A 141,872-nucleotide genomic window follows, 5' to 3' on the forward strand; every position below is an offset into this window, starting at 1 on the left:
ACTAATATGGAGCGATTCATGCTAAGTGAAACTATTAGGAGTATTCTCATGTAACAAATAACTGAGTTTTGGTCAGTTACAGCAGCTGAGCTTTAGTCTAGGTGGCCTGCTGATTCAAATAAGGCAACAGGCTAAGCTGAAACTGATTAAGTGGTCCTTTTGCCCCACTTGCATTTTTCTGTCCATAATCTTGCCTGACAACATAGCCAGCAAGAGTTCTTTGAATCTGTTCTGGTTCTGGGGGCTGCCTGTTTCATGAATCTAAAGTAAACTCTGATAAATTTAAATTTATTAAGGTTTTTCCCTTTTAACATAACCAACATTAAAAACAAAGTAAGCCAACAACAACAAAAATATATATATATACCTTTTCAGAGATAAGAGAGAGCATACTTTCAAACTATTTTATGAGTTTAATATAACCTTGATAACAATATTAGTAAGACAGCACAGTAAAGGAAAACTATAGGCTAATCTCACTGACAAACATAGCTGGAAAAATCTTAAACAAAATTTCTGCAAATCAAACCAAGCAGAGAGTGTGTGTGTGTGTGTGTGTGTGTCTGTGTCTGTGTGTGTGTGTCTGTGTGTGTGTGCAATGCTAACCTGACAGTAAAAAAGGGGAAAAAATCATAAATAATGACTTCATTCACTTAGCATAATGTTTTTCGAGATTCATCAAGTTTGTACCCTGTCTCAGTACTTCATTCTTTTGTATATCACAATTTATTTATCCATTCATCAGTTGATGGACATTTGGGTTGTTTCCAACTTTTGGCTGTTATAAATAATGCTGCTATACTTATTCTTTTAAAAAAAAAAAAAAGAGAGATGACTGGTAAGGGGATTTTAACCCTTGACTTGGTGTTGTCAGCACCACGTTCTCCTAAGTGAGCAAACCAGCCATCCCTATATAGGGATCCGAACCCATGGCCTTGGTGTTATCAGCACCACATTCTCCCAAGTGAGCCATAGGCTGGCCCTAAAATTGTACTTATTCTTTATGCCCCTTATCCAATCTCTCCCCATCCCCTTCTCCCTCCCTCCTCCCACCTCTGATAACCATAGATTTCTTCTCTCCTTCTGAAAGAGTAACAGTTACTCTGACTCTGTTGATTTGTTGCCTAGATGATCTGTCCAGTGTTGGGAGAGGTGTGCTCAGGACCCCACTATTAGCATAGAGCAGATGCTTCATCTATCACTCTGGAGTGGGCTTTGTAGTGAGAGACATCCTCTTCTTTTCTTTGGTCTCTGCTGGTGACTCTCCTTGTGTCAAGGCACTTGAGTGGCTGGAGGGCCATCTGTAGGGTGGCTGTGGCATCTGGCTGCTTTTGCGGCAGCTGTAGCTATTGTGGTGGCTATGGTGGGCCACCCACATGGAAGTGGTGTTTTTGGCGTGCTCCTTGCCTGGATGCGGGAGGAGGGGTTGTCCCCAGCTCTATCTGTTTTTGCATTCTAAGATATTATTGCAGAGCAGTTGGGTAGAAGGGGGAGAGGGAAAGGGATAAGGAAATAGGGTGGGAGAAGGAGGACGGGGTGCGGTTGAGGCCCATGGCACCCCCCTCATTCCTGCAGTGGAGACCAGGGGGCTTCCAGTGGTGGCTTCGTCATTGCTGGGCTGAATGCAGATGTCAGGCGGGTGTGGCTGAAGCCCTCAGCCACCCACCATCCTGGTTCCTGGGGAGGGCGCTTCCTGCAGCAGTTCAGTGGTCGTCACTGCACTGGTTGTGGGTGTCAGAGGCCATGGCTGAGGCCTCTGGCCCTCCCCCCTCCCTGGCTTGGGGGCCCAGGGGGTTCAGGTCCTTCCAGGTTTTACAGGTGTTCTTTGGTGAAGTGAGACCTTTACTAGTTAATATCAAACTTTGTCTCTGGTTGTGGGTACTTTGTTTTTTCTTTCAGTTCTGTGTTGGTTTATTTGCTGTTCCCACCATTTAAACTCTGCGCTGCAACTAATTTGTTGTCCTTTGCTTACTTCTAAAATGGGGGGACTTCCTGTGGGGACCAGCACTTGAGCCCTGTGGATGAGCTAAATTGCTGCTTTGCTGCTGATTCCCTGGGAAAGGCTTTATGTGCAGCTCAGGTTGTAATGGTTGACTTTGTAGGTACTTCTGGGTCTTGTGAGTTCCGGTGCACCTGGGTTGTGTAGAAACTCTGGTCTGGGCCTGAGTCTTTTCAGCAAACTGCACCTGTAGAGTTAGGGCTGGGTCTGGAGCTCGCGGACCCCTCGAGCCCATTCACAAACGCTTCACATGCAGGCCTATGAGCTAGGTAACCGGCAAAAAGGTCCTTAGAGCCTTGGTTGAAGAAGGAATAGTCTTTATCCAGCACACACACGTCTAGGAGCTAAGCAGTACAAAGAGAAACTCCAAAACTCGACTGCTACTGGCAAAGTCCAAAGAAAAAACTGAGCAGCTGTCAGCAGAGTAAACATGCTCTATTTTTTAGACTTGAGCCCTGCCGGCCAGCACTGCTTCACAAACTCAAGAAGACACAATAGCAACAAAACTAAAAAGATACATTGGTGCACACGTGCACTAACTCCACCCACACACAACTTGTTTACAAGAAATGTGCTGCACAACCCCCAACTGGACCTGAGTTGAGGGAGCCTGACTAAATTATCCTATTTTCCCACAGTATCCCATGCAGATCTATATTCCTGACCAGTCTGCACAGAATGAGCCTGCACCGATTGGAGGGAAGATCAGCTGTCCTTGCTGTGCCCCAGCATTCCCTCTCAGTGGGCCTGTCTCCACCACCGCCCATATTCCAAACATTTCCCTTGCATGGCAAGGGCCATGCCATGGTCCCTTGCAATGACACACTGGCCTCTGAGTGGCTTCTTTTTTCAGTTGTTGTGACACCTCGCTCCTATGTGGGTCCACGGGAATCCTGTTAGTGGTCTTGCTAGCCTGAGGGCCACCAAATCCCTCTTCTCCCCTGTAGCCTCCAAGCAACTTCATATGGAGGGCACAGCTGCAGCTTTAGCCAGCTCCTGCTCCCTGTGCTCACCAGCTCCAACATTGAAGTGGCTGGGGCTGGAGATGGTGGGAGCAGTTTTTTCTTTCTCTCCTCGTGGCTTCTTCCACGTTCATGAACTCCATAGGTCTCTCCTCCTCTTCCCCTGAGCTCTAGTGGCCCCAGCTTGGCTGTCGTTGCCTTTTAATAATTGTAAATTGGTTGATTTGTGGGACAGAGTGACACAGGGGAGCATATATTCTGCCATCTTGACTCTAAGCTCACTATGTATTTTTTATTTTATTTTTTTATTTTATTTTATTTTTTTTTTAAAAGATGACCGGTAAGGGGATCTTAACCCTTGACTTGGTGTGGTCAGCACCACACTCAGCCAGTGAGCGAACCGGCCATCTGTATATGGGATCCGAACCCGCGGCCTTGGTGTTATCAGCACCGCACTCTCCCGAGTGAGCCATGGGCCGGCCCATCACTACGTATTTTTTAAACGAGGTAAATTCTAAAGGATTTCCCCCTGAAACTCAAACACAGAACAATGCTCTTGCTTTGACTTTCTTTACACTTCAGCAATGAGAGACAGTGATCCTTAATCCAGGGAGTAATGTGATGGTATTTGCATTTTTGAAAGACCACACTGGCTGCAAAATGGAACATCAGTTGGCAGGAATTAGGAGAGGATGTGGGGAGACAGTCAGGATGCTACTGTGGTCATCCAGATGAGAGACCAGAAAAGCCTAGATGAGAGTGTAGCTGTGGAGATGTGGAGAGTTCAGGGATGTGGGAGGATGCTTAGCAGGTAGACCCGTAGGACTTGAAGGTGGATTAGATATGAGGTGGGTGGTGGTAGAGGAGACGGGTAGTTGGAGGGAGAATGTTGGAGCTTCAACTTGAGCTACTGGGTGCTGACAAAGCCAGTCCCCGAGAGACAAGCACCAAGTGAGGAGCAGTTTTGTGGGAGAAGGTCAAGAGCTCTGTTTGGACACGTTGAGGCAGGGTTGCACCTAGAGTGTACTGGGCTTAAGCAAATGTAAACAAATCGGTTTAAAAATATATTACAAAATACATGGGTGCTTGTCAAGTATAGTGATGTATTCATGAAAATTTAGATTAATGGGTAAAAAGATGTACAGTACTTATGCATTTTTGAAAAATTGTCAAGTCAGTGCTATCTGGTTACTCAATTGATTAGAGTGTGGTAGTATAACACTAAGTTCAAGGGTTCGGATTCCCATATTAGCCAGCTGCAAAAAAATTAATTAATTAATTAAAATTGTCCAATCAGTGCACATGAAGATTCTTCGTAGTTTCCAGGTGGCATCTCTTCCCATTCAGGTTCAGGAACAGGACTCGTTCATGTTCGTTACTGTCAAATGTGCCATTCCTGGATAATGTCATACTTTCCACTGCAAGGAAACAGATAGAAATGCTGTCATCATTCACAATGTCATGGCTCTTTGGAATTGTCTGAATTAAAACTATATAGATCTCTTGCCTGTGCAGTTCCCTAATACCATTTACTGAATGCTGATACACCATTACTCGTGACACTGTGTCATGGTGTGAATCTGGCTTCCAGTGACTATCAACAGTTGTTACAGACATTCATTGATGATGACCACAATGCAAGCCTTCCTCAGAGTATGCAGGAACGTGTAAAGAATAATTTGTTCTCTAGTCATGTTAAATTTATCATTTGGAATTTGATAATGTACACATAAAATAACCCATGTTTCAACCATATGTTCTCTTGAGCTCCTTAGGACATAATCACTGCATTCTTGGAATGTGATCTCTTTTGATCATGGAGGCACCCTGCTTTTTATACACCATGACCAGTGGGGTGGATAGGAGAGGGGCCTGTGGGTGGAGTGAGAAGAACAGTTTCATTTATACAAGGAGTGTTTGCCCCTTGACCAGCATAGCTAAAGACTAACTGAAGACTTGGGAGAGCACAAGGCCACCACACCAACTGAAGAGAAGAGAGGACATTAATGGGAAGAGCCTGCTGGGTTGTAGAACCAGGTTCTTGAAAGCTCTGAGAGGTGATAGGTAGAACCACGCCCAGATATCAACCTGACGTATAGCACAGAGACTGTGGAGCAGGTGGGGTAACTTCACTGGGTGCCAGTGGAGCCATGGAGCCATGTCATCAGCAGAGAACACACCAGGTGAAGGGTACCTTCAACCACCTGCCACCCTAAGTTTGCAAAGATACCACCATAGTTGGATCACGGACAGTGGGGAGGGAGGGAGGAGCCAACACAAGGGCCCACACATGCAGCTCAAGCCAAGGGTCAAAGTGGGTCATCTGGTAGCCCAATAATGTGTGATCTTCGAAAGAAATATCACTCCGGTCAGCAGGATTGATCCTACGGGGCTAAAGAACCCTGTGACTGTGCCACGGGAGTGAATCCTATGATGGTCCAGGCTGGTCCCAGTCTCTATAGGGTGGCTTAGGAAATTTCAAGGAAGATACTCCAGAGTGCAGGGTCTCCTGAAGCACAGGATCTAAGGGCAGTACTGTGCTGAGGCACAGCAAGAATGGGTGTCCAGAAGGAAGTTGGACATAGGTGTTAGAATTCCAAAGGGAAGTATGGCTGGATGGAGATTTGGAATAGTAAATGTACAGAGGCCATTGCAGCATGGAATTAGGTGAGACTATCCAGAGAGAAAGAGCAGAAGACCTAGGACCTAGCACAGAAACCGGAGAGTTGCTCAGAGGATGGGGGGGTTGGGTGGGGGTGGAAAGGAGCCTGAAAAATAGACTCAGGGAGGCCGGCCCGTGGCTCACTTGGGAGAGCGTGGTGCTGACAACACCAAGTCAAGGGTTAAGATCCCCTTACCGGTCATCTTTAAAAAAAAAAAAAAAAAAGACTCAGGGGGAATCACAAGGCAAAAGGAAGGAAACATTCAAGAATAGGGTGTGGTCAGCAATGTTCATCTTGCTGAGAAGTTCAGTGGGAGGAAGCTTCAAATTGCCACTAGCTTCATTGACATGTAGATGATGGGGGACCTTTGCGAATCCAGTTTTAGAGGAGTGTTGGGAATAGAAAGAAGCCTGGTAGGAGTAAATAGGAAATGGGGGAATGGAGGCAGTGAATGAAGACAGGTAGTTGAAGAAGTTTGGATGTAAAGGAAAGTAGACATAGTAACTGGATAGGATGAGGAATCGAAGCAGGAGTATTTTACACTAACTCTCTCAGTGGCTGAAAACTGCTCCCCTGGGTGTTGAGGCGGCAAGTTGTGGTTGCTTATTTGTCGGCATGTCCTGTAATGAGGGTTCCAAGGGGATACAGGGGGCCACCAGCAGCATCTGCTATAATTCAGTGCAGTGACTGGATCTGGCACACCCTCAACATGTGGTAATTAATGCCCACATCAGACAGTGCATGTGAAAAGGACATGAGTTGGGGGGTTAAGGGTGGAATGCTGTAGACTGGATGCCCCCCAACCTCACTGAGGCTTAATCCCCACCGTTAACTGTTGCAGGTGGGAAATCCTGTTATGATAATTGAAAGGTGGGGTCTTGAAGAGATGATTGTAGAAGATTGATTGACTTCTTGAAGATTAGATTGTAGGACCATGCCAAGTGGACGGATTAATAATGGTGGTCAGGGGCATGGTTCTGAGGGCTTTAAAAGGAGAGTGCATGAGGACCTATCTCTCTGCTCTCGCTCCCTCTGCTCTGTGATTCACGATGTGATACCCTGCTGTTCCTGAAGTCACCACCAAAGAAGGCCTTCAACAGATGTGTTCCCTGGCCTTTGGATTTCCAGCCTCTGAAACTGTAAGTGATAAATTTCTTTTTCTTATAAATGACCTAGTTCCAGGTGTTTTGTTATAAGAAACAGAAATGGACTAATACAGATGGGATATGGTTCAGCTGCGTGTGATGGAAGACCCAACAACTGGTTTAAACAAGAAAGCATGGATTTCTCATGTCAGCAAAACCTGAGATAGTCCATCCAGGTCTAATGCGGCACTCCCAAGATCTTTAGGGAGGCAAGAGGTTTCTAACTTGTCATTCCTCCATTCTCAAACCCTCCTCATGTTTGATGATCCCATGTTCATTCAAGCAGCAGGGAGGCAGAAGGGCACACCCTCCTTGAAATGCGGATAAATGACTTTCATTTGTGTTCTAGTGGTCAGGGCACTGTCCATTGCCATACCTACTCTCAAGGAAAGCTGGGAATTGAGATCTTTTTTGGTGGCCACATGTCCTACTAAAAATTGAGGGTTTATTAAGAAGAAAAAAGTTGTAGAAACAACATTGGGAGGAAACTAGCAGCCTCTACCAAAGGTATTACTGCTATTGTTTTCATTAGTATTATGCCCACCTGTAAGAGATGGGGCCACGGTTGGGTGCCTGAGCCAGAAGCAACCCTGTGTGGGCAGGACACCAGGCAGGCCAACAGAACCAGAGGAGGCCTAGTGGGAAACTGCCCAGTGGGGCTCTACATAGCAGATAGTGGCAAACTGCTCAGTGCACATGAAAAGGAGCATTTAAAAAGAGGGGACTTTGTCCCTGTTAAGCTTCACCCTTCCCCATCCTGGAAGTAGGGGACCCAGACCAACTGACAGCTTAGTAGGAGATGACTTTCCTCTACTACCACTTGCTCCTACCCTCAGGGTAAGGCCTTTGTGCTCTGCCCCCTCCTACCCAACCCTCCAGCCTTGTCTCCCTAAATTGTTCTGCATTCCAGCCCTTTTTTATTCTGTACACTTGATGAACTGGGCTTTGGCCTGCCTCGCCCTGCTGGCACTTGGGGATACATGTGATTGTACAGACGGTGCTTAAAAACTTCACACTCATGATGTCTTTTGGTTTTTGTCATTGCCTCTCTGCTCATCTGCATGCTTCACTGGGTGGGAACTTGAGAAAAGGAAGGCCTGGGTCTGTCATGTGTTCACAGCTGTATTACCAGCATCCAGCAGTGTGGTGCCCTTACAGAGCCCCTGGCTCCAGACAGTTGGGACACAGTAAGTGTTTCTAACATTGAATTTGCATCTTGCATAAAAATGAAGCAGGATGACTATTAAGTATAGTCACTTTTATTTTTCCTTTTTTTTTTTGGCAGTTGGCCTGTACAGGGATCAAATCCTGTACCTTGGTTTTATCAGTACCACACTCTAACCAAGAGCTAACCATCCAGCCTTGTAATTCCTTTCATGACTAATTTTTTCTGAGAAGTGACCAGACAAAGAGGGAAAGGAAGCGGTTCCCTAGACCTCCTTTAGAGAGTGTATCTCTCCTTGATCTTTCACATTGCTTTTTGGAATGGTAACGGACCTTACACAAGGATTGGCCATCTCCTGGGAGGCCTGTTCATGCAGTTGGAGGGTGTGGTCGTGCTGAGTGATGTCTCCCTGGCAACTGGGACCGGGGTCCGAGAGGGAGATCTTCATGTCCAGAGGCAGGGATCAGGGAAAAGGGAGTATGTGCATAGAATCCCTTCTCTGTTTAACACCTTCCATTTCCTATCAAAGATATAACAATAAAATATAGAAAAGCACATTTCTTTCTTTTAACCCAACCTCTGGCTCACTTAATCGGCCAGTTATTTTCAAGTCTGGATCTGAAAATTTCCGTTATAAGAGACTTTCCAGGACCTTCACTCAGTCCTGTTTATAGCAGTGGAATTTCATGATACTGGTAGACAGTTAGAAATAATATTTCTGTAGCAGTTTGTGATGAAACTGGCCTCTGAAAGTGCCCTCAAGTCTGATGTCACACAAGCATTCTCAGCCCAACTTGCTTCACCTCCTATTCCAATTTGTGCCTTTAGCTGCCCTTGGATAGTTTGGGAGAGCAGGGAGAGGAAGGGTGAGATGGCAAAAGAGACTTCTACCATCTATTTGGAGTTAATGTCAGGAGCTCTCTTATCTTTGTGAGAACTGGAAAGCCACTAGGGAGATAATTACTACATGCACTAAAAAAAAAAATCTGTATTAGTCTTTGGGTAGAAAAATATGAACAAGAGGGCCAGCCCGTGGCTCACTTGGGAGAGTGTGGCGCTGATAACACCAAGACCAAGGGTTCGGATCCCTATATAGGGATGGCCCATTAGCTCACTTGGGAGAGCGTGGTGCTGACAACACCAAGTCAAGAGTTACTGGTCAACTTAAAAAAAAAAAAAAAGAAAAGAAAGATATGAACAAGAATTTTCCAGTGTCCTCCACCTGACCTTTGTGTCCTCAAAAGCACCTCAATTGAGATATCACTTGGGGGAGGAGATTTACTCCTCAGTTTCCGGCAAACCTTTTTTTTTTTTTTCCAGATCCCCATACAGGCCAGCTGTAAAAAAAAAAAAAAGAAGAAGAAAGAAACTTAATTCCAATTTTCATGGTATTAAGAGGTAAGGTGGGCTGGCTTGTTAGCTCAGTTGGTTAGAGTGTGGTCTTATAACACCAAGGTCAAGGGTTCAAAGAGGTAGGGCCTTTCAGGAAGTGGTTAAGTTCATGAGGGCTCTGCCCTCATGAATGGATTAATGCTTTATGAAAGGATTGGAAAGAACTAACTTACACCCTTTTTGCCATGCGAGGACACAGCATTCCTCTTTTCCAGAGAATGTGGATACAAGGCACCCTCTTAGAGGAAGAAACCAGGCCCTCACCAGACACTGGACCTGCCGGTGCCTTGATCATGGGCTTCTCAGTTTCCAGATCTGTGAGAAATACATTTCTGTTGTTTTTAAATTACCCAGTCTCAGGTATTTTCTTATAGAAGCACAAACTAAGAAAAATACCATGTTATTTTATTTATACAACCCACAAGGAGGGAAACTCTAGATTTGGAATCTTACTTGATAAGATTATATATACAGATATGATTAATTAGAACAAGATCAGTGAGGTCATAAACAGTGGGTTATCAACATAAAGTTGATGTACAAATGTATAACTTCATATAACAAATACAGTTAACTTGAAGCGAACAAACACAATTTTCTATAACAAATGCATGTGTATATACATATATATGCATACATAACAAATAATCAAATATAAAACAAATAATCAAGGGCTTAAGTTTTAGGTTACAATTTTTTTGTATTGTATTTTAATGCTTTTTGTGGGGGTGGGAGGTGGGCAGCTGGATGGTACAGGGATCCAAGCCCTTGACCTTGGTGTTTTAGCACCACACTTTAACCAACTGAGCTAACAAGTTTTGGAGTTAGAAGTAGCCTACAGAGGCTAGCTGATTTTTATGACACTTTAAAAAATGGAATGTTAGAGGGGGAGGGAGGCAGTGGGGAAAAAAAAAAAAATGGAATGTTAGAGACTGAGCATGAGTAAAAGTAATCTTAAAAAACTTTCTTGCCCTTGGCCAAATGTTGGTTCACTGTGATCTGGAGTCTGCCATGATTATACCCCATACCTACACCTATACTCTCTATCTTCCACTGAAAGGCCTCACGTCAACAAATTTCTTGTCTTGTAATGTTTCCCATTAAATATATCATCATGACTTGCAACTTATTTGAATCAAGGCTGAAATTGCAGTCTTTCTAAATTTCTAACAATGTTTATGCCACACCCATTACTGTAGAGTATTCAAAATCACTATTTTCAATAGCCATACCATATTCCACATGTTCTCAAATGACTTTCTTTCACAAAACTCACCTCATTTTGCAACTGTACACTGAATTGTGTGGCCTTGTATTTAATGTCTGTCTCTTCATTTGACTGTAAGTTCCCTGAGGGTAGGGCCAGGACCATGTCAGTTTTGGCTCTTAGTTGAATCACCAGCAGATGCACTGTCATATATATACATGCAATTTGCATTGTGTAGTATAGTTTTGTCCTCTTCCACTTAATAATAACTCATTGGTGAAAAATTTGGTTGTTTTCAGTACTTTAATTTTATAAATCTTGTGCACATTTTTGGTTATTTCCTTAGACTAAATTCTTAAATTGGAATGTGCAATGGTTAATTTTAGGAGTCAACTTGACTGGATTAAGGAATACCTAGAGAATGGTAAAGCATTAATTTTGGGTGTGTCTATGAGGGTGCTTCCAGAGGAGACTGGCTTGTGAGTTGATCGACTGAGTGGGGAAGATCCTCTCTCAGTGTGAGCAGGCACCATCCAATCAGCTGGGGGCCCGGAACAAAAAGGCACAGAAAAGGATTTTCTTCTCTCTTGGAGCTGGGACTCTTTTCTCCTCCTGCCCTTGGACATTAGGACACCAGGCTCTCCAGCCTTGGGATTCCAGGACTTACACCAGTGACCCCACCTCCACCCTGGGTTCTCAGTTCTCTAGGTATTCCTTAATCCAGTCAAGTTGGCCCCTAAAATTAAGCATCACACATTCCAAGTTTCTCAGGCTTTTGGACATGGACTGAGCCATTCTACCAGCATCCCAGGGTCTCCAGCTTGCACACAGCCTGTCGTGGGACTTCTCAGCCTCCAGAATCATGTGATCTAATTCCCCTAATGAATCCCCTCTCATCTATCTGTCTGTCTATCTGTCCATCTATCTATCTGTCTCCTATTGGTTCTGTCTCTCTGGAGAACCCTGACTAATATATAAAGCTACATTGAGAGATGTTGGTACTTTCAAGTTCCGTGAACTTCCAGGAAGGAAGTACTAATATGTACTCTCAGCAGTAATATATAGGAGCAACAATTTGAGAGGGGAAACATATTCCATCCTTCTTATTTAATTTTAATTTTATTTATTTTATTATGTAATATATTCATATAGTTCAAAATATAAAAGTATCCCACCCCTTCCCTGGCACACTTTGAATTGCATGGTCATTATGCCATCTTGGTCTCCACTACCTACTCAGCCTAGAGAATGTGGAGGCTTCTCTCTCATTCCAAATACTTCTTTCCTTGGGGGATAAAAGTCTGATGGTGCACCTCAGGCCTAATAGTAGTTATGTTCTTCACTACTTTCACTTGTGGACTTGGGGCAAGTGGACTAATAGTAGTTATGTTCTTCATTACTGTCGCTTGCGGACTTAGAGCAAGGGCTGCTCCTCTGCTGTGTTTCCTGGAGGTGAGTTTGTGAGGGTTCCCTACACCTGTAAACAAGTACCAGGGAGCTGGGAACACTCTGGAAGATCCAGAGGGCTTTCTTGCCAGAATAAATCAGAAGGCCCACCCTTCCCCTTAACTGTCTGTGGGGGTGAGTGGGTTTTCTTGCTTATAGTACTGTTACTTCTCTATGCCTTGGTTGTGTCAGCAAATGGAAGTCTGGGATAAAGAAAGAACAACTTGGGGGGAAATCAGCCACTGGGTGTAGCTCCTCATAGACCCACAGAGCTAGACCCATCCTTTGGGGATCTCAGCTCCTGGCCTACACCCACATGTCTCCACTCCTGTCAGGATGAAAGTGCTTTGTCTATTCACTCTTACTTATCTTGTTGTTCACAGCTGAGATGAGAACTCATCTGGACATCTTTCTCCAATTCCAAACTCCTGAGAGAGATGTTCTGACAGCACCTACCCTCCCTCTACCATATGGTAATATTTTGTTGTCTGTCTCCCCACTATCCCCAAACTGGAAGCTAAGGGGTAAACAGATTGTTTGCTTCCTTCATCAGTGTAGTCCCAAAGCCTAGCACAGTGCATGACACAGAGTGGGCACTTAAGAAATGTTGAGTGAATTGTACTTGAAAACAGAATGTCCTGTTAAAGTGTTTTTAAAATAACAATTTCATTGAGAAATATAATTCACCCTTTTAAAGTGTATAATTCAGTGGTTTTTAGTATATTCAAAGAGTTCAACCATCACCACTATTTAATTTTAGAGCACTTTTATCACCATAAAAAGAAACCTATACCCATTAGCCAATCACCATTCCTCTCCCCTCCTAGCCCCTGGCAACCACTAATCTACCTTCTGTCTCTATGGACTTGCCTATTCTGGACATTTCACATAAATGGAATCATACAATATGTGGCTGGCTTCTTTCACTTGGCATATTTTCAAGATTCATCCATGTTGTAATAAGTATTGATACTTCATTGCTTTTTATGGTTGAATGATACTCCATTCTATGGATATATCACATTTTGTTTATATAAAGTGTTTTTCACATTTTTTTGTTTGTTTCTCTATTTTTTTTTTTTTAAAGATGACCGGTAAGGGGATCTTAACCCTTGACTTGGTGTTGTCAGCACCATGCTCTCCCAAGTGAGCAAACCGGCCATCCCTGTATAGGGATCCGAACCTGAGGCCTTGGTGTTATCAGCACCGCACTCTCCGGAGTGAGCCACAGGCCGGCCCTGAACATTATTTTAAAAGTGGTTGTGTGGACTACAATTACTTGAAGTTGATACGACAAGCAAACAGAAAGGACATTGTTGGGGATGAGGGAAGAGAGGGAGGAGGGAGGGAGGTTTTGGTAAGGGGCAACAATAATCAACCACAATGTATATCGACAAAATAAAATTAAAAAAAAAAAATAAAAAGACTCAAAAGCAAAAAAAAAAAAAAAAAAAATAGTGGTTGTGTGGGACAACCAGCCATGTACCTACTGAGGAGATGCAATTGGAAATCCAGAGGAGAGGGGAGCATACTAAATTACACCACAAAATACAATAAATCCAATCCAGAATGTGACACAATAAATGTATTACTTATTTAACAAATAGAAGGCATTTTAAACGCGTGTGTGGACTCTTCAGCGTTTGGGTTCCAGGACTTACACCAAGGACACCAGCAGCTTCCCTGATTTTGAGGCCTTCGTACTTGGACTGAGCCATACTATGGGCATCCAGTTTGTAGACAGCCTATTGTGGGACTTTTCTTCACAATCGTAAGCAGCCTGAGGCCAATGCCAGATACAACTGTCCCAGAATCCTAAGCTGCCAGAGTGCACTGTGCATTTCCAAGAGCAAGAAAATGTGGATAAATCTCTGGTCAGAATCTTCAGGTTGACACAGCGGTGGCAGCAGTGGTGGCGGCAGCAGCGGCCCCTCCTCACCCAAACATCAGGGCCCTCCAGACCCAGGCGCCCAACAATATCTCCTCAAGCCAAAGCCCCAGGACCCCAAGGACTGCATTTGCACACCCTCCCACCCAACTCCTCCTTGGGACCTGACCTGACTGAAGGACATTTACCAGCCAATGGCTCCCACCAACTCGCCCTAAGAGAGCTGGTCAGCCTGCTGTGTTCATCAGACTGCCCAGTGGAACAGAAGATACTCTGCTCATTTCATCTGATCTATGGACTGTGAAACCCCCTGCCACAATGAATAAACATCAAAGAAAAGATACCAGAAATATGAAAAATCAAGAAAGTACACCACCAAAAGATAATAAATATCAAGCTCTAGATCCTATAGAACAAGAAGCCCTTGAAATGACTGACAAGGAATTTCGAGTGATAATTCTAAGGAAACTGAATGAGATACAAGAAAACTCAGCTAGACATCATGATGAAACGAGGAAAAGTATACAGGACCTGAAAGAGGAAATGTACAAGGAAATCAATGCCCTGAAAAAAAATGTAGCAGAACTTGCCGAAGTGAAGAAGTTATTCAGCAAAATAAAAAACACAATGGAGAGTTTAACCAGCAGGCTTGTGGAAGTTGAAGAGAGAACCTCTGAACTTGAAGATGGGCTGTTTGAAATAACACAAGCAGACAAAAAAAAAAAAAAAAGAAAAAAGAAACAAAGGCATTGAAGAAAATCTGAGAGAGATAACAGACAACCTTGAGCGCTCAAATATCTGAGTCATGGGTATTCCAGAAGGGGAGGAAAAAGGAGATTGCATTGAAAACATATTCAACAAAATAGTGGCAGAAAACTTCCCAGGTATAGGAAAAATCACAGATCTTCAGATCCAGGAAGCTCAATGATCTCCAAATGTATTCAACCCAAAAAAGTCGAACCGGCAAAACTCAAAGACAAAGAGAGAATCTTAAAAGCTGCAAGAGAGAAGCGTCAAATCACCTATAAGGGAGCCCCAATCAGGCTAACATCAGACTTTTCATCACAAACCCTAAAAGCCAGAAAGGAATGGGATGATATATTCAAAATACTAAAAGAAAGAGATTGTCAGCCAAGAATACTCTACCCTGCAAGGCTATCCTTCCGAAATGAAGGGCAAATATTATATTTCTCAGACAAACAAAAACTGTGGGAGTTCACTACCACACGACCACCCTTACAAGAAATTCTCAAGGGAGTACTGGGTTTGGTTCCTGAAAAATAACTACCACTGCCATAAAAACCCAAGAAAAATCTAAAGCCACTAGTATAATAAAAATGGCATTCATGAAGAGAAAACAAACAAACAAAAAGGCTATCTACAACCTAAGGAACCAACAAACACAGAAAACAAACAATAAATCAGAAAGCAAGGAAGAAAAGATACCTAAGACAACCAAACAACAATCAATAAAATGCTAGGAAGAAATCAACACTTTTCAATAACAACTCTTAATGTAAAAGGCTTAAATTCCCCAATCAAAAGACACAGACTTGCTGACTGGATTAAAAAGGAGGACCCAACTATATGCTGCCTTCAAGAGACCCACCTCACCCATAAAGACTCACATAGACTAAGAGAGAAAGGATGGAAAAATATTTACCATGCAAACAGAAAAGAAAAACGAGCTGGAGTAGCTATTCTTATATCTGACAAAGTAAACTTTAAACTAAAAACCATAAAAAGAGACAATGAGGGACACTACATAATGATAAAAGGACTGATCCATCAAGAAGACATAACAATCATAAATATGTACGCACCCAATGTTGGAGCAGCCAGATTTATAAAACAAACTCTATTAGACCTAAAGAAGGAAATAGACACTAATACTGTAATAGCAGGGGACCTGAACACCCCACTGTCAATATTGGACAGATCATCTAGGCAAAGAATCAGCAGAGAAACACAAGATCTAAACAATACTCTAGACCAATTGGAATGGGCAGATATCTACAGAACATTCCATCCAACAACCTCAGAATATTCATTCTTCTCATCAGCACATGGATCATTCTCCAGGATAGATCACATATTAGGTCACAAATCAAGTCTCAACAAATTCAAAAAAATTGGAATTATCCCATGTATTTTCTCAGACCATAATAGATTAAAACTAGAAATCAATAACAAATGAAATTCTGGAAACTATACAAACACATGGAAATTAAACAGCATTCGACTTAATGACATATGGGTCCAAGAAGAAATCAAGCAGGAAATCAAAAATTTATTGAAACTAATAAAAATAATGATACATCATACCAAAACCTGTGGGATACTGCAAAAGCCGTATTAAGGGGGAAATTTATTGCATTAAATGCTCACCTCAGAAGAATGGAAAGATGGCAAGTGAACAACCTAACACTTCACCTTAAAGATCTAGAAAAACAAGAACAATCCAAACCTAAAGTTAGCAGATGGAAAGGAATCATTAAGATCAGAGCAGAACTTAATGAAATTGAAATCCAAAAAACAATACAAAAGATCAATGAATCAAAAAGTTGGTTTTTTGAAAAGATGAATAAAATTGACAAACCATTAGCATGGCTAACAAAAAAAAAGAAGAGAGAAGATTCAAATAACAAAAATTAGAAATGAAAAAGGCGATATTATAACTGATTCATCTGAAATACAAGGAATCATTTGAGACTACTGTAAACAACTATATGCCAACAAGTTTGAAAATCTGGAGGAAATGGATAAATTTCTGGACACACACAAAAATGAGCCATGAAGATGTAGAAAATCTGAACAGACCAATAACATTAAAGGAGATTGAAGCTGTTATCAGAAAGCTCCCAACAAAGAAAAGCCCAGGACCAGATGGATTCACAGCAGAATTTTACCAAACATTCAAAGAGGAATTGACACCAATTCTTTACAAACTATTCCAAAAGATTGAAACAGACACAAATCTCCCAAACTCATTCTATGAAGCAAACATCATCCTGATACCAAAACCAGGTAAAGATATAACCAAAAAAGAAAACTACAGGCTGATATCCTTGATGAATATAGATGCAAAAATCCTCAATAAGGGCCGAGCCCATGGCACGCTCGGGAGAGTGCAGCGCTGGGAGCGTAGCGACGCACTGGCCGCGGGTTCGGATCCTATATAGGAATGGCCAGTGCACTCACTGGCTGAGTACTGGTCACGAAAAAGATTTAAAAAAAAAGATTCTCAATAAAATACTAGCAAACAGAATACAGCAACACATACGTAAAATTATTCACCATGATCAAGTGGGATTCATCCCAGGGATGCAAGGTTGGTTCAACATACGCAAATCAATAAATGTGATACACCATATTAATAAAATCAAACACAAGGACCATATGATCATCTCTATAGATGCTGAAAAAGCATTTGATAAAATTCAACACTCATTCATGACAAAGACCCTCTATAAGTTAGGTATACACGGAAAGTATCTCAACACAATTAAAGCCATATATGAGAAACCCACTGCCAATATCATCCTGAATGGGGAAAAGCTGAAAGCTTTTTCTTTAAGAACAGGAACTAGACAAGGATGCCCACTCTCACCACTCCTATTCAACATAGTGTTGGAAGTACTAGCCAGAGCAATCAGAGAAGAGAAGGAAATAAAGGGCATCCAGACTGGAAAAGATGAAGTCAAACTGTCCCTGTTTGCAGATGACATGATCCTATATATCGAACAGCCTAAAGCCTCTACAAAAAAACTCTTGGAGGTGATAAATGACTTCAGCACAGTAGCAGGATACAAAATCAACACACAAAAATCAGTAGCATTTCTATTCTCCAATAGTGAACATGCAGAAAGAGAAATCAAGAAAGCCTGCCCATTTACAATAGCCACCAAAAAAATAAAATACTTAGGAATTGAGTTAACCAAGGATGTGCGAAATCTCTATAATGAGAACTACAAACCACTGCTGAGAGAAATTAGAGAGGACACAAGAAGATGGAAAGATATCCCATGCTCTTGGATTGGAAGAATCAACATAGTGAAAATGTCCATACTACCCAAAGTGATATACAAATTCAATGCAATCCCCATCAAAATTCCAATGACATTTTTCTCAGAAATGGAAAGAACTATCCAGACATTTATATGGAACAACAAAAGACCACGCATAGCCAAAGCAACACTGAGCAAAAAAAAAAATAAAGCTGGAGGCATAGCACTACCTGACTTTAAACTATACTACAAAGCTATAATAACCAAAACAGTATGGTACAGGCATAAAAACAGACACACTGATCAATGGAATAGAATAGAGAATCCAGAAATCAACCCACACACCTACAGTCATCTGATCTTTGACAAAGGCACCAAGCCTATACACTGGGGAAGAGACTGCCTCTTTAGCAAATGGTGCTGGGAGAACAGGATATCAATATGCAGGAGAATGAAACTAGATCCATACCTTTCACCATACACTAAAGTCAACTCAAAATGGATTAAAGAATTAAACATACACCCTGAAACAATAAAACTTCTTAAAGAAAACATAGGAGAGACACTTCAAGAAGTAGGACTGGACACAAACTTCATGAATACAACCCCAAAAGCACGGGCAACGAAAGGAAAAATAAACAAATGGGATTATATCAAACTAAAGAGCTTCTGCACAGCAAAAGAAACAATTAACAGAATTATAAGACAACCAACAGAGTGGGAGAAAATATTTGCAAAATATACATCTGACAAAGGATTAATATCCAGAATATACAAGGAACTCAAACAACTTTACAAGAAAAAAACAAGCAACCCAATTAAAAAATGGGCAAAAGAGCTAAGTAGGCATTCCTCTAAGGAAGATATACAAATGGCCAACAGACATATGAAAAAATGATCAACATCACTCAGCATCCGGGAAATGCAAATCAAAACTACACTGAGATACCATCTCACCCCAGTTAGGATGGCTAAAATCCAAAAGACTCTGAACGATAAATGCTGGCGAGGTTGTGGAGAAAAAGGAACTCTCATACGTTGTTGGTGGGACTGCAAAATGGTGCAGCCTCTCTGGAAAACGGTATGGAGGTTCCTCAAACAATTGTAGATAGATCTGCTATATGATCCAGCTATCCCACTGCTGGGAACATACCCAGAGGAATGGAAATCATCAAGTCGAAGGTATACGTGTTCCCCAATGTTCATCGCAGAACTCTTTACAATAGCCAAGAGTTGGAACCAGCCCAAATGTCCATCATCGGATGAGTGGATACGGAAAATGTGGTACATCTACACAATGGAATACTACTCAGCTATAAAAACGAATGAAATACTGCCATTTGCAACAACGTGGATGGACCTTGAGAGAATTATATTAAGTGAAACAAGTCAGGCACAGAAAGAGAAATACCACATGTTCTCAGTCATTGGTGGGAGCTATAAATAAATAAATCAATTCACACACACACAAAAAAAACCGGGGGGGGGGATGGGAAGAAGACATAACAACTACAATTCCTTGAAGTTGATACGACAAGCAAACAGAAAGGAACATTGTTCGGTGGGAGGGGGGAAGGGGAGGAGGGAGAGGGGTTTTGGTAATGGGCCACAATAATCAACCACATTGTATATCGACAAAATAAAATTAAGGAAAAAAAAAAATTAAACGCGTGTGTGTAGTGGTGGTAGTGGTGGGGCTGTTATAAAGAGATGGAAGAGACAAACCAACCAAATGTAATCTGTGGATTGTGTTCAGATCCTGATTTTAAAACCAACTGCAAAGACAGTTTGGGGACAATTAGGGAAAATTGAACACAGGCTTATCATTAGGTGATATCAAGGAATTAGTGTTCATTTTGCTGGTATAAAAAGTGGTATCGTGTGTGTGTGTGTGTGTGTGTGTGTGTGTGTGTGTGTGTGTGTGTGTGTGTGTGTGTGTGTGTGTGTTTTCCAGGGAAATTACAGGGAGTTATGATTTTTGCGATTTGCTCTAAAATACTTTAAAAAAAAAAAAAAGTCCTACAAGTTAAGAAAGGTTTCAGTGTGCAAATGTTTGTTTTTGTGAATTTCAGAATGGGGCCATGAAAGTGATTCAGAGAAGTGTACTCTGGCCCCATAAGGAAGAGTAAGGCAGGCTGGGAGCAGAAGTATGCAAGCCCTTGTGAATCCTTTACTTAAACTGGACAGGGCTTTCCTACTCTGAGACCAAAGGACCTGGGAGTCAAGGCAGTGAAAGTCAGCCTTCTGGGAGGAGGTAACAGAGGCAGAAGAATGCCTGCAAGGGCCAGGGCTAAGCAATACACCTTCTGGGAGAGTAAACACAAGTACCTGAGGTAATCAAGGTAACTCCCTGGTGCACTTTGCCATCTGTGGAGAAATCTGCAAAGGGCTGGAAAGGAGAAAAGGAATCTGCTTGAGAAGCCAAGAAGACAGACAGGGGGAGGAAGGGATGCAGGGTCCAAAAAGTGGTTTCCAGTGTGAGAAATACTCACCAGCTTGCAGAAGTGATCTTTGGAGAGGGGGTAGGGACTGCTAAGGGTGGCCTCACTCAACCAGCTCCTGAGATGGGCAGACTAGAGAGACGCCAGCAGGACCAGTCATCGCAGACTCTATCACTCTCCTTAGCCCAATGCCAAGACCTTGGATAAAACTAATCTTTACAGGGCTGGCCCGTGGCTCACTTGGGAGAGTGTGGTGCTGATAACACCAAGGCCACGGGTTTGGATCCCTATATAGGGAAGGCCGGTTAGCTCACTTGGGAGAGCGTGGTGCTGACAACACCAAGTCAAGGGTTAAGATCCTCTTACTGGTCATCTTTTGAAAGAAAAAATGATATCTTTACTATATCAAGACTTTCTTTCCAAGTATATAGTATATACTTCCATTTATTAAGATTTAGGTTTTCTTTAATATCTTCCAATAAAATTTTATCATTCTCCCTGCAAAGGGGCTGCACAGCCATTGTTAAATTTATTCCTAAGTACTTTATATTTTTGTTGCTATTGCAAATGGTATATTTTGTATTAAAATTTTTATTGAGGTGTACAATAAAATACACAAATCAAATTACAGCTTGATCTTTACATGTAACCAAATGGCACCTTTTTTAAAGTTGCACTTTCTAACTGGTGTTGGTGAGGCTAGAAATGCAATTGATTTTGTATACTGAGGTTTTTTTAATACTGATTTTGTACCTAGCTGTCTTGTGGAACTCATTTATCAATTCTATCTGAATTTTCTTTTAGGGTTGCTAAACATGCAATCATTTCATCTGCAAATACTGACATTCCTGTTTCTTTCAAATCTTTATATGTTTGTTGTTGCTGTTTATTGGACTGGCTAAAACTTCCATTATTGTGTTGATGAGGATTATTGAAAGCAGGCAACTTTGCCTTGTTTCTCATCTTAACAGAAATGCTTTCAACACTTTTCACCATTGTGATTATGTGTGTTATAAGATTTTTGAAGATGTCCTTCATCTAGTTATGAGGTGGTTTTTTTTTTTTTTTTTTGGTGGCTGGCTGGTATGGGGATCTGAACCTTTAACCTTGGTCTTATAAGGCTGTGCTTTAACCAACTGAGCCAACCAGCCAGCCTGTTTCTTTCTTTTATGTCAATGAATGTTGAATATTTTGGGTGGTTTTTCTACATCATTTGAGATGAATAAAAATTTCCTCCTTTAATCGGCTAATGGGTCCATATTTCTCTAACATTCGTGTTTTAACTTTGACAAACGTGTTTTGCTATACATTTCTTCTCAGGTTTCCCTTGTCAGCTCTCCCCCTCTACCCATCCATTAAGTGTTGGTCTTTTCCAGTTTCCTCTTTCACTTCTCTTCTTACTATCTTCTCTTTAAGCTCCTGTTTTGGGGAGTTTTCCTACGATATAAAAGGTTGAAGGCTGGCAGCATTGTTTTCAGACCCTGTGTCTCTCCAGTCTGCTTCCCTCCACAAGCCGGTTTGAATCCAAGTTAAAACACCGGATTAGAAAACAGGTAGCTTGGGTTCCAGTCCTGCCAGGCTCCAACTGTGCACCAAGCCCCTGAGCAGAACCTTTATTTCCCTACCTTTCAGTCTCATAAATAAAATCCCTTCCTTGCCTACTACTCCCAGGATTGGATGGAAACTCAGATGAATAAATGTGGTAGAACCACTCTGCAAACCAGTATATTATTTACAAGGAAGGGACTGTTTTTTTACTAAGATTGTTAGAAGCAATGTGGAATAACAGAAATAGCTTGGATTTTGAAGCTAATGGAATCTAGATACACTCCCAACCAGCAGTGTGACGTTGTACCTGTTACTTAACCTTCCCAATCCTGTCTCCTTCTACCTTGCAGATAAGATACGCAAAGCTCTCGGTACATAGTAAGAGGTTATGGAATTTTTGTGATTGTTAAACGAGATAATGCACGTGCCCAGTCTGAAAAGCATAACACACGTACGCCATAAACGGAAGCAGTAAACACTCTGGGTTTACTGAGTCTCCGAAGGCCCTAAACCAGTTCCCCAGGCGCGTAGGAGATGGGATAAGAAAAGGGACTGAAGTGAAAAATCCTCCCCTGAGCCTCGAATCTCCACCGTCGGGCTTCTACGGGGCGCCCAGTTGCCCCCAAGGTCCCTAAATCTGGTGAGAAATGGCAAAATGACTGGAGAATGGGCAGATCCGGTCACCCTCACAATCCGCCTGGAGGTTCCAGCTCCCACTTCCCGGACCAGTTCAAATTCGACCAGGAGAGTCCGCGCTGGAGTTCCAATCACGTCAATCCGGTCGGGGCTGAGTGCTCTTTCTACTGCAATCGCTAGGAGGCGCTCGTCACGCTCCCCAGCCCGCACGGGTCCTCGCTTGCGCACGCGTAATTCCTTTCCTCCAGCGACCCAGCCCCGCCTCCTCCGCCCCCCACAGCAGCTACGTTCGGCCAGTTATGTTCGTGCGGCGTCTTCTGCGCAGTTTCTGACGTAGCGAGCGACGGCGGGGAGTCGAGCGGAAGTCCAGCGCGATTGCTGCTAAAGGAGGGGAGGGGTGAGGGAAAAAGTGGGGCCGGAAGTGGGGTTAATCCGCCTACCTCCCGGGAGCCGGGCGGGCGGGTGTGGCCTCGGGAGGCGGAGGGCGCTGCGATTGGCCCTCGGCTGTGGCGACGGCGACGATTGGCCCCTGCGTGCAGAGCGAGGTGAGACTGGGTGGCGGCCGTTGGAATTCAAAAGTGGCGGGTGTGGCGCGGGCTGCTAGCTGACGGAGTCGGTCGCGCGCGTGTTCTGCGTCGCGGGCGGGTGAAAGAACACGGGTGGGAGCCCCGGCACCGTGTCTTCTTCCATTGCGAGCCCCCGGCGTGTGTGGGACGGAGGTGGACATGGAGCCGCAGGTGAGTAGGGGCTGGCGCGGGTCACTCGCCCCGGGCGCGGGGACAGCGGCTGGCCGCCCTGATGCTGTCGAGCTCCCGGCTCCCGACCGGCCTTGGTCATGTCTGCCTGGAGGGTGAAGGTCCGTGCACCCCCGCAGCAGTGGAAAGGAGTAGAGGAGGGTGTGAAGATTGAGGGTAGCAGCCCCAGAAGGTCGAGAGGATGTCTATCTGCCCTCCCTCAGCTTCAAGTCTCCGGAGGCCACTCCTCACCGTCATGTCTCCAGGATTTCCCATTTCGAATTCTCAGGCTTGTCTTGACACGGTTCTGCCTCTCCATTCCTACTCAAGATTGCAGTTGTGAGATGAGCTCTACCTTTGGGGAAATGTGTCTGATGTCCCCGCTGATGAACTTTTGTGTTGTCTCCTCTCCTTATTGCTGCTGCTTCGGGAGTGTGGTAAACTGGGCTGAATGAACTCATTCTCTCTCCTTACCCAAGTTTTCCAGAAATTCCTGCCCAATGGGACTGGTTGACTCAGTTTCTTTTCTTATGAGTGCCCTGCTGCACCCCACAACCATCTGCAGCTTCCCCTCTCCAGTGGAGAGATATGTACGTGTGTGACAGCAAGAGTGTATTGACCTCTGGCGCCAGAAAAGGTGTCCTGCCTGAATCCTTTGTTTACTAGTTATTTCACATTCAGATTTACCCCAAAGTCAGGATTCAGCTTGAAGAGATATTCTTTGTATTCTGGTAACTTATTCATCAAAAAAATAAACTGAGCACCTACTATGTGCCATGCACAGTTGTAGGTACTTAGGATGCAGCAGCGAACAAGACAAATCCCTGCCATCATGGAACAGCCATTCTATGGAGAGAGAGACAGTAAACATAATAAAATAATCCTATTAGAAGGTGATGAGTGCAATGGAGAAAAGGAAAAATTCAAGCAGGTTAAGAGGAGGGAGGAGAGACCAACTGGCAGGATAGAGTATTAAATTAGGGTGGTCTCAGTAAACCCCATTGAGAAGGTGAGAGTTGAATAAAGACTTGAAGGATGTGAGGGAGATAGACAAGTGGATATTGAGGAAAGAGCATTATGAACAGTGGGAATCTACCAGAGCAAAGAGTCCCCAGAGAGCTGTCTAGCAAGGAGGCCAGTGTGGTTGGAGTTGAAGTAAGGGGAAAGTTGTGGGAAATGAAGTCAGGTAATGGGAAGTGGGGTTGCTGATCACAGTTTGCTTCTTGTAGGGGCCATTGTGAGAACTTTAACTTTTATTCTGAGTGAAATGGGAAATCAGTGGACAGTTTTCAGCAGAGAGATAAGATCTTACATTTTAAGAGGATCACTTTGCTGCATTGAGATTAGACTATAAGGGGGCAAATATAAAAACAAGGAGGACTGTTAGGAGAGCAACAGATTTCCTCAACCTTGACACTATTAACATTTTATTGTAGGGGGCTGTCCTTTTCATTGTTGGACGCTTAGCAGCATCCCATGTCTCCAACCATGCCAGCAGCAACCCCCTGCCTAGTAATGACAATCAAAAATGTCTTCAGATGTTGTCAAATGTCATCTAAGGGGCAAAATCACCCCCTAGTTGAGAACTGCTGTAGTATGATAATCTAGATAATGCTAATAGGGTTATTAGATAATGGTGACTTGGATCAGGGTGGTAGCAGTGGAAGAAATAGAAACAAGTGGTCAGATTTTGGATATATTTTGAAGGTGGAATCAGCCATGCTTTGCTGACAGATGACATGTGGTGTGTAAGATAAAGAGATGTCTCAGGATTTATTGGCTTGAGCAACTGGAAGATGGATCAACTGAGATGGAGAAAGCTGCAAAAGGAGCAAGTTCAAAAGGGGTTGGACATCAACAGGTCAGTTATTAGACTTCCAAGTGGAAATGTTGAGGAGGTAGTTCAATATAAGTTGAGGAGTGAGATCTAGGCTGGAGATAGAAATTTGGGTATTTAAAGCCATGGGAATGGATAGTGAGTACAGAGAATACAAAGATTGCTGTTAAAATTTGGAGAGATGAGGACTTACTAGTGAGATAGGAAAACAAATAAAGTGTGGTCCCCTGGAGGCTAAATGAAGAAAGTCTCTTAAGGAGGAGGGAGAGACCACCTTGTATCGAATGCTGCTTGATGGGCCAAAACACATGAAAATGAAGAATTGACTTAGCAACTTGAAGTTACTGGTGACTTTGAGGACAATGGTTTGGTAGAATGGGGGAGTGAAAGCCTGCTTGAAATGGGTTTTGGAGAGAAATTGGACACCGTGAATACTTTTGAAGAGTTTTGCTGCAAAGGGCAGCAAGGTAAAAGGGTAGTAGCTGGCAGGGAAAGCAGAGTCAAGAGACTTTTTTTAGGTTGGGATAAATAATAGCATGTGTTGTATGCTGATTGGAATAATCGAGTAGAAAGTGTAAAGTTGATGATGCAGAGGAGAGAAGGGAGAAGAGAAGGGAGAATTGCTGGAGCAATGTTCCTGAGTTGGTGTGAGGATGGGAGGGATCTGACGCACATGTGGAGGGGTTGCCTTGGGAGCAGGGAATCTGTGATCTTGTGGTGAAGTGGATGCAGGAGGGTTTGGATGAATACTATTCTTATGGAAGGTTAAGTGATTATGCTTCTCATTGTGGATAGCTGGGGTTCATTGCGTCTAGCTTTATAGATGAGAGAAAAATAAATACTGTACTATTTGGAGTTGTCCTGAATAAACAAACCTTTGAACACGTTTTCTGAACCCATGTAAATTCCAAGGAGGTAGGTCCATAGTATATCCACTATGGTAGTGTAGACCAGGAGGAAGGGCACAGGGTTATAAAAAAACAAAAGAAAACTTTAGTATTTGACCTTGCGGTACTTAAAGCATGTAGCAGACATTGTACTAGGCCCTCTGGTTATATAGTTGTGAATAGACAAGTTCTTATGGGACTGACAATCTAATGTAGAGAAAGACAATAAACAAACTAAAAATAAAAGCAAAACAGAATTTCATGTTGTTTCATAGTTTTCTCTATGATGTTCTGTGAACATTGTTGAATATGTCTTATTGTATCACAGGTAGCTCAAACTCACTTTCCCAAAACTCATCTTAGGGGCCAGCCCATGGCTCACTTGGGAAAGTGTGGTGCTGATAACACCAAGGCCAAGGGTTTGGATCCCTATATAGGGATGGCTGGTTAGCTCACTTGGGAGAGCGTGGTGCTGACCACACCAAGTCAAGGATTAAGATCCCTTTACCGATCATCTTTCTATAAAACAACAACAACAACAAAAAGGTCAGCATCTCTTAAACATAGCTCTTCAGATACTCTTGGATCTCGCTGTATTATTTCTTACAACTGCATGTGAATCTACAATGATTTTAAAATAAAAATTTTAATTAAAAAACAAAACAGGATGCTGGCCAGTTAGTTCAGTTGGTTAGAGTGTGGTGTTATAACACCAAGGCCAAAGGTTTGGATCCCCATACTGGCCAGCTGCCACAAAACAAAACAAAACAAAAGCAGCCCTTCCTCTTGTTATCTTGGTTAATGGAACTGTAACAGACACCATGGACTCAGCCTCGACTCCTCTCTCTCTCTCACTGCCTGCCTTCTTCCCTCTCCCAAGCCAGCTCCTAGTTAGATCAGTACTTGGTTTCATGTAATCCAGCCCCTCTTCTTCATCCCCACTGCCCAACTTTATTAAGGCTGACCTGGTTCTCTCAGATGGATTTCTGTCTAGCTCTCAGGCTGCTAGAATAGCCTCTCTCAACTAAGTTCCATGAGAATGAAGCCCTACTGCCTTAAGGCATTCTTTGCATCTAGAATGGTAAGAGCTGTGTACAGCCTTGGGAGAATTGAGGAAATAGATCATTTTCTATACAGCTTGTTTATTTATTTATTTTTGGCAGCTGGCTGGTACGGGGATCCAAACCCTTGACCTCATTTTCTATACAGTTCAATTCTATTATGGTACCCCAGTTTGGAAAGGCTGCCCTAGAAAGTGAGCTCTGGGAAGGCAGGGAGTTAATGTTCATTACTCTCACCCCAACACCTAGAACAGTGTCTGGCACAGAACAGGCATACCATGAGTGTACCACAGAGCAGATATCATGACATACTGCCACCGCAGTCTTTTCCTTTTTGCCTTTGTTCTCATCTCCCTGCTTTCTATGCACATCCATGTCTTCCGCTGAATAGAATGATTTGTTGTTCCTTGCATGCACCCCTGCTTGCTCTCTGCCTGGGATGCTCTACCTTGGCCCAAGCTCATCAAGCCAATTCTTTCTCATCCTAAAGACTCCACCTAAAAATAAAATACCTTATACGAGTGTTCTTTGACTCTCTCCCTATCGCATCTGGATGCTCACCTCCTCCTCTGGGCTCCTTTTATGACAGCACTCAGTAAAGTTTTAATCATCTCTTTGAATGCTTCTCATCCCCACTGTTCTTTGAGGACAAGGGACCACATATGTTACTCTAGAACCCATATCACTTCTTGGCACATCACAGACAGTAAATATTGAGTGAATGAAGTAAGCTGGGGCTGGTTGGTTAGCTCAGATGGTTAGAGCACGGTGTTATAACACAAAGGTCAAGGATTCGGATCCCCATACTGGCCAGCCACCAGAAAAAAAAAGTCAAATGTGAATGAAGTAAGTTGAAGGGCAAAGAGAAACTGGCCTTGGAATTAAAAGTTACCTGTAGTGAAAATCAGAAGTTGATCTATATAATGTACTTTCCTGATGGTAGGATAGGAATAGGGTGATCAATCATCCTAGTTTGCTTACAAATGACCTAATTTTAGCATTGAAAGTCCTGTGTCCCAAGAAACCTCTCATTCTTGGGTTAACCAGAATATTTGGTCACCCTAGATAAGAGCAACCATGGTGTGGGCATAATCTCCAGGCACTGACTTAGGCTGCTTAAAGGAGAGGATCTCTCCTTTTCCATTGCCCCCACATCATGCCTGTACTTTGGTCTCCAAACTGGTCATACTACTTCCTAGCCTTCCCCATACAAGTCAGCCTACATGCAACTCATTATTCTTTGTAATAGGTTCTTTTGTATATTTTTCACATGGCTGATCAGAAATTGTAGCTGGCTCTTCATGCTATGCAGGGATAAAACCTAAACTCCTCCTTAGCCTGGTATCAAAGCCTTATGAGGCAGTGTGGGGTTAAACATGTGATCTCTGAAACCAGACTGCCTAGATTCTAACTCTGGCTCTGCCGTTTACTAGCTGATGACCTTAGATGATCTATCTTACCTCCCAGTGCCTTCCTTCCCTCATCTGCAAAATGGAGTTAGTAATAGCAACTCCTCAGTGGGCTACTGTGAGGCTTAAGTAAGTTGATACAGATAAGACATTTAAAGCAGTGCTCAATCAATGTTACTTGCTCCTCCCAACCAGTCTTCAGCCTTATCCATCGTCCACTCTCTCCCTTATTCATGATTCTCAGCTCCAGCTAAAAGGGCCCTATTGGTTTCCCAGCCATACCATTTGCATGTCTGAGCTTTTGTCTTCTAAAAGGAATGTCCATTTCTCTACGCTTGTTTTGGTACTACTCTTAAAGTTAGCTCGAGTCCAACATCCATCCAGTTTTACCCTTAGAGATTGTGTTCCCGCTTTTACATTATGTCCTGCTTCTTTTGGTGCTGTTTGGCTGGCGCATAATCTGTGAGTCCCAGCTTTTGGCACAAGTGGTTCTTAGTTAATGCTTGGTGGTAGTAATGTTGAAAATTGAGGCTGGGAGGCCAAGAAGGGGAGTTCTTGGGACATTTTGTCACCTGCGTGTTGTCTTAAGGGTGTCTTTTCCCAACAGAGATCACCCTTATTGGAAGTGAAGGGGAACGTAGAGCTGAAGAGACCCCTGTTCAAAGCGTCTTCCCGGCTGCCTCTCCCAGGAAGCAGGCTCAAGAGGGGGCCTGACCAGATGGAGGATGCCTTGGAGCCTGAGAAGGTTAGCTGAGTGTGGAGAGCTGTGTATGTATATATGCATAAGTGTGTTTGTGTGTGTGTGTGAGAGAGAGAGAGAGAATATAAACTCATCAGGGAGGGTGACTATGGACCTGTTCTTATCTTTCCCCAGAAACGGACCCGAGGCCTGGGTGCAGCGACCAAAATTGCTACATCCCGCAACAGAGCATCAACCCTCACCACACTGCCACACACACAAGGCCCAACTGCATGTAGGCTCTAGGGGTGGACAGGGACCCAAGGACATGGAAGTCTGGTGCTCTTCAACTTACTTATTTTTCTTTACTTTTCTTTCAATTTTAGTCCATTTTGAATAGGTGATAACATTTTACTTGGTTCAAAATTCCAAAGGCACAAAGGTTGTTATACAATGAAAAGTTTCATCCTACTCCTATCCCTAGCCATTCAGTTCCCCTTCTCAGGGGCAACTGCATGTCCTTCCTGGGAAATTCTGTGGGTACTCAAGCAAACATGGACATATCCGCCCCCCACCTTTTTTGCACAAATGGTAGCATACTTTACATATTTTTCTGCCCCCCCCCCCCCCAGCTCTTTGTACTTATCTTGGTTCAACTTCCTTCTTGGCATATTGAGTAATTTCTGGTCCTAGGAGGGATATCATTAGGAGCTGGCCCAACTTAGGGGGCAAGGTTATTTCTAATCCTCAGAAAAAGCACCTCCCCTGCCCCTGGCTTAGCCAGTGTACATGCCACCCTGAGAGTGATTGTTCTACTTTTTCTTCTCTCATATCTCCGGACAGCTCAAAAAGTTCCCCGGAAGATAGGACCCCCATGTTCCACAGCTATTGCCACAGGTAGTAGCACTTAAGAGCTGGGGCTGAGATGGGATTTGGGGAATGTGTAAAAGGAGAATGATGGAGATGGAAGGACGTTGGTCCTATAATTTCTTATGTTGACTCTCCAATTTTCTAGGGGTGAAGAACCAGAAACCAGTCCCTGCTGTTCCTGCCCAGAAGTCTGGCAGTAGGTGACAAACATAACTATTGGGTGAGAGGCTGGGATAGAGAAGAGGAGGTGGTGAGTGCCCAGAAAAATCTGTCTGGCCTCTTCCATCTCTGGTGGGGAAGGAGATAGATGTAGCATCAGGTGTGAGGCCCTAAAGGCTAGAAGGGAGGAGGGGTAGAGAGCCAAGACTTCACTGACCTTTATCCTTTCTGTGCCCATCTTAGCATTAGCTGCTCCTCCCATGGTAGGAGGGAAGAAACCCAGCAAACGTCCAGCCTGGGACTTAAAGGGTCAGTTAGGTGACCTAAATGTAGAGCTGAAACGCTACCGTGAGAGGACTCAAACATTGGACCAGGAGAACCAGCAGCTGCAGGACCAGCTCAGAGAAGCCCAACAACAGGCCAAGGCCCTGGGGACAGAGTGCAGGACACTGGAAGGAGAGTTGGCCAGGGTAGGGGCCCAGGCTGAGCAAGGCCAACAGGAGCTAGAGAACCTGCGTGCTCATGTCCTGGACCTGGAAGAGCGGCTGGGCACACAGGAAAGCTTGGTGCAAGAGCTCCAGAAAGAACAGTTGGAATTGCAGGAAGAGCGGAGGGGGCTGGCCACCCAACTGGAGGAACAGGAGGTAGGGCCAGATTCTCACCAAATGCCAGTCCCCCTATCCTAGTAGAGGTCGTCCCCCACCTTCCAGGTTCCCCTTAAGTCTCTTTGGGCTCAGAATACCTGACCTCATATCTCCAGCAATATCCCTCTGTCCTCCACCTGTCTTTACCCCAGCACACTCCTGATTCTCATGCTTTCTGCCCCACTTCTCCATGTACTTAACTCTTTTTGTAGTTCTCACCTGGATCTGTGTCTTACCCTAGTCCTCCATCCCCCTCTCTTTCTTCACGTCCCACTCCTGATCACAAATCCCTGTGGTACTCCCTCGTCTCATGTCCATTTGATTCCTTTTTGGTGAGTACCAACTAGATTGAATGAATTACTTATAGTCTCAAATGACTCATCTCTCACTTCTGGACATTTTGCATATGTGCTTCCCTCTTTCTGGAATGTTCTTTCTGTACTCTATCCTTCCCTTGGTTCACTCCTATTATACTTTTGGGTGTCAGCCTTAAAGGAGCTTACTGATATCATCTTCCTTGTTCCCCTCCTGGACATCCCCATAGCACTCCCTATCCTAGTACCATATTTGCCTATTTTCTCATCTCTATTTACCAGACAATGAAGTCTTTTTTTTTTTTTTTGTCATTTTTGTGACCGGCCGCACCGCGCTCCGCCAGTGAGCACACCGGCCATCCTTATATAGGATCCGAACCCACGGCGGGAGCACTGCTGTGCTCCCAGCGCCGCACTCTCCCGAGTGTGCCACGGGGTCGGCCCGACAATGAAGTCTTTGAAAGCAGGGACCCCACCTCCGCTCCCCACCCATCTTGGCCACATGACTTGTTCTTATTCTTAGTTGCATCTCATTCTCTGTGTCTGTTCTGTTCTGGGCAGAAGAGGCTGCAGGTATCAGAAGCAGCTCTGTCGAGCAGCCAAGCAGAGGCGGCATCTCTGCAACAGGAGGTTGAAGCCCAGGCGGCTTTACTCTCTGAGCGGGGAGAACGTCTTCATGGGCTAGAGATGGAGCGTCGGCGTCTGCACAACCAGCTGCAGGAACTCAAGGGCAATATCCGCGTATTCTGCCGGGTCCGCCCTGTCCTTCCTGGGGAGTCCACCCCACCCCCTGGCTTCCTCTTGTTTCCCCCTGGTCCTGGCGGGCCCTCTGATCCTCCCACCCACCTTAGTCTATCTCGGTCTGATGAGCGGCGTGGGACCCTGAGTGGGGCACCAGCCCCCACCACCCGCCATGACTTTTCTTTTGACCGGGTATTTCCACCAGGAAGTGGACAGGACGAGGTGTTTGAGGAGATCGCCATGCTTGTCCAGTCAGCTCTGGATGGCTACCCAGTATGCATCTTTGCCTATGGCCAGACAGGCAGTGGCAAGACCTTCACAATGGAAGGTGGTCCTGGGGGAGACCCCCAGTTGGAGGGGCTGATCCCTCGGGCCCTGCGGCACCTCTTCTCCATAGCCCAGGAAATGGGTGGCCAGGGCTGGACCTACAGCTTTGTGGCAAGTTACGTAGAGATCTATAATGAGACTGTTCGAGACCTGCTAGCCACTGGGACTCGGAAGGGTCAAGGGGGTGAGTGCGAGATTCGCCGAGCAGGGCCAGGGAGTGAAGAGCTTACTGTCACCAATGCCCGATATGTCCCTGTCTCCTGTGAGAAAGAGGTGAGGACCCATGGGCACTGGAACTGGGGAGTGGGGAGCAGTGGGCAGGGTGTCACAAGATGGAGGTGGATGGAGAAAAGAGCAGGAGAAAATTGGAGGATGAAGGGCAAGTTGTGAGGATAGGTTACCACATTTAGTTTTGACTGTAAGGTAGATGTGCCTTAACATAACCAGGCAATATAGAGTAGTGATGCATCTGCTGAAGTGGAGAGGGACACTTGTCCCCTGCCAGTTGCATCTCGTGTCATTTCCTTTTATGTGCCTTGCTCAGTTCACCCTAGCCATGCTGGCCTCCTGGCTGTTCCTTAACCAGCTAGTCACACTCCCATCTCAGGTCTTTTGCCTGAATGCTCCACCCCTGGAGATCTTAAGGCAGTGAGTCTTAACATCCCTGACTGTTCTGTCTAAACTTGCACCCTCTTCCCTACCTTCACACATTCCCTATTCTGTGATTTTACCCTTTAGTATTCACAGACATACTGTGCATTTTACTTATTTGTTTTGTCTCTTTGCTGGCTAGAACGGAAGCTAAAGGAGGGCAGGGGCTGACTCTCACTAATTGCCATACTGACATCACTGTGTATTAACTTACTGCCTACCTTCACACCTTGCTCCCCTCCACTCCCAGGTGGAGGCTCTGCTCCATCTAGCCCGCCAGAATCGGGCTGTGGCCCGAACAGCCCAGAACGAGCGGTCATCACGCAGCCACAGTGTGTTCCAGCTGCAGATCTCTGGGGAGCATGCTGCCCGAGGCCTACAGTGCGGGGCCCCCCTCAGCCTTGTGGACCTGGCCGGGAGTGAGCGGCTAGACCCTGGCTTAGCCCTTGGCCCAGGAGAGCGGGAACGCCTTCGGGAAACACAGGCCATTAACAGCAGCCTTTCCACGCTGGGGCTGGTCATCATGGCCCTGAGCAACAAGGTGGGAATGGGGGCAGGGGCAGGTGGGACCTGGGGTCCAGTTGGGGTTAGCTGTACAGAACTCTGCCCTGTCCTAAGCACTGGTTCCCTCTCAACTCTCTAGGAGTCCCATGTGCCTTACCGGAACAGCAAGCTCACCTACTTGCTGCAGAACTCTCTGGGTGGCAGTGCTAAGATGTGAGTGAAAGGGACAGATAGAAGGAATCGGGTAGGAACTATGATGTTGGTTGGGGTAAGGAAAAGGGGAACAGTAGAGACCTGTCCAGGCTCTGCAGACCACTAATGCTGAGACTGGGCCTCTTTTCTTTCCATAGGCTGATGTTTGTGAACATTTCCCCCCTAGAAGAGAACATCTCCGAGTCCCTCAACTCTCTACGCTTTGCCTCCAAGGTACGATTACCTTCAAGCCCAGGTCCTGTTGGGACCCCTGGATGCTTGTAGACTTGTCCATTTCAACCGCTTCTGTCCTCTAGGTTGGGGGGCACATTTACCCAGAAAGGATTTACATTTGCCAGGCATTTTGGGCCCTTCCCACTGGGTTCCATTGTGTTTCTTTTTTCTTTATTTATTTTTGTTTGTTTTAAAAAAATTTTTCTGGTTCCATTTTTAACTATTTGCTTTTGAATTAAGTTTTTGAAAATAAGTGACTAAAAGCTTAAAACTATCTAGAGGGCTATACAGAACACAATGAAGTTTTACTGCCACTTCTCTCCACCCCATCCTCCACTCCATATAGTCATTTTTGTCATTTATTATTTTATTTATCCTTCCATTGTTTCTTTTTGCAAATACAGGCTATTTGTATTCTTCTTCTTATATGAAAGGCATCTCCCTCCCTCTCTTTCACATATATGTAGTTCTGTACCTTGTTTGTTTTGCTTCCGGAATAGCTCCAAGAGTAATCCCTATCAATGCACAGAGATCATCCCATTATTTTTAGGTCTGCCTAAGACTCCACTGTGTGGATGCACCAAAATTTATCCACCAGTTCCCTCTACTGGACACTTGGATTGCTTCCCGCTTTTTCTATTACAAACAAGGCCAAGCTGACTAACCTTATACATATGTCATTTTGTGGTTTTTTAGTTACATCTATCTAGGGAAATATTCCTTGAAATGGGATTGCTGGATCCAAGGAGACATAGGTTTTTCAGACCATTCCACAGAGTGTGATTGCAGGCTCCAAACCCCACAAGGGTCAGCTGGTGGCCATGAATTCTCAGAGAGACACGCTTCCTCCACTGGAGTTAAACAAGTCAGAAAATTTCCTTAATGTCTGCCTCTGGGGTAAATGTTTTTTCCCTCTGGTTCACCCTTCCCCTGAGGGTATAGCCCTTCAGTGGGGTCTGTCTTTATTTGGGATCTGATCAGATCTGCCCCTCTGCCATGCTCAGGCTTCGCCCCAGTCAGCACTGGTTGCTGCCATCAGCTACCTCAGCACCTACACCCTGCTCTGCACTCTGCTCTGGTCTTCTGTTTTAATCAGGATTTCCTTCACTATCCTGCAAGTTCAATTAAAAAGGTGATGGTGTTTTTTCTGACTTTAAGAAATTTTTTTGCTTTTCTTTTTTTTTTGTTATGCTTTTTATATTAATATTTTAATGACATCAACACTCAACATGAACTTCTCTAATGCCCAGTTTATATTAAATGTCATCCAATTGTTTCATAAATGTCTCTTATACATTAGGTTTGTTCAAATCAAGATCAAAGCAAGGTCCACCCATTTCATTTGGTTGAAATATCTCTTAAATTTCTTTTAATCTGTAATAGTCCCCCACCGCCCACTATCATGCCATTTATTTGTTAAAGAAGTAGGGTCATATACCATGTTCTGGATTTTGGCTGGTTGTTTCCTCTTCCCCCCATACTTTTTGTTATCTGGTAGTTAGATTTAGAGGTTTGATTACATTTGAATAAAGTTCAAATTACCTGGTAAGAAAACTTAATAGATGGTTCAGTACACTTCCTATTATGTCATATTAGGAGGCACCTAATATTTAGTTCTACTTTTAATGATATCAATATTGATCATTAGATTTGGGTATTGTCAGCCTGATCCATTCATTGACTTTTTTTACTTAGTGATTTTATCAAACAATGATCATACCCAGGTTCATTAGGTTTTTCTTGTTTGTTTTTTATTTGTTTAGCTTTTTTTTCTTTTTTTGTGGCTGTCTGGTATGTCATTAGAATTTTTTTAAATGGTGATTTTCTAATCTCAGTTCTGCATTCATTAGCCATGATTCTTCTATGGAGAACTTTCCCTTACCATCTTTGGTTACTCTGAAATTCAGTCCATATAGGAAAAGCAAGATAAATGCTGGATTCTTTATTTTCATTGTTATAAGTTGATATCCTAGCAACTTCGAAAGGTGATCAGTGAGATTTTACCTGGGGTGTATCATTTTACAGATGCTTATCTATTTGATGTCTGTGAATCCTTTTCAGTCATTCTTTCTGATGCTCAAATTGCCCTATCTTTAGCCAATAGGAGCCCCTTCAAGTTAGCCCCTGGGTCCTTTAGACAGCATCTCAGTAATCTTTGAATCAGATTCATCTTGTACATTTCCTCCCCCAGACTTGGAATGATCCATTTTCAAAGGCTCAGAACCTAAATGGGTGTTGTTAATATTTTGTCTAGGTTATAGTTGGGGGGTTTTGGGGTCTCTAGTCCAGGGTATAGCTGGAAATGGAAGCCCTTTCTCTCAGCTTCCATCTCTTCTCAGGCCTTTTCACCTCCTCGGTAACTGGGACCAGCCTGAACCTACCTTCAGAGCCCTTATTTCAATATTCCCTGAGGGCAGCCCTCACACTGGGGGGGTGGGAGGAGCTCTTGGGAAAGCTGTCCTTTTGGTTTTTCTGCAAACTTTTTTATCCTGTCTAACCCCTTGCCCCCAGGTAAACCAGTGTATTATTGGTACTGCCCAGGCCAACAGGAAGTGAAGATGGATCCAGATCCTGTGTGTGTGTGTGTCTGGGGGGAGGGGGATTGCTGAGGGATGCTTTATTGGGTGGAGGGCGTATCAAATAAAGAACAGTTTTTAAAAAAATAAAATAAAGGTTTTAGTAGCTGTTGCCCAAGGAGGAAGATATTTTGCCTATCTGTTAATATGGGAGCTGTGGATTTGTCCCATTGCCATACGTTTTTGTGTTTTGCTGGGCAAGGGCTTGGGCTTTACTCCCTTCAGCTATCACCTGTTCTGGGCCCTGGTCTGGATCATCTTTCCCTCCTAATGCCTGTCCACCATCGTCACGTCAAGGAGGTGTGCAACTAGTGATCCACACCCTTCCACGGTCACTAGTTAAGTTTCACCTTTACCACTGGCCACCCTAACCCCTGGCAAGAACGCTCCCTTGGTGAGGCTGGGAAGCAGAGTCCAGGGGCGGCGCCAGCGCGCACTCCCACAAACTGCTAGCTCTTTCCTCCCGCCCTTTCCCTGCCTTCGGGTTCGAACCGCCCGGGCTCTGCCCGCCCGCTGCCCATTGGCTGGCTCTCGGTGACGTTACCGCCCCGAGTACTAGCTTTCTTCGTCCTTGCACCCGCCTGGAAGCGCGAGAAGGGACGTGCATGGGGAGCGGGCGCGCACGCCTGCCGACTCCCTCTCACCAACCGCCAACGGCCGCCGCCCCGTAAAGGAGGGGCTCGGTCCTCCCAGGTGCCGCGCGCGGAAGGTGCCACGCGTGCGCAGAAGCGCGACGGGGGGGACAACCTGCCCTGGAGAGGGCGGGGCCAAGGGGCAAGGGCGGGAGAAGGGTGGGGCGGGGGCAACGGGAAGGGTGAATGGAGGGAGGGGCCGTGAACTGGGGCTGGGGGGCGGGACTTAGAGTGACCATGGGGGGTGGGGCAGTTAACGGATGTGGCATGGGGCGGGGGGCAGGTCCAGAGGCGGGCTGCCGGGAGGGGGAATTCCCTCTTGCCCCATGGGCGAGACTTCAGTCGGACGAAGGGGCTGCGGGGATTCCCTCTCCCTCCGGGTCCGACTGTTCGCGCCCCCAGCCGCGGAGGAACTGCCGCTTGTTCGGCGCCCTCCAGGCCTGTTGGAGGTGAGGGAGGTGGAGTGAGGTGGTGCCCGCCCCCCCTCCGGCTCCTCCTTCCCCCCAGCCCTCCCCTCCCACCTCCCTCCCCCCCAGCCGGTCCGTCCCTCCCCTCCCTCCCCCCCGCCGCCTCCTCCTGCCGCTGCCGCTGCTTTGGCTGCTGCGTCATACGCCCCAGAGCCGCCGGGACGGAGGGGCTGGGCCTGGGGACCCCCCGGCCTCCGCCTGCACGCCCCCCGACGCCCGGACGTGCTTTCCCCGCGCGGGGGGCTCGCTTAGGTCTCTTACGTCTGCCCCTGCCCGGCTCCCGGCGGCCCCAGCTGTCACCGGTAAGGAGGCGGCGGGAGGCGCTGGTGGGGGAGCAGGGAGCCGGGGGTCGGCGCGCAGGGCGCGGGCGGGAGAGCCTTGTCGCCCTGGCCTCGGGTTGAACTGGGCCAACCAAAGTCCCTTCTCGGACTTGCTGTCGTGGGGCGTAGAGACCCGGACAGGGACACGCCCCCCTCCCGGGGCACTCGAGGAAGTTATCTAACCCGGGGGCAGGGAGCCCCGAATTTGAGAGTGACCTGACATAACCTGGCACCAGCATGATTGTTCTGAATGAGACACGCAGGCCCGGGAACACAGCCGTTTCTACTCTGGAAAACATCTTCAGAAAAGCTCCCAAAACATCTCTGGGCAACAGAGCACCCCAATTATCATACCTCTAAACAGGAGGGGAAGGTGAAACTGATTGGTAACCTTCCCTTCTGCAACCATCATTTCTCCTAAAATCTCAAGGCCAGGATAAAATATCCCAGGAGAGCTCTGGAAGCTGGGAAACTAGGGAACTAGGTTGGCTGGGTGGTGGGGGGAGACGAGTAGATGTTAGGGAGAGGAGAGCCAGTCACCAGAGTTGGAAGAGCTGGAGTCAAGAAGCTGGTGAGCGGTGCCCAGTGGTTTCCTATACAGGTGTCTCAGGGATTTGGATAGTGGGGGTGCAGGTGCTTGATCCTTGACAGAAAAATAGGCAAAGAAAATGAGGAATCTTTCTCAGCATTCACAACCTTCTCCCTATCTCATTTCTGGGTAGGCCCCCCCCAGGATGCAATGGCGCAGCCCCCCCGGCTGAGCCGCTCTGGTGCCCCCTCACTTTGGGACCCGGCTTCCCCTGCTCCCACCTCAGGCCCCAGGCCTCGACTTTGGGAGGGTCAAGATGTGCTGGCCAGATGGACTGATGGGCTGCTATACTTGGGCACCATTAAGAAGGTAAGACCTTCTACACCTGATCTCTCACTTCCTGCTCATTCTCCTTGTCTAATTCTGGTTCCCATTTCATACTCTGTGCTCACCCATTCCAGGTGGACAGTGCTCGGGAGGTGTGTCTGGTTCAATTTGAGGATGATTCCCAGTTTCTGGTTCTATGGAAAGACATTAGCCCTGGTGAGACCCTAAAGTTCCGAAATCGTGCTTCCCAACAGAAATTTGGCTTGCAGGACAGAAAGGAGATTAAGGGCAGGCCTCCTGACACCGTGTTCCCTCACAGCTGCTCTTCCTGGTGAAGAACTCCTCTGTTGTGTCTGTCGCTCTGAGACTGTGGTCCCTGGGAACCGACTGGTCAGCTGTGAGAAGTGTCGCCACGGTGAGAGGACAAGACACCCTGGACCTTCCAGGCTGCCTCTGGCCCTTCCCTCAAGCACTGGTCCTTATGTCACTTGTCATGGCCTAAGTATGCAGGCCACTGCTCTGGCTAGTCTCTACTCCATAGTAACCTCTCCCCCTTCCTGCACAGGGAGAGACAACCATGGAATGGGGCTAGTGTAAGCTTTACAGGCAAAGGGTGGTTAAAATACACCCTTTTCAAACCATATGACCCTTGGCAAGTCCCTAAACCCCTAGGAGCCTCACCTCCCTCATTGTAAAATGAGGATAATGCACCTGCCCCATCAGGACCATGGTTAAGGATTAAATAAGATAAGTAAGACTATTCCTATACCAATACCAAGCACATACAGGTATGCAATACGATAAGTGGCCTACTATTAACCTTATCATTATTCAGCTTATCACCAGGACTGCCACGTTCCCAGGGCTCCAACCCCTGGAGAAGGAGAGGGCACATCCTGGGTCTGCCGCCAGTGTGTCTTTGCGATCGCCACCAAGGTAAAGTCACCTCTCTGTTACCCCTTCCTTTGGGAGCCTCCCACCCACAGCTTCTCCTAAGCCTCTCCTCTCTCCACCCCTCTGAAGCCTCCCACCTGTTCTATCTCTGCAGAGGGGTGGTGCGCTGAAGAAGGGCCCTTATGCTCGGGCTATGCTGGGTATGAAGCTCTCTCTGCCATATGGACTAAAGGGGCTGGATTGGGATGCTGGACATCTGAGCAACCGACAGCAGAGCTACTGTTACTGTGGTGGCCCTGGGGAGTAAGTAATGAGGGGTGGCAGGTTATGAATGAGAGATGTGGTGATAGATCCCAGGGAATAAAAGAGAAATAACAGGGTGAGAGGAACACTGAGGGGGGTGGGAGGTAGGTGACAAGCAGGGGTTGGGGCAGTTATGGGAAGAGAGTGGCTGGAGGCCACTAATCCTATGTTCCCCCTCAGATGGAACCTGAAAATGCTGCAGTGCCGGAGCTGCCTGCAGTGGTTCCATGAGGCCTGCACCCAGTGTCTGAGCAAGCCTCTCCTCTACGGGGACAGGTGAGACCAGGGCCAACTCTAGGAGCCGAGGACGTCCTCTTGCTCTGTGCTGCACCCTCTCAGTTCCCCCACGCACTTCTCCACTTTAGTCCCTTCCCAATCTCTGCAGCATTTTCTCACCTGTTTGCACCATCCCTGCTTGTGAGTCCTCCGCATGGTATAGTTTTCTCATATAAGGTTCTTTCTCTCTTGCCCATGTCCAGGTTCTATGAGTTTGAATGCTGTGTATGTCGGGGGGGCCCTGAGAAGGTCCGGAGGCTACAGCTTCGCTGGTGAGCTGGATTGGGTACCACTTCAGCATAACTCCTCTCTCAGTACCCCCAGTATTTCAGCCTATATGCCCCAACCTCACACCTCAGGACTCCTCTGGCTTTTGTAATGTTTCTGTAGCCTTGACAACTCGATGTTTCTCTAGGGTGGATGTGGCCCATCTTGTCCTCTATCACCTCAGCGTTTGCTGTAAGAAGAAGTACTTTGATTTTGACCGCGAGATCCTCCCGTTCACCTCCGAGAATTGGGATAGTTTGCTCCTGGGGGAGGTAAGGGGTAGTGGAGTTTTGGGGGTTGGGGTGGGACAGGGAGACATAGAGGAAAGGGGAAGTGAAGGAATCACTGCTCCCCTGACCACATTTTCCTTACCCTCCCCCAGCTTTCAGACACCCCCAAGGGAGAACGTTCTTCCAAGCTCCTCTCTGCTCTCAACAGCCACAAGGACCGGTGAATTGGAGGGAGGGATAGGAGAGGGGGAGGCTCAGAAAGAGATGGGCTGCAACCTCTTGGAAGACGATATCTGAAAACGATCAAGTAATGGCATAAGGGTGGCCCATTTCTACAGCACTGACCCTACATCATTTTTCTCCTCCCCCCAGTTTTATTTCAGGGAGGGAGATTAAGAAGAGGAAATGTTTGTTTGGTCTCCATGCTCGGACCCCTCCCCCTGTGGAGCCCCCTACTGGAGATGGAGCCCCGACCAGGTCACTGGTCCAGGGGGGATGGGGGAAATTCTCAGAACATTAGTCTGGCGGGTATATGTATAGAGATGGGGAGGTCTTTGGGGTGTCCGGGAGGGGGCTGGGGGGATAAGGAGGCCTCTTACAGCTTCCCTTCAGGGCAGGGCCCTGGGGGAGGGGTCTCACGTCCCCTGGGGAAGCGCCGGAGGCCGGAGCCAGAGCCCCTGAGGAGGAGGCAGAAGGGGAAGGTGGAAGAGCTGGGGCCATCCTCAGCAGTGCGCAATCAGCCCGAGCCCCGGGACCAGAGGGAGCGGGCTCGTCTGCAGAGGGCACTGCAGGTACCAGGGCAGGAGAACCCCATGGGGCGAATGGTGGGGTATGGGAAGGAAGCAAGGATTACCTGTCAGTCCTTTGCCCCTTCTTCTAGGCCTCAGTGTCTCCACCGCCCCCCAGTCCTAACCAGAGTTATCAGGGCAGCAGCGGTTACAACTTCCGGCCCACAGATGCCCGCTGCCTGCCCAGGTCAGTGCTGCTCTGCCCCACAACCAGATAACATTCCCAATTATTTACATCCTCTGGACTTTCTCACCCAGAATTCTTTTCCCTTTCTCCCTTGGCTACCCACTTCCTGTCCTAGGGATACTTGTAGAACCAATGTCTGGTACCTGGTATTCTGGGGCTGGGGTTCCCTTGGGTGGTAGTGTTTGAGCTCTGTCCTTTCCAGGGGGAGAGGGCCCTGTTTCCCTACTTCAGATTCTGACTTTCCCACTCTCCAACTCCAGCAGCCCCATCCGGATGTTTGCTTCCTTCCACCCTTCTGCCAGCACTGCAGGGACCTCTGGGGATGGTGAACCCCCAGACAGGTGAGATTCTATTCCGTTACCAATGATGCCCCTCTTCCCCTCTGTTTTCTAGTTCCTTAGTCTCTAACCATTTCTTCATTCCTCTGATCCACATGTGGCTTCCATTTCTGGTCAGTTCTTGTTTGCATCTATCTGGACTCACAATTGCCTTCTTTTCCCTAGGTCACCCCTGGAACTTCACATTGGTTTCCCTACAGACATCCCTAAAAGTCTCCCCCACTCAATGACTGCCTCATCTTCCTCAGTCCCAGCCCCCTCCCCAGGTCTTCCTCAACGCTCAGCACCCCCTTCCCCTCTGTGCCGTAGTTTGTCTTCTGGGACTGGGGGAGGAGTGCGAGGTGGGGTTGGCTACTTGTCCCGAGGGGACCCCGTCCGGGTCCTTGCTCGGAGAGTACGGCCTGATGGCTCTGTGCAGTACCTGGTTGAGTGGGGAGGAGGGGGCATCTTCTGAACAACCTGCTTCTGCCCACCTCCCCATTCACACACATCGGCACTTTTATACCCTGACCTCTAACCTCACCTACAGCTGGGATGTACCTGGAGAAACAGGGGGTAGTTATCCCTACTGCCCAGGCTGGAATCCAGGTGGGAGGTGGGGAAGAGGCTCTCTCTTCTCTACCCCCTTTATGATTCCTGACCACCCCTCCATCCTTCCCATTTCCTTTGATGTATTTTGTTACAGCTTTTAAAATATTTTTTAAAATTATTTAATCCCTGGGGGCAGAGACTGAGGAGGGGGGATGATAAGGGATCCCGTACTCTGTATGATTGAAATAAAGAGAAATAAACAAATCTAGCAGCCCCAAGTCATTCTGAAAGATGGAGAGAATACAAGAACTATAAGTACTTCTCATCTTCCCCAACCAAATTCACATACACGACAAGAAAAAAAGGCAAAAGGCAGAGAGAACCAAATATAGGATTTATTGGAGACCTGGTCATCATCTGGAAGTCAGAGGGCATTGAAGTAGGTGAGGGGATCCTGGCAGGAACACAGCCCATCATGGTAGGACTGTGCTGGAGTCAGAAACTGACTCTGTGACCTGGCGTACCCAATGCAGGTATGGGGAGTTCCCCTGCTCCACAGGCAATGCAATCACCTCAGCCACTTCATAAGGATGCACAGAACTGCAAAAAAGACGGGTGTGGATGTGTGTGGGGGGGTTACTCAACGATTTACCCTAAGGAGCCCATTCCCTCAGACACGAGCTCTGTAGTATCCAGCAAGTCCAACCCCACAGTACACACCCTCACCCCTATCCATCTCAAAGTTCTCACCGAACAAAATCTGTCAAAGCTGGGACCAAGGAACTTTGGGTTTTAATCATCTAAAGGGCAAAGATAAACATGGTTTAGTCAAGGGGTGGGATGGATTTCAGATGAGGGATGGGATCAAAGGGATCAGGGAATTGGGGAAATTTTGTTAGGTGGGGGAGTGTTTCTCACCATCAGCACCTCACTGTCTTCCTCAATCTTTCCTTTCCACTCATAGCTGAAAAGGTGAGAGGGGGAAGACAGTGGTGGAGAGCAAAGATTTCCCCCCAGGAAAAAGGCTCCCAGTCAGCCCCTAGATTTAGGTTAGCCGCCCCAACTCCTATGACTCACATGGATGTAATTTGAGGGATGAGGTTGACGCAGGCTGCTAGGCGCTTCTCCACCACAGCCCTGAAGGTGAAGAGACAGCCACATTCTGAGCACCCCGTGACCCGGAGTTTTGCACTGGCAGCCAGAGACAGGCTTCCAAAACTGGAGAGAGGAGGAAGCAATCTCCCCTACCCCCAACTCTCCCTTCTTGATCATCCTTCCTCGCTCTACCCGAGGTCCCCACCTGGCGATCTCCTTGGCGACCTTCTCGTTGGGGCAAGTGACAAAGGCTGCAGACACCGAGCCCGGAACGTAGCCGGAGCCCGAGGCCGGCGAGGGCTGGGACGGGGTACTTCCAGAGGCCATGATCATCAGGGATCGGGGTAGCAACAGAAGGCGGGAAGCCACGGGCAACAGCGCCGGCATCCAAAGAAACGACAGGAGCAGAGCGGCCTGAGAGCAGGGGGCGAATTCGTTCTCTCCCCACAAATACCCCGGGAAATTGCACCTCGAGAAACCTCCGCTTGGATAGACACTCAGGCTCTTCCCTCTCTCTTCCGCACCCGAAGGAAAATGTCCCCGAAGATGGGAGAGAAACTTGGAAAATTAAGGCAAAGACTCGGTTTTCACCCACACCTCAGGGGGCCAAACCTCTGGGATTTGGGGTATAGGTAGTGGTCCAGCCTCCGAGGACCGGAAGGGGCGGGGTCGGTAACTCACCCCTCCGCCGAGCAGGATAGCGGGAGCCCGCCCCCTCCCCATGCAGCCTAAGCTGGTAGAGGAGGGTTGATACCAAAGGCCGCACGTTACACGGAGAAGGGAACCCAAACCTAGGAAGAGCGGCCTCTTCTTACCTGGGTGGCAGCCACGTGATAAGAAAACAGCGCACACCACGTGACAGCAGAAGCCAGACCATCCGAGCCTCCAGAGCCGGCCAATCCTGGCCCTCACGTGGGCCTGTTTGCCCCGCCTATTGGCGAGGGAGGAGCGAAGGGAGTTTGACCAATCGACAGCCGGATCTGCAGACGTGCGCGGAAGTGGCACGCCTGTTTCCGTGTAAACCGGAACAGCCAGTTGCTGGCTGAGGAGAGTCTCTGCGGCGTTCCACTGTCACGTGAGGGTGTCGGCCCTCTGGGCGGCAAAACCTCAGTGAGTGACGCGAAGGGGCCAATCGCTGGCCAGCCCCGCAGGCCACGTGAGGAGAGAGCTGGCGCTATGGGAGGGGGTCGGAGACCCCGCAGTCTTGATGCGTCAGGTTGTGGAGTGGAGAGTAATCCTCAAAATGCAGAATGTACCTAGTAACTGCCCCTACACTGTTTCAGAGACCTTAAAGAGTGTGAGGGTCTGAGAAGAATGAACCTCAGGGGGTGAAGAGAGACCCCCTGCCCTTTTGGTTAGGGCTGCGATATGTGTGGGTTGGGGAACGAACAACGATGGTCTGAGAAGCCAGCTGTCCCTGGTAGGGGGGAGTAATTAGGCAGGCACGGGCATGGCAAGACAATGGCTAGATGAGGAAAGATGCATTTTAGAAGAACAGAGCTAGACCCTGTAAATGGGATAGAGGATGATGAAAATGGGGCTGAGGCGCCCTAACTCAAACTAACTGAAAACCCAAAGCTTGAGACAGACTGGTAACTCAAAGGAAAAGAGAGACAAGGGCTGCAGATTGGGGAAGTAGTGATGGTCCTTTTGTCCCCTCTCCCCTGTCTATTCCACTCTCCTAGATTGGTCCACCTCTCAGCCTTGGATCTCCTTTCTTTAACCCATCCCCCAAGGAGCCAGGACCTGCCCTACATAACCTCCCTGGAGCCCAATCACATCCAGTGACCCAAAAAATGGAGAGAGGGGCCAATGAGAGGCGAGAGAGGTGGGAGGAGGCATCAGAGAAAAAGGTTCTTGCCACTCCCCCTACCCAACATTCCTCCTCCCTCCAAGGCCTGGGGTCACTGGTCTGGTGGTGGGTGTGCCTACGAGTTTCTCAGGCTGATGTCATGGTCTTACTTTTCTGGAGTTGGGGGTTCTCCCTGAGATCTCTGTCTTTGGGTTTGGAGTTTGTCTCTAAGAGGGATCTCTGTGGGGTCTTTCAGTATTTGTATTGGGATCTTTCTCAGGACTGAGTTTCCTTTTATGTTTGCTGCTTTGGGGGGTTCTGTGTTTTAGGATCCGTGGTCGCTCTCTCTGAGGTCTTTCAGTCTCTTCTTTATGAGTTTTGGGTCTCTGTGTTCTCCATCTCTGGGGTAGCTAAGCCTCTTTCTTCTCTCATCTCACTCTAAGTCTGCTTTTCTCTGTCTCTCAGTCTCTGAGTTATCCATCTCTGAGTCTGCAAATTCTTTTCTCTGAGATCTGAGTCTGGGGTCTCTCTAATCTCTCTAGGGGTCTCAGATCTCTAAGATCTAATTCTAGGTCTGGGTCTTCCTGAACTTGGGTCTCATTTTATTAAGTCTGGGTCTCAGATCTTGGTTCCTGAAATCACCATCTCAGGGTATGGAGTATAAGATTTTTGTGGCTATGGAGAACCTTTTTGAGACTAGATTCTCAGATTTTGCTCTTTGGCTCCTCCCTCAGGGGGGCCTGGGGTCTTTTTTTCTGAAATCAAATCAGGGGTTTCTTTTCCTCTAGATTTTGGGTCTGTGTCTCAAATTAATCCACGGGGTGGGGGGTGAGAGGGGACCAAGTTGTCTTTTCTCTTTGGGTCTGGGGTCTCAGTCTTAGAGTCTGGGGTCTGCATCTTTAGGACCGCCTGCTCTCTGATGTGTTTTTGAGTCAGGGGTCTCTCTCTCTCTCTCTCTCTCTGTTTCTCTGGGTCTCCCTGAGTAGGGGTGGGGGCTGCAGAGTCTCTCCCTCCTCCTCCTCCTGCTCTCTCCTCTCTCGCTCGCTCCCCCGCCCCCCTCTCTCTGGGCTGCCGCTGCTGCCGTTGGCTCTTATTCTCCTCCTCCTCCTCCTCTCTCCTCCTCTCTGCTCCTCTCTGCTTCTCTCTCCTCCTCTCTCCTCCTCCTCCTCCTCCACCTCCTCCTCCTTCTCCCCCTCTCTCTCCCCCTCTTTCTCTCTTCTCTTTCTCCCCCGTCCCCCCGCCCCCTCCCCCCCAGGCCTGATGAGCAGGTCTCGCGCCTCCATCCATCGGGGGAGCATCCCCGCGATGTCCTATGCCCCCTTCAGAGGTACGGTGGTGGGGGAGGGGGAGGGCCAGGTGGGGGGGCAAGAGGGGGAGGGGCAGGGGGCGGGGGAGAGCCGGGGCCAGGGAGGGGAGGACCGGGAAGGAAGGGGTGGGAGCAGTGGGGAAGGAGGGATTGGAGGCCAGAGAGATAGGGGTAGATAAGGGACGGAGAGGCCAGGAAACAGGCTTTGAAGGGGGACTGAGGGGAAAATGATGAAGGGGAGAGAGCTCCAGAAAGGGGTGGGAAGGTAGAAGGATAGCGTTGGGTGAAGAGCTGCAGAAATAATTTGGGGGTGGGAGCTGAATGATGAGGAAAATATCTAGGAAATAGACGGACAGAGTCTTAGGTGAAAACATAAGGGTGAAAAGAGAAGACAAGTAGATGGGGGGAGATATGGTGAGGGCTTAGAGAATGGTAGGAGGGTAGAAAAAGAGAGGAGGATGGAGGGAGAGAAGGGGCCAGATGGAGAGAGAGGGAGGCAGTGGGGGGGTGGGAGGGGGATGGAGGGTCCAGATGGAGGGAAGAGAAGAGAGAGAGGGAATGGGTCGGGGGAAGGGAGACAAGGGCAGGGGAGAGGGCCAAATTATGTGTGGGGGGGGCAGATACAAGTAAGATTGAGTGATGGCAGTAGGGGCCAGGTTAGGATCCTGCCCCATACTCTAACCCTCCTTAAGGCCCCTGACCAATGAAATGTAACCCCTAGGGTCTTTTCTGCTCTCTTCACTTCACCACTTTTACCCCCCTCCCCCACCTCCAATCCTTATTTCCATTCCCCCTCCCTTCTCTACTGTCCATCACCTATATCTTTCCCCCCATATGGTGTCCGTTCCTTATATGAGTCCCCCTTCTGTCCCTCCCCTGTATCAGTCCCCTTTCTGGTGTCCATTCTCTCTCTCCCTCTCTTCTATCTGGTAGCTCCCTTATAGCTCTACCTCCTCTCTACCCCCTCTCTACCCCCTCCTTCTTAGCCCCCTTGTCCTAGCCGCCCTATTAGGTCCACTTCATTTCCTCTGCCCCATGTCTAGTTGAGCTCTTCTGATGTATTCTCTTGTCCATAGGCATTTATCATCATCTCTACCTCCTTTTCTTTTAGATCCATCCCTGCCATTAGTCCCCCAGCCCATTTACTGTTCCTTACCTACTCCCCATCTTGTCGCAAGTCTGTGCTTACCCACTTTTCCTTAATAGCCCAGCTCTTATCACCATTCCTTTTATCTCCTCTACTTTCTGGAATGTTGGAGATTTGGGGTGAAAAGACAAGGTTTTGGTGGTTGGAACAAGTACTAAAAGGGATCCCCATCTAATCCCTTGTGGGCTTTCTTATCCTAGTAAAAATTTCCCCCCTTTCAGCCATGTTCCTCTGCTTCTTGCATCTTACTCTCAGAATCATTCTTCCCTAAGTCCAGACTGTGTGTGTGTGTTCCCAGAGTTGCTCCTGAGCTGAGTTCCCTGTGTCCTTCCCAGCTACCAGGAGAAAGATGCCCCCTGAAGTCTAACCTGCCTCTCTTGGCTGCAGCCTGAACCAACCCCTCCCATAATGGTTATGTGTATCAACAGGTTTCTCCCCTGGGTATACTGAGTGTCTGAGTGCAGTGGGTATGTTGCTTGCAATGTCTGCAGTCTCAGAGCCTAGATATTTGTAATCTCTTATCTAGAAAGTATTGGTTAGGAGTCTCTGAAATGGCATTGAGATAGTGACAGTTTCAAAGTATTGTGGTTTCTAGATAGTGGACATCCATATTCTAGGGGTTCATCTCCCACTCTGATCTGGAGGTTGGGTAAATTTGAGGGATATGTTGTAGAAAGGGGCTGGATTTTCAAAACTCTCCTACTCAGGGTATTCTGTTGGAATGAAGCTCAAAGACCAGTTCTCCTGCAGTATGCCCATGAGTTATCCTGTAAAGGTGGCAGAATTTGATTTTTCTTCCTCTAAACCCTCTCTAACTGTGATATCTTGAGCCTAATTTCTATCACTTTGATGTCCCAATCTGACTTCTCTCTTACTTCCATAGGGCTTGTCCCCTGAAATCCTTGTGTTGATGTGTGGCATTGGGGTTTAAAGGAGAGGCAGTTTGCAGAGGGTGTCATGGCAAGAAAAACAGCAAAGTTGGGGAAGGGGGACCCTGGGCACATCTCTGAGTATGGGCAACCCTTGATCTACTGTTTTTCTCTTCTGGAAGTTTTGTTCCCATCTCCAGCTCTCATCTTTGGAGACCCCCTATATGTCACCAGGCTTGGATATTCCATTCTTCCTTCCCTTCTTTCTTCTTCAAGCTCCTTTCTAACTGTGCACTGCAGAGTTGGCTTTCATCTTGTCCTTGGAGACTAGGTAGGGAGGGAAGGCAGTATTGAATCTTTGATCTCTGGACATGGAATGGGGGAAGAGATCCATTTAGTCTCTATTCATCCAAACAAGGGCATATTCCCCACATTCTCTTGCCCTGGCTCCTCCACAGCCAGATGCTGACAAAAGCCATCTTCTCCCTACCACCAGAAGAACCAGAACTTTCCCCAAAGGATGAACAGAGTTGGACTAGGGGAGGAGGGAGCAAAGGAGGGAGGGGAGGGCTCTTATGTCTCTGACTCTGTGAACGGGTAAGCTTCCCTTCTTCCTCTTTTCTGGATGTTTAGCTCTCACAATCTCATGACCCAAATGTTCCTACACACACACATACCATCCCTCTTTCCCACAATTGTGTGGCTTTCCTCTTACTCTCTTGCAGATGGTGGTGCCACCTTCCAAGTCCTTGTCTTCTGCAGTTATTTGGATGCCCTTCCTCCTCTCAGACACCTGCCACAACCTCTCTGTGTTTTTCTTCTGCCTCTAATTTTGCTGTACCTCTACTTTTTTATTTTACTGAAGCGGATGGAGAGCTCCTTCATCATTCTCTGCCCCCAAACATATACCCTCTCTGTCATGATAAAATTCCCTTCCCTGAGTCACCTCTCTGTATTTCTTCCCCCAAGTCTACAGAGCTTCCTGTGATATGATTCCCCTCCTCTCTTTCCCCAGATGTAAAGCCTTTAAAGTTGCCACCTTCTTCAACTGTGATCTCCTCAAGGCGAGTGGGGTCCCTTTCTCCCACTTTGAAGACTCTCTTCATAAAGCCTCCCTTACTGTTTCTGTGTGTCTCTGTCCCCTAGATGTACGGGGACCCCCTATGCACCGAACCCAATACGTTCATTCCCCATATGATCGTCCTGGTTGGAACCCTCGGTTCTGCATCATCTCGGGGAACCAGCTGCTCATGCTGGATGAGGACGAGGTGAGCAGGGTGAGGAGGTTGGGAAAAGACCCCTGGGAGAATGTATAAAGAACCGTGGGGAGAGTCCTCATTAGTGAAGGGGAAAGAGACACAAAGAAGGCAAAGAAGAGAGAAACATTTGCAAGTGGTGGGAGGAGGGTGGCCATTGAGATTTGGGTTGGGGTGTGATAAAAAGGGCAGTCATTCTCACACCTTCCACGGGAGGTTTTTGAGAATCATGAGTAGTGTTGGGAAGGAGATGTGGTTCTGAAGATTTGGGGGTGCCTTCTGTTTTCACCCTGTCCATATTGTGGGGTAGGTTAGAATGGGGAAGGGAAACTGAAGGGCTTGAAGAAGGGGTAAAGAAAGGGGAAGGCCTCCCCTCCAAACTGATCCTCAGGACCCCCTCCTCTTCCTCCACTGAGCAAAACCCATCACTCACCACTCCCAGTCCTTTCCTCAACATGAGGCAGAGTGCAGTAAGGAGAAATTGAGGGACCCAGACAAAAAGCAGGGGATAGTGGGGTTTTCGGGTAACTGGGAAAGGGTTGGAGGGTACCAGGAGAGATGACAGCGGTCTTTGGATCTTGGTATGGATGGGGGTGAAGACTGAGAGGGTGCCTGAGATACGGGTTTAGAGAGACACTGAGGGGGCTTTTGTCAGGGACTGGCTGCATCTTGGGAAAGAATATAAGGGAGGAGATGCCTGGGGAAGAGGGGAACTGGGAGTATGGGGAGTTATCTAAAGGCGTAGGACTGGGGTAGGGGCAGGGACTAGGCAGAGTGCGGGAGGACAAAATGGACAGAGGGCTTTTATGGAAGGTGGTGGTCATGTAAGAAGATTTGAGAGCCTGGGGAACATGGGTTCTGATTTGGGAGCTGTGTCTGCAAGTGGAGGGTCCATCGGAAGAAAGAGAGGATGCAAATGTGAAGGGTGGATGCCCCACGGGTATGGTTCAGGGAATGGAGGTGATTTAGTAGAAAAAGTTTTAGAGAGTGGTAGGGTAGTGTAGGAGACCAAAGAGGTGATGAGAGATGTTCCCCGAAAGCTATTGGGGATGGTATGTAGAGGCAGGGCTAGAATTGGAATTAGGGCTAACCAGGGTGTGGAGGGACCTGGGGGGTAGGTGAGAGTGTGGTGAGATGGCTGGGTAGAGATCTTCCAGGTCACAGAGTAAAGTAGAGGTGTCTAGGAGAGGACAGGGTGACTTTGAGGGGAGAGGTGGTTTGGGGAATCTAAGTTTTGGGCATTGGAAGGCATTTGAGTGATTCACTAGTGGTTACCAGCCTTGATCAGGGTGTTGGAGTCTGCAGGATGAACTGGGGAAACTGGAACCAGAAGGAGTGGGAACTGTTGTAAGGATGAAGAGGGAGGACAATGGGTGGGATAATGAAGGAATGGCAGAGATAGGGACAGATTGAGCAAGCTGAGGGGTAATTGGAATGACCAGAGTCTGGAGTAGGAAGGGTGTATGTGGGAGTGCAGAGGTGGATGGAATTGAGAAAATGAGCAGTGTGTAGGGCCACAGGGAGTTGGAATTGGATGTGTTTTGAGTTAGAGTTGGATGGGTTGTGGAACTGGGGCTGGGGACTAGTGGAGGGTCTGGTTCCTGTGGCTCCAGGGGAGGTGAAGGAGATTGTAGGGTTGGAGAGTTACGGAGGTTGGGATGGAGGTGGCCAGTGGGAGTTGAGGGTAAGACTCAGGGAAAGGTAATGGCTGAAGGGAAGAAGGGAACTGAGAGATGTTGTGGGGGTGGAGAGAGATGAAAGGTGGGGGAGGTGACCAGGCCCTCTGGGGGGAGGGGAGGTTGGGTCCCAGTCTGGCCGCAAGCCTGGCCGTGGGAGGGAGACAAGCTGTGGATCCTGATTATAAATGCAGCTTCTGCTACCCCCGTGACAGGCTCGGAGGGAGAGAAGTGGGTAAGGGAGGTGGGAGGTTGGGAGGAAAGCAGGGAGAATGGAGGAAGTGAAGGTCAAGGGGAAACTGGATTCAGGAAGGAGCTCATTCCTGATGAATTGCAGGAAGAACTGAGTAGGGTTTGGGAGAATTCTCTGGAGGGTGTTTGAAGAGAAATGGAGGGAGCAAAGAAGAGGGTGGGGTGGGAAGGAATGAGAGAGTGAGACTGGGGAGAAAAGGGAAAGAGAAATCCACTCACCCAGAGACACTTGAAGAGAGCGTGGAGGGGCAGAAGGGGGGCAGGCCGGGTGGAAAGGGAGGCCCACCTTTCGTTGGTGGGGAGGGGAAAGGAGGGACAACACGGCCCAGGAGGTCTGACACATCCCGCATCCCCTAGATACACCCACTTCTGATCCGGGACCGGAGGAGCGAGTCCAGTCGCAACAAACTGCTGAGACGCACAGTCTCCGTGCCGGTGGAGGGGCGGCCCCACGGCGAGCATGGTACGGCGGCCGAGCAGGCTCTCGTGCCCCGAACAGTCGCGGGGAGAGGGCTGCGGTGGACAGGGCTGAAAGGCGCGGGGGCGTCGGGCACCTGAGGGGGCGGGGGGAGGGGGAAGTCGGAGCGGGCGGAGACAGTCTCGCATCTTTAGCGGAGACGGCGCCCTCCTTTGGGATGCGGAGCTGGACGGGGGCTGTGGGTGAGAGGCCCCAGCGGGCCCTTGCTCTGCTTCGCTCCCTTTTTCCTCTCCAGCTGCGAAGTTTGACTGTTTTCCTGGTGCTTGTAAAAATAGTCTCCTTAGATCTTCAGCCTCCTGTCAGAGTGTTTCTGCCCCTGCCCCTCCCAGCCCTTGCTCTGGGATCTTGGAGAGAATGACCCAGTTCCCCCTGTCCTCCCAGACCTCTGCCCCACCCCCATGCTCCCGATTCTTCTTCCAGAACTTCAGGCCTGTGGTCCCTCCCTCTTGCCCCCCTTTTTCTCTTCTCATCAGCTGCTTCTATTTTCTGCAATTGTATCACCCCCCTTCTCTTTACTCCCTGATTTCTCATTTTCTGTACCCCTCTTGATTCCCCTCTGCTCCCAGTGGAGTTTCCATCAGACCCCCATCTCATCTCCTTTCTGTGTGTCTGTAGAGCTGTCTGCTCGGGTCTGTCTCTCCAACTCTCTCCCTCTCTCCATCTGTCTTTTCCCCTCCCTCCCTCTGCCCCCCCACCCCCCTCTTTAGTCATTTAAAAAAAGATTTTTGTCTTCCTGAGAAGTTCGCTTAAAAGGTTTCCATGGGAACAGTGAGGGGAGATGAAGGCAGAGAACAGAGATCTGCAGCCAAGATGCAGAGAGACGCCCTCAGCCCCCGGAAACGCCCCCTTCACTGCCCCCTTCCGCTCCATTTCCCTTCCAAGACCCGAGATCCAGGTCTCCCATCCCTCCAACCCCCAGGTGACCCCTTTCTCCCACCTGCTTCTCCTCCCCTCAGGGATCCAGGCTAACAGTTAATCTCCTTTAGAGAGTCAGTGCCCTATCCCCATCCCTTGGCTCCCTCCAGCCTTCTTCTGATAGGTCCCGGCCTCACTGCCCTTGGGTACCAGCTCTGGGACCATGGGTGGGTGGGTGGTCAGGGATGTGTGTCATTGTCATGGAAACCTCTGACCATGGGAGTGTCTTGTGGGTAGCACATCTCTGTGAAGCAAAGCCAGGTGGTGGTGGTGGTGGAGTGTGTACAAAGAATGTGTGATGTCTGTCACATCTGTGTGTGAATGTGTGTATATGTGTATGTCATGTCTGTGTCTGGGAAAGGTGCGTATGTTTGCGTACACGTGTATTATATACCTGTGTGCCCAGGCCAGAATGCTCACATGCTCACAGAGCATGTTTCCTGTGCTTGGCTGCTCTGTGGACATATTCCCAATCTTTCTCCTTACCCTGAGCCCTCAAGGTCCAGGGGTCTCTGGCATGGGTCTCCTGTGTGTTTGGGGTGGGGACACCGTGTGTGTTTGGAGTTGGGGTGGTATTTGGAAGTTGCTGAATTGGGGTTCAATAGGGACTGGGAGGGGTGCCAGGGGGTTATATATTTGGGGAGGTTAATGAAAGTTGATAGCTGGTGAACATTTGGTCTTCAGGGTGACATGGAATGTGTAAAGGGCATGGAGGATGTGCAGGGGACAGAGGGGGGAACTTGGGTCTGCGAAGGTGTTTGCTGAAGCTGTGGACTCTCCAGCCCGGGAGAGGTCGCCGGACCGTAGAGGGACATTGGAATCCAGGGCTCCTCCTCTGCTGGGTGGAGCCGCCACCCCTCCGCGGTTTGAGGGGGCGGGGGTCCTGCTCAGGAGGGGATGGTGGGAGGCCCGCTTGGTTTTGGGGGTCCCCTTGCCCCCCTCCCCCGTCTCTCTCGCGCTGTCTCCGGGCGACGGGGCTCGTGACAGAGGCGGCCACGGCAGCAGCGGTCGCCTAGCAACGGCGGCGGGGCCCGGGCAACGGCGGCAGCGGCGGGAGCGGCGGCGGAGGGAGCCGTTCCCGCGGCCGTCACCGCGCGGCCGTCCCGGCCGTCCCGGGCCCCGCCGCCGCCCCCTCCGCGCCGGGTGGCGCGAGCCAGGCCGCGCCGCCCCCCCCCTCCGCACCCCGCCCCTCCCCCGCGCAGGGGCAGGGCCCCTCCCCCACCGGGGACACCCTCGACCCCCTTGGAGGGGGGCGGTGAGAGGTAAGGGCGGGGCCGCGAGGGCAATGAGCGCGCGTGGGGGGGGGTGCGCTGCGCGCGCGTGGGGCGGGGGCGCGCGTGTGCGTGGGCGCGGGAGGGGGTGGGGAAGCCGCGGCGGCGGCGGCAGCTGCTCCCTCCGCATGTTCTCGCTGCATCTTCCGAGTGGGGGGAATTATGGTAACCGGAGGGGAGGGCAGAGGAGGTCGGGGGGTCGGGGACTGCCTCGTGTCTGGGCAGGGTCTTGAGCGCGCGGAGGCGGCTGGTGTGTGGAGGTCTTGGAGCCCCTGGTGGAGAGGGCAGCCTGTGTGTCCGCGTGTGTGTTCGCTTCCATGCTCACGTCCCCTGTGTGTCGGTGCCATGTGCACACCGGGGCCCAGTTCCTCGTGCACACATGTGCAGCCAGCTGTGTGCAAGCCTGTCCTGTCTTATCCTGCATCGGCCTGTTTCCTGCCTATGGGGCTGTTAGGCCATCCACTGGCTGTGGGGCAGTTGGTGGCCATACTTGTCCATGTTAACTCTGACCCTGAGCATGCATGTTCCTGGCTAGGGCTCTACTCCTGTTAGCCTCCTGTGTATTGGAATGCGTGGCCGCATGAGCAGGATTTTCTGTGTCCCTGGTGGTAGGTGTGTGTCTTTGCATGTGTGTCCCAGCATTGGCCTGAGTATCTGTGTCAATCGCAGCATGGGTGTCCAGGGCGTGTCTGGATGTGGGTGGTGCGAGAGTGGTGATGGGGGCAGTGAGTGTGTGTAAGTGTGATGCTTGGAATCTTAGGGTGTATGAAATACCTTTGGGCTAGGCAGGTGTGAGCCCTTGCTTGGTCAGGGAGTGAGGACAGAAAAGGGGGAGGAGTGGGGTAAAGAGGAAAAGTGAGGAGAAGAGGGGAGAGGAGGAATGAGAGAGGCTTGAAAAGGAGAGCAGAGAGCCAGGGAGAATAGCCGGAGAGTGGGAAGGTGGAGAGTGTGGATCCAGACTTGGAAGAGAGAAGAAGGGCTAAGAGCTTAAGATGAGTAACTGGATATGGGATGTTGGGATTAGAAGGGGCCTGGGAGCTGGGGAGGCAGCAGGGAGGAGAGTCAAGCCTTTTGGTAAAGTGATCTCTGAAAGAAGAAAGGGAGAAAGATGGGAGAGGGCACTGGATTCATGTAGGCCCTGTAGGATCAGGCTTGCCTGGCTCAGGGGAGGCCACTCAGGCATTGAGGCTGGCTCACAGTGAGGCCTGTCACGGCAGGGACTGTCATTAGAGGTTCATGTCCCCAGCACAGAGCTTTGTTCCCTATTTCTCTGCTCTCTGTCCAGCCCTGTTCCTTATCCTTCTCTGGAAACCTCCCTCCCCTGGCTCCCCTTGAGAGCCACCAGCTGGATGTGGAGAAGAAGAAAGGCTAAAGGGAAGGTTAGGGATTGGGGGGATTGGAGGGCAGGGGGAGATTTTGTGGGTGATGGCAAGATTAGAGATGTTGGAGAGGCGGGAGTCCAAGCCCTTGCTGTGTGTGTGTGTGAGTGCAATTGTGTGTGTACACAGGGTGTGTACATGTGTGGGTGTGTGCACAATGCCTGTGTTACGGGTCTGTGTAGGTGGCTGTTATGTGTGTGCATGCGTGTATACATCGTGCAGGGATGAGACGTGGAGACTCAGGATTGCAGTGTGTGCTTTTCAGGTTTGCTCTGTGTGTGTAAGCGGGTGTGTGCTGTATTTTCTGTACATGTCACTGCATGCAGCACTAATAACAGGATGTCCTATGTTTCTGTCACTCTGCCCCCTTTTCTTCTGTTACTGTTATTCTTTTCTGTGTGGTAGTGAGAGTCTTTGTAAGTGTGTGTGTATGTGGCCTCTTTGTACCTGAGACTTATGTGTGAGTTCATGTATCTTAGTTCCTGGTAATATGTGTAAGGTTATATTACTTCCAAGAACCAAGTAAATCAATTAGCAAATTTGTGTTCCTTCTGTTAATGCTTTAGTTCCAAAGCAAAATTTTAGTGGATTTAAAGTTAGACTTTATGCCTTTATTATAGGAGCTTGTGTGTGAAAATAATAGCTGAACTAGGTTCTCTGAAATGAGAGTGAGGCAGCCATACCTGAGAAATGCAGAGAAATGTGACTAGGAAAGAGATACCTTGAGCCCTTGCATGTATTGCTTACTGTATAACAGAAGGATAATTAACGCATTTGCTCATTTTTTCTTTACTCTGGTAGCAATCAGGGATGCCTGTGTTGGAGTCAGAGAAGGGCTACGAAGAAAAGAGGGTTGTCTTGAGACAGAGTCGATGTGGTTGTACTTTTCATGTGAATGAAGGATGTTTGTGCTTTGGGTTATGGGGATACCTTTAAGTGGTCAGGATCATGGTGTACTCAAGTATGTATCTCAAGGATTAAACTGGCATCTCTCTGTGTGCAGGACAGGTGTATGTCTTAGGGTTTGTCTGTTTCTGTACTTTGCTGCTCACATGATTGCCCAGGGGATTTGAGCCACAAAGTCCACACCAGCAGCTCCCCTGTGGGTGTCTGGGTTCAAGTATGTACTGCCCAAATGCAGTGCTCACATATGTCTAAGCATGTATCCCGTGGGGTGTGTAGGCCTCAGAGTCTCAATAATGTGGATCCGCGGTAGCCCTGTGCTCAGAGTTGTCTGTATGTTCATTAAGCACATAGATCCCTATTTATTTTTTGTTATTGTGGTTCTCATATACACGTACCCCTACAACTCAGTGTATGTTTCTGTGCTGTACACGTGTTCCTGAGAGACTGATAGGGTTCTTGTGTCACGGGATCCACATTTTTGTATGTAAACTTCCTAACACCTAGGTTTTACAGGTAATGGGAAACTGGGGACTGATTCTACAGCAATTTGTAGGCAATTTGCAATTCTGGAAGCAGAGAGTGAAAAGGTAGTTGTGGCCCTCCCTGTTCTGTTCTGGAATCTAGAGGGTTAATAGACAGCTCTTCCGGTCCACCCGCCTCCCTCCAGCCTGTAGCTTCTTGTTGCCATGGAGATGGTAGCCCCGCCCCTGATGCAGCACCTGCCCCCCCATTGGCTGCAGTGGTGACTGTGGGGCTGAGGGGGGAGCCCAGGCCTGGGCAGCCATTCTGGAGCTGAAGCCGGAGCTTGGCATCCCCCCACATTCATTTTCCTCCAGCCCCTTGGCCCCTCTAAATTCCCTGGCAGCCAAGCCTCAGCTTTCCTATTCGAGCTACCATCCTTCTAGGCTCTTGGCAGACTAGCTTCATCTGCATTCACTTCCCCTTCTCCTCTCCCTACCCTTACTTGGGAGTCCCCAGAACCCCCACTCCCTGTGTCCTTCCCACTTCCTGCCCACTCCCCTATATTCTTTTCTTCTCCCCTTCCCTTCTGAGTCCCTGCCACTGCAGGGCACGTGGAACCAGCTGCTCCTCCCCCTGCCCCCCATCTACCCCTTCCTTGGATTTTCTGTCCTTGGGCTTCTCCCCCTGCCACTCCCCACAGGTCCCTTCCAAGACTCCCCCTCCAGTCCAGGGAGGGGGTCCTGGGAGGCAGCCCCAGCCCTCCAGACAGACAGAGATTCCAGGAGGTGGGGTGCAAGTGGAAGATATCCTCAGCTAGGGGAAAGGGAAAGCCTGCCTAAGGGCAATGACATTTAACCCATCTTTCTCCCAAGCTAGCCCCTCTGGGGTGGTGGGCACCAGGGACCTAGCCTCCCTGGTTCTTCAGTGTCTTTCATTACTGGGGTCTTACTGACCCTGTCAGCCATGCCTGCCTGCTGATTGCCAGACCCAGTCATGGGCCTAAGGCCTCCCACCCCGTCCCCCTCAGGGGGCTCCGGCTCAGGTTCCTTGCCCCCTCCTTCCCACCGTCAGCCTCTCCGCCGCCGCTGCTCTTCCTGCTGCTTTCCGGGGGGTAGGTGAGGCCGATGCTGAGGGGCAGAGGGAGGTGGGGGAATGCATTGGGGCCAGGGGTGGAAACCTGGGCTAACAGCCCCCCCCCCGACAACCCCTCCCCAACTTCCCTTCTGGTCCTTTCCTCCCCTCCAGAATACCACTTGGGTCGCTCGAGGAGGAAGAGTGTCCCAGGGGGGAAGCAGTACAGCATGGAGGCCGCCCCCGCTGCACCCTTCCGGCCCTCGGTGAGTATGTGAAAGTGTCTGCCAGATGTGGCTCAACTGGGCCCCCTCCCCTCCAGCCCCAGCTGGAGCCCTAGGATTCTGAGAAAGGGGGCAGGAGGGACAAAGAGAGAGAGAGAAAGAAAGATTGTGTGTGTGTGTGTGTGTGTGTGTGTGTGTCTCTGTCTCCCCACCTCTGGTTTCCCCCTTCTTGGCTCTGCCCCCTTTTCGGACCAGCCCTCCCACCTTCTCCAAGCTGGTGTATGTGTGTTTTTGTGTGCTCTTGCACTGAACCCATGGGAGCAAGGAAGACAAACTGGTATCAGGACTCCTATCCCTCACTCCTCACCTCTAGAGACTTCCCTTCCCCCCTCCATCCCACCTTCAACCAGGGGCTCTACCAGCTGAGGGGTGAGTAGGTAGAACTGACCCTGCCCTAACCAACCCCATCCGCATTTTCCCCCCAGCAAGGCTTCCTGAGCCGGAGGCTAAAAAGCTCCATCAAACGCACGAAGTCACAACCTAAACTTGACCGGACCAGCAGCTTTCGCCAGATCCTGCCTCGCTTCCGAAGTGCTGACCATGACCGGTACAGGGGCTGGAGCATGCTGGATGAGATGGATGCGATATAGGGGAGATGAGGAGGGCAGGGGGTTATCTGAGTGCAAAGGTCAAGTTGGTTGGGGAATGTCATGGGGCAGGGGACAGAACAGAGAAGAGCTAGGATAGGGCTTTGTAAGCAGCAGGAGAGAGGTAGGGTACAGGGAGAGGATGAGCAGAGGGGGCAGAAAGGGAATGAAGGTGAAGCCTAGGTGGGATTCCTCTGGCTCCAGCCCAGGATCAAAGGAGCTATACAGAAAGACAGAGAAGGAATGACCCGGAGGGGCATTTAAGGAATCCAGGAAAGGGGGCAGTGGGTTGGTGGGAGAGGGAGCAATAGGATCTAGGTGGAAGGGTGTGAAGGAAGGGAATAAAATATAGGGGTAGCAAGGTTGGAGTGGGACTGGCAGTGGTTGATATTAATGAATGAAGGCTAGCCTTAGGGAGCTTATCAGTTGACAAGGGAAGGGATAGTATAGAGCATGGCAGAAAAAGGGGAGGCTGGGGCAGGTATGCAGGGTGACAGAATAGGGAGCAGAGGCGGTGGGGTTAGTCCATGGACAGAGGCATGAGAAATAGCCTTTAGGAGTCCAGAGGGCACCGACCCTGATGCAGGGCTGAAGGAGACCTCTTGCTGTTTGCCTTTGTTATCTGATTCTTGGGGTCCCTCTCTGGATTTCCCCCTCACCTAATCACTCCCCAGGAAGAACCCTTTCCTCTGTGTCTGGCCACACCCAGGATTGGGCAGGTAGGAAGGTTGGGATAAGGTCAGTCACACCTTTCCCTGCCCCCATTCCATATCGCCAGAGCTGGATTTAGGGCCGGCAGGGGGTGAGGGCATGGTATTCCTGGCCGCGGGGGTGGGGGGGGCCGGGGGAGCATCGCGCTGACGGCAGCCAGAGCCACGATGACGGGGCTGCTATAAATAACTTCATGGAGGCTCCCACACCCGAGCTCCCCCTCCTGCTTTCCTACTGCTCTCTACTCTTCATCCCCTGCCCATCTCCATACTGCTTGCTATCCTAGCCCTCCTTCTGTGCCCCCAGCCCCCTTTATCTTCTGTTGTCCCACAGTGATTTTCTGCATTTCATCCCCTCTCAGCCCCCATCTCTATTCTCCCGCCCATATCTCCGGTTGCCCTTCCTCCTCTTCTACCATCCTCTATCTTTCTGCACATATTTTTGCCTCCCCTTTCTATTTCTTGCCTACCTCCTCTTTGTCAGTCCCCATCTTCAGTCTCTTGCCTTCATCCTGCTCCTTTCTGCCCAGCATTCTCTATTCCATATGATTTTCCCTCACACTTCCCCCTGGTTCTACTAAAACTTGTCCTCTTACCCTGTTCATTCATTCATTTGTTCATTCACTCATTCATTCATTCTTTAAATCGTTAAATGTTTATTAGGCATGAGCTGTGTGCCAGGCCCAAGCCAGATAAATATCTTTTTTTTTTTTACCTCCAGTTCTTTACTTGCAATTTTTTCCCTTATAGTGAGGCTCTGGTTTGTGGAGTCACCTGGAGGGCCTACCTAGAAGTGTCCCAGGCCCACCTTCTCTCTCCTTTTTCTTTCTTTTCTGCTGTGGTCCATTTCCAGGTTGAGATATGAGGGCACTTCAAAAAGCTCATGGAAAAACAGAAGTGAAAGATAATATGAATCTTTCCACGAGCTTTTTGATGTATACTTTTATTTGTGGGTGTCCTCAGTTCTCACAACCCCTTAGGTATGAACCAGGGGTACGGGAGTTTCTTGAAGAGTCTGGTTTGTCTCAATCCCTCATGTGTTTCCCCAGGAATAGACTGGGTTTCTTTCTGTCTGTGAACATGTCTTTGTGGAAAGTAGGTTCAGGAGGCCTTCTCTGCAAGTCTCCATCTTAGAGCCAGACTGATGACGTAGGGCTCCTGAGTGTATAATAAGAGTGGGAGGCCCTAATCCTGTCTGCTGAACCTCCTGCTTGCCAGGGCCCGGCTGATGCAAAGCTTTAAGGAGTCACATTCCCACGAGTCCTTACTGAGCCCTAGCAGTGCGGCTGAGGCCTTGGAGCTCAACTTGGATGAAGATTCCATTATCAAGCCAGTGCATAGCTCCATTCTGGGCCAGGAGTTCTGTTTTGAGGTACTGGGTCTAGTGGGCTGGGGAGGGCCAAAGGGCGGGATGATGGAGGGTGGGGGCAGAGAAGTCTAGAGAAAGTGACACAGGTGGGGATGTCAAGAAAACGGAAACCTCTGGGGCTGGGAGAAAGGAGGACAGGCCAGGGAGGAAGAGATAGTGGTGGAGTCTCCAGTTCTTAGGGGTCACCTGCTCTCTGGAGCCCCATCCTTTAACTCTGTACCCATCTCTAGGTAACAACGTCATCAGGAACAAAATGTTTTGCTTGTCGGTCTGCAGCCGAAAGGGACAAATGGATCGAGAATCTACAGCGGGCAGTGAAACCCAACAAGGTATTGGGGAGGAAAGGGGAATAGCATGTGCAGGGCAAAAGTTGAGCCACAGGGAAGCTGGGGGCCTAGGAAAGAAGGTGAGCTAAAGGAGGGGAGGCTTGGGGGAGGAGGGGACAGAAGTGTAAGGGATGAGCATAGGGTGACTCCCATTATTCTGAGTCCCCCATTTCTTTTTCCTCTTTCCAAACTGCTCCTTACCTTGTGATTTATTTCCCTACTGTAGAAATTATAGACTTACAGAGTTGATGGGGCTCTGGAAGTCCTCTGATCCAGCTTCCCTGCAGGCAGCAGTGCCTCACTAACATCCCAACAGGTGCAGTGTTTCTGCAGGACACGTAAAGTTTAGTTAGCCAAGTCTCTGCACCTTGGTTTCCTCTCTATAAAATTAGTGGGAATGGTGTTGGAATAGATGGTCTCTAAGGTCCCTTTGGCATAGAAATTCTACCAGTCTGTGTTCTTTCCAAGACTTCTACTTCTCAGGAAAAATCTTCCCAGTTCTGTCAGCTGTTCTCTCCCAGTTTCTAGCAAGCTCAGTCCTCGTCACCCTCCACTGGGGAGCTCTTGTTTCTCAGTTTCCTTCTTAAAGAACTCAGCCCAAGGGCCGAGCCCGTGGCGCACTCAGGAGAGTGTGGCGCTGAGAGCGCGGCGACACTCCCGCCGCGGGTTCGGATCCTATATAGGAATGACCAGTGCACTCACTGGCTGAGTGCCGGTCACGAAAAAATGACAAAAAAAAAAAAAAAAAAAAAAGAACTCAGCCCAAGATGCTGGACATGATCTGACCCATGGAGAGTCCAAACACCATACTCCTTTTCAACACATTGCAATATCACTTGAGCCTCACTGTGAGCTTGTGGTCAATTGTATCCCCTCAGATCCTTTTCACACTGACTGTCAAATCTCACCCATTCTATATTTATGCAATTCTTTTTTATTTTATTTTATTTTTTTACAACTTCTGATTGCAATTTCTGCAAGACTTTCCAGTTCTCTTCAAATTCCACCTTAATATTTTTGGCTGGTTATTCCAGGTTTTTAAATCTTTCCTACTGCTGATTGTGTTGTCTAGTGTATAAGCTACTTGTCTGTATTAGTTTCCTAGGGTAACAAATTACCACAAACTGGTCCACTTAAAACAACAAAAATTTATTCCCTCACAGTTCAGGAGGCTAAAAATCCAAACTTAAGGTGTTGGCTGGGCCATGCTCCCTTTAAAGTTCTAAGGAACTTTTCTTATCTTCTGGAGGTTGCCAACAGTCCTTGGCATTCCTTGGCTTATAGCTGCATCCATCTAATTTCTGTCTCCATGTTCACATGGCCAGTTTCCTTTTGTGTGTCTATGTCTCCACATCTCCATGTCTCCAAATCTTCCTCACCATATAAAGATAACAGTCATTGGAATAAGGGTCCACCCTAATCCAGTATGACCTCATCTTAATTTGATTACATCTGCAAGGCCCCTATTTCCAAATAAGGTCACATTCACAGGTTGTGGGTAGACATGAACTTTTGGGGGACACTAGTCAATCCAGTATACCTTCTCAGCCTTGTGATTGCTGTCTGTATCCCACTTTCTCACTGTCTCTCCTCTTTTGGTGTCTCTCTCTGTCCCTTCCCCTCTATCTACTGTGCCCACCCCACCATGCCAGGACAACAGCCGCCGGGTAGACAATGTGCTGAAGCTGTGGATCATAGAGGCCCGGGAGCTGCCTCCCAAGAAACGGTACTACTGTGAGCTCTGCCTAGACGACATGCTGTATGCACGCACCACCTCCAAACCCCGCTCAGCCTCGGGGGACACAGTCTTCTGGGGCGAGCACTTCGAGTTTAACAACCTGCCTGCTGTCCGTGCCCTGCGGCTGCATCTGTACCGTGACTCAGACAAAAAGCGCAAGAAGGACAAGGCTGGCTATGTTGGCCTGGTGACTGTGCCGGTGGCCACCCTGGCTGGGCGCCACTTCACAGAGCAGTGGTACCCTGTAACCCTGCCGACAGGCAGTGGGGGCTCTGGGGGCATGGGCTCAGGAGGGGGAGGGGGTTCGGGGGGTGGCTCAGGGGGCAAGGGCAAAGGAGGTTGCCCGGCTGTGCGGCTGAAAGCACGTTACCAGACAATGAGCATCCTGCCCATGGAGCTGTATAAAGAGTTTGCAGAGTATGTCACCAACCATTATCGGATGCTGTGTGCAGTATTGGAGCCCGCCCTGAATGTCAAGGGCAAAGAGGAGGTTGCCAGTGCACTGGTTCACATCCTGCAGAGTACGGGCAAGGCCAAGGTGAGTGCTGTATCCTCAGAGAAAGATGACTTGGGAATGGGCACTTGCTTGTGGAGCAGTGAGGATAGGGCAAATTCATGAGATTGGTTTGTACAGTGGCTGACCCTTGGATTTTCCTGGGCCCCAGGACTTCCTTTCAGACATGGCCATGTCTGAGGTAGATCGGTTCATGGAACGGGAGCACCTCATATTCCGCGAGAACACACTCGCCACTAAAGCCATAGAAGAGTATATGAGACTGATTGGTCAGAAATACCTCAAGGATGCCATTGGTATGGCCCACCCTCATGCCTTCTTTCCAAACCTATCAGATGCCCACCCATACCCTAAACCTGGCTACCCCAGACCTAAAGCCTACCCTTCCTCAGCTTGATGCTTCCCAGCCCAGAGTCCCAGGACTCCAGCCTCCAAGTACCCAATTCTGCAATTCCCCCAACTCAGGCAGACCCTGTCCCTGCCCTCAGAAAGTATGACCACTCCCTGTGTGTCCAACCCCCAGGGGAGTTCATCCGTGCTCTGTATGAGTCAGAGGAGAACTGTGAGGTAGACCCCATCAAGTGCACGGCGTCCAGTCTGGCAGAACACCAGGCTAATCTGCGAATGTGCTGTGAGTTGGCCCTGTGCAAGGTGGTCAACTCCCATTGGTGAGACTGGGAACGCTGGGCTGGGGGGCTAGGGTTGGGGGAGTTATGTGTTCATCTGTTCATCCATCTGTCCATCCTCAAAGAGGACTGAGCACCAGTCATGGGCGAAGCATTGTTCTGGGTGCCATAGAGCAGACAGAGGTGAATGGGGGCCCCCTGCCCTCTGAGGGCCTCCAACGGAATGAATAGGGACAAATTAGATACACAAAAAGCCACGGAACCATTGTGGTATGTGTTAAGTGCCATGCAGCATAAGGTTAGAGAAGGCAAAGCTTTAAGTTAAGCAGGGAAGAGGTGCCCCCTGGCTGGGGTTTGAAGACTTGGTAAGGTTCTGATATATGGACATAGTGGGCAAGAAAGACATTTCAGAAGGCTGTGGGACAGGCACGTGTGTGAAGGTGAGAGGTCCCAGGAGCTTTCAGGGGACAGCAATTAGAACAGGTTTAATGGAGCACATGGTTCACATTGGAGAGTGGTGGGAGAGATGTCTGGACAGGGGGATTAGAGCTAGAATCTGTAAAGCCTCAGGTTAAAGAGTATGATTTCATCTATAGGCCATTGGATGCCATTAAAGCTGTTGGTGCCAGGAAGTATTGTGATTGAGATTCATCCATGAGTAGAGTGGGGCGTGGGGGGTGACTGTAATAGGGAGAATGAAGTCCAGGCTATTGGCTCAGGCATGAAAATCACATCCTGAATTAGGACTGTGACAGGAAAACTAGAGAGGGACTGCCGTTAAGGACCCTCTGAGGAAAGGATCAGCAGGAGCTGTCACCTGATTGGGAAAGAGGGGGCATGTCTGCAGGAGTCAGGGATGACTCAAGAGGCCAAGTGGCTGGTGGTTGGGAGACTGGTGGCCCCATTGACAGAACTAGGGAAGTCAGGAGGAGGAGCTAGTTGGAGGTGTGGGGGCGATAGTGAGCTCCATTTGAGTCGAGTTTAAGGTGTCAGTGGGACATTCAAGTGGAACTGGCAGTTGCGGGAAGTGAGCTCTGAGCCATTCCAGGGACTGGGGATCATGCCTGGGGCACCTCCATCCCCATTTCCCTGGAATCCAGAAGAGTTGGGGGGTCCGAGCTCCCTGTGCCTCAAGTGACCCCCCATCTCTCTCCCATTTCTGTCTCTCCCTGGTGTCTATTTTTCTTCCCCTCTCCTTGTCTCTCTCACACACCGCTCCGTCTCTCCCATGTCTCCATGTCTCTCTCTCCTTACTTTTTCCCCACACTCCCTCCCCCATTTCTCTCTCCCTAATCTGTCCGTTCCCTCTGCCATGGCCCTCTTTTCAGCAGCCTCCCGTCTTCCTCTTTCGGTCCCTTCCTCCCTGTCTCTCTCACTTCTGTTTCCACACCCTCACCTCCTACCACCCCCCTCAGCATGTTCCCTGGAAGCTGAGGGTCTCTGGGGCTCAGTCCCGGTCTCTCTCTTTCTCTCTCTCTCTCTCTGTCTCCCCACCCCTTCCCCCCAGCGTGTTCCCGAGGGAGCTGAAGGAGGTGTTTGCATCGTGGAGGCTGCGTTGCGCAGAGCGGGGCCGGGAGGACATCGCTGACAGGCTGATCAGCGCCTCGCTCTTCCTGCGCTTCCTCTGCCCAGCCATTATGTCGCCCAGTCTCTTTGGGCTCATGCAGGAATACCCAGATGAGCAGACCTCACGAACCCTCACCCTCATCGCCAAGGTCATCCAGAACCTGGCCAACTTTTCCAAGTAAGGGAAGCTTCAGGCAGGAGGCAGGAAGGGTCTCCTAAGTTCCCAGAGACCCTGAGATGGTTGGGTGTGAGGCCTTCTGTATGTGTGTGACCTGCTGGGTCCCTTGGCCAGGTTTACCTCAAAGGAGGACTTTCTGGGATTCATGAATGAGTTTCTGGAGCTGGAGTGGGGTTCCATGCAGCAGTTCCTGTACGAGATCTCCAACCTGGACACGCTGACCAATAGCAGTAGCTTTGAGGGTTACATCGACTTGGGCCGAGAACTCTCCACACTGCATGCCCTGCTCTGGGAGGTGCTGCCCCAGCTCAGCAAGGTCAGCAAATGCCCCCTTTGCCCCATCCTCAGATGACTCCAATGGCTTCTGTGGCCTGAGAAACTACCCCCTGCTCAGATTTTTCTCCTCTCCCTATTCCCTGAGGAGTCACCACCACTACCCCAGCTCAGACACCATCCACCTGCACCCTCTAAGGTCCTCTTAGAATTGGGCACTTAGTCCCCAGGTAACAGCCTCACCCTTCCAGGAAGCCCTCTTGAAGCTGGGCCCGCTGCCCCGGCTCCTCAACGACATCAGCACAGCTCTGAGGAACCCCAACATCCAAAGGCAGCCGAGCCGCCAGAGTGAGCGGCCCCGGCCTCAGCCCGTGGTGCTGCGGGGGCCATCAGCCGAGATGCAGGGCTACATGATGCGGGACCTCAACAGGTGAGCACCCTGGGATCCCCACACCTGTGCCCCAGGAGCCTCCTCTCCTGTTCTGGATACTCCTCACTGGGCCCCATGTGCATCTCTCTAGGGCTTGAAAAAAAGGAAAAACCAGCACGTTCTTGGGGGAAAATGATAAGGAGACAGGTTTAGTCAGTGGTAGGCAGAGAGCTCTTTAAAGCCAGCAGGAGCAAGGAACAGAGCCCCAGGAAAAGTGCTGAGGCTCCTCCAGCTCCCAGCTTAGTTGTAAGCCTAAGGGATCCCTGCTGCAAGCTCTGATTTGCTTTGTCCCTCTGCCCGCTTATGCTTATCCCCCACCTGAGGTTCAGCCAACACATGTTGTTTCATCTATGTGGTATCAAAATATTCAGATATCTCTGTACAGTTAGTAGATAAACACTTTCCCAGCTCCCCACCAGAATCCTACAGACTTGCCCATGACCCAGCACTTAGAAGTAAACAGCTGGAAGCCTCGCAGGGCCTCCAGAGCCTGCTGCAGAGCCCCAGCAATCATTCTGATGAGGTAGTGCCCATGCCTCAGGGGCTGCTCTCTCTTTTGATGACCATCCTGCTTGTTCCTCTGCCCATGTCTCTCCTTTCATGACACCATACCCATCCCACCATTCCCGCCTCTCCTTCCACTTGTACACACTTCTCTCCTTCTCTGTCTGTGCTCGCCCCTCTTTCCATCTCTCTCCAGCTCCATCGACCTTCAGTCCTTCATGGCTCGAGGCCTCAACAGGTGAGGGGCTCTCCCCTCCCCCGCCCTCCTCTCCTCTCCTGTCTGCTCCCGCTCCAGCTCCACTGGCCTCCTCTCCTCTCCTCCTTGATGCACCTCATATCCTCCATATCTCCCCAGACCTGCCCCCTCATCCCTCCTTTGCAGCCCCCATCTCCCTTCCTCTAGGCCTCATCTTCCTGGAGGGGCCCTGTCCTTTCCCACTTCCCACCTCTCCTCTCCCATCCTCCCTTCCTGCCCTACTGAGGGCTGCCACTACCAGCTTTAAGCCCTTCCCTATGGGTCCTACTTTTCACCCCAGGGCCTGTGCCAGATGTCAGCAGGCTCAACTGCCAGTAGCCCTTGCCTTACCTTCTGTTTGTGTGCCCCTTTCCCTTCTGACAGCTCTATGGACATGGCTCGCCTCCCCTCCCCAACCAAGGAAAAGCCTCCCCCACCACCACCTGGTGGGGGTAAAGACCTGTTCTATGTCAGCCGTCCACCCCTGGCCCGTTCCTCACCAGCATACTGCACGAGCAGCTCAGACATCACAGAGCCGGAGCAGAAAATGCTGAGTGTCAACAAAAGTGTGTCCATGCTGGACCTGCAGGGTGATGGGCCTGGTGGCCGCCTCAACAGCAGCAGTGTTTCCAACCTGGCGGCCGTTGGAGACCTGCTGCACTCAAGCCAGGCCTCACTGACGGCAGCCCTGGGGCTTCGGCCTGCGCCTCCTGGACGCCTCTCCCAGGGGAGTGGTTCGTCCATCACAGCGGCTGGCATGCGCCTCAGCCAGATGGGTGTCACCACAGACAGTGTCCCTGCCCAGCAACTGCGCATCCCCCTTTCCTTCCAGAACCCTCTCTTCCACATGGCTGCTGATGGGCCAGGCCCTCCAGGGGGTCATGGAGGGGGTGGTGGTCATGGCCCACCCTCCTCCCATCACCATCACCACCACCATCACCACCACCGAGGTGGAGAGCCCCCTGGGGACACCTTTGCACCATTCCATGGCTATAGCAAGAGTGAAGACCTCTCCTCAGCGGTCCCCAAGCCCCCCGCTGCCTCTATCCTTCACAGCCACAGCTACAGCGATGAGTTTGGACCCTCTGGCACTGACTTCACCCGTCGGCAGCTCTCACTCCAGGACAACCTGCAGCACATGCTGTCCCCTCCCCAGATCACCATTGGTCCCCAGAGGCCAGCCCCCTCAGGGCCCGGAGGTGGGAGTGGTGGGGGCAGCAGCGGGGGTGGTGGGGGCCAGCCACCTCCATTGCAGAGGGGCAAGTCTCAGCAGTTGACAGTCAGCGCTGCCCAGAAACCACGGCCATCCAGCGGGAATCTATTGCAGTCCCCGGAGCCAAGTTATGGCCCTGCCCGTCCACGGCAACAGAGCCTCAGCAAGGAGGGCAGCATTGGGGGCAGCGGGGGCAGCGGTGGTGGAGGGGGTGGGGGGCTCAAGCCCTCCATCACCAAGCAGGTATGTGAGGGTAGGGGGAGGGCGGTGTGGGTGGAAGAACAGGGAGGGAAGAAGGAAATGATGGGGGTGGAGGGATGAGGGTAGAACGCAATCTATGGTCTAAAGTTACAATTTTCTACCTTCCTTACATTCATTAAACAAATGCCTATAGAAATCCTGTCATGTGCCATGTGCTATTCTAGGCACTGTGAATATGGCAGTAAACAACAGACAAAAATCCCTGCTCTCATAGCGCTCTCATGCCAGAGGGCAGACATGATTACTTCTCTAGAATTCAGATAGGGGCTAGAGCAGGGGAACAGGACTGGGACTACCAGCTCCTTTGGCCCTGCTGTCTTCCTCTAAATGCATCCTGCCTTTTCCCACTTTTCCTCTCTGTTTGCCCCAAACTTGCCTTGTCCCAGCATTCTCAGACGCCATCCACGCTGAACCCCACAATGCCAGCCTCTGAGCGGACAGTGGCCTGGGTCTCCAATATGCCTCACCTGTCGGCTGACATTGAGAGTGCCCACATTGAGCGGGAAGAGTACAAGCTCAAGGAGTACTCGAAATCGATGGATGAGAGCCGGCTAGATAGGGTACGTCTGGCCCTACTAGCCCCAAGCCCCTGTTCTTCCTTTTACCCACAGGGGAGACCTCTAGTCACTTCTAAGGGAAGCATCCAGGCTCAGGTAGTTATGGTGGAAAGAAAAGACAAATACCTGACCCCTCTGTTAAGAAGGCTTCAGTCCATTAGGGGAGACCAGATACACACAGTCAGTCCATTAAAGTCAATTTCAACTCTATTTTGTAGGTTATATACATTGTAGACTATCTGAGGAAAAACAAGTTCTATTTTAGGCTTACCTCCATATTCTTCCCCAGGGAGAACATAAGCGCTGGCTCTTGAGACTGCTGAGGATTGGAAAAGTTACTTTACTAGCAGTGGGAGCTAATAAATTGGGCAGGGATGGAGGGGGTTGCAGTTATATTACAGGAGCTGTCTGTCTTACCCAACACTGTCCCATAGGCATAGGTGACAGAGTGTCGGAGGGCAGGTTTTACATGTTGTAAAGTGGTATATATAGGTCATGTGTGGAAAGACCATCCAGACTCTCAGTTGGTGGCAGCTGAGGGCAGACGGCACCAAGAGCCCTGGGGCACACACAGGTAACTTAGCAGAAAGTTACTCGGGGAATCTGTTGCTCTGAGGGCCCTAAGAAGAGGGTGGCTGTGGGATTAGGTCATATGTAAAGAACATATGACCCCCAACGTGGGGGAGTGGAGGGAGGTTTCTTGGGGGAAGTGGTCTTTGAGCATAGGAAATAATCAGGACTGATTCAGATGGACTTGGTCCAGCAAGTTCCATGAGAGAATTAAGCCCTAATGCCCCAAGGCAGCAGTCATAGGCAATGAATTCACATCTTTCCTCTGCATTTGGAATGGGGTTATGTATGTACCCTCTTCAGAGAATGAGAAAATAATTTCTTGAATCGTTTTTTCTGTTCTGTGCTTCAGATGAGGAATCCTTGTTGAGAAAGGCTATAGACTAGCATTATCCAATAGAACTTTCTGCATTGATGCAAGTGTTCTGTAATCTGCACTGTTCAATATGGTAGCTACTAGCCACATGTGGCTAGTTGCGATTCAGGAACTAAATTTTTAGTTTCATTTAAGTTTTAAATTGCTACATGTGGTTAGAGGCTACCATATTAGACAGAACAGCTCTAGATTCTATAGCCAATAGGGCTGATAAAGTGACTCTTCTGAGCTCTTTCAGCCCTTAACTCCAGGGTCATTATTAACAGAGAGACATTCCTAGATTCTCAGCCTGCGATTCACTTGAAGACCCCCTATCCCTAGGGCAGGGCCAAGGAGGGAGTCACATGTAGGACAGCACTTGCCTCCCCCCACCCAGTGTCTTTTCTTCCTTTATCTCCTCCGTGTGATCAGTGGCCTGGTTTGGGGCTGAGGAGTCACCTTATCTTTAATTCTAGGTATAGTTACTCCACGTGTGCCTGTGAGTCTGTCTAGGTTTCTGTTTGGCTCCTCATGTGTACAGATGCACATGTGAGGGCATGTACATACCTCTCAGGGTGTGGGAGTGTGTGACCTTGTTCCATTTTGAGGCAACCTCAGCATCATGGCAGGACCTTCTCAAGAGCAGGTGTGTGGGTGTTATCAACAGGCAGGGAAAGGGTTGGGGAAGGCGGTTGGATATCCCTCACCATGCGGTGGCTGTGCTTGGCAGATAGGGATGGAGAGGCTGGTGGTGGGATCAGGGCAGGGGTGCCCCTCACAGTGCGGGGTCATGTGCCCGGCGGGCAGGTGAAGGAGTATGAGGAGGAGATCCACTCACTGAAGGAGCGGCTGCACATGTCCAACCGGAAGCTGGAAGAGTATGAGCGGAGGCTGCTGTCCCAAGAAGAACAGACCAGCAAAATCCTGATGCAGTATCAGGCCCGACTGGAGCAGAGTGAGAAGAGGCTAAGGCAGCAGCAGGTGGAGAAGGATTCACAGATCAAGAGCATCATTGGCAGGTGAGGGGCGGCCCGGGGAGGGGGGAGCAAGGGAGAGCCTGAGGCTGAAGAGAGTGAGCAGGCAAGCTACTCCTCCAACCCTCATTCCCCAAAATGGGGAAAACCTCTAGGAGATCCCACCACCCTCCTCCCAAGGATGCCAACTACTCACCCACCACCAGATCGGGAGAAACATCTCTTTACTAAACCCTGATCTCTCTCCTGATAGAGTAACCTCTGAAGCCCTTGGAAAATGTACCCGCTAGTGTCCAAACATCACTGTGTCTGGACTCAGCCAAGGCCAGGACTCCTATTGGTTATTCTCAGCTCAGCCTGTGATGTCCACCCCAAAGCTAAGCAGGGATCCCTAGCCAGAGTAGCCCTGACCACTCATCCTGAGTAGATCCTCTCTCCAGCCTTGGAAGGGTCTTTTAGCCTGTTCATGTTTTCAACTACTTCACCAAGCCTTAGGCTCCAAAGGAGGTGTCTCAGTAAGGAAGTCAGTTATTTTGACAGTGTGTTTATTGGGCAGTGGTTGCAGGGGGGTACCCAGGGCCTTACTTCAGCCAGAGCCAGTTCCATTTTCACCCATTCTAGAAGTATTTTTGAGTGAGATTTAATGAGAAGAAAAGGGCTTCTTGACTTGAAACATTTTTGGAAACCACTACTCTAATTAATATCCTCTATGAGAAATCACTTCGAGAATCTTGACCAAAGGCAGGGAGATGCTGGGAATGATAATGATTGTAGTCCAGGGGCCGTCACTGGAGTTTGCCTAGGTTCAGTGAGGTGGCATGGGGAATGTAGAAGCCAGGTCCTCAGCCATAGGGGGTCTGAGAAAGGGGCCCTGCTTGGGAAGAGGGAGGGATAGAGATGTCTGGGTGGTAGAGATCTTTGAGTCACAGAAAGCTGTCCTTAGCATGGAGACATGAGCATCCCTAAGAGGAAGGTGGAGAGTATGATCCTGAGTAACAGGGACTCTTTTGGGTCATGCCAATGGGGGAATTCTGGGGAAAGGGGAGAGGGAAGCCTGAGGCTTTCCAGAGAGCTGCAGGGGTTCCCCAGGACCAGGAGTTCCATGGGCAGGCTCCAAGCCCGTGCCCGCCACTAACCCCACTGAAGCCCGTCCCTTCAGGCTGATGCTGGTGGAGGAGGAGCTGCGCCGGGACCACCCCACCATGGCTGAACCGCTGCCTGAACCCAAGAAGAGGCTGCTCGACGCTCAGGTGGAAATTACAATGTCATTTATCTTCTCCGTGTCCCATCCCCATCCATCCCACCGTCCTTCGTGCACTCAACTGCACCAGCCACCCCAACCCCATTGTCATCTGTCTCTCTGTCTGTCCACTGGCTGCTCCCAGCAGTCCCCCAGTGACCCCATCTTCATCCCATTGTCTGTGCCTTTGTCACTCCTGGCAGTGTCAGCCCCACCCCCATGCCTTCCCAGCCCGTCTTCCTGCTTCTGTCTGCGTCTCAGGACCTTCCACCAGAACCTCAGTCTTTCTGCCCCCATTCCCCACCCAGTTCCTTGAACCTCTGCCCTTTCTTTGCCCACTCCTGTTCAAGGCAGGGAGTTCAGCTTCCTCTGAATTCTTCTTGAGCCAGGAGGGCCAGAAGCTGCCATTTGCTAGAATAGAGCATAGGGCGCTGTGACCTGTAGTTTCCCCAAGCTCTGAAGGGTAACCTAGAGACTTGGGGTTCCCATCACCTCTGTTCCCTTGGCACCTCAGTTTTCCTGACTCCTTGGCAGTTCCTGCATAGCATCCTCTCCCTGACTCCTCAGATACTGAAGGCCTCCGACCCTGTAATCTCCCCTTTACCTCAGTCAAGCCTTCCTTTGGCCTTCCCCTGCCTTTGGCCCTCACACCTGACTCGATTTCCAGCTCATTGTTGCCCACCCTCTCTACTCACCAGCCAGCTTTTAGGACCTCCTTTCTGCACTAAGTGCTTTCCCCAAATTCTGCTCACTTTTCTACCCATGCTCCTCCTTCCTCTGCTCTGACCGCCAAGCTTCCTCACCATGACAACCAAAGGCTCCTGAATCCATGACCCCACTCTCTCCCCCTGCAGCTCCTCATCAGGTAATTCTCCTGGTTCTGCTTTGACCACGGGCGGAGGACACAGGGGGAGGTGACTCCGGACCACTGCAGGTTGGTCATGAAGCCCAGTTCCCTCCAACTCTACAGAGTCTCTCCCCTCTCACTACTACCCTCCACACCCAGTGAACCTCCATAGACCCCACCCTCCTGTCACTTCCTGCACAGACTCATCTCCCAAGGCACAACCCAAAGAGAGCACTTCCTGCTGCTTCCTGGAACTATCCAATGATACCTTAGCAAGACCAGGAGTTTAATCCTAGGCGGGCCCAGCACATTCACAGGTCACACTCCCTTCCCTACAAAACCTACCTCTCCCAGCCTCTTCCTGACTCTAGACCCTCTCTTCCTCTACCTCTCCAGTGTATGTCTGTCACCCCCCATTTCACCAGAGCGTCCTTGGGGATTGGGACGTTGGGAGTCGGCTTGTTGATGGGGTGGAGGTGACGATGGGTTGGGGGATGACCCTGGCTATAGGGGCTGTGCTGACAAAGCAGGTAGGTTGGGGTTTCCTCTTCCTTCCCTAACCTTGGTTCTCTACCCCTCCTTTCCACTCCTCATCTGTTTCTCTCTCTTCCTCCTCCCTTACATTTGTGAGGTAGAAGGCATTTGGGGTTCATATTAGCCCCCAATGGGTAAGAATTAGGAGTGGGTAGTTAACTTAGAGAGTCTTTGGGGAGTCCTGTAGAAAATGCTACTGAGATGTCTTAAAGTAGGCAGGGGGATGGAACATGGAGAAGGGGTAAGAGTAGAACCAAGAATAGAGCCTTGGACAGATGTTAGGATCTGAACTGGCCCATATGGCCTGGGAGTTAGAAGTGGGGCAAGACATCTTCCTAGATCAGATCATGGACTCAATAGCCATGTTGATTCCTAGGCATAGATGCCAGGAAAAGCATGTTAAATAACTTCTCTATTCTTGTCAGAGCTCACATCCCTGGTTGCTAATGCCACTCACTCCCCCTCTCCTGCCACCCAGTGGCCTTGCCGGACACATAATCCTACCTAAAAAGCCAGTAAATGGGAACCTGTCCCAGCCACAGACATCATTTCTGAGATGCTTTATTTTCCGTGGGATTGATCTGCAGTGGGCAGTGACTCTTCACACTGTAATTTTAACTCTCTGCCTGCCCAACCTCTCTATCAATGTAGTTAGTGATCTGTAAACAGATGCTAAAGGCACCAGGGGTCCTCACCATTTAAAGGACTCCTGCAGTGAATTCTTTTGTAAAATGTATAATGGTGCCCTAATTTATCTACTTTCTAAATTTGGGTCCATGGGGGTGTAGGGGGCATGCCTGTGTGCTGTCGCCAGCAAACAAGTAGAGGGAAGGGAATCTGAGGGATCCTTCCCCTCCTCTCCTGCCATATTCAGGATACCCTACCCTACGTAATTTCCTCTCTCACTGACTTGCACAAAGTTTGTGAGCTACCCAGCAAGCTAAGAGTGCAGCTTTGCTTAATGTAAGGCTGGGTTTGGGTGACCTCTTGAGAGGTGAGATCATTGACTCTGGGATGGAAGGGAAAGCTGATCTGGGGGCCTTTACTTAGAATGTTTTGTATCCTTTGGAGATATGGTCAGACATAGCTATGTTGCCAAGCCCAGGAAATAATTTGGACATTTTTTCTAAAGAACTGTAGGTATCAGTCTCTCTGTAGCTCAGCCATTAATTTAAAAATTAGTTTTGAGCTGAATTTTAAAAAGCCAAGTGAGTGACCAGAAATGTAGGGGAATTCATATGACTTTATTCTCTCCCAGCAGAGGGCCAGAAAGTAGGGCTGAGGGCAGGAACCAGGAGTTAGTCCAGGAGAGGGGGGGCGGGGGTGGGCAGTGAGAATAGGACCAGGGGTGGGAGTAGGGTCTGATACTTCTCACCCTGAAACTGGGCGCCCAGGGAGAGGGACTGAAAGGAAGGGGGTGGAAAGCAAGCAAGCCAGTTTCTGCTTCCCAGGGATGCAGAGATTGGGGCATGCTGTGTCTCTGCAGAAGCTCCTCATAATTTCTGCCATAAGTGTGAGAGAGGCAGCCCTTTCACAAGATTTTTCCCTACCCACATCACCTCCCTGAATCCCCTTCCTTTCCCCCCAGTACAGTTAAACCTCTCTAATTTGGAAAGTTGTATTTGAGAAGATGGCCACTCTGAATAAGTGACAAAACTGAATGACAATGTCTATTTAATGAAATGCATGTCTTCAAAATATATACAGTAAGTAGAACTCTATGAACAAAGCTTTTTTACTTAGGCCGTCAGGGAGCATGCATTAATGAATAGATAGGATTGAAAAGTCTGTTTTCTGGTATAGGTTAAATATCCCCTCCTACAGACACATTTCCACCACTAATTTGCTTAGCACACCCTTTCTTCACAGATAAAGGAAAACTCAAACCCAGTTTTTGTTCAAATTATGAAAAAACTCCAAATCCACGGGGTTTTGGATTAATGAGGTTTTGCTGTACTGCCTCCCCTTGTTCCTCAGCACAAAGTTCCTACCTCGGGTTGGGGGTGGGCTGGAAAGGGGTTCTAAGAGGAGGAGGGTGGGTTGGGCAGGGAATATATAGGTGAAACTTGAGGGGTTAGGTTGGGGGTGAGCTGGAACTTGCTGCTTTTGAGCTGGTTTCCTGGTGTGACACTCTGGGTTGAAGGACTGAAGGTCCCTGTTAGGAGTGAGGGGTAAGATTCTCTTCTCCCTGATCCCAGAGGACGTAACTCCTACTGCAGGTGAGAAACAAAATAGGAGGATGGTGGGAACTGTCCTGAGAGGAGGGGGTGGGACATGGCTTATGGAGTGGGCTGGCTATGGGGGAGGCCACTGCTTAGGGGGCTGGCATCCAGGTCCCCTTGAAGCGTCTCAATAAGTCCGCGCTCTCCTCTTTGGTGTCTTGCAGGAGAGGCAGCTTCCCCCCTTGGGTCCAACAAACCCGCGTGTGACGCTGGCCCCACCTTGGAACGGCCTGGCCCCCCCAGCCCCGCCCCCTCCACCCCGGCTGCAGATCACGGAGAACGGCGAGTTCCGAAACACCGCAGACCACTAGCCCACCCAGCATCACAGACCTTCTCCTTCCCCATGCACCCCACCCTGTAACAGCACCAACCACCAGGACTGGACATCACCGAGGGACAGCAGGATTGCCTCCCTGAATACCTCCCTGGGGGGCACTGATGCCCCCCACCCCCACTGCACCATTTTCAGGAGGGAAAGTGGGGACCCTCAGCTGCCCCCTTTTCCTTTCTGTTGGGGTGCTGCCCCCTCTTTGACCCCCAGGGACCCTTGCCCCAGGACACCACCTACCCCACACAGACCCCTTCACTCCGGGGTGCTATCCCCATCCTCTGCCTCATCGTTCCCCTGAGCACTTGGGGACAGACCCTCACCCCCAGTTTGGGGTGTGGCACCTCCAAACTTTCAACTTCAGGGTGATTTTTTAGCAGTAACCAGAGCTGACAATCTAACTCCCCTCCACCGCCCCATTTTGGCCTCCCCTGTCCCCCTTGTTATGGGGAGGGGACCCCGGGTGAGGGGGCCCTATTACCCCTTGATTTCTCAGGAGCGTCTGGGGGGGCTCAGCACGCACAAACTCCTTCTCCTCCTACCACTCTTAAATTTACTCCCTCCCCACCCAGAACCCAGATGGGGTGGAGGGGGCCACCGGGGCAGGGAGGGGGCGGCAAGGGGGGAATGGGAGTTGTCTCCCCTTCTTCCCACACCTGATCTGCTCTTGGCTGGTCCCAGAGCGGGGTGAGGGGGCTAATGCCCCCCCCTCCCCCAGTGTGTTGGGTGGGGTGGAATTGAGGTTAGGGTGATGGGTTAGGGTTTAGGAGGGTGTGTATGTTGGGGAGGACAGACTAATTGATCTGTACTGCCCTGACATGCAGTCCCCCCTGCCCTGCCCCTCTCTCTTGGTCTCTACTCCCAGGTGGAGGGGGAAACTTACTCTAGGAAAAGCCATGTCTCTCTCCCCCAGGGTGGGGGGACCTGTGTTGGAGGAGGAATGTTGGGGGGGCCCCCTTCCATGTCTCTGTCCCTTGGGGGAGGTAGGACAGGGCTGGGCTTCCCTCTCATCCTCCCCCTGCCCCAATCTCCCTCCTCCTCCCTCCCTCCCGCCAGCTCCACAATTTTTCGGTGTTTCTCTGTACATAGCTCTCTGGCGGGATAGGGGAGGTAGGATGGATGGGGTTTGGGGTGGGTAGGCCACGGGAGGGGATAAGCCCCTCCTTGGCACCCCCTCCTCCCTGACTGCTGTCCCCTACCCAGCCTTGCCTCCTCATCTCTTCTTGCGTTTGGTATTGAGACTCTCCCTTCTTTCTTTTGTATGGACAGTTCCCCTACAGTCCCATCCCCATACACACATCTACCCAGCCGGGGCCAAATTTATACTTATATAAAAGTTGTAAATATGTGAAATTTTATCCCTGTGCCCTTTCCTCTGCTTTCCCCATCTCAGGCCCTACCCCTAAATCCCCCTTCCTCCTCTCTTCTTTGGCTGTTGTAATTATCTGGGGTTTGTACTGTACATATCTGGGGTGTGTGTGTGTGTGTGGGCTGGGGGCGACCCCTCTGTACAGAGCTTCCTGGCCCCCTCCCCCTCACCCCTCTGCTTCCTTCCCCACCCACGACCTTAAGGGTAGGGAGATGCTCTTCCTACCTGTTTTATTTTGGTTTCTCGTTCTCCCTCCCAACTCCACTCCCAACCTTCTCTATCCCCCACCACTGTCCCTTTTCTCCACTCCCAGCCCCATTTCCTTTTTTTCTGGAGTGTGTGGTGAAACAGAAAAATCATGTTTAATAAACGGAGATTGTTCTTTTATCGCTGTGTTCACTTTCTTGGGCTGGGATCTCCAGAAGGACCAGCGAGGTGATGGGATCTTTTTATTTATTTTTTTGCAGCTGGCCGGTACAAGGACCTACTTTTTGAGAGGAAGCTGACAGTCTGAGAGAAAAACTATATGCCTGGCTGATGCCATAGTCTCCCTATAGAATATCACTCTCCCATCCAGCAAGGTGATGACTGATTGATAGGCTGCTGGCCAGTACAGGGAGCAACCCTAGACCTTAGTGTTATTGGCACCACGCTCTAACCAACAGAGCTAACCGACCAACCCTATTCTATTTTAGAGCGGGTGTTTTGCACTAGCCATACCCCCAGTCTCTCTCCCCTCACCTGCTGCTTCAATTACAGTGAAGCAAAGAGGCCGGGGACAGCGGCATTATCTGTAACAGAGTCCAAGTATATATCTACATATATCTCTAAAAAAGAATTACCTAGAAGTAAGGGTTTAATTGCTGGTTAAAATGCTCCCGTGCGGAATGGAGAGAACCTGGTTCTTTAGCAAATCTGGGTCCCAGACCCACCACTTGCCAGCCGAGTGACTCTACCAGCCTCGGTGTCCCCCGCATGGAAACTGAGGACTGCAACCCCTACCTCCCACGGCTGGTGGGAGGATACAAGGCGATGTGGAAAAGTGCCTAGTTCAATCTCGCCCCTCTCAGCACCTACCGAGGGGAGGTCGCGCGCTACATTTAATCACCGAGAAACGCAGCTTTCCGGGGCGGCTGACAGCCCGCCCTCTCCGTCTAGAGTGCGCTCTCCGGAGCCCCGGCCTCCCACCCTCCGCAGTAGCGAGCACCTCGGCCGCTCCCCCGGACACTCCATCCCGCCGGCCTGCACTGCCCTTCTCGTCCGTACAACCAATCAACACGAGGCTTGTAGAGCGTCGCCCTCCGATTGGTGGCGGCCCTGGCCCCGCCCGCCGCATCCAGCGTCGCGTCTGGCGGGGAGGCGGTGGCTTCCGGTCCAGGACCGTGCTGCCTCTGCAGAGGCGCTCCGGGGACAGCGCCGCGTGTGTAACGGCGGGGGCGTGGCGACGGCGAGTGCAGCCAGGCCGGGACCGGAGGTGTCCGGGTGGCCGTGGCTTCCTGGGAGCCGGCCTCTGTGGACACCGTGAGGCGGAACGGAGCGGCGGAGCAGGAGCCGTTTCGGGCCGGCGAGGTCAGGCTCGTGGCTGAAGGACTTCCTTCTCTTCTTCCGCAGGGCCTGGAAGTTAAAACCACGGTTGGTGTTTTGTTGTTCGTTTTTGTTTTCTTGGTGGGCAGGACTGATCTGCAGAAACCGCGTGGGGGAGGGGGCAGTTATTTGAGGAGATTTGATTCCCCTTTTCCGGGGCTTCTGTGACCCCTCATCTCTTCTCTCCATAGCTTTCATTCCACGTGAAGTCTACCCCCAGCCCCTCATCTCCTCTTCCCGACCCTGTGGGATCTCTCTCTCATCGAGGAGGCCATGGATACCACGACGCCTTTGCCTCCCGTACCCCCCTCCCCGATCTGCAACCCAGCCCCACGGACTATCCAGATCGAGTTCCCCCAGCATAGCTCATCGCTGCTGGAATCCCTGAACCGCCACAGGCTAGAGGGAAAGTTCTGCGATGTGTCCCTCCTGGTGCAGGGCCGGGAACTTAGGGCTCACAAAGCAGTGCTGGCTGCTGCCTCTCCTTACTTCCATGACAAGCTGCTTCTGGGAGATGCACCGCGTCTCACCCTGCCGAGTGTCATTGAAGCAGATGCCTTTGAGGGGCTGCTCCAGCTCATTTATTCAGGGCGCCTCCGCCTGCCACTGGATGCTCTCCCTGCCCATCTCCTTGTGGCCAGTGGCCTTCAGATGTGGCAAGTAGTAGATCAGTGCTCAGAGATTCTTAGGGAACTGGAAACTTCAGGTGGTGGAATTTCAGTCCGTGGAGTAAATTCCTACCATGCTCTTCTTTCCACCACATCGTCTCCAGGAGGCTGGTGCATTCGCTCTTCCCCTTTCCAGACTGCAGTGCAGTCCTCCGTTTCTACTGAGAGCCCTGCTTCAACTGAGAGCCCTGGGGGAGGGGAGGGGAGTGAACTGGGAGAAGTGTTACAAATTCAGGTGGAGGAAGAAGAGGAGGAGGAGGAGGAAGAAGAGGAAGAAGATGAGGACCAGGGGTCAGCAGCACTCTCGCAGACTCCTCAGCCTCAGAGAGTATCAGGTGGTTTTCCCCGTCCTCACGGATCCCACCCACTGCCCATATCTGCTACTCCCCGCAGGCTTCCAGAGGGTGAGAGTGTGCCACTTGAGCTTCCTGCCCCTTCTACCACACTGCCCCCCAAAATCTTCTACATTAAGCAGGAACCCGTCGAGCCTAAGGAGGACATATCAGGAGGTGGCACTCAGTCTGGAGGAGCAAAGGAGGAGACCAAAGTGTTTCCTGAAGGGGACACTGAAGGGAATGGGGAGCTAGGGTTCTTGTTGCCCTCAGGAGCAGGGGCAACATCTGGGGGAGGGGGTCCTTCCTGGAAACCAGTGGATCTTCATGGCAATGAAATCCTGTCGGGGATTGGAGGACCTGGGGGAGCAGGGCAGGCTGTGCATGGGCCTGTGAAGCTAGGGGGAACACCCCCTGCTGATGGAAAACGCTTTGGTTGCTTGTGTGGGAAGAGGTTTGCAGTGAAGCCAAAGCGTGATCGGCACATCATGCTGACCTTCAGCCTTCGGCCTTTTGGCTGTGGCATCTGCAACAAGCGCTTCAAGCTGAAGCACCATCTGACAGAGCACATGAAGACCCACGCTGGAGCCCTGCATGCCTGTCCCCACTGTGGCCGCCGGTTCCGGGTCCATGCCTGTTTTCTTCGCCACCGGGACCTATGCAAGGGCCAGGGCTGGGCCACTGCTCACTGGACTTACAAGTGACTGCTGAGGCCATACACTTACTTCTAGGACAAGGTAACTACTGCTGCTGATGGATACTTATCCCTCACTACTGTGGCACCCCAGTCCTGGATCTTGTAATCATTCCGAGAGGATAGATACATTATGGACCTCTTGTTCTTGGGTATGGGTCTCAGATTTGGAAACTCAGATTTCTTATCTCGCCCCAGGTTTTTGATAACCACCCTACAGGAAAGTGGTTTACAGGTCATGTCTTAATCGATCACTTGGCCTAATGGACTTTCTTTTTGTAGTGGTGATATACATTGAGGGAACCAGATTTCAGAGTAGAAGGTTATTTGGTGAAAAAAGAGAGCAAAAAGACATAACAATAAAGGTCTTATTCAGTGTCCATGAGGAGTTAAAGGAGCTGGTTTCCAACTAGGGATTTCTTTGATTCAGAGCTTGAGTAATTCAGAAACTAAGCTCTAAGCCTTCCTCTCCCTCATCATTGCTATAATGATGTGAGCAGAGTTCTTTTTATGTACATTTTTTGTTGTATCTTTCCAGAAGCCCCTCAAATTGTGCCTTACTTTCTCACCAATACCTTTTTTTTTATATATTGTACTTGAGCACTTTAACAATTCGGGCATTCCATATGTCATTCCTAGAACTCTCTTTAATAGAGGGTGTTCCCTCAACAGTCTGTGCCTCTTGTCTACCTTTGATCATCACTGATAAGTCATATTTATTTGATTGATCACATTGATCACAGTGACTGTAATGTGACTAGTGGACTCAGGAGATGGCCACTGATCTAAAATGCTCTCAGGGTAGCACCACTGCTCTCCGAACAAGTTGCCATGGTCAGAGGAACTCAGGGCTGAGAAAGCATATGTTGAAGGCTAGAGAATAACTGCACGGTGGACTGTGCCACCTCCCTTTCCATCCCACCCACATATGATAAAGACAGCCCCTCTGTTGAGAACTGGAGGGGCAGATATTAGAATGGGGGCGAAGAGGGATTTGCGGTTACTTAATTTCTTCAAAAACTTTGCCCTGAAATTTAAATGGACAGTAGACTGGATTGAGTAATTAGGTGGGAGAGACAACATGAGAATAGAGCTGCAGAGACTTGGAAGTGTTCCTTATGTGGCTAGGTTATGTTGATGGGGGAAGAATGGGATGGTTTCACACTGGTGCAGAAAACACTCCTAGACTTAGGCTAATCTGCCACTGAATAATCTCAGGTAAGTTACTTAACCTTTGAGAGTCTGAACTATTACTTTTTTTTTTTTTGGTGAGGTGGTATGCACTCCTAACTGGTTCTCTGTATTCATTTTCTAAAGGGGTTGGTTACATGATCTTTACCTATAATGTTCTTCGACTTCCTGTGTTATGTATAATGTTTGGTTGTTGCTTGATTCTATAAGCTTTAGTGTGTAGCGCTATACTAGACCTTGATTAATACACTGCCCTCAAAGAGTTCCCCATCTACTACCAAAGCTAGACAAACGATTACAGTGTAGTATGGTAAGTCGATGATAGTGGGCAGTACAAGATTCTTCAGTAGCACAAAGGAAGCTGAGTAAAGACCTCATTTTATAAGTCAGCAGAAGTTTCACAAACAGCCAGAGTATGGCCATAGGAGTGGGTGCCTGAAATGTTGTGGAGAGGTGAACACAGGAGTTGAACTGAGAACTAGAGGGCCAGGGGTGATAGTCTTCCCCAAAGTTTGTTCCTTGAAGGTATTAGATATGGCACTCAGAAGGGACTGTAAAATGTGACTTTGTGGCTGAGAAGATGAATTGTAGCTAAGATTTGTCAGCCTCCCAAAAGAGCCATCCCCATAGTAAGAACTGTGAACACATTGGGAACGGGCATAAGAAGGGAGTCTGCCCATCTTGGATCTACTGTCGTCCCACCCAACTGTCATTCTTGGCATACATTCTGTAGGCGGCTATGTCCTTTAGCCAGGATCCCTCAGTTGTAAGCAGTGGAAGCTAGCTCTGGCTAACTTTATCAAAACAGGAATTTATGGAAGGATGTGGGGGGGCTCCTGGAATGGAAGGAAGGGCCTAAGGATCAGTCTTCAGAAGGACAAGGCCTGAGTCAGTTCTGGGAGTCTATGGAGCAGGAACTCCTGGGCATACATTTTGGGATGATGATCCATTGTTGTTTCTTGTGTCACTCATTTCAAGATAAAAATTTTCAGGAGAGAACTCAGCCCCATGTCCACTCTCTGGCCAGAGCACCTTGATCATATGTCCCATCAAGATAGCAACAAAGTGGGCATGGAATCCTGGGAAATTGAAGTCCTGAGACAGAAGAGTGGAGAATGGCTGCTATCTGGCTCACTGCAACAGACGCTCATCCCAGACTATCTCCATATGTTACCCATCTTGGGATCCTTAAAGCCTCAGATATACCTGGCACTTAGTGGGTGTTCCAGAAATGTTGAAGCTGCCCAACTTCCACCTTTGCCCATTGTTCTTAAGGCAGAATTGTTTCCTGCCTCTCCTTAATCCCCACAACACTTTATTACTTCTATCAAACCAATTAAAACACCTTGTTAGAGGTTTTTTTTTTTTTTTTTTTTTTTAAGAGATACACAGAAAACGAATCTTGTGATGAAAGATTTTGGTTTAAACATACTTAAACTTATTACTCTCTCTGTCCTTTCTTCCTTACAGTGGAAGAGATGTCCCTTCTACTGTCCAAGACTAGTCCCATTCCTAGAGCCTTTACTCTTTTAATTATCCCCTCTCTATATAATCTTCACCTTTTCTGTCTCTGTAATTCCTTATTAGCATTTAACCATGCTCATAGGGTTGTGAGGATCAATACATACAGAATACTTAAAACAGTGCTTTGCACACAGTAATCACTCAGTAAATGTTAGCTATTACTATGAGTGGGAGTAGTAGTTGCCATTTCCCCACACCTTTACTCGGATGAGTTCTGTCAGGGAGGGATCACATACAAAAGGAAAAATATTATCAGCTAAATTGGGAATGAGGCATGTAGTGCTCAGTGAGGATTAGATGTTATCATTGTTATTATTACCTGTCTCGTAAATGCTAGAGTTTTTCAGGGTGATTTTTATCTACTTTTCTGAGTTAAACCATTTAAATACTGATGACCTTTAGTTTTTACATCTCCAGTTTTCCTGACTTTCAAACCCACTTGGATTTCTTTCTTCTTTCCTTTCGTCCTTCAGTATTAAGTACGTGCTGTGTACCTGGCACTTATGAAAAGAGCAGAAGGCATCATGGGGGCTTGGATCCTGTTTTAAGAGACATGTTTAAACCAGCTATGTAGAAACTTCATAGACATCTCAAGCTCAACATGTCTCAGATACTCCATCCCACCTCTAGCTAGCTGTTCTCCATTGTTTCCAGGTTTGGTGATGGTTCCACCATTCACCCAGATGCCCAAGTTTAAAACCAGGGAGTGTTCCTTGACATCTCTCTCTCTCACCTCCCACACCTGTCCTACCAATGCTGTCTCCTAAGTATTTCAGATTGGTGTATTTGTTCATCCCCCCTACTACCAGTGCAGCATTCCAACTGGTTCTTTGTCTTCTGTTTTTGTCTCCATGTTTCACTCTGTGTACTACAGCCAGAGTGATTTTTCTAAAGCAAATCATACTGTTTAACCGCTCTACAGCTTAAACCTTTCATTGCCTTCCTCTTGCTCTTTCATGAAGTCCAAATGAGCTAGTCCCAATTACTATAGTCTTGTTCCTTATTGTCTTTTCTAGGCCTCTGCCTTTTCTGCTTCTCAAGCTTATCTCTCTACCTAGTACAGTTGCTCCTGTCCCTTTATGGGATAATTCCTGCGCTCTTCAGATATCAGTTTTAAACATCACTTCATCTAGAAATCTCCCTGACCATTAGGCCAGGGTAGGACCTCTGCTGTGTGCTGTGGTACTTCCTCCCCATATCTTGCAATTTCCTTTATTCAGTAAATATTTGCCTGCTACCCACCATTACCCTTTGTGTGTGGGCACTGCTCATTTTCAAAACATTTTTATTGACAAAGTTAAAAACACAATAATTGAATACTGTTGTTTGTAATACAGGTCTGTGTTTAATTGGGGCTCAAAGTTAGTGTTCCCTGTCATCTAAATCAATTGTAAATGCTCGTGTTAATGCTGATCTATAATAAGATTTTATTTTATTTCATCTTTGAAAATGTCTTTACACAGACAGGTACTGCCAAATACTGATATCAGTCCAAGAGCATATGATTTTAATTGGGCATATTCATTACTTGGAAGGCATTTATATTAGCATGTTTGTCTCTTGATGTTTGCCTTTTACCATGTCATTACATTGTAGATTAATCACCTCCAATTGAAAGGTAGAGGCTCTTCAATCACATAATTAAATGAAATATGGAAATTTCCTTTGCACTTGCACTGAGATCCAAAAAACCTGCTGGAACTATAGTTTGAGCTCAGAAAATATGTCTGCTACAGACTTGTATGAGAGTGGAGATGTTATTTATTGTTTTAGCACAGGAAATATATAAAGCAGCTTGACTTTACCTGTAATTCAAACAACGTTAGAATTATAACTTTACTGCAGTATAAAACAGTATAAAACAGAAAAACAACTTTACTGCAGTATAAGTTTCACATATAAGCATTCTGTTGCCTTGTAATTTTAAATTAAATTTATCAAGAAACTGCCATATCTGCAACAAAAGCTAATTTCTAAAGCTGGTCAGTGTTTGGTAATAGTGGTTGTATCAGTCAGGGTTCTCAAGAAACAAAACCAATGGGATGTGTGTGTGTGTGTGTGTGTGTATATATATATATATTAAGAGATTTTAAGGAATTGGCTTATGTAATTGTGAGGGCTGGCAAGTCTGTAATTTGTAGGGCAGGCCATCAGGCTGGAAACTCAAGCAAGAGTTAATGTTGTAGTCTTAAGTCAGAATTCCTTCTTTTTCAGGAAACCTCAATCCTTGCTTTTTAAGGCTTTTGACTAATTGGATGAGGACTACCAATATTATTGAGGGTAATCTCCTTTACTTATAAGTCAACTGATTATAGATGTTAATCACATCCACAAAACACCTTTAAAACAATATCTAGACTAGTGTTTGATCAAACAGCTGGGTACCATAGCCCATACAAGTTGACACATTAAGTTTAACTGTTTCAAGTGGTTGAGAGGTTGTAAGCTCCAGAAATCTGAATGAAACCGACACCATTAAGATATTGAACTCCAGTGTGGTAGGACAAGTCAGAAAATTCAGCTTCTATTTCTGACAAAAACTTACTGTCTTAGTTCAAACTGCTATAACAAATTACCATAGACTGGGTGGCTTAAACAACAAACAATTTGTTTCTCTCAATGCTGGAGGCTGGGAAAATACAAGATAAAGGTGCCAGCAGATCTGGTGTCTGGCAAGGATTCCCTGGTTTGCCAATGGCTGTCTTCTCATTGTATCTTCACATGAAAGAGAGAAGCAAGCTCTCTCTCATGTCTCTTCTTATAAGGACACTAATCTCATTCAGGAGGGCTCCACCCTCATGACCTAATTACCTCCCAGAGGCCCCACCTCCAAAAATCATCACATTGGGAATTAGACGTTAATACCTGAATTTTAGGGAGACAAAAGCACTGAGACCATAGCACTGAGAATGGTAAGACCATGAGATGCAAATGAAGTTCACTGTTGACACACTGGTTCAATGCATGATAAATTCAAATGTTTTCTGCAGTATACATACTAATGAATAATACAGGCTTTAAACACCTTACATTTTTACATGCTTTGTGAATTTGCTCCACTATGCCTTTCTCTTTACCACCATCAATTGTTATATATCTTAGCAAGTTCCACTTCAGGTTGTTCTGAATTAGTGTTTTCTCAACTTCTTTGAAAATATTATTGAATATAATTATTCCATGCATACTACTGATAGTGGTTCATTCTTCAGTCACTGCAAACTCCACATTGATTCCTTGAATAAATAACAACTAAGCAGTGCCAGTAGCATTCATCCACTCATCAAGGACCAAGGGAAAACTTTTAGTCATTGGCCTTGTTTTTTGGTTGACTCTTGTTTACCCCATGTATTAGCCCATTTCTGTTGCTTATAACAAGATACCAGGAACTGGGTAATTTATAAAGAAAAAAAAATTTATTGCTTACAGTTTCTGAGGCGGAGAAGTCCAAAGTTCAGGCAACACATCTGGTGAGAACCTTGTCACTTGATGGCAGTGACAGCAGAGTATCACAAAATGGTATTGAGTATTGAGAATATGGTGGAGCAGAGAGACTAACCTCCTCATTCACTCTTTTTTTAAAGCCCTCAGAACCATGCCCATGACCACCATTTTTAATCCATTCACTACCACATGGTCCTACAATCTAGTCACCTCTTCAAGGCCCCACCTCGTGATTACCATAATAGGATTTCCCACCTCCTTAACAGTCACAGTGGGAATTAAGTTTTGGGGGGATATTCAACCCAAGGCACCCCAATGTCTTCAACTCAGAGCAGCTGTTCTTGCCAAATGGCTGATAGTCTTAAGTTTATTTTCTCTGGACACATTTCTTTGGCTTCTGCAATCACACATGATTTAATTAACTCACCATTGATAAATGTCTTTCCTTACTTGACTAATAAATGTGCCACTTGGACACTTTGCAACATCATTAAAAAATTTTGTGTGTGAAGTTCTAGTGTGATGAGATATTTCTTTTTAAATTTTCTAATTTTTCTGACTGTTGCTTTCTTGTGAGTTGGAAACATTGTGATGACTACTAAGTCTGTAATGTCAATGTATATTTATTCTTTTAGCACAACTGTAGTGTCATTGCATAATAAAATGCTTTGCCATCTAATTCAGTAACAAAACAATCCACTCAACTGTGACTTAAAGTCCACTTCTCTCTCTTTTTGTTTTGACTTGATGGATATACACTGGTAATAAATAAATAAAATGTCATGGTACAGCAATATACATGGCACTTATCACTGTTACGTTATAACTGCATTCTGCAATTTTTAGTGCATTGAGCAGCCCAATTGACAAGAGCCGCCTATGATCTCTGTCTCACCTACTCAACTCTGCTGTGAAAGCAGCCAGAAGTAATACCTAAACAAATCAACATGGCTATGTTCCATTAAAACTTTATGAAAAATAAATTATTTATGAAGTAAATTATTCATTAAAAAACAATGAAATTTGACTTTCATATAATTTTGACATCACAAAATTATCTTCTTTTGATTTTTTTCCAGATACTTAAAAATGTAAAAGCCATTTTTTAGCTTTAGGACCATACACAAACAGGTGGTAGGTCAGATTTTGGTTTGCTTACAAACGTGCTCTAGACTGTAAGCTCGATGAGGACAAGAACAAGCTCTCTTACTGCTATTTGTATTTCTAGCCCCTACCACAATGTCTGGCATGTGGTAGGCACTTGGTAAATATTTACTTAATGGATGAATGGAGTGAATGAACAATCCACTGATATATAGGGACTAGGATTTAAGCCTCGTTTTGTCTGGCTTGAAAACACTTATGTCACATACTTCCATGTTATTAGTCTGAACTTTGGTTGTCTACACTGTAAAATAGGGGTAATAATACCCTCCTTACAAGGTTCTCGGGAGTATCAAATGGGTAGTGAATGCATTTTAGTATACTTTAATAACACTTTACTTTATAAAACTAGACATGAAATTCTTATACATGTCTTTTGTGCAGATATATGAGTTTCTCTAGGGCATTTACCTAGAAGGAATTACTAGGTTTAGATGGTGCTTCCCTTCCATCATATAATGTTACTGGAAGAAAACTTCCACGGATAAGGATAAAGACTACATGTCCCAGCTCCTCTTGCTTAATCTAAGTGGGGCAGTGTGCCTAGTTCTGGCTAGTGGAATATAAGCAGAAGTCAACTGTATCACTTCAGTACAGACGTGGTTGAGCATCCAGAATGCCTTTCCCATCCATTCTCTCTTCCCCTTCTATAGTGACCTTGGAGGCCACATGGTGAAGATGGTGATGTCACAACATGGAAGGATCCAGGATTCTTGAGTCACCACTTGATGGCAAACTGCCCAGGAGAGCCAACTGGACTTTGAGCAAAAAACAAACTTTTATTGTGTAAAGCAGTTGAGATTTGGGGATTGATTGTTACAGCATTTGACTACCATGACCAATATACATGTGTTGCAAATGTATCTGTGCTTTGTCTTTTCACTTTATGATATTTTTTACATAGATATTTTGATTTTAATGCCATAGAATACATCAGTTTTTTATTGTATGGTTTGTGTTTTTGTGTCTTTTTAAAAGATCTCTCTGAAAGACAAAAAAATCACCATTTTGCAGCCCTTAAGGAAATAACTGATACAGAAAGATCTTCAGTGGGTGAAACCATTACGTGAAAGGTTGATAGAGAACTTTAGCAAGATCAGGCTGTCATCACCTAAATCCTCTGATCTGTTCTTAGCTGCACTAAGAGTGAGAACAATCAGATATATACCTCCTGATGTGACACAACGTAAAGTACACAACACCAACTGTGAAGTATCATTGTTAGAAAAGTTCAGCCTTAATATAACCAATTTTTAGTTACAGGACGTATAGGCAGGAGAGGAAAAAATTAAATAAACAAAATTACAAAGAAACAGAAAAACTGTGGAGTGTAGGAGACTAACTGATCCAGTTTATTCAATAAATCAATTTCCTGAAGAGAGAGAGATGATTGTACTAAATTTTAAAAGGCTTAAGATATATAACAACCAAATATATTGTGTTTTAAACAAACCAAATATAGATAGACATTTTTGGTACAATCAGGGAAATTGAAATATGGACTGGATGTTAGATAATACCAAGAAAGTATCATTAATTTTGTGAGATGTGAGAATGGTCTTGCAGGTAGATGTCTACATACTTAGGGATACAGACTAGGTAGGTAGGGTTTAAATGACATGAGGTTTTTGGGATTTCAGCAAAAAGAACGAGGTAGAGAAGGAGGAAAGAACTAAAAAAAGAGGAAAGGGAAAAGGAATAGATGATGTAAATGCGGCAGATGCTTAATATTTGTTGAATCCAGATAATAAGTATGTAGGGGTTCATCATAAAATTCTCTCTACATTTGTGTATTTTTGAAATTTTCATAATATTAATTTAAGTATTTTTTTCTATCCCAAGTGATAGAGATACTCTCCTTTATTTTCTTCTAAAGTTTTAAACTTGGGTTTTTCACAATTAGGTCTTTACCTGAAATTGAGCCTTGTGTATACTGAATGGTAGGGATCTAGTTTGCCTTTATTTCCATATAAATTAACAGTTTTCCATGCACCATTTGTTGAACAGTCCATCTTTATTGACCTACAGAAAACTACTTATTTCATATATGTAAGATTACAATATCTGCATGGATCTAATTCTAGGATCTCTATTTTGTTCCATTGGTCTATTTGTCTTTTTGCTCTAATAATACCTGGTCTTAATTACTGTAGTTTTATATTTTATAGTGAGCTGTGATATTTGGTAGGATGAGATCCGGCACCTCATGTGTATAGTATGCCATCTTTTTTGTTAAAGGGAGGGGAGATAAGATATATTCCTCATTGCTTGTATATACATAAACAAATACTGGAAGGATATATTCGAAAATAATAATATCTACCCTGCATGTGTGTGTGTGTGTTTAGGAAATGGGAACTGGGCTGATAAGTGACCAGGATAGAACAGAGACTTCATTGTATACTTTTTCAAGTTTCTTAAAAATTTGAACTGGGAATATATACCCTGTTAAATTTTTATCTAATTAAAATTACATTAGAAGGTAGAAAATAATAAAACACAGACCTAGTTCTTTTTAACAATAATACCAAGTTCTCAAATAATAGTTTTTAATTCGATAGGTTATTTTAAATCCATGCTTTAAATCATGTTGAATATATATTTTAAACATTTATGTGAGGGCCGACCCCATGGCGCACTCGGGAGAGTGCAATGCTGGCGCTCCCGCCGCAGGTTCGGATCCTATATAGGAATGGCTGGTGTGCTCACTGGCTGAGCGCGGTGCGGTGACACCAAGCCAAGGGTTGCGATCCCCTTACCGGTAACAAAAAAAAAAAAAAAAAAAAAAAAAAATTTATGTGAAATCTAAAAGGGGTTATTTATTAAAAACAGTAAATAAATAGCCAAAAACTGACCTATTAGAAAACAAAACAGAAACTATGGGATGGCAAAGAATTTTAATTTAAAAAAAAACAACAGATAAATCAGAAGTTATAACATGAATGATAATGAGATCTTTAAATATATGCTCAAATGTATATGAGAGTGTACTTTTCAGTAACTTAAAACTTTAATCAAAATTATTTTTGTAGAACCTGAAAATATTAATTGAGAATGAGAACATTGAGTATGTACTGAGAGGAAAAAGGGAGAGTAAAACCACTGCCCACTGTGGTTTTAAAACATTTAAATCATTCTTGCCACCATCTTCTCATTTCAATCATTCAAAAAGCTGAAAGTAAGGTGAATTCTGTGTTGTTTCACTTCTTCAGAGTGATTAGAAAAATGCTGTTATAAATTTTAAGAAACAAATTACTGTATTACAGACACATTTCTAAAAGGAGGAAAGGCAAGGAAATAAGACAGTATTTGTCTTATCAAGATAACACATTTCTTTCTTTTTTTTTTTTTTAAAGATGACCGGTAAGGGGATCTTAACCCTTGACTTGGTGTTGTCAGCACCACACTCTCCCAAGTGAGCTAACCAGCCATCCCTATATAGGGATCCGAACCCGTGGCCTTGGTGTTACCAACACCACACTCTCCCGAGTGAGCCACGGGCTGGCCCCCAAAATAACACATTTCTGATCAATGATTGTACAAGTTTCCATAAGTTCTTTTTAGTTTTTAAGTTACACCCAGGAGATATTTAAAACTAAATGAGACTGAAAATAAATGAAACCCATTATGTCCATTAGGTTGGCTATTATCAAAAAAATGAAATAGTTCTGATCCCCATACCAACCAGCCATCAAATGAAACAAACCAAAACAAAACAAAATAACAAGTTGTGATATTGTATGTATATTTTGGTTTTTGTCCACAGTTCCTGGCTTGTTCTAGCCTTCTCCTGCCTCGCTGTCTTGGAGCTGGCCATAAAGAAATCCTCTGACCTACCTTACCTGATTGTAGGTCATAAGACCCCCATTCAAAAAGGGGTCCTGCCCCATATCTGGGAGGAAGGAATGCTGCACAGAGAGGCCAAGCAGAATCTGAACAAACAGGCCTTGCTGGGTTTCCCCACTCAGTCTGTTAGTGTTAGATCAGACCCTTTTTGTCCAATCAACATTTCTACACTGTTGTCCGTGCTTCCTACATAATGAAGTCTCCAAAAAAAGCCAAGAGGACTGGGTTCAGAAAGTTTCTGGATAGGTGACCACATGCACACCCGGGGAGGGCATGGAAGCTCCGTGCCCCTTCTCCCATACCTCATCCTATGAATCTTTTCGTCTGTATCATTTGTAATATCCTTTATAATAAATGGGTAAATGTAAGTAAGTAAGTGTTTGCCTGAGTTCTGTGAGCCGCTCAGCAAATCAGTCAAACCCAAAAGTGGGGCCGGGATGGGGAGGGGTCATAGGAACCCAGATTTACAGCCGACTGGTCAGAAGCATAGGTAAAATAACCTGGAGCTTGTATCTGGCATGTGAAATGGTGCGGACACTGTGAAAAATCGTCCTCAAAAAATTAAACAAAATTACCATATGTTTCAGCAATTCCTCTTCTGGGTTTATACCTCAAAGAATTGAAATAAGGGACTGCAATAGATATCTATGCACCCATGTTCATAGAAGCTTTGTTTACCATAGCCACAAGATGGAAGCAACCCGAGTGTCATTGACAGATGAATGAATAAACAAAATGTGGTATATATACACAATGGAATGGTATTCAGCCTTAAACAGGAAGGAAATTCTGTCACATGCTACCACACTGAACCGTGAAGACATTATGCTCAGTGATATAAGCCAATCACGAAATGAAAAAGAATTCCACTTTTGTGATTAGTTTAATCACAAGTGTGTATGATTCCACTTATATGAAGACCTAGAGTAGTTAAATTCATAGAGACAGAAAGCAGAATGGTGGTTTCCAGGAGCTGGGGGAAGGGGCAAAATGGGGAGTTACTGTTTAATGGGTATGGAGTTTCAATTTTGCAAGATGAAAAAAGTTCTGGAGACGGATGGTGATGATGGTTGCACAACACTGTGAATGTGCTTAATGCCACAGACTGTACACTTAAAAATGGCTAAAGTGGTAAAAATTAAGTCTATTTTACCACATTAAAAAAAAAAAAAAGAACCCTAATGACCTAATAGATCTAGACACTGAACATCAGTGGCTGCTAACATCACAAAAAGAGAGACAACCAGACATTATGTTCCTCTTATGGAAAACACCACCACCACCTATGAATTAGTCTTGCCAAAAATATTGAACTTAAATCTGATCAAATTTCATGCTCTAGCTACCAAGTTATGGAAAATGCAGGGGACAGGGAAACATTAAACCACTCCACAGTGATGCAATCAGTAAAATTGAGACTGTAAAAAACACTAAAGGACAAACAACCTATTTTCTTCACCAAAAAAAAATTGCAAGGGGGAAAGAGAATTAAAGGGGAACTGATAGTTTAAAAGAATTTAAAAGACATATTAACCAATCAGAATGTGTGGATCTTATTTGGATCATAGTTTTTAAAAAATATTTTTAAAACATGACATTTATGAGGCAACTGGAGCCTCATCACTGACTGAACATTTCATGACATTATGGAGTTATTGCTAAAATTTTTATTTGTGGTAATGGTATTGAGGCTAGAGTTGAAAAAAAAGGAGGCCCTTGTCTTTTGATGGCATTGTTAATTTATGGCTAAATTTATCCATAGTTAGGGATGGAATAAAAATACTATATACCTATATGTAAGCTCTAGGTAATTTTATAATATAAAATTTGTGTGTGTATAGTCAATTTATTTATTTATTTTTTTAAAAAAAGATGACCGGTAAGGGGATCTTAACCCTTGACCCGGTGTTATCAGCACCACGCTCTCCCGAGTGAGCCACAGGCCGGCCCTGTATAGTCAATTTAAAGACAGATTGAGAAATACATTTTGAAATAACTATTTATACACTTTACGAATGTCTTCTATTAAAAACACACAGTTCTGGTCCAAGTTAATAAAACTATTCTTACTTGCTTGACTCTTAAAAATAAAATAATCAGTTGCTGTATGTATTGATGTAGAAAGATCTCCAGTATCTATTGTTGAGCAAAAAAAGTGAAGTGCAGAGCAGTACTCACAGCATGCTGGGTTTTGTATGAGAAAGGGTGGGGGTGGAGAGGAAAAAAGAAAGGTATAACATTTGCTTATATTTGTAAAAGGAACCACTACTAGATAAACAAGAAGTCAATAAAAATGAAAAAGGAGTGGGGAGTTAAGAACAGAAACAAAATTCTATATATACTTTAAGACTTCTCTATGTATACTTTATTTATTTATTTACTTTTTTATATCATTGAATATGATATTTTCTGTAGGTTTTTTTGAGGATACCCTTTTTGGAATTAAGAAATTTCCCTTTTATTCTCTGTGTTCAAAGAGTACTTTTGGTTTTTGGTTTTTGTTTTTAATTGTAGATTGTTTTTTAGCCTTTTCCAAAAATTTTTGAAATGATCATAGTTTTTTTTATCCTTTAACCCATTAATAAGGTGAATTGCATTAACAGATTTTCTAACATTAGATTAACCTCGCATTCCTGGAATACTTGCAACTTGGTCTTTTTTATTTTCTATTTGTGTGTTCATTTATCTTTATTTTTTGCTTTTAAATTTTTTTCTTGTATTATTTTGGTTTGTAAGTTGATCTTTTTTATACACTGATGGGTTTCATTTGCTAATATTTTGTTCAGGATTTTTGCATCCATGTTCATGGATGAGATTGTCTAGAATTTTCCCATAGCTATTTTATTTTGTTATCAAGGTTATGCTTGCCTTATAAGATGAATTAAATATAACACTTTTTCTTCCAGGCTTTTGAAGAGTTTAAGTTTCAAATTATTTGTTTCTTGATTGTTAGAACTCACTGGTAAAACTATCTGGAACTGGTGTTTTCTTCGTGGGAAGACTTCAAACTATTTACTCAATACCTTAAATATCATAGAATTATTCTGGCTTTCTATTTTGTTTTTTTATTTTATTTTGTCAATATACAATGTGGTTGCTTATTGTGGCCAATTACCGAAACCTCCCTCCCTCCTCCGTCTCCCCCCTCCCTCCCAACAATGTCCTTTCTGTTCGCTTGTTGTATCAACTTAAAGGAATTGTAATTGTGTCTTCTTCTCTACCCGCCCCCCCCCCCCCGGGGGGTTTTGTGTATTTATTTATTTATTTTTAGCTCTCACAAATAAGTGGGAACGTGATATTTCTCTTTCTGTACCTGACTCATTTCACTTAATATAGTTCTCTCTAGGTCCATCCATGTCGTTGCAAATGGCAGTATTTCATTCGTTTTTATAGCTGAGTAGTATTCCATTGTGTAGATGTACCACATTTTCCGTATCCACTCATCTGATGATGGACATTTGGGCTGGTTCCAACTCTTGGCTATTGTAAAGAGTGCTGCGATGAACATTGGGGAACAGGTATACCTTCGACTTGATGATTTCCATTCCTCTGGGTATATTCCCAACAGTGGGATAGCTGGGTCGTATGGTAGATCTATCTGCAATTGTTTGAGGAACCTCCATACCATTTTCCATAGAGGCTGCACCATTTTGCAGTCCCACCAACAATGTATGAGAGTTCCTTTTTCTCCGCAACCTCACCAGCATTTATCGTTCAGAGTCTTTTGGATTTTAGCCATCCTAACTGCGGAGAGATGGTATCTCAGTGTAGTTTTGATCTGCATTTCCCGGATGCTGAGTGATGTTGAGCATTTTTTCATATGTCTGTTGGCCATTTGGATATCTTCCTTAGAGAAATGCCTACTTAGCTCTTTTGCCCATTTTTTAATTGGGTTGCTTGTTTTTTTCTTGTAAAGTTGTTTGAGTTCCTTGTATATTCTGGATATTAATCCTTTGTCAGATGTATATTTAGCAAATATTTTCTCCCACTCTGTTGGTTGTCTTTTAACTCTGTTAATTGTTTCTTTTGCTGTGCAGAAGCTTTTTAGTTTGATATAATCCCATTTGTTTATTTTTCCTTTGGTTGCCCGTGCTTTTGGGGTTATATTCATGAAGTCTGTGTCCAGTCCTACTTCCTGAAGTGTTTCTCCTATGTGTTCTTTAAGAAGTTTTATTTTTTAAGGATGCATATTTAAATCTTTAATCCATTTTCAGTTGACTTTAGTATATGGTGAAAGGTATGGGTCTAGTTTCATTCTCTTGTGTATGGATATCCAGTTATCCCAGCACCATTTGCTGAAGAGGCAGTCTATTCTATGTATACTTTATCATATATACTTTGAGTCATGTAATTCCATTACATAATCCAAAAAGAAAAGTAAAAAATTTTAAATCCCTTTAATTTGAAAACAAATAAATGAACTGAACCATATCAACTAAGTAACATAATTACAGAAAGAGATACTTCGAGAGACTTTAATAGGATACATCTTTAATAGGATGTATTTTAAGGATAAAAAAGCTCCAACTAAAACTTTAAACTTTAAACTCGAAACTTTAAACTCATATATTTTCTGTTGGTTAGAGTGTGGTGTTGGTAACACCAAGGTCAAGGGTTCTGATCCCTGTACCAGCCGGCAGCAAAAACAAACAAAAAATTCATATTAAACTCTCTTAAATTTTAAACTTTTCCTAGAAGTAATATTGTTTGTAGTAGTATCAGTACTGGAATTTTGAAAATATATTATTTTCTTATAAATAAAGGACTTTGTGATTATATTACCAATGTAAAGAGTCAGTATTTTCAATGTAACAGAAAAGATATACAATTATATAATCAAAAAAACTAAGTGAAAACACAGTAATGTTAAAATTGAATTGAAAAATCAATATTAACTCAGTGTTTTTAAATACAGAGAGTCCCCAACTTACTAGGGTTCAACTTAATGATTTTTCATCTTTACTATGGTGCAAAAGCAATACACACTCAGTAGAAACCGTACTTCAAATTTTGAATTTTGATCCTTTCCTGGGGTAACAATATGCGGTATAATACTCTCCTGTGATGTTGGGCGGCAGCAGTGAGCCATTCTGTTTTTCACTTTCGGTACAATGTTCAATAAATTGTATGAGATAGTCAATACTTTGATATAAAATAAGGCTTTGTATTAGATAATTTTGCCCAACTGTAGGCTGATGTAAGTGTCCTGAGCACATTTAAGATAGGCAGGGCTAAGCTGTGATGTTCGGTAGGTTAGGTGTATTAAATCCATTTTCAACTTACAGTGGGTTTATCAGGATGTAGCCCCATCATAGTTGAGGAGCCTCTCTGTCTTTTCTGGTGCTGTGCACTGAAATGAACTACAAGCCATGAGCACCCTACTGACCATTTTGCTATCTCTGCTACCATCCCACATTATAACACAGTATGGCTTCTTGGAAAAACTGCTGATTCCAGATCTAGGGTAGACACTTTTCAAGGTGAGCCTGGGACTCCTTTTCATGTTAAGAAGCTTGAAAGCTTTATAAGATAATGTCATGTCAAAGGACCTAGGAGCCCTTATGAAGGTGAACCCACTGAACAAGGTTGCGACAATCTGAGCAACTAAAAGAATAATAATTGTATTCAATTGAACAGATTGAATAGATGAAAATTCATTAGTTCATAATGATACTCAAAATGCCAGCAAGTCAAGATGCCTCATTTATTACCATTTGAAGCAATTATTAAAACAACTGCTTTGAAAATTGGTAATTAAAGAGAAAATATTAAGCATTTATTTTGTTGTTCCAGTAAAAATTTATTTTAGGATAATCAAATAGCCCTAATTGCCTTCACAGAATTCTAGTTACTAAATGTGAAAGAAATAGAAGAATTAGAATAACATAATTTCATAAACTCTAATGAAATTACTGATTCAGGCAAGGATTATCATTTGGCGTTAAAACCAATAGATGATGATTGTTGTAGACATTCATATAGGGCCAAAGTAACACCACACAGATTACTTTCCAGTCTCAAGAGGGAAAGCTTAACTGTAAACGGAGGATCAGATTATTACCACCCTAACCTAGGGGTCAGTCTTAGCATCACTAATGGTTGATCACACAGCATTAAGTACACATCAATATGATGATTGCATGACTTCATCCATTCTAGTATTTTCTATCCTAGTTCAGTCATCCCTCAGAGAATTTAATACATTCCTAAAAACATATTAGATAGTGAATTTTTAGATAGTGGGAGTCTGTATGTCATTATTTTAAATGGAAAAAATAATAATGTATTCCTAGCACATCTGATAACTTCGGCGAATTTCCCTCAGCGCTTGAAACCCTCTAATGTGTGTGTATGTGTGTATGTGAGAGTATCAACCTAATATATATATACTCTATATATATTACACTCTAAAAACATATATAATGATCAACCAGTTTTTTTCTGCTTAACATAAAGGCTTTAAACACCAATCACCTAATTGTTTAACAATTAATTCATTATGAGTTTATTTGTGTAGTAACATTATAGGATATAAATTAGGTTTTCCTTTAACGGCAAGAAATGTGCACTGTAATGAAATGAACATTGAAATAATATGTTAAAAACACATTATGAGGACAACACTTAGCAATTGTAAAATAAAAAAGGCAAGTTTTTAAGCTTGGTTGCTGAAGACTGAGGTGAGTGAGGTTTGGAGATGAGAAAGAATATGTGGAGTCTGTGGTAAGCGTTGCTGTTTAGTGGAGGGTGAAAGTGAACAGAGTGAGCTGTGGAAAAAGTGAGTGAAACAGTAAATGCCTGAGATTCATCCATATCTGGATCCAAGAAGCTGTTGGACAGTTTGCTTTTCTAGGCAATGGCACTTCTAGTCATCAGAAGTGGATGACTGTGAATCATCTTGTGAAAGGACTGACAAAGCTTGACAAGAAACTCAAAATGGAGAAATGATGCATTCCTTTTGTTTGTGTTATGCAACTTCTGATAACCCTAAATTGTGCTGGAATGCATTTTTGTTTGTTTTGGTGGCTGGCAGGTATGGGGATCTGAACCCTTGACCTTGTGGAAAGCATTTTATTAATGTGATTTTTCTGTGCCCATCATGATCATGATCTCTTGTACGCAAGTAGCAGTCATGCTGTCTCCATGGTCTAAAATTTCCTTCAAAGATTTATTGTCAACTATTCGTGGCTTCTTGTATTAATTTGCTAGGGCTGCCATAACGAAATACCACAAACTGGGTGTCTTAAATAGCAGATACTGATTTTCTCATAGTTCTGGAGGCTGGAAGTCCAAGATCAAGATCCCAGCAGGTGTCATGTATCCTGAGATGTCTCCCCTTGGCTTGCAGACAACCACCTTCTCACTGTGTCCTCCCATGGCCTTTCCTTTGTGCACGCCTGCATCCCAGGTATCTCTTCCTCTTCTTATAAGGATACCAGTCCTATTGGATTAGGGCCCCTCTCTCATACTTCATTTAACCTTAATTACCTCTTTAAAGTCTTGTCTCTAAATGCAGTCACATTATTAGGTTTTCTTCATATGAATTGGGGGAAAGCAGGACATGATTCAGTACATAATACTCCTCCTCCTCCAACTTAGTTCCTTTCAGCACTGTACCTTCCAACTAAATGTGTTTCTTGAAATGAACATGGTAAAGCTCTCCAGAACCAACAGTATTTTAATAATGTGTCTTTGTTTTCTCACACAGAGGAAATAAGATATTCATAGGAAACGAAAACATATACATGGCCAAGCATATACCTTTTTATGCTTTCACCTCTTAGTACACACTTTATTACTTCTGATATACATGCTTCTCTAGTCTTTTAAGTTCACCTGCTTTCTTCAGTTTTTCCACTTTAGCTTTGTAATGTGGGGAATTGATACAGAAAATGTATAACATTAGTCTGTCTATCCTTGCACTAATACTACACTGTTTTAATTATTATGTATAACTTTATGATAAGTCTTGATATCTATTAGTGTAGGACCTCTAACTTTTACCTCAAGATTGTATTTGCTATTCTTTGCCCTTTGGATTTCCATGTAGTACATTTTAGAATCAATTTGATAATTTCACCAAAACACCTGGTGGGGTTTTGCCATTTTACATTGAATGTGTTGATCAATGTGAGAAGAACTGGTATCTTTACAATATTGCATCTTACAATTCATGAATATTGTATAGCCCTTCATTTATTTAAGCCTTCACTAATTTTTTGTAATAATTTTTACTTGTGGTAAAATACATATGACACAAAACTTACCACTTTAGCTATTTTAAAGTAATATAATGGTATTAAGTACATCCAAAATGCTGTGCAATGATCACCACTATGTAGTTCCAGAACTTTTTCATCACCACGAATAAACTCTACCCGATTGCCCCCATCCATCTACCTCATACAATCTGCTGTCTTTCTCTATGGGTTTGTCCATTCTGAATATTTCATATAAATGAAATCATACAATATGTGGCCTTTTGTGTCTGGCTTCTTTCACTTAGCATAATGTTTTCAAGGTTCATCCATGTTGTAGAATGTACTGGTACTTCATTTTTATGGCTGAATAATATTCCATTCCAATAATACATATATACCACATTTTGTTTATTTATTTATCTATCGAGACATTTGTTTTATTTCGTTCTTTTGGTTATTGTGAATAATGTTACTATAAACATTGGTGTACACATATTTGTTCTAGTCCCTGCTTTCAAGTTTTTGGGCATATTCACAGAAATGGAATTGCTGGATCATATGGTAATTCTATGTTTAATTTTTTGAGGAGCTGCCATACTGTTTTCCACTGTGGTTTCACCATTTTACATTTCCACCATCAGTACACTTCGGCCCATTTCTTTTCTTTTTTCTTTCTTTTTTTTTTTTTTTTTCCTTTTTTTGGCAGTTGGCCAGTACAGGGATCAAACCTTGGACCCTGGTGTTATCAGCACCATGCTCTAACCAACTGAGCTAACCAGCCAGACCCCTTGATAGTGTCTTTTGATGCAAAAACATTTTTTAATTTTGATGAGGTCCAACTTATTTATTTTTTCTTTTGTCGCTTGTGCTTTTGGTGTCATATTTAAGAAGCCATTACCAAATCCAATATCTTGAAGATTTCCCCGTCAGTTTTCTCTTAAGAGTTTTGTAGTTTTAACTCTTACTTTTACATCTTTGGTCCATTTTTAGTTAATTTTTGTTATGGTGTGAAGTAAGTGTACAAATTTATAATTTTGCTGGTGGGTTGACTAAATGTCCTTTCATCTTGGTCCGAAGGACTCCCTTTAACATTTATTATCATTATTATTATAATTATAGCTACAAAGGCTGTGCTTGGAATAGCATTTCTTATAGGGAAGGTCTACTAGCAATGAACTCCCTTAGTTTTTGTTTATCTGGGAATGTCTTAACTTCTCTGACATTCCTGAAGAATAGTTTTGCTGGAAATCGAATTCTTGATTGACAGAATTTTTTGTTTTTTGGATTTTTTTGATGGCTGGCTGATTCAGGGATCCGAACTCTTGGTGACAGTTTTTTTCTTTTAGCACTTTAAATATGTCATCCTACTGCCTGTTGGTCTTCATGGTTTCTTATGAGAAATTGGCTGATAATACTTATTGATTATTTCTTGCACATTATGATTCACTACTCTCTTGCTGTTTTGAAGATTATTTTTTGGCTTTCAACAGTTTCCTTATGCGTTTCAGTATAACTCTCTGAGTTTAGGAGTTTGTTGAGCTTCTTGGATGTGTAGATTCATGTCTTTTATCAAATTTGGGGAGTTTTCAGCATTAATTCTTCAAATATTCTTTATGCCCTGTCTGTCTCTTCTTCTTGCAGTCCCATTATGCATGTATTGGTACACCTAATGTTGTCCTACAAATGATTTAAGCTTTATTTTAATTCATTCCTTTCTTTCTTCCTGCTCCTCAGACTGGATAATTTCATTTGACCAATTTTCAAATGTGCTCATTCTTTTCTCTCTCTGCTCAAATTGGCTATAAATCCTCTTGTTATTTTTCATTTCCGTTATTGTACTTTTCAGCTCCAGAATTTCTGTTTGGTTTCTTTTTATGATAAATATCTCTTTATTGATATTCTCTGCTTGTTCAGACATTATTCTCCTGGATTACATTAGCTCTTTGTCCATGGTTGGTTTTTTGTTTTGTTTTTGTTTTAGCTCTTTGAGCATATTTAAGCATACTAAGTTGATCCAAACAAATCCAAATACTTTCTTGGGACAATTTCTGTTAATTTCTCTTTATTTTCCCTGTGAGTGGGCCATGCTTTCTTGTTTCTTTGCATGCTTTGTACTTTTTTATTGAAAACTGGACATCTTGAATATTATGATATAAATAAAAAGAAAGGGAAAAAAGGAAAGGAAAATTACTCTCCTTGTTTTTGCAGATTGGCTCTATGTTGGAAAGTTCCTTCAGTTCCTAGCCAGGCCATTTACAACTCTTTCTTAGCCTAAACTTCCTGTTCTGAGCCTAATGACCAGCCAGCAGTGAATGCTTATGCTCTTCTCAGGTCTTTTCTGAGGATGCATCTTGCCCTAGGCATGTGTGTGTATTTTTTTTTTTTTGGCAGCTAGTGAGTAGGAGGATCCAAACTCTTGATCATGGTGTTATAACAATGTATGTGGATTTTTATGTTCCCCAGTATACACAGGAGTTTTTCAAGACCCCCATTCCCCGCAAAATCTCACTCCTCAGCTTTTTGTCCCAAGCTTTCTGCATGTCTGTTGTTTGTCCCACTGTTACATTTTGCTCCAGATGTTAGCAGCTGGTTTATTTGTCTTCAGTGTTTTCAAAGAATTTCCTCTGCGTAGCTGCTCCATCCTAATAGAGTTTGAAGTTAGGCAAAACAAAAGAATCCTCTTACATCAGTCCTTCAGAGAAACCCCAGTCAGGTCAAAACAGACAAACACAATTCCTTGGGAACAAAGTTCACTCTGTTCCCTCTGGAACCAGTTACCAGCATTTTATTTTATTTTATTTTTTAAAGATGACTGGTAAGGGGATGTTAACCCCTGACTCGGTGTTGTCACACCACACTCTCCCAAGTGAGCTAGCCAGCCATCCTATATAGGGATCCGAACCCGTGCCCTTGGTGTTATCAGCACCACACTCTCCCAAGTGAGCCACGGGCCAGCCCTCCAGGGGCCACTATTTCTGATACTATACTTACACAATTGTGGTTCTCACCATTGTCAGGCAGAGGTAATAGAGTAGCAGGGTTAAGTAGGTTGCAGCGCTTTAGATGAACAGTAAAAGAATTTCATAAGAGTTTAGTCTATGTGCTAAAAAATGCTGAGTTTGGTTGGAATTTAATACACTTTCCACAGCATGTGGGACTTGCAAATGAAGTTCATTCCCTAAAACCAGCTCAGATAAAGCTTCTACCAACTTGGCTGCTGCTGCCACTTCTTTTAAACAATTAGGATATGCCTTAGATACTGGGTCTAATTTCAGGCTATAAAACGGGCCAGTGTTTCCCCCCATGTTCTTGGGTAGGAACTCCTAATGCCTGATTGTTGCATTCAAGAACAAAGTAAAAGGCTTGGTGTAATTTGGAAGCCCTAAAGCTGGGAGCTGTTGTAAGGCCAATTTCATTTGGTTAAAAGCCTGCCCATGACTGTCTTCTCAGGGTAACATCTCTGCTATTGCATTTCTAGTGAGCGTCTACACCATTAAAGAAAAATTTGGTGATGGCATTAAAGAAAAGTGTGGAATCCAGGATCTGCAATAGCCTACCAGTCAGAGAAAACCTCATATTTTGATTGATGGCCAAGGGAAATTTTGAATAGTTTTCATTCTCTCAGGTAACAGGGAAATCCCTTCAGCAGACAGGTCATATCCCAAATAGCGGACTTTTTGCCTTGAGAACTGAAGTTTTTCCACTGAAGCCTTATGACCTTTATGTGTGTGTTGCTGTAAAAGGTAAGTTGAGTCAATTTCAGAGCACTCTTTAGTGGGAGAGCATGACAAGAAGTCATCTACATACTGAATAAGAGTAGAATTTTGAGGAAACTCTAGGGTTATTAAGTCCTGATGCAATGCCTGGGAAAATATAAAGGGGCTTCAGTAAACCCTTGTGGCATTACAGTCCAGGCATACTGTTGATTTTTCCAAGTAAAGGCAAACAAGTATTGCCTCTCTTTATGAACTAAAATGCTAAAGAAAGCTGAGCAGAGGTCTGATACTGTGACCGTTTTGAGTCAGCAGGCACATTAGATAATAAAGTATTAGGATTTGGGACCAAAGGAAACCTTGATATCACAATTTTATTAATTGTTCATAAATCTTGAACAAATTTCTGACCCGACCATTTGGTTTTTTAACTGGTAGGATTGAAGTGTTACAAGGGCTGGTACACAGAATTATGAGTCTTTGTTTAATTAAATCTTCTATAATTGGCAAGAGCTCTTGAATTGCTTTGGGTTTTAGTTGATATTGGGGTAATATTGGCAAAGGTTTAGAATGATATAGTTGGACCTTTATAGATTCCACACTTTAGTCCTTCCTATATCAATTGAGGAAGAAGCTCATAAGAATTTAGGTATTTTAAAAACATCAGGGGTATTTCAGGCCTGAGTTTTGATCTTACCAATTTCTGCCTGTAGAGAGCATGACAGTTCGGGTTCAGGAGAATCAGGAAACTCTAAGATTATTTCTCTCTTGGAGGAGGACTTTATATGCCCTTTTAGCTTTGAAAGTAAGTCTCACCCTAGCAAGTTTACTGGAGCAGTATCACATAGTAAAAAGGTATGTTTTTCTGCAAACGTCCCCAAAGTCAATTGGATGGGTTCAGATATGGGAACCCCTTGTATATGATTTGAAATCCCCACCATAGAAATGACCTTTTTACTTGCAGGGATTTGTTGATTTGTTAAAGTAGGGGTTATGGTAGATAGGGTGGCCCTGCTATCCACCAGCGTTGAACAAGGTTCCCTATTAATTTCAAGTCTTGTTTCTCCATTTTCATTTAAAGGTATTATGTGGAGGGATTTACTGGGGAATCCCTTGGAGACTTGTCAGTGTTGATTATTGTCCAGGAGGGCTAAAATCTCTTTGGCTGCTGCTAGTGAGGAAATAGTTTGACCTAAAAGGAGGAGACTTACTGGTGGAGTGATGTAAAAGTGAACAATCATGCTTCCAATGTCCTGGTCATTTGCAAAAAAGGCAGACATCTCAGGGTAAAGAATTTCTCATTCTAAGACATCTTGCTATGGTTTAAAATAAGCATAAAAAGGTCCCTTTGGTCTTAATCCCTGTAATTGTTGTAATTGGAGAGACATAAGCTTGTTAGCTTTTGGGGTTTTTTCCCTTTCTAGAGCCCTCTTGAAATATTCAGCTAAGGCCAATAATTCAGTCATATCTGTAATTTCCATCCCGGTTTATGCTTTTTAACCAAACTACTAAGTTCAGGACAAAGTCCATTTATAAATAGTGCAGTTACTTAGAGAAAATTATGTTAAGTGAAATAAGCCAGGCACAGAAAGAGAAATACCACGTGTCCTCCCTCATAAGTGGGAGATAAACAAACAAATAAAAACAAGATGCAACAATCACAATAATTCATTGAACTTTCAAAAGGAGAGAACAGAACTGAGGCCACCATAGGTGGGAAAGGGGGAGGGGGAGCAAGAAATTGGTGAAGGGCCACAAAAAATAATTACATTGTGTAATGTTGAATATACTAATCATCCTGATTTGAGCATCACATACTGCACATAGCTATGGATATTCAATGCTGTACCCACAGATATGTACTATCAATTATGTTTCAGCAAAAATAGATAAATAAATAGTGCAGTCAGTGCTGTTTCAGTCCCTGCAGGAAATACTCCTTGCTCTATTCTGAGCACAGAATGTTTCATAAACAGTTTCTAAGCAAGTTCTGTAAACTGAAACTGTTTCATATTTTTGTTTGTTTGTTTGCAAAATTGTATAATGGACTGATCAGTTTTTTTTGTGGAAAAATCTTAGGAATTGAATCTAAAAGGTTTTCAGCAACTTTTCTAGCTACTTTTGGCCCTTCTTGTGTAGAGTTTTGGAGGAGTTTGTACCATCCTGCTGCTGCCATGCATTTCTGACCTTCACCAGCCTCAGTATTATGTGAATAAATTGGTAAAGGTCTGGGAGTCCCGGATCATAGCTCCTATCAGGATCCAAAATTCCTCAGTAAATTTTTGAGGATTTTCCCTTGGATTAGGGAAATCTTATGAAATGGCCATAAGTTCAATTTTAGACCATGGAGTAAAGGTGGTTATAGCAGGGAGGCCTGGCTGATCAGAAGGTCTTACTTTATAAGGCATTTCTCTAATCTCTTCTTTTTTTTTTTTTTTTTATCATCCTCAGGGTAAAGGGCAATTTAACAAAAATGTTAGGGGATTCAGGTATTTAGGTAGAGATGGATAAAGAGAAGGAACAGTCAGGGTTAGTTCAGTCAAAGTGCAGTCCTCTTTCATCTTGTCCTTAGTCTGTTGCCTAAGCTTTTCATTTGCTTTTTGTAAAGGATCATTTAAGGAAGCAATTTTTTATTCAATTAGTCTATTTCATGCCTCTGCATACCAATTAAAGAATACAATCCATTGCTTTTGCAGAGTTTTTATCTATTTTTTCTAATATACCTTGCAAATAGACAATTTTATCTAAATTAAAACTCCCCCATTGTGGCCATCTGAATTCCAAGCTATCTCTAGTAAGGTTAACCCATTTTTCTAAAACTGCACATGTGCTGAGCCCATAATTTTTATACATAGAGTTAACTGGAGTCCTAGGAGGTGGAATCCCAGACTCCTTGGATTGAAATGAACCCATTATCTAAAAGGCACCCCCCCAAGGTCTGAGACCTCTAACTAAACCCAATCCAGTTAAATTATCAAATCCAATTCAATCCTGGGCCCAGCCCAGTCTAAATATTGCTCAGATAAACATGGAGCACTCAGAGCACAATATTAGTGGAGCTCCAAATCCTAGAGAAAACTCACCCATGATTCCAGTTACAAACAAGAGAGCAGTGAGCATAACTGCTCCATGGGTACCTTGTCTGATTGCCCAATGTTCTTAGGGGCTGCTGGAGTTTTACTTTGGATCCCACTTCTGACACCAATCTGTCAAAAAGAATAAACTTAGGCTAATTAAAGTTGACAAAGTTTAATTTAAGCAAGAAAAGAAAAATACAATAAAAACAATTCATGAATCAAGCAGCCCCTAGAGTCAGAACAGATTCAGAGGGACTACAGCTGAAAATGCATGATTGGTTAGATTTATAGATAGAGAAAAGGAAGTGATGGTACAGAAAAAGGAAGTGAAGTACAGAACAGTGACTGCCTATGATTGGCTGAATTTCAGCTATCATCAAAGAAGCACACTTCTAAGTTAGTTTTTCAATTTGTCCATGTGCTTATGTGCTAAGTTAGGTTACAATTCATACATGAGCTCAGGAATGAGAGTATGGAGACTTTCTTGGGCCAAAGTTTTTTAGTTTGGTTTAACACCAGGAACTCAAGCTGACATCTTCAAAACTACTATCATGCCAGGGAAGGGTGTGGGATAAAGCCCAGTTAAGACACCTCAAATCTCTCCTCCCCTGTTATAAGGTTTTTTCTCCTGGTTAAGCATTTGCTTGGTTGCTGCAAACCTTTGACTCTCTTCCAAAGTTCCAATAAGGTTGATTCTGACCCTTTTTGTCAGTTTTTCTTTTGGGGGGAGGGTGTTTCTGGGGAGGGATGGCCTCCAGAGGTCCCACTTCACCATTTTCACTGGTTTCACTCTCAATGATGTTTTGAACTTTTAATTATAGAGATCTTGCACATCTTTTGTTAGATGTTTTTCTGGGTTAGATACTATGTTAGATATTTTTAGGTATTTGATGTAATTGTAAATGTGGGGTTTTTTTTTTTAAGCCAGTCAAATTTAGCAGCAGGAGGTGTATATCAACTTTAATGATTCTAATGTTTTTTTTTTTTTTTTTTTAAAGATGACCGGTAAGGGGATCTTAACCCTTGACTTGGTGTTGTCAGCACCACGCTCAGCCAGTGAGCAAACCTGCCATCCGTATATGGGATCCGAACCCAGGGCCTTGGTGTTATCAGCACCACACTCTCCCGAGTGAACCACGGGCCAGCCCGAATGACTCTAATGTTAATAAATTCTGATAACCCACTACTGTTGGCCCAGCCATAAATGTGTGTGTGTGTGTGTGATCTCGTTTTCTAATTGAGAGTTACTGGTATATAAAAATATGCTTTTTTTTAAAATCTAGGGATTATGTTAAATTTACTTATTAATTCTAATAATTTCTGTGTGGATTCTTTTGGATTTTCTATGTCACCTATGAGTAACATCAGTTTTATTTTTTCCTTTCCAGTACTTATACTTTTAACTTATTTTACTTGCCTTATTATAAAGATTAGGATCTCTAGTACAATGTTAAATAGAAGTGGTGATAGTAAATACCCTTGTCTCAAGTCTGATCCCATGGGGAAAACTTTCAATATTTCACTATTAATGATGATGTTCATTGTAGGGTTTTTTTTTGTTTTTTGTACTCTTAATAGGTTGTTATTAAATACCAGTGGTATGCTAAATGAAGAAAATAACAAGGCTCAAGCTAGCCAGGAAAAGAGTGAGAGCCATAATGCCTTTATGACAGCATTTTAAAAGACTGGACTATTTGAGCATTTCTCCTTTACAGTGAGCATGATGTTAAGCTTTTTCAGTAGAGGGCACAAGAGGGACATTGTAGGAGAAAGGGAGTTTCTCTTCCTAGTTCCAATGTGCTGTATTTTGCTTTTATTGCTCCTGTTACATGATTGCCTTAGGTTGAATGTCCCCCCAAAACTTAATCCCCACTGTAACTGTTGAGGGTGGGATTATGGTAATTGAAAGGTGGAGCCTTGAAAAGGTGATTAGATTATGGGGCCATGCAGTAGTAAATAGATTGATAATCTATTTGTTCTCAAGATCTTCATATTTAGACACCTGAAGAATCATATCACATTGGTCCAGCTGTTTCACGAAGCTGTCTTATGCAGTGGACTAGGTCTCTCTCTCTTTCCAAAGTTCATAGAGCTCCTTTCTGAGGTCCTCTGGTAGAAGCTGGGTTATCTGCCTCATAGCTTCTACTTGCCAGTGTTTTTCTTCTTTGGGGATGTTATCTGCTGGTGCAGTCCCCAATGATGCATTCTGCCATATCATGAACAAGGCTAGGCATACACATCTCTCTTTAAGATGGTCATCTTTGGTCACCATAGCCATAATTGCCATCCAGTATATGTGATCTGATATGCTCTCTGGCCTCTCAACATTTCTATATACCCAGCCAGTCCATAGGACTCTCTTGAGCTGTCCCACCAGCCACAGGAACTGCAGCAGGGTCAGGGCCCTGCAGCACGAGAAGACCGCAGCAGAAGCTGAAGCCATGTGGCCACCAATGCCTACAGGGCAGAGCAGTCTGCCTGGCCACAGCCACCTCCTTAAGTATAAATTTTGTGTCTACCTTAAAATAAAAAATTTTCCTTAGTCAAATTAACATAAACCCACTTAATAAAATGAACAATATGTTAATATCATCTAATATCCACTCCATTTCAGAGTTTTCCAATTATCTCAATAATGTCTGTTTTTCCAATTTAGGTCCAATCCAGAACCACGTACTGTGTCAATTTATTTATTACATCCCTTGAGTCTCTTTTCATCTTGAACAGTCCCTTTTTTCATGGCACAGATTAGCTGAAGAGACAGGGCCGGTTGTCCCATAGACTATCTCACCTTCTGGGTATGATTGCTTCATTGTGGTAGTGTTTAGCATGTTCCTCTTTCCTCTACATTTCCTATAAAGTGTCAGTTAGATCCAAAGTTTTTGATTGGATTTAAATCAAGCATCATGGGTGTTGCAATATTTACACCAGAAGACAATATCTTACTGATCCTCCTATTACATGAGCATTCTTGTACAAAGTTCTATGCTAAGATTGTATCCTTCATTATGGTTTGGTCCAAGTTTTTTCTAGGTAAGGCTTCTGTGTGATGGACACCACTGAGTATAAAATAAACAAGAGGTCGGGAGGAGTGTTGGGAAAATGCATGCTGAGGATAGAGATCATATATAGACAACCTCTAAGTAGCAAGCATTGGGACCACTTTGAATATGCTTCTGTGCATGTAGGAGAATTTTTCTAAATGTAAAACATAGAATTGCTGGGTAGGAGGAAACTGCGTCTTCAACTTTATCACTTAATACCAAATTACTCTCCAATTAGCCAATTTACGCCTCCCCCAGTAGCATGTAAGGAATCTTTTCTCCAACATTTGATGTTTTAGACATTTTTCACTTTAGCCAATATGATTATGTGAAATATCTCATTGCAGTGTTTTAAAAAAATTATCACACACATGACATTTCATCCAATATTCTTGAGTATTCATCTTACAAAATTAAGGATATCTCTTATTTAACCACAATATCATATTCCTAAAAAAATAATTTTTTATACCATCTAATACACAATTTATATTCATATTTCTCCAATTGTCTAAAACATTGATAAGGGTTTAGGTAAATCTAAATAGGAGTTGACTGTATACTGGTGATTTGTTCAAGTCGCCTTCAATCTCGAATGATGGATTAGTTGGGAATAATGGTCTAAATTGCCAGACACTTCCTCTAAGTTTCTATAGTTGCTGTTGAGAAATTTGCCGTCTGTCCAGGATTGTTGCTTTGTAGAAAATATGTTTTCTTTCTGGTTTCTTTTAATGTCCCACCCCTGCCACCCAATCTTTGAGTTCTTCAATTTCTCCCTCATGTGTCCAGGCAAGAATTCAGTGTATTTTAAGACTCATTTCTTGAGACTGATAATTCTTGTCTAAAATTAGTTCTGGAAGATGATCAGCCATGATCTCGTCTCAATATCTCATTATCTGTTGGAAGAGCCTAGAATAGTGCCTGGCAAATATTAGGTGCTTATAAATAGCCGTTGAATGAGTCTGTAAATGGGCATTTTCTCCATTTCTCATTCTCTCTATTCTTTCCTGCTCAAACTCTTTTCAGACTTTTGTTGGAACATCTCCTGCTATCTACCGTGCCTCTTCATCTCGTTTACACATTTTTCATCTCTGTATCTTTCTTTGCTACATTTTAGATAATTTTGTCAAACTTACCTTTCAGTGCCCAATTCTGTCCTCAGCTACTTCTAATAGACTGTTTAACCTATCTACTGAGTTTTTAATAATCATTTGTAATGTGATACCTGTATAACCTTCTTATAGCATTCTGTTTATTTCTCATGCTTCTGATTCATTGTTTTATGACTTCAATAATTTTTAACATACTTACAGTCTGGATCTTATAATTCCATTGTCTGAAGTGATTGAGGGTCTAATCCTGCTGTTTGTTGTATAGACAAGGTCTAGTTCATGGTGGGTTATTTCCTTGTGATTTTTCTAATTTTGGATTGTGAGTTCAGGTTGATGGCCTTGAAACATACCTTGATAGGCTATTGTCAAGATCAAATAAATTAATTCATATGAAGGTATATCTCAAGCCCAGGAGGAAGTGAAATCGCACTGAAAAGAATTTACAGAATAACAGTCCACCAGGTCACACTATGGTAAAAACAAACACAAACAAACAAAAAACCCACTGAGTGTCACATTTAAGCTGTCAAACCCTGGCAAGAATCATACAAGGGAATAACATTAAAAACTCTCCCCTATATACCAGACACTTATGTTATCTTTAAGCTTCATAACAACTGCAAGGGAAGTCATATTCCCATTTTAGAGAGCAGAAACTGCAAGAGAGTCATTAATTTAAAACTAATTGGGAAACCCCAGTTAAAACCCAGGTCTGAATGACTAAAGTTTTTGCCATTTCAAATGCATTACATTGTCTCTCAAAACTATTATTAGAAAAAACAGAGGCTGGCCCATTAGCTCAACTGGTTAGAGCATGGTTTTACTAACACCAAGGTCCAGGGTTCAAACCCTGTGCCAGCCAACCACAACCATAACAACAACAACAAAATGACTAGAAAAAACACACTGTCATTTTGGATCATGTATGTATATTTTTCCCTGTTTTAATTTTAAATCAGGCCAATTACCCCCATGAATCATAAAAATGTGTTAAATAATTAATGGACGGGGGAAAGAATGTACAAAACTACAAAAGAATTACATTTTAAGTAGAGAAATTTTAGTTTTCCATTTTATTTCATTTTTCCAATTTGGGATTTTGTTTACCTACCAAAAAAGGCAATTAACAAGCAGCTTACTTATGAGAAACTCTTAGAGCTTCCAGAATCTAATAAAAATGTATCTGAGCTGAGCATTCCAAATACAACAAAGCATATCAGTGTAATTTTAATCTCTTGTTAAGGAGTTTGCAAATGTAGCCTCAGTACTAACAATTTTACACCAACAAACCAGGAAACATCAAAGCCAGTGGTGGCAATACATTTCAGTAGTCAATCCTTTGGTATCCAGGCCTAGGCAGGCTGCCAGATGTGCCCACTTGGTTCATCTTCCAGGGACCAGCCAAAGATGCTCAGGAATTGCAAACTGTTTTAAATATTATCAGCATAAATTACATCTGGAATTAGGGCATCTGATTTTAATAAGATAGATTCAATTCACTTTTTAAAAAATATGGTATGAATGTATTTAAAGTACTGGTTTTGGCCTGGCTGGTTAGTTCAGTTGTTTAGAGCATGGGTATTGAGGTGGATTGTGTCCCCCAAGTTTTATGTATTAGTAACTTGATCTCCATTGTGACTGTTAAGACGGTGGGAAAATCCTATTATGGTAATTGAAAGGTGGGGCCTTAAAGAGGCGATTAGATTGTAGGACCGTGCAGTAGTGAATGGATTAAGAATGGTGGTCAGGGGCGTGGTTCCAAGGGCTTTAAAAGAAGAGCACATGAGAGGTTACTATCACTCTGCTATGCCATTTTCTGCCATGTAAGGCCCTTGGGTCACTGTTGCCACCACCAAGACCCTCACTAGATGTGTTCCCTGGATTTTTGACTTCCAGCTTCTGAAAGTGTAAGCAATAAATTTCATTTTCTTACAAATTACCCACTTCCATGTATTTTGTTATAAGCAACAGAAATGGACTAATACAGGTGTTATAACACCACGGTTAAGGGTTCAGATACCCATACCAGCCAGCCACCAAAACAATAATAAAATAAAAAATAAATAGGTACTGGTTTGCGTCTCTTGATTTTATCAACTTTCCACAAAAAGTGAGTGCTGACTATTTGATATAAATTTAATATATTATCTTCAAACCTCAGATTTGGCTCTAGGCTACATTTTATTAAATGGACTTAAAAACATTTTTAAGGGCCGGCCCGTGGCTCACTTGGGAGAGTGTGGTGCTGATAACACCAAGGCCACAGTTCGAATCCCTACATAGGGATGGCTTGTTAGCTCACTTGGGAGAGCGTGGGCTGACAACACCAAGTCAAGCATTAAGATCCCCTTACTGCTCGCTCGTCTTTATGTAGGGAAAAAAAAAACAAACATTTTTAATACCATTAAATAATTAATTAAATAAAGTTAATCATTAACTTTGCAAATATACCCAAACATGGAAAGATGATTTTGTTAATGTATATAGCAAAAATAGATGATGTAAGTAATTGGAATCACTGAAAAATTAACTCCCTCTAACTAATTGATCAGTTCTGCATTTTGGTTGTAAGCTTATTTTTACCAGACTCTTGAGGAGACCAACCACCAATATGAAAAAATACTGACATTACAAAAGTATTTTATTTTTCTAAAACAGCCAAGTCCGGCTAGCTGATTAGTTCAGTTGGTTAGAGTGCAGTGTTATAACACCAACGTCAAGGGTTGGCATCCCTGTACTAGCTAGCTGCCAAAAAAAAAAAAAAAAATGAAAAAACTAAAACTTCCAGGTCATATAATCTGGGTTATTTCTTCTATAGCAAATGTGTATGGACTTTAATAAATTACATGATTTAAATACTTTGACAACAATACAAGTAAAATATTTTTTAAATTCAATTTTTTAATCACCTCAACATGAATAATCAATCACCTTTGCTTCCCATTTAGTTAGATCCCCCCAAAGATAAGTTTTCTTCCTTTTTCAGTTTCCACATGCTACAGAGTGAATTTTTCCAAATGAAAACATTCTTTCCACATCTACCTTAAGTAAAACCATTGGCATGCTGATAACGCCAAGGTCGAGAATTCGGATCCCCTTACTGACCAGCCAGCCACCAAAAAAAAGAAAGAAAGAAAGAAAACCATTGGCAGCTATGTGAGGGTGTTCATCCCAGCTGCTTGCAGCCTGTGCAAGGCTGGGACAAATACCTTCACGCTTGTCTCTGCATGGGCCAGTTCAAGGGTTTCTCTGAGCTAAGAGCACAGGGCCAGAACTGTCAGGTGACAGTGTGCACACATGCCTAACTGCACAAAGCACTGCAGGTGCCTCTCCAGAGTGCAGCACCCAATATGTATCTGCAAGTGTTGCCCAAGAATTCCTGGCTGCCTGCATCCTAGCCTGTGCTGGGTATTGCCTACCTTTTTAACTTTTGTCTCTCTGATTGGTATAAAGTGGTTTTCTCACTGACATTAGTTTTTCATGTCAATTATTGCATTTGTCATTTCTAGAAGTTCAATTTGGTTCTTTTTAAAGTCTGCCTGTGTCTGGCAGATGAACTCAGTTGGTTAGAGTGCAGACTTATAACACCAACGTCACAGGTTCTTTATTTTTTTAAAAAAAAGATGACTGGTAAGGGGATCTTAACCCTTAACTTGGTGTTGTCAGCACCACGCTCTCCCAAGAGAGCTAACCGACCATCCCTATTAGGGATCCGAACCCATGGCCTTGGTGTTATCAGCACCACATTCTCCCAAGTGAGCCACGGGCCAGCCGTTGAGCTCACAGGTTCTGATCCCCGCACCAGCAAACCATCAATAAAAATAAGAGAACAAAATCTGCCACATTACTTGTTCTAGTTTCCTGTTTCCTGAAGATATATTCAACCTAACCTATTTATTTAAAATAATAAACTTTGGGCCGAGCCCGTGGCGCGATCGGGAGAGTGCGGCGCTGGGAGCGCGCGGTGCTGGGAGCGCGCGGTGCTGGGAGCGCAGCGATGCTCCCCCGGCGGGTTCGGATCCTATATAGGAATAGCCAGTGCACTCACTCGCTGAGTGCCGGTCACGAAAAAGACAATCAATCAATCAATCAATCAATCAATAATAATAATAAACTTAGTTACTTTATAGTCTCTTTAAGATAGTTCCAATATTTAAAGTCTTTATATGGGGCTGCCATTAAGCGATAGGGCACCTTTACACAAATTAGAAAAAGTGCCGTTCATCAAGCACATTTTTTCAAAGTTAAAATATCTCAAAACCAGACCAGCTCTCCCAGGGAGAACTTTCCAGCACTCTGGTGGCACACACATGCACTTATACTCTCACTCACTCACGCAATCCCTGGATTTTGGGGCACATAGTTGTTGGTGGCCATACACTCTGGACCACCCCTGCCCCCAGGTACCGGATTTGGAGTCTAGCAGCTACAGAAATTGGGCTTCTAGGGTAGCGGCCTGAAGCCTCATTTCCTTGTACCCCTAGTTATGTTTGATTACATGCTGGTCATTACATTTGAGGAATCATTTGTAGGAATAATTTGAGGGCCAGGATGAAGGTCATTTCTTCCATAGAAGATTTATGTTTGTGTCTGCTAGAAGCTTGGGAGCACTGTCAGTCTTGGGCTTCCAAAGTCAAAGCCTGGGATTCCCTGGATAACCCAGGCAAATAGAACTAGGCAGTAACTCTGGTAGGTTGGTGCACTTCTAGTTTACCCTCATCCTGAGCTTACTGGGGGAAAGGGGATGTCTTGTTAGACATGATACCTGGGGCAGACCCTGGACTGTGATGTACACCCATTCATCACAAGAGGCCATCAAAAGGAAGTTCAACTCTCCCCTGGGGCAGAGGTCCTTAGGGACATAGCAGCCTCTGGGCTCCTCCCTCCCTTGGTTCCTGTTGCCTAGAGTGATGCTGTCGCATCTTGTCAGTTCTTTAAAGAGATGTTCTCAATATTTCATTCAGCTTATTTAGTTGATTCCAGCAGAAGGTTTGCTTGAGAGAGTTATACTGCCATTACCAGAAAGAGGAAGTCCTGTTGTTTCAATTTGCATTTCTTTGATTAGCAGTGAATCCCAGCATCTCTTCCTACATTGGTAGCAGTTCAAGTTTCCTCTGCTGTGAAATGCCTACTCATCCCGTGCCCTTTTTTCTTATAGTTTCCCACCTTTCTCTTGTTGATTTGAAAGTGTTTCTTAAATAATCTAGATATTAATTCTGTGTTAATTGCATATATTGTATTTTCCTAGTATATTATCCGTCCTATACCTTTATGGTGTCTGTTACTGAACAGAAATCCTTAATTTTGATGCAGACAAATTCAACATATTGTTCTCCTCCAGACGGTTTGCAATTTGTCAATTCCTCCCTTAATAATTGCGGTTCAGACAAAGCCAGTTCTTCCAGTGTCATTTGACCTGCACAAAGTAGAGGGACTTTGACCTCCCTCTTTTGTTCACTAGCTTATATTTTCACAGTCTAAGTCTGCAGTATTGGTGACCTTACCACACTGTTGCTTCACTCATTAGCTTGCTATAAAAACCACAAGTCCCTCACATATACTGCTGTTAAATCATATACCCTCTCACCCTGTGCTTATGAAGCTGAGTTTTAGACCAAAAGGCAGAATGCAGATCTCTATTATTTTTCATCTTGGTTCATCCTACCATTCCAGACTGCTAAGTTATTTTTGGACCCCGATTCGGTCTTCCAGTGCTTTGGCTGTCCCAGTTTTTTGCCACCTGAAACTTTGATAAATATGTCATGCAGTTCCACTTCTGAATAACTGGTAAGAGTGCTGAACATGAGAGGACTAAGGCTAGAGCCCTGGGCCATGTCCCTATGACCTTTTTCAGGCAGATATTGATTAATTAATTATACCATTCCTCCAAGATTTATTGATGAGCATCTAAATGCCTCGCTCTGAGCTAAGTGCTGAGAATACAAGGTGACATATGAAACAAATTTGCCACCCTCAGAGGGTTCACATTCTAGTGGAGGAGACAGATGTAATTCCATATATGATATAAATTATAAAACTCACACTTGTGAGTGCTTGTGTTTATAAAGCACTCTTTTATGGATTACTCTTTTAAATCCTATTTTGGATAGGCAGTCCATCAGGAATAAACTCACTTAACCACAAGCCCTCCCACTTTTCCAAGTTATCCTTAGAGCTATTATCTGGAAATTTGTCAAAGGCTTTGCTGAAATTCAGGAGCACCATGTCTACAGTACTAGTAGAACTATTTCAGACAGGAAATGGATCAATGTGGCATGAATTGTTTCTTATGAATGCCTGCAGTTCCCTTTTATAACTGGTTCATAATTGTTCATAATGCATTGCCAGTTTTATTTGTGGCACTTCCTCAAAGGTCTCCATGGCAAGTTCTCTCACTCTGCTGGGATATAATTCATCAAGACCAAGAGATTCAAGATGCTCTTACAGTCCTCACTGTTTATCCGAGGTGGATATTTACCCTTCATGTCCAGCAATTCAGGGGAGCTTGGTGAGGCCTTTTTCTGGGTCCCAGTCTTCACCCTCCACAGCAGGAGGTTTAGTGCAGAGTATAGTGTTTCCCCAACTGGGGAGACCTGTCCCATAAACTAACTGTGAGATAAACTTAGTGGGTCATGACCAAGACATCTTTTTAAATAATGTATAATAAGTAGAATAGAAAATATAAAAGAGCTCTGTAGTATTAAATGTGGCCTAAAGCCACCTCCATATATAGTGAACTGCAACTGAATATAGTATGTAAACAAACTGCAAACTTACTTAAAAGTATATTCTTGTAACAAATAGCTGAGTCTCACCCCACCACAGCCACCCAAGTTCCAGCCAATCATGGTGTATTAGTCCGTTTCCGTTGCTTGTAACAAAATACACAGAACTGGGTGATTTATAAAGAAAACAAAATTTATTACTTACAGTTTCTGTCTGAGGCTGGGATGTCCAAAGTCCTGGGAACACATATCTGGTAGTGGTGATAGTGACCCAGGTGTCTCACATTGCAAGATGGTGGAAGTACAGAGAGAGCTTCTCATGCACTCTCCTTTTTAAAGCCTTCAGAACCACACCCCTGACCACCATTATTAATCCATTCACTATGGCATGGTCCTACAATCTAATCACCTCTTTAAGGCTCCACTTTTCAATTACCATAATAGTATTTCCCACCCTCAACATTTACAGTGGGGATTAAGCTTCTAATATATGCAATTTGGAGGACACAATTCAATCAATCCACAGTACATGGGCTTCAAATTGATCAGAACATGTCCATGTAAGGCAAATGAAAAGCTGTAACCAATTAGGCTGTTTCCCTATGTCACTTCCTTTTTCTATCTATACATACTGCCTGCCCAGGTTGCTAGGTGGACCTCTCTGAACCTCTCCTGGTTGTGAGTGCTCTTCAATTCATGAACTGTTCTTCGCTCAAATAAACTCTGCTAAATTTTTTAATTTTTTTTTTAAATGATGACCAGTAAGGGGATCTTAACTCTTGACTTGGTGTTGTCAGCATCACACTCTCCGAAAGTGAGTGAACCGGCCATCCCTATATGGGATCCAAACCCATGGCCTTGGTGTTGTTATCAGCACCACACTCTCCCAAGTGAGCCACAGGCCAGCCCCAAACTCTGCTAAATTTAATTTATCTAAAGTTTTTCTTTTAACAGTAGGTATTAAGGGTATGTGTTATTTTATGAAATTTTCCTTTCAATTATAAATTATATGTATATGTGCTGGGTTATGATCTAGAATGTATTTCTTTTTCTTTTTTTTTTTTTTCTCCTCTTTCCTAAAATGTTTTTCTTACCATGGGTCTTAGTCAAAAAAGTTTGGGAAGCAACTGGCATATAGATTAAATCTCTACACTCTTGAGTCAGCTAGAATTGGGTTCAGCTATGTCACTTTGGGCAAGTGACTTAACTTCTCTAAGAGAATTTCCTCACTGATAAAACAATATTGTAATACTCATCTCCTTGGGTTGTTATGAGGAGTAAATGAAATAATAAGTGTAAATCGCTTAGTTCAGCGCCTGGAATGTAATGTGTTCAGATGTGGTTATTATCTTCTGGCTTTAAAGATACCACACATGGCCTTGTTTCTTTCTCTTTCCCAGAGCTATTAATTTCACTTCCTACTTTCTATTTTCAGCAGTTTGGAGAAGGAAGTCTGTGGCTTTCCAGAAATCCAGGATTCTAAGGCTATTATCTCTCACATCTCAGCGGGTTTCAAGGATCATAAACCTGCTTCTCCCGCAGCTTGAAGCCGGTATTGCCTGCAGTTTGGGGGCGGATGAACCACTCTGTGCGCCCCAGCCCACCCTCTGCTGTCACATTGGCCTCTGGGCCCTTTGCTTATGGGGGAATGGGAGTTAGGGTTTTGTTTTTTAAATTGGGCTCTCTCTCCTCCCTTATCCTCCGGGGAAAGGAAACCTTTCTCCTGCCTGGCCTTGCAACGTTGCAAGCTCTTCCTCGGTTTCCCTCGCAGGTCTAAGGCGCTCTCCCGCCCAGCCCATATTCTTCTTTGCGCCCCCGTTCCTTGGCCCATTGGGTAGAGGTGCGCTCAGGCACCCGCCACCCCTTCCCATTTCGGCATGTCCCTCCCCGCCCCCCTCAAACCTCCCCTTCTCAGACTGGGGTGCTCCAGTGATCTGCCCTCCAGTGTTTGGGTGGCCGTCCAGCTGTAACCCCCTCCCTGGGCAGGGCTGTCCGTGCCTTAGGGCTCAGGCACTGGCCCAAGGAAGGGGCAGAGTGGAGCGGACTGAGGACCCCACCTCCCGGAAGTGGGCACTCTCTTAGCTACTTTTATAAGCCATGTGAAAGAACAGCAGGCATCACTCATTCCACCCTCATTCAATCATTCATTCACATCAAGTGCTGTTCATATCAAAACGACTAATGGTCACCGCGCTCAAAAAGCTCAGTCTAGTCCTTAATCCCACCCCTTAAAAGTCCGTATCAAGCAGCAGGTAAGGGCGGGAGGTGGGTGGGGTGGGGACCCTAAGAAGGATCTAACAGTGGAAATTACCAGTCTTAAAAATGTAATTCAAATATGTAACAGAGTTTATAGAACGGGGAATAGAATCAGGATCAAAGAAATTTGAAGGATGAAGTTTGTTTGCTTTTAGAAAAAGTGTGTTCGCAATTCAAGGATTTCCTTCTTTTTATTTATCGTATTTTTTCAGAGGCTGGCTGGTGTGGGGCTCCAAACCCCCTTCCTTTTAAATTGTCTATAGACACGACCACTCTAGTTTTTATTTTCTGATTACATATTTAGTATCCTGTGGCAGGAGGGTGGCAGGGTACGGGTGCATCGTTTTTAGGCCATGCTGAATTGCATCACTGCCAGAAGTCCACTCCTCACAGATATGGTCTCTTCTGAGACCCCCCACTTCAGGAAATAAGTCCCCAAGTGACTGGGACATTCCCCTCCCTTCACAGCTGGCAAATAAACATCACTTAGAAAAAACTTTTCAATTGGTATACCAGAAGGAAATGAAATGGATACTTCCCAAGTATTCCAAAGTTGTATATATCCATTTTAGCAATCCCATTAGAACTAGGCTTTGATCTTTAGAAAAGACTATTTGATTAGACAGAAATTATTTTTCAGGCTGGCCAGTTAGCTCAGTCGGTTAGAGCATGGTGCTGGTAACACCAAGGTCCAGGGTTTGATCCCTGTACCAGTCAGCTGCAAAAAAGAAAAAAAGAAAAAAATTATCTTTCTAAAACCTTTGGCCAAAAATAGGTTAAAAAATTTTTAAATCTGTACTTCACAAACGATATGGACTTTTCTAAAAATGTGTCAAAGAATTTTCAAAAGAAATACAGACATTATGGAAAGATCAGCTAAGCATTACTTACAAAAGATGCTAACAACTAATGACAAGCAAACAAAGCTCATATATTTTTCAATATTTTATTTTTCATTCTGGTTATAAAATGTTTAAGAAAGGTCAAACTAGAGGTACATGACATAGAAAGTGGGCCTCTCCAGTAACCCATTTCCAAGGACAAACTGCAGAAACAGCGGAGTGCCTGGCCCATCTTATCCATTCAGAAATGCCTGTGCATAAACGCTCTCCCAGGTGTGTATGGAACGTGGGTAAGTAAGGTTTGCTTCCATCAGATGATTGGAAGTACATCTGACTAGTGGGAGGATGTAACAAGATAACGGGTTTATGTTAGTGTTAGGGGTGGTACACTGCCAGTCCCTGGAGTATTTCTTCAGTGAGGGAGAAGGAGATGAGCTGGAAGGTGACAAATGGCTGCTATGGTGATGAGGGAGGAGACCCATGAGGCAAACCTATGGAGCAGAAGTAATCACAAGGAGGGAAGAGTGGCACTCACTCCATTCTCACTGACTCCAGATGTCAACAGAAGGCCAACCCCACTTTGTCCCCACCCCTAGTACATGAGGGTGGACGAGGCAGAGCTCCTGAGCAGCTCTTGCAGGTGGCAAACATCAGTGGTCCTTCTAGGTCAGGAGCAGAGCTGAGGGACATCAGATAGCAACCATTCATAGCGATGCCCTCTCCAAGGGAGTTAGGCCTAAGATGCAAGACAGCTTATTTCTCCTTGCCTTTCCCCTCCAGTTCATTCAGTATCAAACATGTGTTAGGCAGAGATGCTGGACTAGTCCCTGTCATCGTCAAGCTACCCTCACAGGGTGATGATGGATACTGAACAAGTGAGACAGAATAGGAGACCCAACTTATTTAGGAATATGTATCAAGGAAAGCCTTTTTGAAAAAGTCAGGTGTAGGGCTGGCCAGCTAGCTCACTTGGTCAGAGCATGGGCTGGTAACACCCACCAAGGTCAAGAGTTCAGATCCCCATACCAGCCAGCTGCCAAATATAAATAAATAAAAAATGAGAAAGTCAGATGTAAACTGAATCTTGAAATACATCCCTGAGACATCTTCCTCTAGGTGCTGTCTCTTTCCAATAAGCAATTTCATCCCAGCACCCACATCCTTGGCTACATATGAAAACTTGGCCTATTCTGGACAAGGCTGCCTTCCTAAGACCTTCCTTTTAGTTCTCTTTTGTTCAAGCCTGAGATTACCTCAACCCACCATTCTCCAAAGCACACCACCTATTTGTGTCCCTATGCTTCAAGGGTTTGGATCCCCATACCAGCCTGCCGTCACAAAAGAAAAGAAATCCTACGCAAAAGAGCTGGGGTGGGTTTCTGCCATTGGGGATCTGGGCAGTGGCCTTGATGCCAAGCCCAGTATGGGTATGCTGCATTCAACAGGAAGACCGCCTCTCTTTTATCCTGGAGGCCTGAGAGTTGGGTTGGGATTATCTACTTGAGGACAAATTTCTTGTGGAAAAAGTGGGAAAGCTATATGGAGAACCAGCACCAAAGACAACCCAGTTTTTGCAAGTCCTCACTGAAGCCTCCAGACAGCTATGGTATAGGTTTGAGTGTGTGGCAGCCAGTGGGCCATCTCCTACACACGGAGAGTGCAGGGAGCAGAGGGAGCTTGGACCATTGCAGGTTGGTCTTCTTTTACCTCCTGTCCACTGACCTTGACAATGCTATCCTCACCCTATTTCCAGCCAGGCTCATGTGGCCTTTAGAGACCCTGAAGCAATGCGCCCACTGAGTGGCAATTCCAGAAAGACCATTATAAAAGCTGTGTAGCAGGAGTACTGTGGTACAAGGCCTCTACCTCCTCCACCACCTGCCTTCTGAGTATGGGGCTTGGGGGGATAGAATAGGATCCTTGCTTTCACCAGGCAAGTGTGACTCAGTCTTACCCTCAAGTTCTACACATGCTTGCTGTCTGCATCCCTCTGACCCCGATCTCTCCAGAACCCAGAAGAGATAATCTAGAGACATATGTGGGAGCTTAATACAGGTTAATGGTGGCAGCACAGATCACTGTGGGAAGGATGGATTGTTCAGGGGATAGTGTTAGAAAACTGGCTCACTATATGGAGAAATATAAAACTGGATCCCACCTTACACATATCATGTATAAGAGGAAATTAAATGTACTAAAAACCTAAATGTAGGAGAAAAAGAGAAATGAAATTTAATACAAAGTACTAAATAAAAATACACAAGCTCCATTAACATAATCACACATGCATACATGTGCAAAATTAAATCCCATTTAAAAAAATTTTTTTATCAAAACATAATTGATTATACATAGTTGTGAGGTGCAGAGTTGAATATCTATACCTGTGTACAATGTGTGATGATGATCAAATCAGGATAATTAGAATGTTCACCATGTTTTTATATGTTTAGAACTAGTCTTGCCAGCAATACTTATCAAGTCGGTAAATACTGGTATTAACTACTCCTCAAAAATGATATATATTTGATCACAAACTATATATAATAATTTCATTTTATGTTAATATATGCAGGTATATATATGTGTATAAAAATGTCTGGAGAACAAAAGTATACACATCAAAATGATCACAGTATTTTTTGGAGGGGTGGTGAGATTACTAGTAAATTTAATTTTCTTCTTTAAACTTTCCTTTATTAACTGAATTTTTTACATTTTACATGAATTTTATAGTTTAAAAAAGTTTTTAAAGAAAAATGCATGTACCCCAAACAAAAGTACATCTTTCTTAACAAGACAAACAAAAAAATACATGTGGAATGGAATGCAGAATTGTCTACTCTGGGGGGTGGGAGTGTGGGCTAAAGAGAAAGCAGGGAATTGTCGACCAGTACCCCAAGGGGAGACGGTGGGAAATGAAGAAAGACACGATTTATTTTATGGGGTCAGGAGTACCCTGCAGGCTGCTGACCTGTAAGGCATCTCAGTTTATTTTAGGTTCCTTTTTATAAGCCAGTGAAAATAACAAATTGCACTGATTAAATCAACTATATCTGATACCAAGCTATTTATAGAACATTTTCAGCTGCCAGGGCGCTTGAAGATTCATAGCTAACTACTTACCAACAAAATAAGAACATAAGTTTCCCATTTACAAAGCTTCCAGGGTCCTGGGTTCAATCAAATGTCAGACCCTCAAAGGGAAGAAGGGGAAAGTAGGCAAAAGGGATGCCAGCCTTGCTGGCTTCCCTAGAATAGCAAGGGCTTTGTCAGCTTGCTTATTCAGTACCCCACAGGGAATAAAGTGGAAGGGACCTTGCTTGACCAGTGATGACAATGAGCCTCCAACTAAGGAGTATGATTTGTACACCCTCTAGCCCTGTGGTCCAAAACCTTCCCATGCCACGTCGCATTACATTTTTGACTAAACACTTATTCACTAGCTTGAGCAGTCCCTTGGTTATTTAGACGTCACTAAATAACTTTTTCAAAATAAAATGTTCCTGGAGAGTTAAAGTCTTCTTAAATTTGAGGCCCACATAGAGTTATCAGCTTTCAAGTGAACTTCAAAAACACTTAAACAAGCACAGCAAAACTAAAAAGTATATAGCTTTCTACGGTCCTACCTCTATGGGGAAAATGTTCAAATATACACACACACACTCCCTCTCTCTCTCATACTTAAGAAACTCAGCAGCACCTTGTTATATACACTTCCTTCTCTCCTTTCCCTTCTTGCTCTACTCTCCACACTCTTCATATGAGAAAATTTTAAAATAAAAAAAAAACCACACTATTTAAGCTGTCTTTTACAAAAGTTAAAAATGTCTATACAATAATCCAAAGTGGCAGAACTCACACTAAAACTGTAACAAGAGAGTAGCTAAGCAGATACTATTACATTGATGCCACACGGTAGAATTCAATATAGTACTCACCCCACCAGACATATACTCATGAGGGGAAATATTTTTGGGTTTTTTGTTCACTGATGATCTGAAATGTTTAGAACGGTACCTGGCTCATATTAAGTATGTGAGGGGAAAAAAAAGTTGAATGAATGACTATACACCCATAAATAGTCTTTGCTTATTTTTATAAAAATAACACACAGACACACATTAAATCTATCTGCAAAAGCCTCCAAGAAGAAAAGGTACCAAACAGGTTCCCACTAACCTATGCATTCATCCAACAGTGTATATAAAGCTACTACAGTTTCTCAATTGAATACTGAGATGGTACAAAGATATGGATTCTCTCCATACTAGGAAATGAGATATAAGTTATGGGAGAAAAGATTACAAGGTAGTACGTATACACGAAAGACAAACATGTAAGATGTCCAGGTGTCAGTCCATGAGGATGATGGTGAAGGGCACTTAGGACCCCTGACAGTGGCAGGAAAGATAAGATTAATCACCTGCAGAACCCATCCATCTCAGGTTATCTCTAAAGGTGTGGATGAGGAAATCCTGACAATCCAGGCACTGTCTTTGATGTCACTTGGAAAGCTGTATTGTAGACAACCTTATTGGAACATGTCCAAATACGCATTAACAGGCTATCACATAGCTTGCTGTCTACAGTTATTAAGGTCAATTAATGCCCCTTTTTTGAATTTTATGATAGTTTGATTTCCCACATACTTTCTCATAGGGAAAATGTGCGACCAATTTACAGAATGGTCTTATTTACTTGCCAGATAAGACGTTGGTTAATTATAACAGCTTGGAAGTTACATAAATATCAAATAACAGGGAATCAGTTAAAAACAAAATTCATTACAGTGCATATGTATAATAATATAAGACTATGCTGCCATTAAAAAATGATGTAAAAGGGCTGGCTGGTTAGCTCAGTTGGTTAGAGCACAGACTTGTAATACTAAGGTCAAGGGTTCCGATCCCCATACTGGCCAGCTGCCAAAAAACAAAAACAAAACAAAACAAAAATGATGGAAAAGAGTTGACAATGCCATGGAAAAATGTTCACAATATTAGACATTTTAAAAATCAGGTTATAGGGGCCGGCCTGTGGCTCACTTGGGAGAGTGTGGTGCTGACAACATCAAGGCCAAGGGTTCGCATCCCTATATAGGGATGGCCGGTTAGCTCACTTGGGAGAGCGTGGTGCTGACAACACCAAGTTAAGGGTTAAGATCCCCTTACCAGTCATCTTTTAAAAATAAATAAATGAATGAATGAATGAATGAATGAATAAATAAATAAAAATCATGTTATAAAACAGATGTTCCCCAAACAAATGATCCCAGCTGTGTTTAAAAATGTATATACTCAGGGAATAAAACTGGCAGAACCCTTACTAAACACGGGGTTACATCTCAGGTGGAAGATGACTTGTTTTATTTTTGTAATTTTGTAAATGTATGTCTTTATTTTTCATTTGGAAAATGAAAAATTTCCAAATTTTCTATAATGAACAATAATTACTTCTATAATCAGAAAATAAAAAGCAATAGTTTTTAAAAACTATTATTCAGGGCTGGCTGGTTAGCTTGGTTGGTTAGAGCATGGTATTATAACACCAAGGTCAAGGGCTTGGATCCCCAGACTGGCCAGCCTCCAAAAAAAAAATTATTATTCAGATGACCTTAGGCAAGTTAACCAACCTCTCTTTGCCAATTTCTTTACAGAAAGGGGCAGGATAACAACCTACCCCTTTAAAGTTGCCGATAGGAAAATGCTTAGACTAGTGGCTGGCAGGTGGGAGTTGCTTAGTAAAGGTTAGCTATGATCACAGAAATTTTTGTGAATATGGTGGTCTGGGCCTGAGGTCCAAGCCTGTCTTACCTGTGGTGACCTCCCCTTATAAAGGCAGCCTGAGGGGCTGACAGGCTTCCCTTCAAGGCTTCTCCATTCCATTCCAGTGTGAACAATAGGTAACAAAAACAATAAGGGAAATTTAGAGCCGAGTTCACAAACTCAGACGTTTTTAGGCACCAGGCAGGAATGGTAAATGTGAGTGAAGCAGTTGGAAATCAGACAAGGGGGACTATGGTACCCTGGAGAGGGTGGCCTCTTTGGAACCATCCCAATTCAACTTCTTTTAGGACCCTAGGCTGGCCTAACAACCTACATCTACCCTGAAGCTGCCCTGATTTTCACATTAAAATAATCACGAAAAACCCCCAATGTAAAGTGATACAAAGTTTACTGGCAGTTGCACAGGACAGCCCACTCGATGCTCCATTTTCTTCAGGGTGTTTACAACTGGGTTTCAAATATTTTTCAGCATTCCTTTAGGCAGGATGTATTTAAAGCATATGGCAATGAACAGTTTTCAACCTCACATAATATCAGTGGCCATAGGAATGACAGAAGTCTATTATATGACCAACCTGCGGTAATAAAGATTCCTGAATTGCACAGTTGAAGGGGCCTGTAAGTACATTAGTTTGACTGGTTAAGTCAGAGACAGAATGGGAGGGAATTCAGGGAACAGGAAATGATACTACGGCAAATGAGATCTGTCCTAGAATTCCAGTGACTACATGATCTACTGTCCCAGTGGGGACACTTCTGAGAATGAAAGGGAATGGTATTAATAATTATACTAGGACATCAGGTCTTAACTGGAATTGTCTCAAACAAATTGGGATGTGTGGCCACCCTACTAAAATGAAAGCATTCCCAAAGGACTTGGGTAAATTTCAGCCCTTCACCTGAAAACTATCTATTTAGGTGTCAGAAACAAATCTTTGAACCACTTTGTCCTAGTAAATAATCCAGAAGACCTATTTCAATGACTTACTACACACAAAAACTTGGATTTTCCTCTCTGGAATCCTGGACAGAAAGCAGGAAAGCCTCTACAGCAAGGGCCAGGGCACTGGTTCTTAGCATTTAGAGATAGTGAAAGTGTTCCCGAAGGAAACAGAGTAGAGATTAGTTGACCTTTGACTCATGACCCCCTGGTTCCTCCCTAGATTCATGATACCACACCAGCCCTGAGTTGGGGGGCTAGGGTGGTCATCTGAGCAGCAGATCCACTTGGAATCAGCAGTGTCGGGGCTGTCCCTCAGCTCCCTCTTCCTCACTGGACCCCAGGGTTTACTGGTTGGTCACTGGCCCAGGAGCCACCTCTGTAGCAGTGAAAGAAGCTATGACTACCAGCCCAAGAGCCACATGAGCATCTGGGACCAGCTGAGACTCAACTTATATGTGATGTGTTTTCTATCTAATATGTATCCTCTAGATACTACAGATGGAAAACATGATCAATGACATTCCCGTGTTGTTCGATAATTATCCTATCCAGACCTTTCCTTTCTGTGTTGAGACTTCAGCTTCTCAGATTTGCCTGTCTTTCCCCCCCTTTTGTACTAATTAATGGAATTCCAAATGTGGCTTTGAAACTACAAGCCCTCCTAACTGCTGGTAAAAAATCTCAGCAAGAACAAACCTAAGGATACTCGAGGAGAGAGGGACGGGGAGTTGGGGAGTGACTGCTTGGGTAAGGAGCACAAAGAATAATTATGATTTGGGCCGACCCCGTGGCGCACTTGGGAGAGTGCGGCGCTGGGAGCGCAGCAGTGCTCCCGCCGCGGGTTCGGATCCTATATAAGGATGGCCGGTGCGCCGGTCACAAAAAGACAAAAAAAAAAAAAAAAAAAAGAATAATTATGATTTGTAATAATGAATAGTTTAATTTTATAAATAAATAAATTTTTAAAAGGAAAATTCTAGTAAGATTAGGAGGGGGGAAAATTTCCTCTTCCTACAGCTTCAAGAAAGCAAATACTACTTAATGTCATAAAACAGCTCTTGCTGAGATTATTTTTAAGGAGTCTTTCAAGACTCCTAGGATGCAGAGACTGTTACTATGTCCTGGGAAAGCAACCTTTAACTTCTAAAAAGTCTATAATTCTAATAGGTTACTTAATGATTTTTTTTTGAGAGGGGTTACTTAATGATTTGTAGTCCTGGCAACACTACTTAAATAGATATGCTATGTTTTCCGGAAGGTGTGATTTTTCATTCAGATGAGGAGAGGGTCATCATTAGTGACCTCTTCTCCTCAGAAGAGTATGGAGATGAAAACAATGACTATTGGATTTAGTTTTTAAACAGAATTTGACAGTCTAATATTTAAATTAACCTTATAAGCAATAAAGCACCACCTGTTTAAATGTCTGGTGACTGAGGTTATTATTTTGCCTTTAGCAAACCCATGGAAAGGAGAACTGACCAAGTGGTCTGGATGGTAGGGTACCCATCAATCCTGCATTCACCAGACCCCAGCCTGAGCATAGAAAGCATAGAGGAGGCCTGGGCTCTTGGTCCCCCAAACACACAGGAGCCAGGGAAGGTCTTCACCTTTAAGAGGGCAAAACAGCCTTTTCTATTCGGAAAACTGCCCAGATCCTCTTCTCAGTCCCCTGGATAAGAGTCCGTATAATTTCACTAAGAGGACAGAGGTAGAAAGGAGGGTTGGAAGTCCCATTGCCATCACCCAGACACCCTTTCTCAGTCTCAATGCCAGAATAGGGGCCAATGGATTCAGAGAGGTGCTTACTTGAACATGAGAATTTCTGGGCCAGCCCGTGGCTTACTTGGGAGAGTGTGGTGCTGATAACACCAAGGCCATGGGTTCGTATCCTTACATAGGGATGGCCGGTTAGCTTACTTGGGAGAGTGTGGTGCTGACAACACCAAGTCAAGGGTTAAGATCCCCTTACCAGCCATCTTTAAAAAAAAATTAAAAATAAAAAACATGAGAATTCCTGAGAATCTGGGGGTTCCAGATCCAAAGTCCTATTCTCTACTCTAATTCCATTTCTGAAAAAAAGAAAAGTGAAGACAATATTAAACAGAGCACAGAAGAACTATGAAAGCTATACTCCACTCACTTAGAAATCCTAAGTCCATTGAGAATTGATGAAGGTGGAAAGAAACCCATCTTAAGTGTTACTTCACAGTAATCCCAAATTAAAGCAAAACCTGAGAGAAAAAGAATAGAGAATCACTGGTGATAATAAAATCAACCAGGAGGAGCGTAGTGGGTTGAATTATGTCTTCCCAAACTCACTGAAGCTTGAATTATATCCCCCAAGTTTTATGTTTTAGAAACTTGGCTCCCACTATGACTGTTAAGAGGGTGGGAAATCCTATTATGTTAATTGAAAGGTGGAGCTTTGAAAAGGTGATTAAATTGTAAGGCCATGCCATAGTGAATGGATTAAAAATGGTGGTCAGGGGCTTGGTTCTGAGGGCTTTAAAAGAAGAGAGAGAGGAGAGTCTGAATCTCTCTCTCTGCTCCACCATTTCGCAATGTGATACCCTGGGGCCAGCCCATGGCTCACTTGGGAAAGCGTGGTGCTGATATCACCAAATCAATGGTTAAGATCCCCTTACTGGTCATCTTTAACAAAAACAAACAAAAAAAATGTGATACCCTGTGTCACTGTGGCCACCACCAAGACCCTCACCAGATGTGTTGTTCCCTGGACTTTGGACTTTCTAGCCTCCAAAACTGTAAGCAATAAATTTTGTTTTTTAATACAATATCCAGTTCCATGTATTTTATTATGAGCAACAGAAATGGACTAATACAAGGAGAAAACTAATTGAAATGAGCTTAACTTTCTTCACAAAATAGAAAAAAAATCCTAAAATTCACATAGAACCACTGAAGACCCCAAATGCCAAAGCAATCCTGAGCAAAGGGCTGGCTTGGTTAACTCAGCTGGTTAGAGCACGGGTGTTATAACACAAAGGTCAAGGATTCAGATACCCTTACTGGCCAGCCACCAAAAAAACAGCAAAAAATCCTGATCAAAAAGAACAAAGCTGGAGGCATCACTCTACCTGACCTCAAGTTATACCACAAATCTATAGTAACCAAAATAGCACGGTACTGGTATAAACACAGACCATGGAAGAGAATACAGAACCCCAAAGTAAACCCACGTATTTACAGCTAAAAATCATTTACAGCTGATTTTTGACAAAGGCGTCAAGAACACACACTGAGGAAAGGACAGCCTCTTTAATAAATGGTGCCGGGAAAACTGGATATCCACATACAGAAGATTGAAACTAGACTCCTATCACTTCCCAGATAAAAATCAACTCAAAATGGATTAAAGACCTACATGTAAGACTTGAAACCATTAACACTACTAGAAGAAAACATAGGGGAGACACTTTAAGACATTGGTCTGGACAATGATTTTATGGATAAGACCTCAAAAGCACAGACAACAAAAGAAAACACAGACAAATAGGATTATATCAAACTAAAAAGTTTCTGCACAGCAAGGAAAATAATCAACAGAGTGAAAAGGCAACCTGCAGAATGAGAGAAAATAACAGCAAACTATTCACCCAACAAGGGATTAATATCCAGAATATACAAGAAACTCAAAGAACTCAACAGCAAAAACAAAAAAAAAACAAAAAAAAATCCAACCCAATTAAAAATGGGCAAAGGACCTGAACAGACATTTCTCAAAAGAAGACATACAACAAATAGCCAAAAGGTATATGAAAAATGCTTGACATCATTAATTATCAGGGAAATGCAAATTAAAACTACAATGAAACACCAAGGATTCAGATCCTCATACAGCCACCAAAAAAAAAAAAAAAAAAAAACCCACACTGCGATATCATCTTACCCCAGTTAGAATGACTATTATCAAAAAACCAAAAAAAAATAACAAAGGCTGGCGAGGATACAGAGAAAAGGGAACTCATACATTGTGGGTGGAAATGTAAATGTAAATTAGCACAGCCATTATAAAAAACAGTATGGAGGTTCTTCAAAACATTAAAAATAGAACAATCATATGATCCAGCAATCCAACTACTGGGTATTTATCCAAAGGAAAGGAAATCAGTATACCCAAGAGATACCTGCACTCCCATGTTTACTGCAGCACTATTTACAACAGGCAAGATATAGAATCAACCTAAGTGTCCATCAACAGATGAATGGATAAAGAAAATGTAGTATATATATACACAATGGAATACTACTCATTTATAAAAAAGAATGAAATCCTGTCATTCATGGCAACATGAATGAGCCCGGAAGACATTATGTTAAGTGAAATAAGCCAGGCACAGAAAGATAAATACTGCATGTTCTCAATCATGTGGAAACCAAGAAAGTTAAGCTCATAAAAGTACAGTAAAATTGTGGTTACTAGAGGCTGAGGGGAGAGGGAAGGGGGGATTGAGAGAGGTTGTTTAATAGATACAAACTTACAGCTAGATAGGAAAAATAAGTTCTAGTGTTTTATAGCCACGTTAAGTGACTATAATTAATAATTTATTGTATATTTTCAAATAGCTGTAAGATACCAAATGTTCTCAACAGAAAGAAATGATAAATGTTTGAGGTGATGAATATGCTAATTATTCTGATTTGATCATTACACATCATATACATGTACTGAAATATCACCCTGTATCCCATAAATATGTGCAATTATTATGTGCCCATTAAAAATAATTAAAATATATTGAGTATATTTGGAAAAAAAAGAGGTTATGCCCTCAGCAATAGAGATATAACTTAGTATAAGTTGAAAGCAGAGCACACAGGGGTCCCCAAAGGCCTTCCTGCACTCACCTGTCTGGCTATCTCTTGGCACATGTCTGGTTGCAGCTCTGTCCAGCCCGGCTACAGAAGACCTCTCCTCTTTCCAACTGTCTTATTGCCTCAGGTTTATAAACTAAAAATCCTATTTATGGGTCAGAGTGTTAAGAAATCAGGGCATCAAGCCAACTCTGCTGGTTAGCCTGCTAATCTCATGGCCTCACTAAAACTAGCTATACTCCTTGCTCCCACCCCTTGGCTCCTTCCCAGTGACTCTAGATACTCAATTTGCTTCTTATGGCTAGACTATCCAGTTATCTATGGATCCCCTCTCCCCATGAATAGCTACAGACTCGTCAGCTCTCATTCTTCCCATCAAAGCTAACCTAAAAGGGCTTCTTAGATAAAGGTTTTTCTGCTATCACCACAGAAATACTAACAATAGGTAGCCAAAGCCTTGTCCATGTTTCCTCTTTTCCTTTTTAGGTGTTATCCTGGGAATCTCTTTTTTTTTTTTTTTTACCATATTTTCATATCGAGTGGAGTTAAACCCTTACATACTATCTCAAACATTTGAGTTGGAGGGCTCCTTTTCTAACTCCAGAGTATGAGGGGCTGGCAAAATCCAAGTGGGAGTCTCCCACCTTAATGTCCCCCAAATTTTAATCTAATTTAATCATTCCTATACGGGATTATAGTGCCAAGAAGAGCTAAACACCTATTTCATATATTAGGGGAAACTGGAGAAATATGCTCTCTCTGGGATCAGAATACACTCTTAATTAAGCCTGGAAAGCAATATGGTCCTGTTAGGCAATTCCTACTCGTGTATCCAGGATGACCTGAAAAGCAGTGGCAGCGGCAGGTCAGTCCCAGGCTGGGGTCCTGCTGTGTGCACTGCCTACAGAGAACTTCACATGTGAGAAAAGCAATAATGAAGATTCCCTTAGAACTGGTAAGAATCAGATAAGAGTTTGGGAGTAGAAATATCTTGCCTCTAGGCCACTAGGACTTCAAGGCTCTCCCTATCAATAAAGGATTTCAGGAATAGCTCTAAACAGCAGTGCGGTGACCGAAAAAGGGCTTGCCATACCAATAAGGGACACAGGCAAACTCCAAGACTTTGACATAAAAATGGGTAATTTAAAGAAGAAATAGGGCCGAGCCCGTGGCTGCGGCGCTGGGAGCGCGGCGACGCTCCCGCGCCGCGGGTTCGGATCCTATATGGGAATGGCCGGTGCACTCACTGGCCGAGTGCCGCTCACAAAAAAGACAAAAAATAAATAAAGAAAGAAAGAAAGAAGAAATAAAGAAAGAAAGAAAGAAAGAAAGAAAGAAGAAATAAAGAAAGAAAAAGAAAGAAAGAAAGAAAGAAAGAAAGAAAGAAAGAAAGAAAGAAAGAAAGAAAGAAAGAAAGAAAGAAAGAAAGAAATACTGACCAAAAAAAACAAAACAAAAAACAAACAAAAAAATAAACAGAAGAAACTTAATTGCTTACTAAGATAACTAGCTCAGAGGTTTATTATGACACATTCTGGAAGCTCTCCAGTTCCTGAAACTTCCCACAACCTGCGAGACAGGGAATGGAGAGGAAGACCCCACAGTTGGTAAGAAACTGCAGGTAAGCCTTCAGTGAGGGCGCCTGTAGGCCACAGACAACTCCTTACTCGGTGTAATGCCGGTTCCCTGATTCTCTAGCCCCGCGTTCCTGCAGAGCGCCTGCTGGGGGCCGGAATATTGCCCGGGGTCATCCCCCGACCTACACCTCGAAGGATAAGCCGGGCTGGGAACTTGAGAAGTGGGGGATGTACGGGCCTGAGAAGAGGCGGTCCGGTTGTACTGGGGACGTCAGGGCACCGCCGACCACCCCGGGCGTGGGGAGATGCAGAGTCGGAGCGGGGATCGGTACCCACAGCCCACTCACCTCGCGGCGGCGGCACGGTTCGGTGAGGAGAAAAGGAAAGACAGAGGGGTGAAGAGCAAGACGCCCACCCTCCACCACACCGCTTTCGACCCACACTGCTCGACGGGAGAAACTCTGCAACCTCAGCCGCCCCCGAAGGGAACGGAGCCACAGACTCCGCCGCCAGCTGCTGTCCGAGTCCCCTCTAGGCGGCGCGGAGGACTCTGCGTCTCTGTGGGCCGCTCCCCACGGCGCTCGGTACAGCTCACTGATCCGTGACGCCCAGCCACTGCTCTTAACAGGAAGCGCGGCGTCCCGCCTGGCCCTCAGGTCCCGCGACGCGCACGCGCAGGTGCGCTGCTGCTGGGCCCGGCTTCCTCAGTGTTAGGATTTAATACGAACACGCTCTTCTGAATGCGTTTGCCTTAGTTAGAGCGCGGTGTTGTAACACCAAGGCCAAGGATTCGGATCCCCGCACTAGCCAGCCGCAAAGAAAAACAAAACAAACAACAGAATACCTTTTCCTCTGGTATTTCCCGTTGAACGTGTAAAGGAAAATAGAAAAGAAAACAAGCAATAGACGGAAATCACTACTGTTAACACTTTAGTGAATTTATTCAATAATCTATTTATTTATTTATTTATTGGCGACTGGCCGATACGGGATCTGAACCCTTGATCTTGGTTATTTTCTAATTTTTTTGGGTGATTTTGTCATCGTCAATTTTTCCACTTAATTTAGGTATGTAACGTCCCCCCTCTCCCTATGTATTGTAGCATGTATTGTAATAGCACATTAACTAAACAAGAATAGTTTAACTCTTCTAGAGCAATTGGTTAGTTTTTGGCCTATGGACCCTGCAAGGTTTGAGCTTGAATTGAGTTGGCTGCTAGAAAGCTTGAAACAAATCTTGCGGGGCCAAGGATATGTGCGTGATGTTGGAATGTGTAATTTTTTTTCTACTGCTAACCCCACTCCTGGCCCCATTCCACTTTGCTATCTTTGTTTTCCCTTTGCCCTATCATTAGTGTTTTATTTTGGCTGCTGACCAGTAAGCAGATCCAAACCCTTGACCTTGGTGTTATGAGGCTGCGCTGTAACCAGCTGAACTAACCAGCCAGCCCAACATTATTTGTCAATTTTTTAAAAATAGGTTTTTGGGTGGTCGGGGACTGACCTGTACCGGCATCTGAACCCTTGGCCTTGGTGTTCCAAGGCTACACTCTAGCCAACTTAGCTAACCAGCCAGCCCTTCTTATTTAAGTGTATTTGATCTTGCTTTTTGGTTCAGGCCTCTCTATAAGCCATGCTTTAATCCTTTTTCAAACAAGGTTGCTCAACCATTTCCCTACTGTTGGAGTAAACAGTCCCAATTTTTATCCAATTGAAATTTTGAAGTGATTGAAGATTTTTGACCATAATGTGCTTTTTTTTTTTAAATTTAGATTTTACTGTAAGTCAAATTCCTAGAAAATACTGGATCAATAGAAAAGACATTCAGTGAGTCTGTACTGAAGTTTCTGGTGCTGTGGGATATAGAGATGATAACCAGGGGGAAATATCTAACATTCTTGAGGGTTTGTATTCCATGCCAGGTACTTGTAAAGCCCTTCACATGGGTCCTGTCCTCAAATTGCTCTGACAAAATATGTTTCTTATAAAAGTTAACTATAAAAGGCAGGAAGGAACAGGTGAAAGAGTTCCCAGGTAGAAGGGCTGTAGAAGCTCAGGAACAAACTCAGGTAAAGAAAAGACTATTTGAAGTTGCTTATATTTAAATTAATTTTCAATTTATTAAAGTTGTAAATTTAAAAACAGATTTTCTTAAGTTTTTAAGTTTAACTTGCATATACTGGTGTTCTATTTAAGAATCATGTAAATTTTGTATAAAAATAAAAGCAGTATCTTGTTTTTGATTAATGTTCAATTAGCCCATGGGCTTGACATATTAAATTTGCTTGAACATTACTCATACCATTTACAAACTTGGTTGATTAAATTCTCTTAAATATTTAAACTATATTTACAAATTTAATATATTTAATTTTTCCCCAAGCACTTCAAATTCCTCTTAGGGCAGATTTACAAGTCAAACAAGAAAAAAGTCTTAAGCATGTAAATAATTATCATAAACCTAATAATTCAAACTTTTAAATGCAGCAAATCAAGTTTTCTTAAAGATTCCCATACTGTTTACAAACATAATCAAATTATCTTATACCTTTCAGCTTCAAATCACAAGTCTAAAATAAATTACAAAATTCAATTAGAAATCAAAAGATGCGTCTGTTCAATTCTCTAATATGTCAAATTTTCTTAAATATTATAGACACATTAAGAAACAAACACACAAACATGGATGGACTTGGAGAAAATTATATTAAGTGAAACAAGTCAGGCACACAAAGAGAAATACCACATGTTCTCACTTATTTGTGGGAGCTAAAAATAAATATACAAACAAATAAATGGGGGGGGAAGACACAACAATCACAACAATTCCTTGAACTTGTTAAGACAAGTGAACAGATATGATGGTGGAGGGGAGAGAGGGAAGGGGGAAAGAGGAACGGGTAAAGGGACATAAAATTCAACTACAATGTATATTAAAAACCTAAAAAAACAAACAAACACAGCAGTGTTGATAGCACCAAGGTTTGGATCTCCATACAGGCCAGCTGCCAAAAAAACCCCAAACACACAGAATATCTCAACCTTCTAAAATCTTTTTCCTAACCTTTACATAAAAGAAATAACATTATGGATTTATTTTGATTTAATCATTTATGTCTTCCTTCACAAGGTGGTAGAGTAAAATAATTTCTGTTCATATTCTTCTTGCCACAATTCTACGATCTTATTGATTTGCCTGTACAACTAAAGAAGTCTGATAATTACCCTTCTAAATGTAAACTTAGATTTAAACAAAACTAATATATGTATTAACTATGTTATTTATCTATGCAAAGAAGCAAAATTAACACAGTAGGGTGAATAATGCAATTAATTATTACTGTACACTATCATGTTCTCCTTTCTTTAGTATATTTTTATTTTGCTTCTACCTATATATTTTTTGCTTCATCTGTAAAATGGGCATAATAATTCCTGTCTTAGAGAGCTGTCAGCCAAAATGAGATACCTGTCACATGTATAATAACACATGTTCCTACCCTCCTTTCCTAATCCACAACTTTTCCTCCTCCCTCAGAACTCAGATTAATGTTGAGAAATTCCAGGGTTGTTGTCTTCAAAATTGGGGGAAGAAGGGTCCATATCTAGGAGGCAGTTTTGTGAAAAGAAAAAAAAATGTCTTTCTCCAGAGAGGCACCCCTCTCCTGACTCTGATCCCTCCACTGTCCACAGTAGGGTTTATACTTATTTATTTTATTTTGGTAGCTGGCCAGTGCAGGAATCTGAACCCTTGACCGTGGTGTTATAACACCAGGCTCTAACCAACTGAGCTGTCAGCCCCCACAGTAGAATTTTGAGGTGATTTATTCCTTTTAAAAATAGATATAGAGGGCTGGCCAGTTATCTCAGTTGGTTAGAGCGTGGTGCCGATAACACCAAGCGTCCAGGGTTCAATCCCTGTACAGGCCAGCTGCCAAGAAAAATAAATAAATAAAAATAGAAATAGCATGTACACTTGTCTCCTTTGTTTAAAGGATATGTTAAGGATTCTAAGAAAAACTTTTTAGGAAGAAAAACTCCTTAAATCATTTGATTGATTATTTAAATCAAATCAGTTTAGAGCAATCTAGTTTCTCAAAGAAAAGAAAATTTAGCCAGTCAATCAATAATAGTTTATGGCAGGGCTGGCCAGTTAGCTCAGTTGGTTAGAGCATGGTGTTGGTAACACCAAGGTCTGGGGTTCAATCTCTGTACTGGCCAGCTGCCAAACCAAAAATCAAAACAAAAAAACCCACAATGAATAATAGTTTGTGGCAGATTGATTGCACTGATGATCTCAATTCTATACCTCCTTCTGCATCCACATCCTCTGCCCAGTGACTTAAATTCGTCTCACAAAAGAAGCTGAGGCTATTCCCCTACCCCTTAAACCTGGGCTTGGCCATGTTACTTGCATTGGCAAATAGGATGTTAGCAAGTTTGAAGCCAGCAGAAAATTAAACAAATGCTTTTGTGTTTTCACTTCCTCTCATGCTTTTCTGCAATTGCCATGAAAACACGCTCAGTCTAGGCTGAAATCACCCCTGGGCTAGCCAGCTGGAGGGATGTGAGAGAGGCACATGGAGAAGAGCCCATTTGTCCCAGGGGAGCAGCTCCCAGCTAGCCCTAGACCTGCTGACTAAAGATGTATGAGCAAGCCCAGTCTAAATCAGCAAAACTACTCAGTTGACCATTGGCTGTGAGAAATAATATATGATTGTTGTTTGAAACCACAAAGATTTAGAGTTATTTGTTATGCAATAGTAGCTAAAAGATACAGAAATTGGTACCAGAAGTGGGTGCTACTATAACAAAAACCTAAAATTGGGCCAGCCCGTGGCTCACTTGGGAGAGCATGATGCTGACAACACCAAGTCAAGGGTTAAGATCCCCTCACCTGTCATCGTTTTTTAAAAAAGCCTAAAATATGTGGCATTAACTTTGGAACTGGGAGGCAGGGGAGGCTGAAAATGATGAGGAAAGCATTAGAAAAGGTTGGGAAAATGGTAGCAGTGTTATGTAGTGCCAAAACAATTGGCAAAACTGTCACCTGAGATAACTTAGGAGATAGAAAATGTACCTAATGAACTTGTAGATTTGAGAAAAGAAATCTCCAGGCCGAATGTTGAAAGTGTCATCTGGCTCTTAGTATCTGTGTTTGATAAAGTTTTATAAGAGATGAGCTAAAGGAAGAAATAGTCAATTTGCAAACAGAATTTGGAGGAAGTGTGAAAGGGGCAGAATTTTCTGGGTTGGAAAATAAAACTGTTTTTCATTCCCAGCCTCTTAGGCCAGTAAAAGATGCTGAAAGTAAGAAAAGATCTCAAGGGTGTGACTGAAGACTGTCAAGTCCTCTGAAAAAAATCATGACAATGCCTCGTAGAGCCTCTTGGTTGGACAAAAGGACTTTTAGGAATTTTAAAGACTTGACCTCGGAGTTCTGGTCAAGATGTTGGAATAGACGGTCCCCAGCATCACTCTCTCCCCCAAATCAGCCAATTTACAACTATAAAAATGTAACATCAGCCAAGCTGGGGCCGCTGGAGCTCAGAGGAAGAGGAGGAGAGACCTACGGAGTTCATGAAGGCAGGAGAAGCCATGACAAGAGAAAGAAAAAACTGCTCTGAGCGTTTCAGGCTGCAGCCACTTTAAGGCTGGAACTGCTGATCACATGGAGCAGGAGCCGGCAGAAGCTGCAGCTGTGCCTTCAGATGGAGTTGCTTGGAGGTGGCAGGGGAGAAGAGGGCCTTGGTGGCCCCCAGGACAGCAAGACCATTAATAGGGTTCCCGTGGACCCACGCAGGAGCAAGGAGCCAGAACAGCTGAAAAAGGGGAGCCATTCAGAGGCCAGTGAGTCATTGCAAGGGACTGGCACAGGGCCCGTCCCATGGGAAGTGTTTGGAAGATGGGAGGTGGGGGAGATAGACCCACTGGGAGAACACTGGGACACAGCAAGGACAGCCAATCTGCCCCCCAATCAGTGCAGGACCACTCACAGGAGACTGGTCAAGAATATAGAATTGCATGGGGTGCAGTTTGATGAAAAAACTCAGGCCCAGATTAGAGTTTCTACACAACCCAGGGCACCTTGGGAGCTGGAAGTACCTAATAAGGTCAACCATTAAACCCTGAGCTGCACAAAAAGCCTTCCCTAGGGAAATAGCAGCAAAGCAGCAATTTAGCTCAACAGCACAGCTCAAGCACTGGTTCCCACAGGAAGTTTGCCCATTTTAGTAGTAAGCAAAGGATAAAAAATTAGTTCCGACCACCAGCACCTTGGGGCCCGCCAGGGGACATGAGGCATGGAGCCAGGGACTGGACCCCCACCCACAACCACACACACCACCAGCGCCTCGGGGCCCACCTGGGAACCCAAGGCTTGCAGATGGGACTGGACTGCCCTCCCACAACTAGGCACACCATGCCAGCGCCTTGGGGCCCGCCCATGGATCAGAGATATGGAGCTGGGGACCAGACACTCCCCACTACCAGGCACACCACCAGCACCAAAGAACATGTCAAAAACATCACCTCCATGTGGGTGTCCCACCACAGCCACCACAATAACCATGGCTGCTGTGAAAGTGGCTAGACACCATGACCACCACACAGATGGTCTGCCAGCCACTGGAGTGCACTGACACAAGGAGAGTCACCAGCAGAGATAAAGAAAAGAAGAGGATGTCTCTCTCCACAAAGCCTATTTCAAGTGACAGAAGAAGCATCTGCTCTATGATAATATTGGGGGACCCGATCACATCTCTCAGCATTGGACAAATCATCTAGGCAACAAATCAACAGAGTAACCACTATTCTTTCAGAAGGAGAGAAGAAATCTAGGGTAATTAGAGGGGTGAGGAGGGAGGGAGAGGGGGGTGGGGAAAGAATGGACAAGGGGCATGAAGAATAATTATGATTTGTAACAATATATATGCTAGCAATCCTGATTTGATCAACATATCTCAATGTTGAATCCCAGAAATATGTATAATCAATTTTGATTCAATAAAAATTAAAAAAAAAAAAAGACTGGACCCCTACAGTACCCTGACATGGCCCAGTTAGCAGAGACTAAGTCAACAGAGAAGCATGTCTCAAGAACATTTAGGGTATGGTTGTTGGTGCATGAAGTGGACTCCAATCATATATATATTTTTGAAAACTTCACACACGGCTACACTACACAAAAAGGTACTGAGACTATTCAAATTGTACAAA

At 45.0% G+C, this 141,872-nt stretch overlaps 5 protein-coding genes and 1 pseudogene across 17 annotated transcripts; 4 read left to right on the top strand and 2 right to left on the bottom strand.

The window, feature by feature from the left end:
* Window positions 1-23,159: 23,159 nt before the first annotated feature.
* KIFC1 (kinesin family member C1) lies at window positions 23,160-36,334 on the top strand. Its single transcript, XM_063097979.1, has 11 exons — window positions 23,160-23,236; window positions 29,035-29,172; window positions 29,302-29,401; window positions 29,950-30,003; window positions 30,122-30,172; window positions 30,385-30,779; window positions 31,655-32,434; window positions 33,063-33,353; window positions 33,456-33,529; window positions 33,667-33,742; window positions 36,254-36,334. The coding sequence occupies exons 1-11, from the start codon at window positions 23,225-23,227 to the stop codon at window positions 36,296-36,298; spliced, it is 2,016 nt and encodes a 671-aa protein (XP_062954049.1). The 5' UTR covers window positions 23,160-23,224; the 3' UTR covers window positions 36,299-36,334.
* Window positions 36,335-37,266: 932 nt separating this feature from the next.
* PHF1 (PHD finger protein 1) lies at window positions 37,267-42,662 on the top strand. Of its 6 annotated transcripts, none has more exons than XM_063096787.1 (15): window positions 37,267-37,399; window positions 38,460-38,635; window positions 38,728-38,809; window positions 38,913-39,008; window positions 39,429-39,529; window positions 39,642-39,790; window positions 39,971-40,066; window positions 40,270-40,338; window positions 40,482-40,605; window positions 40,716-40,783; window positions 40,936-41,040; window positions 41,165-41,354; window positions 41,444-41,538; window positions 41,799-41,879; window positions 42,042-42,662. In XM_063096787.1, the coding sequence occupies exons 2-15, from the start codon at window positions 38,477-38,479 to the stop codon at window positions 42,328-42,330; spliced, it is 1,704 nt and encodes a 567-aa protein (XP_062952857.1). In that variant the 5' UTR covers window positions 37,267-37,399; window positions 38,460-38,476; the 3' UTR covers window positions 42,331-42,662. The 6 variants fall into 6 exon arrangements, 4 of the variants coding, with proteins under 4 accessions (XP_062952857.1, XP_062952860.1, XP_062952858.1 ...); XM_063096788.1 differs by lacking the exon at window positions 37,267-37,399 and adding an exon at window positions 37,422-37,719 and having other exon boundaries at window positions 41,802-41,879; XM_063096786.1 differs by lacking the exon at window positions 37,267-37,399 and adding an exon at window positions 37,424-37,719.
* Window positions 42,663-42,780: 118 nt separating this feature from the next.
* CUTA (cutA divalent cation tolerance homolog) lies at window positions 42,781-44,409 on the bottom strand. 6 transcript variants are annotated; one of them, XM_063097268.1, is made up of 6 exons: window positions 44,318-44,409; window positions 43,708-43,916; window positions 43,485-43,544; window positions 43,326-43,371; window positions 43,158-43,207; window positions 42,781-43,007 (listed from the first exon to the last, which is right to left on the bottom strand). In XM_063097268.1, exons 2-6 carry the CDS (start codon window positions 43,887-43,889, stop codon window positions 42,881-42,883), a joined length of 465 nt encoding a protein of 154 aa, XP_062953338.1. In that variant the 5' UTR covers window positions 43,890-43,916; window positions 44,318-44,409; the 3' UTR covers window positions 42,781-42,880. The 6 variants fall into 6 exon arrangements, with proteins under 6 accessions (XP_062953338.1, XP_062953337.1, XP_062953333.1 ...); XM_063097267.1 differs by having other exon boundaries at window positions 43,708-44,060; window positions 44,318-44,341; XM_063097263.1 differs by lacking the exon at window positions 44,318-44,409 and adding an exon at window positions 44,184-44,311.
* A 2,145-nt stretch (window positions 44,410-46,554) lies between these two features.
* SYNGAP1 (synaptic Ras GTPase activating protein 1) lies at window positions 46,555-76,706 on the top strand. 2 transcript variants are annotated; one of them, XM_063096973.1, is made up of 19 exons: window positions 46,555-46,621; window positions 49,763-49,884; window positions 52,158-52,263; window positions 58,457-58,548; window positions 58,992-59,113; window positions 61,082-61,235; window positions 61,463-61,561; window positions 63,211-63,834; window positions 63,962-64,106; window positions 64,334-64,478; window positions 65,944-66,180; window positions 66,295-66,496; window positions 66,705-66,883; window positions 67,584-67,625; window positions 68,007-69,078; window positions 69,483-69,656; window positions 71,386-71,597; window positions 72,712-72,802; window positions 76,560-76,706. In XM_063096973.1, the coding sequence occupies exons 1-19, from the start codon at window positions 46,555-46,557 to the stop codon at window positions 76,704-76,706; spliced, it is 4,032 nt and encodes a 1,343-aa protein (XP_062953043.1). The 2 variants fall into 2 exon arrangements, with proteins under 2 accessions (XP_062953043.1, XP_062953044.1); XM_063096974.1 differs by lacking the exon at window positions 67,584-67,625 and having other exon boundaries at window positions 71,392-71,597; window positions 72,712-72,816; window positions 76,560-76,602.
* A 2,769-nt stretch (window positions 76,707-79,475) lies between these two features.
* Window positions 79,476-119,920, top strand: ZBTB9 (zinc finger and BTB domain containing 9). Of its 2 annotated transcripts, none has more exons than XM_063097879.1 (3): window positions 79,476-79,724; window positions 79,868-81,413; window positions 119,844-119,920. In XM_063097879.1, the coding sequence occupies exon 2, from the start codon at window positions 79,950-79,952 to the stop codon at window positions 81,378-81,380; it is 1,431 nt and encodes a 476-aa protein (XP_062953949.1). In that variant the 5' UTR covers window positions 79,476-79,724; window positions 79,868-79,949; the 3' UTR covers window positions 81,381-81,413; window positions 119,844-119,920. The 2 variants fall into 2 exon arrangements, with proteins under 2 accessions (XP_062953949.1, XP_062953948.1); XM_063097878.1 differs by lacking the exon at window positions 119,844-119,920 and adding an exon at window positions 89,344-89,567.
* LOC134379264 (5'-deoxynucleotidase HDDC2-like) lies at window positions 109,497-109,994 on the bottom strand (annotated as a pseudogene).
* Window positions 119,921-141,872: the final 21,952 nt, after the last annotated feature.

This window comes from Cynocephalus volans, chromosome 5 (genome assembly GCF_027409185.1).
Source record: "Cynocephalus volans isolate mCynVol1 chromosome 5, mCynVol1.pri, whole genome shotgun sequence".
NCBI lineage: Eukaryota > Metazoa > Chordata > Mammalia > Dermoptera > Cynocephalidae > Cynocephalus > Cynocephalus volans.

Bases quoted from the DNA above. Each gene is read 5' to 3' on its own strand.
- KIFC1 (XM_063097979.1), top strand. The intron at 29,173-29,301 runs GTTAGCTGAGTG...ATCTTTCCCCAG, and splicing joins ATGCCTTGGAGCCTGAGAAG to AAACGGACCCGAGGCCTGGG. The intron at 30,780-31,654 runs GTAGGGCCAGAT...TGTTCTGGGCAG, and splicing joins CCCAACTGGAGGAACAGGAG to AAGAGGCTGCAGGTATCAGA.
- PHF1 (XM_063096787.1), top strand. From the start codon at position 38,477: ATGGCGCAGCCCCCCCGGCTGAGCCGCTCTGGTGCCCCCTCACTTTGG. The intron at 40,784-40,935 runs GTGAATTGGAGG...TCCTCCCCCCAG, and splicing joins CTCAACAGCCACAAGGACCG to TTTTATTTCAGGGAGGGAGA. The intron at 41,041-41,164 runs GTCACTGGTCCA...GGCCTCTTACAG, and splicing joins GGAGATGGAGCCCCGACCAG to CTTCCCTTCAGGGCAGGGCC.
- CUTA (XM_063097262.1), bottom strand. From the start codon at position 44,225: ATGGGGAGGGGGCGGGCTCCCGCTATCCTGCTCGGCGGAGGG. The intron at 43,372-43,484 runs GTGAGTCATAGG...TCACCTTTTCAG, and splicing joins ATCCCTCAAATTACATCCAT to CTATGAGTGGAAAGGAAAGA. The intron at 43,008-43,157 runs GTGAGAACTTTG...TCTTTTTTGCAG, and splicing joins GCTTTGACAGATTTTGTTCG to TTCTGTGCATCCTTATGAAG.
- SYNGAP1 (XM_063096973.1), top strand. From the start codon at position 46,555: ATGAGCAGGTCTCGCGCCTCCATCCATCGGGGGAGCATCCCCGCGATG. The intron at 46,622-49,762 runs GTACGGTGGTGG...TCTGTCCCCTAG, and splicing joins GTCCTATGCCCCCTTCAGAG to ATGTACGGGGACCCCCTATG. The intron at 59,114-61,081 runs GTACAGGGGCTG...CCTGCTTGCCAG, and splicing joins CGAAGTGCTGACCATGACCG to GGCCCGGCTGATGCAAAGCT.
- ZBTB9 (XM_063097879.1), top strand. From the start codon at position 79,950: ATGGATACCACGACGCCTTTGCCTCCCGTACCCCCCTCCCCGATCTGC.